The following is a 121,896-nucleotide window of genomic DNA, read 5'->3' on the forward strand; positions in this document are numbered from 1 at the left end:
CAGGTCCTGTACGGGCCTTTCTGGATACAGAAAATGTCCGACTGCTGCCCTGGCCAGCACATTCTCCAGATCTCTCACCAACTGAAAACGTCTGGTCAATGGTGGCCGAGCAACTGGCTCGTCACAATACAGCAGTCACTACTCTTGATAAACTGTGGTATCGTTTTGAAGCTGCATGGGGCAGCTGTACCTGTACACGCCATCCAAGCTCTGTTTGACTTAATGCCCAGGCGTATCAAGGCCGTTATTACGGCCAGAGGCAGTTGTTCTGGGTACTGATTTGTCAGGATCTATGCACCCAAATTGCGTGAAAATGCAATCGCATGTCAGTTCTAGTATAATACATTTGTCCAATGAATACCCGCTTATCATCTGTATTTCTTCTTGGTGTAGCAGTTTTAATGGCCAGTAGTGTATTTCTCAATACAACCTACGCTGCTACACCCTCACAAGCTTTTCAGACTGTGTCTGACCAGCCTGTACATGAGGACTGAGATGCGACGGTGTGGGCCGTAGGTACAGTGTGGCACGGCGAAGTGCAGGGCGACCCCACGGCTGGCGGTCATCTCCCGGGGACCATGGACTTGACCCGAGGCGGCCATGCCAAGTGGAACACGACGCCCCAAGGACGTCTCCCAGCGGGCCACGGCCGGCCGTCCTGCGGTAGCGGCCGCGCCGACTGCATCGACGACTCGCGCACTGCTGCTGCCTGAGGCGGAGGACCGGTGGAGGTGGCGCAGCGATTACTGCCTGCCAACACTGGGGATCGACCGGAGGCCGACGCCACGATAAGGGCAGGGGTCGGTTACATAACAACTGGTACTCCAACCTGTCCCAGGCAGCCATTTCCCACCTGCTTGCGGATAACCGCCTCCCCAAGACATTACCGTGGTCTGGGACCTACGGCTGCACGTATCCACGTTCTCTCTGCGCGTTTCCTAATATCGTCTTTCCATTTAACACCTGATCGGCACCTCTCTCTTTCCTCATTTCTTGGAATCCAGTAAAGAACTCGCACCGTCAGTCTACCGCCCATTCGCCTCGCTACATGTCTCTGCCATCTCCATTTCATTTCCATAACAGTCATGGCTACACTGAAGCGCCAAACTAGTATAGGATGCATATTCAAATACAGAGATATGTAAACAGACATAATACGGCGCTGCGGTAGGCAAGCTTATGTAAGACAAGTGTCTGGCGCAGTCAGATCGGTCACTGCTGCTACAATAGCAGGTTATCAGGATTTAAGTGAGTTTGAACGTGATGTTATAGTCGGCACACGAGCGATGGGACACAGACTCACAAAGGTAGCGATGAAGTAGGGTTTTCCCGTACGATCATTTCACGAGTGTACCGTGAATATCAGGATTCCGTTAAAACATCAAATCCCAACATCGCTGCGGCCGGAGAAAGATGCTACAAGAACGGGACCAATGAACGACTGAAGAGACACGTTCAACGTGATAGAAGGGCAACCCTTCCGCAAATTGCTGCAGATTTCAGTGCCGGGCCATCAACAAGTGTCAGCGTGAGAATCATTCAACCAAACATCATCGATATGGGCTTTCGGAACCGAAGACCCACTCGTGTACCCTTTATGACTGCACGACACAAAGCTTTATACCTCGCCTGGGTCCGTCAGCACCGACATTGGACTGTTGATGACTGGAAACATGTTGCCTGGTCGGACGAGTCTCGTTTCAAATTGTATCGAGCGGATGGACATGCACGGGTATGGAGACAACCTCATGAATCCATGGATCATGCATTTTGGCAGGGGACTGTTCAAACTGGTGGAGGCTCTGCAATGGTGTGGCGCGTGTACAGTTGGAGTGATATGGGACCCCTGATACGTCTAGATACGACTCTGACAGGTGACACGTACGCAAGCATCCTGTCTGATTACCTGCACCCATTCATGTCCATTGTGCATTCCGACGGACTTAGGCAATTCCAGCAGGACAATGCGACACCCCATACGTCCAGAATTGCTACAGAGTAGCTCCAGGAACACTCTTCTGAATTTAAACGCTTCCGCTGGCCACCAAACTCCCCAGACATGAACATTACTGAGCATATCTGGGATGCCTTGCAACGTGTTGTTCAGAAGAGATCTCCATCCCCTCTTACTTTTACAGATTTATGGACAGCCCTGCAGGATTCGTGGTGTCAATTCCTTCCAGTACTACTCCAGAATGAGTTGAGTCCATGCCACGTCGTGTTGAGGCACTTCTGCATGCTCACTGGGGCCCTACACGATATTAGTCAAATGTACCAGTTTTTTTTGGTTTTTCAGTGTATACATCGACAGCAATCTGTTCCATGACCTGTTTGTTTTCTCATCCCTCCCAGTAATTCTCAACGTCCATCATCCCATTGCCCGCCAAGTAATTCTCTACGTCGAACGGTTTCCACATTAGAAGTCGCTGTCTCAGTGGTATAAGTCGGAATTAGTGTATTACATTGATTGTAAACTTCCTGTCGCTAACACGTCAACTCTATTAAGTGTAACAAAATCAGTCCAGGGCGTTTTTATTACTTTCTCTATTTCTTTTGCTGAAGACCTAATCATCTTCAAATGTCCTGAATAGACAAACTAATTAACGTGTTCTATGACTTCATTATTAATTTGTACTTTTATTCTTGTTATCATGATTATAAATCGCATTTCTTCGGCATTTCGGAAAGCTAGTCTATCCTGTGCAAGCCTCTTCAATTAAGCATAACTACTGCAACCTGTATACATTTTACTTTGCTTAGTGTAGACAACCTTTGATCTCCCTTTACTGTTTTTACCACCACAGTATTCTCCACCACAGTTTTCTCCTCAGCTCGATTTAGTGCCTTCTCATTAGTTATCCTATCTACCCGTCTAATCTTCAGCATTCTTCTGTACTACCATATCTCAAAAGCATCTATTCTCTTTTTGTCTGAACTCAAAATTCCCCGTAAAAACCCACTAAGTTTGCCACTGCTTAACATTGAATATCCACAGAGCATAGAATTGCATACCATAAACAACCTCGCCTACTGCTATTGGGTTGGTGCATAATTTTGTATCGTCTTTCCATAACTTTATTAAACACAGCAGATACATATAACAGGGACTTTAGTCACCAGCAAGTGTTCTGCTTCACAATTTACAACAGTCTGCCAACGCTGAAGTAGCTTTTTGATTCCGCGAGTGTGGAAATCGCGTGGTTTTGAGGGGCAAAGAACTCATCCAATCATGTTCGGAGTGCATTTTCATCCGGAAAACACGTCCCTTGAAGGTTGTTCCATACAGAGCTGAAAAGGTGCAAATCTGAGGGCGGAAGATCACGTGAACAACATGGGTACGGAATGACTTCCCAACCCAACTTCTGTATAGTGTGTTTTTGTCAGTCTAGCAGAATGCGGGAGGGGGGGGGCGATCTTCTTCAAATCTCGAAGGTCTTCTTGAATGTCAAAACGCTCCTCCTTAAAACCAGAAAGCCATTTTCTTGCCGTGTCCTGTCCAGTAGCACTATCCCCATACACGGGGCAAATGTTTTTGGCTGCCTGCGCTGCTGTCGCCTCTCTATTGAACTCAAACAGAAGAATATGTTGGAAATGTTCCGATTTTTCCATTTGGTTCTCCATTTTTTACCGTCCACAGCCCCACTCACTTTTTTCAAATGACAAAATGACAATATGTAAACTCAAATATCAATCGTGAACGACAAATAGAAAAGACAATCGCTAAATAAATTCACAGTAAACGGAATACCAACAAGTAAGACAAAAGCGCTATGAACTTATGCACCAACCTAATAATTCTCTTTGGTATTCATTTATTAAAGCGCAGGTGGAGATGTGAGTTGCTAGAAACCTAATTAGCTAGGGCACCAGTTACCAATTGTGTAACGAAGAGCATCCTATTATCTTCACGATTTGCTCTCGGCGGAGACGATACAGTACGCCACGATGAGCGGCAACCCAACGGACATGTGAGTTCGGCGCTGCCTCCTGGTAATGCAGTCGGACTTGCAACTACGATCATGACGCATCGCAAAACGCATGAAGCACGCGGTATATGAGGCTTCGGTCTTCTGACAGTAGTACAGATGAATAATCATGCTTGATAGTAATCGACAATCAGCTTCACGCCCGAAACGTCATCGAGTATTTTTACGTAATCATTCGACTTTAGATCGCGTCGGACGGTTAGTGCTCGATGTTTTACTTTGCTACTGTGTCCAATGAATATCAGCAACAGTCTTCCTCAATAGTAACGGATCTCTTCTCCTATGTATGCGCCGTGCGTTACATTTATTTAAGTTCAAACGTTAATTACCAGTCCCTGCACCAATTGCGGATCCTTAGCAGGACTTCCTCCATTTCGCTACACTTTTCTGACATTACACCATACAAAGAGCAGCATCGTCTGCGAAAAGCCACATTGAACTTTCGACGTTATCAACTAAATCTTTTACTGTATTATAAATAGTAACGGCCTTACCACGCTCCCTTGCGATACGCTCAAAAGTTATTTTCGCTATTGTCGATTTCGGCCCTTTACCATCATCATGTTATTTAGATCACGAGACAAAATTTCCTAATGGTGGTAACAAATCTTTCCATCGCTACTTTGTAGGACTTTTCATTATCTTTACTGAAGACCAAAAAAATATGAACATTGTTTATTTGTTCTGTTAACATGGTTTCAGCTTAAAAGTTCATCATTAGACACAAGCCTTGTACCTCGAAACCTATTTAATGTAAATAGAGACTCCACAGAAATCACTTGGTTTTCATTTAGAATTTGGTAATCGTATGCACGCAACTGGCATGCGATCTCATGCCATAAAACAAATATTCGAGAACATTGCTACGTTTAGATCGCACCGATTGCCGAGAAAGCTTGCTCTGATTCAACGAATGACGTAAGAACATGCTTATCGTGATCAACCTGTGACATGGGACACACCAAGTGTGGACATGGGACAGCGGCTGACAATATAAGTAATAAAAATGGAACGCCATAGCCGTAATTTAAAGTATTTATTAGTCAGACGACTACCTTCAAAGGTACATTTGTGTCATCTTCATCTCCTGCTAGTAACTAAATAAGTACTTCCAGTCATTTGCTCATGTATCATACGACCCGTACAGTAACTATGTGCTACGAACCGCTGTGTATCAGGAGTGTATATTCCGAACGTGTAGTCACCACTGCCACAAAGGACGAATATAATCTGTAATTGGAAAAAAGGATCAATCCACTGCAGATGTGCAAACAAGGATTACGAGTTGCTTTAAACATGTTATGTGGAATATTCTGGATATGACTGTCAGGGATTCAAGATATCACCATTTACTGTAAATATGGATGCAAAGTGACCATATATCGGAGTACTCGCAGAAAATGATGGATTTAAGGACTTTTACTATATTAAAGGATAAACGAAAAAATGTGTTTATAATGCTCCATCCTCATTTGGATTTGCTGAAAAAGATACTTACATTGTACGTAAATGTAGTGGTCTTGACAATGTGCATCTAGCAACAGAAAAGCCACTTATAGAAATTAAAGCTGGTGGAATAACGGCATTTACCGACCATTCGTTTGCTGTTTGTAAACTTAAAGTTCTGTATGCAAGTTTTGTTAGAATATCAGAAAGCGTTGTCATCTTACATCCAAGAGGCTGTGAAATATCTCATCAGTATCACTATGCAGGAAATGAAAGAGAAAATTAAAATTCCCAAATGCTGTCGGCTAGAAGAAGTGCTGTACAGGGAACACGCAAGCACTGTGTCCGGAAATGTGCAGGTTCCAGTACCAGGGGAGACGTACGCTCTAACCACTGCATACGCTATCAAGCGTTTTATCGGTTTTAGCCGAACTGAGACTTATTTTGACAAATAACATAGACTATTTAGACATGGTAATAACATTGTGACATTTAATTCGAGAGGCCTTTCCGTCTTGCACCAAGTGTGTACGAAGATCGAACCACAGTCTTGTTTTAGCATAGACTAAATAGATACCTATTTTAGATAGATAATCCAGAGAATTTAGACAAGGAAATAACATTGAGGGATGTATTATGGCTTGCAACAAGTTGGTACAATGACTTAACCACACTTATCACCAAGTGTACCTTAACATGTAAGTTACAACGGTAGTGCCAATAAGAAAGCTATGTGTGTTTCGTATTGTCATAGAGAAATCTTTACATATTTCGAGAAAAAAATCAGATGAGTTTTCGTTTCTTTATAGTACTATTTTACTTTCGTGTAAATATCGAATTTTTTCGCCTATGACTGTAGACAGAACTTTCCTCTGCGTGGAACGTTATGAAAAGACGTTACTGCTTTCAGGCTCATAGCAATACGGCAAGACCTACAAGCAGACCACCCAACTGCCATGTTGACCTAACATGTCGTATTTGGCGCTTTTAGTAGTTATACTTGCTTATCACGGAAATATGCAGTTTAAATGATACACTACATTAAAGATTTCTTCAAAATATGTCATGTTAGTACGATTTGTTATGCTAAAATGTTTATCTGCGGATAAACATTATATAGATCTTGATATAATTTTTAGTTGATTATGAAAAGGAAGGAGATAACAGTTCAATCGCCCTCCCTCGAAAGTTCGTGTTTGTATGACCAGTGGAACATAACCTCAAGTAGACTTGAGATTAAAAGTAATTAAAAGCTGTGTTACCCAGTCAACGACGTGAATTATATATTTCTAGTGAAAAACATGATACCTTATCTTATTCCTCTCAAAAACGGTATATGTTGAGGTGAAGCTTTTTTAGAAGCTTCTAAAAACATCAGGTGATGACAGATCTTCGAACCACCAGTAACAAAACCTTAACGTACTCATAAATATTGCAGACAATTTAAAGTGCGACTAACATTATGACACGTGATTTGAGCGTCTACTATCGTCAAGTTTACCTTAACCCTTAAGTTACTCCAGTAGTGTAAAAAAGCGAGCTGCATGTATTTTGTACTGTTATATAACAATGATATAGAAATTTAGGTCTGTAAGTAATTTTGTGTTTTTAAATTGAGAGCCCTTAGTGCCTTCCTCCAAATGGGGTACAAAGATAGAATTGTAGTCTATTTGTGATCCAGGTGGGGTACAGACTGCAAAATGATCGACTTAGAGGTACATAATGATTGATTCTTTCATTTTAATTGTCAGAAAAAATGGGCTATGACTGACTGTTTCGTTTTTAGAGCTGGTAAAATATTCGGCTGGAGTGAGTGTGCAACATAGTCACGTGTGTGTGTGTGTGTGTGTGTGTGTGTGTGTGTGTGTGTGTGTGGGGTGTGTGTGTGTATGTATGTGTGTGTGTTTACGTTCTGCAAATGCCGACAAAATTATGTTGGGGTTCTGCTGACAAGGCATCCCACAGTTCTCCCCACCTCCACCTGCCAGAGATAGCTTTTAGAAAGCACATGTGTAAAGATTTGGCTGCATGCAGACATGTAAAGTGTGTGCATTACAGACAATCTCGTGCAGACGTTACGCAGTTACCACCACCACTGGAAGAGAATTGCATCATGCTCCTTGCCCATCCCTGGCACTGGCATTTTCTTTATTTATTCCCATAATGTACTGTGTTGAGATAGGAGACCTAAGATGTGTATGTTGGCTTAAAAATTCTCTGATTGGGCAGTTTTCAAGAAAGTGCTTGGCATGAGACGGTGTAGGAGGGGAAGAGTTGGGAACAGGCGAGTGTCGCTTAGGATAGGGTTGGGGGGTTATGACGTCATGCATCTGCTCTGCCGGTAAGCCAAAGCTCAAAGGTCAGTTTGTAGCCGAAGTCGCTATTGAATTCCTACTGTCGATACTACAGCGGTCCTGATATCCATGGTCTTGTGTGATGTACAAATAAACTTCACCCCAATTCTGGGCGTCATGCTTACTTCACATACCCTCGTATGTGAATGCGGATTCATCAGACCATACAACCGTTTTTATGAAGTCATCGCTGGCTTCATGTTGTTCTTGGAACGTCGCTGATGTTCTTAATGTAGAGCTTCTAGAATAGTTTGATCGTTAGCTGATGTACGTCTAGTCCACGTACAATCTTGTTCAGAGATTGTGCAAGGAAAGAACCAGGCTCTCTCAGACGAAGCCCCAAACGGTGGAACACATTTTCGTCTGGGTGACGTCAACAAGTATACCTGGCAACATATTCACGAGCAGCAACTCCAGTACTGTTATTAGACACACCGAGGGGCAAAAATATGTACGATATACAGGGTGTTGCAAAAAGGTATGGCCAAACATTCAGGAAACATTCCTCACACACAAATAAAGAAAAGATGTTATGTGGACATGTGTCCGGAAACGCTTAATTTCGATGTTAGAGCTCATTTTAGTTTCGTCAGTATGTACTGTACTTCCTCGATTCACCGCCGGTTGGCCCAATTGAAGGAAGGTAATGTTGACTTCGGTGCTTGTGTTGACATGCGACTCATTGCTCTACAGTACTAGCATCAAGCACATCAGTACGTAGCATCAACAGGTTAGTGTTCATCACGAACGTGGTTTTGCAGTCAGTGCAATGTTTACAAATGCGGAGTTGGCAGATGCCCATTTGATGTATGGATTAGCACGGGACAATAGCCGTGGCGCGGTACGTTTGTATCGAGACAGATTTCCAGAACGAAGGTGTCCCGACAGGAAGATGCTCGAAACAATTGATCGGCGTCTTAGGGAGCACGGAACATTCCAGCCTATGACTCGCGACTGGGGAAGACCTAGAACGACGAGGACACCTGCAATGGACGAGGCAATTCCTCGTGCAGTTGACGATAACCCTAATTTCAGCGTCAGAGAAGTTGCTGCTGTACAAGGTAACGTTGACCACGTCACTGTATGGAGAGTGCTACGGGAGAACCAGTTGTTTCCGTACCATGTACAGCGTGTGCAGGCACTATCAGCAGCTGATTGGCCTCCACGGGTACACTTCTGCGAATGGTTCATCCAACAATGAGTCAATCCTCATTTCAGTGCAAATGTTCTCTTTACGGATGAGGCTTCATTCCAACGCGATCAATTTGTAAATTTTCACAATCAACATGTGTGGGCTGACGAGAATCCGCACGCAATTGTGCAATCACGTCATCAACACAGATTTTCTGTGAACGTTTGGGCAGGCATTGTTGGTGATGTCTTGATTGGGCCCCATGATTAATGTGATTTGAAGAGAAGTAATAAAATGAGCTCTAACATGGAAAGTAAGCGTTTCCGGACACATGTCCACATAACATATTTTCTTTCTTCGTGTGTGAGGAATGTTTCCTGAAAGTTTGGCCGTACCTTTTTGTAACACCCTGTATGTACGACTGTAAGGTGGAGTACCTAAAATTGCATTACTTTGCTCGCAAACTATTCCATTTGTATGGAAAAGCATATGTAGACACTTCATTAAGGGTTTTCCATAGCGTGCATCAGTCGTCTTACAGGTTTTTGTAGGTGGCGTGTTTGCATACGGCGCTATATTTTCTTAATCTGAACTTTAAGTAGGAGCACATTCCTCGGCAGAATCAACGGTGTAAATATTTTCTGAACACTTTGGTGGAACATTTGGAGAAACAGAATTATGATGTTTAGTTGATTGGCCGTAAAAAGGGTCGGGTAACATCCACGGACGGAAAGCAAGCGCAACACCAAAAAATGATTAATGTATAGTAATGAAGTTTGGGAATACATTTATCTAGGTGACATAGGTAAACGATTAGCATTACACTATCACGGGTTAATGTAAGTGCACGATGAGCCATTGCAAATGTGAAATACTGGTACATTATTAACTGGTGTAACCGTCAGAATGTTGAATGCAAGCATGCAAACGTACATGCATTGTGTTGTACTGGTGACGGATGTCAGTTTGTGAGATGGAGTTCCATGCTTGTTGCATTTAATCGGTCAGTCAGGGACGGTTAATGCTGGTTGTGGATGACTGGGAGTTGTCGACCGAAGATGTTCCACATGTGCTTGACTGGAGAGAGATCTGGTGATCAAGCAGGACAAGGCAAAATGTTGGCACTCTGTAGAGCATGTTGGGTTACAACACCGGCTTGTGGGCGAGCGTTATCGTGTTGGACAGCACACTCTGGAGTGCTGTTTATGAATAGCAGCACAGCAGGTCGAATCACCAGTCAGGATGCGTGAGATAACCACGAGGGTGCTACAGCTGTCATACGGAGTCGCATCCCGAACCATGACTCCAAGTGTAGGTCCAGTGTGTCTAGCACGCAGACAGGTTGGCTGCAGGCCCCCAACTAGACTCCTTCTAACCAACACACGGCCATCACTGGCACCGAGACAGAAACAGCTTTCATCAGGAAACACAACAGACCTCCACGCTGCCCTCCAATAAGCTCTCGCCTGACACGATTGAAGTCGCAGAAGGCGGTGGTTTAGCGACAGTGGAATGCACGCTACACGGCGTCTGGCCCGAAGCTGTCCTTGAAGTAACCGATTTGCAACAGCTCGTTGTGTCACTGTGGTGTCAACTGCTGCTCAAATTGCTGCTGCAGATGCAGTACGATGCGCCACACGCCGAACACGATGCCCTTCCCTCTCGGTAGTGCCACTTGGCCGTCTGGAGCCCAGTCTTCTTGCGACCGTGCGTTCTCGTGACCACTGCTGCCATCAATCATGTACAGTGGCTACATTCCTATCAAGTCTTTCTGTAATATTGCAGAAGGAAAATACAGCTTCTTGTAGCCCTAGTACACGAGAACATCCAGCTTTTGGAAGCCCTTGTACACGACCTCGAGCTTGTATTTAAAGCAAGCCCGATTTGCATCCTCATAGGGGCGCTATTAGCGCAATCTTACACGACCGGTGCGAAATTTGAATAGACATTTTCTTTCAGATGAAGATACACGCCTACCAACTTGCGTTAAAGTTGCATAACTCTTATTGGTGTTGCGATTTTTTCCATCAGTGTATAATGTTTTCATCCATGATACCACAAGCAGTCAGCTGTTTTCTTGATTTGTGGAAACACAGCTTTTGCGCTGTATTATTCAACCCAGCACTGTCGCTCGTGAAAGTCGTAAGATTCCAATTACGCCTTTTCCTTGACGGTGAGAGATTTTTCCAGATATCCACCGATGCAGTCAATAATAATAATAAAAGACTTGAATAACATAATGATGATGATGATAAAAATAATAACAGAGTTTGGTAATCACCTGTGAAGCGTGATGCGTCCTACTGATGAAGCAACGTCCTAAAGAAGTGTAATGGATATGAAAGGTGTGAACATGATAGTTGGTACTAATCGATAGAGCCAGTGGCAGGAAGGTAAACCGCATTCTGGTTGGTTCAAATGGCTCTGAGTCCCATAGAACTTAGAACTAATTAAACCTAACTAACCTAAGGACAACACACACATCCATGCCCGAGGCAGATTTCGAACCTGCGATCGTAGCAGTCCCGCGGTTCCGGACTGTAGCGCCTAGCACCGCACGGCCACGGCGGCCGGCCCGCATTCTGGATTCGGATGTAGTTGATGAAGTGGAACGAAACAGTACACTTAAATGGTGTGGCTGCATGACTTGTGTAGATTCATGGAAACTAACTAGAATAAAAGGTATACGAATAGACCAAGGAGTCCGGCAGAATAGAGGAAGCACAACAAGAACAAAGGCAAAGGAATGCTGACAATCGACCAGAAAGCATGGAGAAGTGTGATCATGGAAGAGAACACAGTGAATGTTTAAAGGCAGAATACATCTTCAAAAGTGGAATGATAGATGCGATTCTACTGTCATTTCTTTGTAAGTATTAAATAATTACACAGATTTGTATAACACAAGCTGTATAACTATTAAGAAACGAGACACAATAATACGTAGTCTAAAATTAGAAAATTTATAAAAAAAATTGCCCCCTATATCCGGAATCGAACTCTCAAATTCATGTATACTAACGCAAAACTCTAACCGCTGCTACAGCAGAGCACACACCTATACAGTACAGAATGAAAATATTGGTTTCCTGGCTGGACGCGTACACAAACAAATGCTTGTAACGAAAAAATTTAACATGTTATGTTGTTCAGCAAATACGCACTCGATAGACACACTCTCCAAAATGTGATCCTCACCATTTCATGAACAGCATTGAGTCGTGTGGCGCACGCGCACAAATATTAGTGCACAGCAGGCAGATGTATTGCTGACAGTCAACATGAAGACTCCATAACGAAAGCTACAGTGTGTACTATGATCAGTTATGATAGCACGTATTCAGCCACACGCAGGAAAGTAATGGAGCTTGGATCCTACCACATATAAATCCTTTTATCAGCGGGACAGGACTCTTCAAGAAACAGTAAGTTTGATCTAAAATGCTCGAAAACATCCTAAAACGCGTGTGAATGAAGAGACCGTGGAACGTATGCTGGAGCATTCGCTAGGAGCGCACGTAAACCCATTAAACAAACTAGTAGGGAACGTGCGGTCTCCCGTTCGACGGTGCACAACATTGTGCATAAACGTGTCCGGTTGCATGTTAACAAACTCCAACTTCTGCATCACAGTAAGCCTGAGGATCACCGCAGATGATGTAATTTTGTTGCTGAAATGTTGCACGGTACATACGAAAACAACGATTACGTCAATGCTGTACTGTTCAGTGATGAGTCTGGCATCCATGTCTGTGGCAAAGTTAATAGACATAATTGTCGAATATGGGGAAGTGAGCCTCCACGAGAAGTTATTGAGTACGGAAGGGACACGTCAGAAGTTAATGTTTGGTTGGGATCACATAAATATGGGTTGATTGGTCCACTTTTCTTAAAATGGTGTCTGCTGTGACAGGGAACACCTATCTCGACGTGTTGAAGCTCCACAGATGCTTCCCGATGTCATCTTCCAGCAGGATGGTGTCCCATCCCACTATCATTGGGATATTATCACTTTCTGCATGATACGTTTCCTGTACGTTGGATTAGAGGTGTTGAGTAGTCCCATGGCCTGGCGCCCTAGATCTCCCGAACTGACCCCGCTGAATTTAATTACGTGGGGATATGGAGGTTTACAAAGAACATTGTTTACAGAACAAAGGTTCGAGGTCTGACAGATATGAGATAACGGATCTACTCCGCAGTGGAGGGTTCAATATCTGTCATGCTCATGTACATGAGGCAAGAAGTGCAGAACTGTTTTAATTTCTGTCGATCTACAAACGGTGCCCACACTGAACTCTACCAACATGCATAAAAATGTTTGAGCTCCTGTATACAATGTTACTGTTGGACAAACATAGTTATAAACCTTAATAGGTATTGAAATACAAGCAAATGTTTTTGAATTCCTCTAGGCCGGATACCCTCTATTTGTCACGCATGTGATTACAAACATGACAAATTACTTTTTTTTAGTTTATTTTCTACCACAAATATGCAAGAGACGAGATTTTGTTACAGACATTTATTTACCGTTAGAATTCAAGGAATCGCTCTGGGGCGCTCGAGCGCGTGAGTTTTAGATCCAAAAGATGTATAGCTTCCTGCGTTCTATTTCTTACATAAGACCTAAACCAGGCATGTGCATTAACATTATCATCTCCCTCATTCTCTCTCTGTCTGTGTCTCTCTCTCTTTTTCTCTCTCTGCACGAGGGGGCGTAGTGGTAGAACATCCCATTCTCCCCTTCGAGAGGGCTTGGGTTCAAATCCCTATCTGTCTGCGCTAATTTCCTGTTTTGCCTGTGATTACTGAGATGGTTCTTCCATCACAGCTAGATCCTTGAACATGCTTTCAAGACTGAGAAGCTGAGAATGTGCTCCACCTTTAACAACGCTTAAGTAGACGAGATGTTGAACCACAACTACTGGAAATAAAATCTCTACACACATATGAGGACGACCGTCTGCGGATGCAAGTTTGTGTGTGTGTGTGTGTGTGTGTGTGTGTAAACTAATTCAAGTCTTTGAGTACAATCAATAGCCACAAGAACTGTATGTGTATTTACATCGCTAATTTCAGGAGCGAGCGAACCTCAGTGCTTGCAAACTGCCGTCAGGCCGTCGCCACGCGATCTTCACGCGAATCTTGCAGACTTGCGCTCTGCTTCCCTTCTTGCAGTGTACCGAGATTATGGCCTCTATACCCGGCTCAAGATAATCTGCTACTAAACACTGGCAGCCGCACGACATTGTGCTCTTAGCTGGCTCCTTTGCGTATCATTCCGGAATGAGAGCACTTGCACATGGGACACCGCGCCTGCGAAGTACACTGTCCTACCCATGACTCACTTCTTCCCCTGCAGCCATCTTCCCGAGTTCTTTGCTTCTGTCGTCTACGAGTTCCAAACTTCGGCAACTGTGCATCTAATAGATGTCGGAAAGTATCCACACTAACTCAGGTTCTCTGTGGTTTCCCTAGCTCACCTGATATGAATGCCAATATGGTGCGTTCAATGAGGCCATGACAATACTCGTCCCAATCATCGCAGTCCGACTGGATGTTACGCCGTCATATATGCTGACAGTGATATCCACGGTATTACTGAAAACTTCTCTTTTATAAAATGTTGCATTTAATAAAGACTGTGCACTCTTCTAATAAGTTTGGGACAATACGAATTATCTCTTTCTTGTTCGCGATGTTTCCAAAGAAAACATCAAATATCATTTGAAAACTGCCTGAAAGACGTATGGAGCCAAACTAACTCTGTTGGGCGCGTAATCTTACTGTTCCAACACAGGTCTTGGCCTCGCCGAAAGTCTTGAGGAGAATATTCGAAGTACGAAAACTCGACTTCCGCTGTGATTGTCGTACAACTTCCGACCCCAGTAAATTTATTGAACATAAAGAGAGTGTCTCTCCTAATAATCGCCACGCTTATTTTCCCGATGCTTCATCAGATGTTTCCCATTTCAATTTTTTTATATTGTGTATCTGGAGTAACACCAAACAAATGCTGCTCATCACGTCTTTCATTAGATGCCCAGTGTCGACGGAAAACGTCGCTTTCCCGTTGCTACTAAAAATAATTTTAAAGCAGAGCTTCACGTTCCCGTTCGATACAGCCGTCCCGTATTTATCCAGCGCGATATTCCTTCTACTGATACACTCCTGGAAATTGAAATAAGAACACCGTGAATTCATTGTCCCAGGAAGGGGAAACTTTATTGACACATTCCTGGGGTCAGATACATCACATGATCACACTGACAGAACCACAGGCACATAGACACAGGCAACAGAGCATGCACAATGTCGGCACTAGTACAGTGTATATCCACCTTTCGCAGCAATGCAGGCTGCTATTCTCCCATGGAGACGATCGTAGAGATGCTGGATGTAGTCCTGTGGAACGGCTTGCCATGCCATTTCCACCTGGCGCCTCAGTTGGACCAGCGTTCGTGCTGGACGTGCAGACCGCGTGAGACGACGCTTCATCCAGTCCCAAACATGCTCAATGGGGGACAGATCCGGAGATCTTGCTGGCCAGGGTAGTTGACTTACACCTTCTAGAGCACGTTGGGTGGCACGGGATACATGCGGACGTGCATTGTCCTGTTGGAACAGCAAGTTCCCTTGCCGGTCTAGGAATGGTAGAACGATGGGTTCGATGACGGTTTGGATGTACCGTGCACTATTCAGTGTCCCCTCGACGATCACCAGTGGTGTACGGCCAGTGTAGGAGATCGCTCCCCACACCATGATGCCGGGTGTTGGCCCTGTGTGCCTCGGTCGTATGCAGTCCTGATTGTGGCGCTCACCTGCACGGCGCCAAACACGCATACGACCATCATTGGCACCAAGGTAGAAGCGACTCTCATCGCTGAAGACGACACGTCTCCATTCGTCCCTCCATTCACGCTTGTCGCGACACCACTGGAGGCGGGCTGCACGATGTTGGGGCGTGAGCGGAAGACGGCCTAACGGTGTGCGGGACCGTAGCCCAGCTTCATGGAGACGGTTGCGAATGGTCCTCGCCGATACCCCAGGAGCAACAGTGTCCCTAATTTGCTGGGAAGTGGCGGTGCGGTCCCCTACGGCACTGCGTAGGATCCTACGGTCTTGGCGTGCATCCGTGCGTCGCTGCGGTCCGGTCCCAGGTCGACGGGCACGTGCACCTTCCGCCGACCACTGGCGACGACATCGATGTACTGTGGAGACCTCACGCCCCACGTGTTGAGCAATTCGGCGGTACGTCCACCCGGCCTCCCGCATGCCCACTATACGCCCTCGCTCAAAGTCTGTCAACTGCACATACGGTTCACGTCCACGCTGTCGCGGCATGCTACCAGTGTTAAAGACTGCGATGGAGCTCCGTATGCCACGGCAAACTGGCTGACACTGACGGCGGCGGTGCACAAATGCTGCGCAGCTAGCGCCATTCGACGGCCAACACCGCGGTTCCTGGTGTGTCCGCTGTGCCGTGCGTGTGATCATTGCTTGTACAGCCCTCTCGCAGTGTCCGGAGCAAGTATGGTGGGTCTGACACACCGGTGTCAATGTGTTCTTTTTTCCATTTCCAGGAGTGTATGTATTAACAGGGACAGTAAGACACGAAGAAAGGCCAGTACCCCAGCAATGGCAGCACAGCCACAGTCCCCGCTGACCACTACCGCCATTCCTCAGTGCTGCTGTGTTGCCATTGGAGTACCGGTTCTTCTTTTTGTTTTACTGTACCTGTTAACACATATAGATACAACGAATATCGCAATAGACTCATTTTGGACCTCTCTATCGAAAGGGCACGTACGATTCTGCTTTAAAAATCGTTTAGTTTGTAACGGGAAACAAACCAACGTTTTCCGTCGACACTGCGCGTGATATGAAAGACGTGGTGAGCAGCATTTGTTTGGTGTTACTCTAGACAGGCATCACAAAAACGAAGTGTCAAGTGTCTGCCAGAACACCAGATAAAATGAGGCTACCGAATCGTGAGATAGGCCCTCTGTATATCAAAGTGATGAGAAAAGTCTGATAAAAATAAAAATATTAGGGAGTGTCAGTAGAACTAGTAGTAGTTTTATTCATCCATGGACTACTTTTACAAAGACATTAGACATGTCATGGTATTACAGTTTAAGAACGACAAAAATAACGTGAGCCATATACGAGGGCTATTCGGAAAGTAAGGAACGATAGGTTGCGAAATGGAAACTACAGTGAAAATCAAAACTGTTTTATTTGTAACAGTTAGCTACAACTTCCAGATACTTATCTCCATAGTCGCCGATCCGACTTCGACGTTTGTAGTAGCGTTGTACCAACTTTCCAATATTCTCGTTATAGAAGGCAGACGCCAGTGCTTTCCACCAATTCTCTACACTCGCCTGCAGCTCGTTGTCTGTGCCAAAATGTTGTCTTTATAGCCAGCGGTTCATGTGAGCAGAGATGAAACTCAGAGGGATACAATTACGGGCTGTATTGTGGGTAATCAAACATTTCCGATTGAAAACCATGCAGGAGCGTCTTCATTGCCCCTGCAGAATGCGGCTGAGAATTGTCTTGAAGAAGAAAACGCACGACACTTATGTAATGTTGGCTGCATAACTTCAGGCGAAATTTCTCACCAGGCCCTCGTACCTGATGGGAGACACTACTGTTCTAGGTATCTTTATCTGCTCCCTGTGTGCTCAGAACTAAAAAGAACGATGTAATGCGATCGTCGGGCATACTAGAGACACTGCCCATCACACCTATGCAAACTTCATCAGATTTTCACTGTGGTTTCCATTTCGCGACCGATCGTTTCTTACGTTCCGAATAACCCTCGTACAATGCATTTACGTACTTATGGGTATAGTTTGATGAGGATGGAACAGTTAGTCGGCCATGGTCTTATAGTGGGAATCATCCCGGCTCTTGCCTGACATATTTTAGGGAACCACGGAAAACATAAATCAGGATGGCCGGATGAAGACTGGAGCCTCCGTCTTCCGAAAACAAGGCCAGTCTGTGTAAAACAGCCCTACCTGATTCGGTTTACCGCTACTATACATTATTGTTTTGCGAAGAACTTATTCAGTAATGTAAGATGTCACTGTTACTCTGTTCTTTCATTTCTCACTACCAGTAACCACGCACGCTACACACTATGTACAGATATTATTTCATATGCAACATAACATACACCATAAGCTGATATCAGGCCCATAGCAACGATGTTTGATTTCCCTTTTGTGTACTGCAGTTTCCTATTTTGTTAGCCTGAAAAAGTCATCATCTCTTTGTGAGAAGAAGTTGAGTTTCGAAAGAGGGTAAGGTACTGGTATTACACAGTTAATAGCTTTGGGAGCAAAGTTTTCCAGAAAAGCAGGATAAGAAAAGAAAAAGAAAACAGTGTGAAATTCCTATGTGAAATGATAGAAGTATTATCATTATTATTATTACTATCGTGCTTTTTATTATTTACTTCTGTTTCATTTTTTAACAGACTCCTATTCTGTGTTATGTAAATAACCCTTCACTGTATAGAATGTACTGCTTAACAGATTTGTTTTAATTGCCTTTTTAAACAAGTTTTTTCTAGTCATATATTTAGTCTCCTTGGACAATTTATTGTACATTTCATGCCTTGGTAGAAAATTATCGATGTTATTTTGATGTAGTTATTCGTAAATGTACTCACGGGATGTAGTTAAAATTCCCAGTGTTTAGAAGAGGTCATTACCATGAGTTCAACTACTTGCTGTTGGCTATCGTTGATTGGGCACACAATTCTTGTTCAGAGCCAAATTCTCTGCAGATTGGAGGTTTGTTAAAGATTCTCCACACAAGCTGTGTTTAAGACGTATTCTGTGGTGTCTTTCTTAGACGGCTACTTGTCGGCAGGATATGCAGGGGAACTCCTATGAACATAAAGCTAGAAAAGAATGTTGCAGATGGGTGTGGAAGGAAGCATTTCCATTTTGGTCCTTGTCCAACTGACCGCAAAACGTGTTCTAAAATTCAATAGACTGGCACCAGCGATGTAGGCCTATTATTTTGTGTGTCTTTTCGACGACCCTCTTGAAAACGGGAATGGGGTGTGCATTTTCTAGTCACTAGGACGGCTTCATTCCTCCCGCGGCCTGCGATAAACTGCTCTTAGAAGAGGAGCAAGTCCTGTCGTGTACACTATGTAGAATTGTGTAGGTATTCCATCAGGTCCGGTCGCCTTTCGTTTGTGGGGAGATTTTAGCTGATTCACCATCCCGCGGTCACTTGCTTCTGTTTGTATGCGAGATACAGAATGGGGAAAGAAAGGGAAATAGATAATGGGGAAAGAAAGGGAATGGCAGGCGGGAGCTCGTGACTGCCAGCCGCATAGGGCATTGTGGTAATGCAATGGCGAAAGTTGAAAATTTGTGCCGCACCGGAACTCGAACCCCGGTATACCGCTTCTCATGAGTGTTTACCTTAAACGCTTCGATCATCAAATTTCAAAATTATCGCACGCTGCAATCCAACGCCCCTCGTCCAGTAACCCCACTCGCAAATTATCAATTCCCGTAGGATTTCGAACGATATTAGTGCACCCGCGATTAAACAAGCATCAAGGAGCCTTCGTGCTCTTACAGAAATGTGTGTGTGTGTGTGTATTTCTTGGACACTGAGATGGCTAGTAATAATAAAATTAATTAGAACACTGTGAATAAGTAAGACTTTATTAATTACAACAAAACTTATCTTTGCTCGCCAGGCTCGCCTGTAGCTATAAAACTGCACACGTGGACTTTTATTTCAGGATACACTAAATGAGCGATTACTGAGCGGTGAATTGATACAAATTCAGAATGGCCGTACTGTGGCCTCAGTATTCACTAGAAAACACAATTTCATAGACACTTATTGACACAGATGTGATAGCGTTGGCACGTAGGCACAGTTCACAGGAGATGGAAATTTCTTCACCGGCCGACGATGACATGGGCTGTGTCACTGAGAGTAGGCAGCACAACGACGTCACTCCGGCAGGAACTTCCTGGAAGTGGGCAGGATCCGATCTCGAATAGAACTGCCCTCCTGGCCTCTGGTACCGATACCACTTTGCTGTGCAGTATCTCTTCTTCTTGCGCCAATCGATGTCACCGCAGATATATAAGTAGTGTCCCAGATCTGTCGATAACATTTTAGTTTCGAATTCACTGAACCCCTCTCACATGGCTCTCCTTACGCTAATTTTGACTTCGTCTACGAGATTTTGGCCTTTGTACGGCTCTCTTTGCTTCTAGGGCAGTTTCGTATCACAGCTGCAGAACCGTGACCAGTCTTTCCCATTAGTCCCGTGAACGGCCACATCATCATCATCACCGGCGATCCGCCTACATTTTCGTAAACAATTTTAAAAATTACGACATTAAAAAAAATCGCTCTGAGCACTATAGGACTTAACTTCTGAGGTCATCAGTCCCTAGAACTTAGAACTACTTAAACCTAACTAACTTAAGGACATCACACACATCCATGCCCGAGGCAGGATTCGAACCTGCGACCGTAGCGGTCGCGCGGTTCCAGACTGTAGCGCCTAGAACCGATCGGCCACTCCGGCCGGCATTACGACATTCATTCGGTTATGAAGGCATGACGCATATATTGCGTGATGGGGAACAGCAGGAATGTGTGTAGGTACAAAATTATGTATCTGACGCACAATACTGCATTATTTCCATTTTGTTTCGTCAGCCGTGGACTTTACGCAGCAGTTCGGTGTGCACGCGATATCGGCACCGATTGCTACACTGCCGCCGTCTGAGATGTGTGCCGTATGTTAATCGGCGGCAGGGTGTGCGGAGGACGAACCACGTGTCGGCTGGATTTGGGATGCGCGTCGCGGAAGCCAGAGGCCACGCCATTGTCTGATTGTGGGTCTAGGCAGCCAGCAGCTGCGCGGGATATGGGCTCCTTGGGCACATTTTCGTGTCAGTCATGACAAACAGATTATCAGGAAAAACAGAAAGTCCTTCCATACTACCTGACAATAGAGTAACTATCTAGAAATTACCAGAGCTAGGTTTTCAGAGCAGAATCTCTGCGTATATCCTTCAGTCACTCATTTATCGCTCCCGCGGGTACCGTCGTAATAATGTAACGACGACGTATTGAAAATTAATGCCTCTGATTTTCTTATGTGGAAACACTTAAAGCTTTTTAAATAAAACATTTTTTAACGGACGTTCTACGTCTTTATTCTTCATGTCTACGCATTTATTTCTCATCATAGTGACGAATACATTTGTCCCAACGAGATACCAGTTTGTTGACACCGTCACTGTTGAATGTTTGACTTCGTTGTCAGAGCTGCAACCTCAGCTCTGCTTGTACCTCTTCATCACTATCAAAGTGAAGTCCTCGGAGATATTCCTTAAATTTTGGAAGCAGATGAAAATCGGACGGGGTCAAGTCGGGACTTAATGGAGAATGAAGGTGCAGTGAACTCAAGACGTCGGATTGTTGCAGATGTCTCGGCTCTCTTGTGTAGACTGATATTTTCATGCTGAAGGAGAGGATGCTCCATGTGTGGACAAACTTTTCGAGTTCCAAACTCGATTACAGCACGCTGTTTCTCACGAAGCGACACAGTTACATCACACACCGCAATGCTACGCGCTACAATTCGGAGCCACCTTGGGCCAGGTAGTTACAAATATGTAGACATGGAGAGTAAAAATGTAAAATATTAATAACATTTGTTTCATTTAAAAATCTTTAAGAGTTTTCGCATAAAAAATTCGGAGGCATTACTTTTCAGAACGCCCTTGTAAATTGATAACAGCCCGCACATATGCCAGTAAAAAATCTTTCTTAAATGCAGGTCCGCGGGAATTATTCGAAGTGGGGGACCAAATTTCAAGTTTGTCATTTTCTTTGGTAACTGATTCAGTGAGTTTGAAAAATAGCCTCGGCACGAGAACTAAATTTGATAAGACGTACACAAATTCAAATGGCTCTAAACACTATGGGACTTAACATCTGAGGTCATCAGTCCCCTAGACTTAGAACTACTTAAACCTAAGGACATCACACACACAGCCATGCCCGAGGCAGGATTCGAAGCTGCGACCGTAGCAGCAGCGCGGCTCCAGACTGAGGCGCCCAGAACCGCTCGGCCACACGGTCGGCAAGAAGTACACAAAACTCAGAAGAATGATGGTTATCTACGTAGTACTGTTATAGCACATTAGTATGGCATCCAAACAGTAGGCATATTTCAATAGTACATGTAAAAATATTATTAATTTGAAGATTGTTTTAGCGATCTGAAATTACATCCTCATGTGATTAAACCGCCGGCTATCCAACAATTTATGAAATAGCACTAGAAAAAGCCACGAAAATAATTTATTCATACTCCCATAATGTTAGACTGAAATTGAAAATTAAAACTCTGAAATAAGAAAAAAGTCAAAATAACTGAGAAAATCCTGCTGGAATCAACGAAAGCGCCAAGCTAATATCCCTTGAAATGCAGAAACAAATAACAAACTTTTTAAAAGACTTATTCGACTTTCATGTCATCTACAACACTTCGTTTGCTTACAAAATTTCGCACCTGTTCACATTAATGGATGTGTTGCATCACTTTTCTGATTTCTTTTTTTTAGTGTCGATTGGCATAACTGAAGTTAAACACAAGTTTTGAAAGCTACATTTTTCTAGACTGGTTCGGTAAAATGTAGCCCTCGGCTAATATACGTCCAGATGAATGTGGGAAACCTCCCAAAACCATCTCCAGATTGACCGAATCAACGTCAACAGCCTAGAAATGCATCTATGTAATACTCGTCTTTCAGCATGACACATAATAGCTCTTTGACGGTAGGTGGCCCTGTGTTCCACCCATAGAGTCTGAGTGGTCCAAACCTCGAGAAAAATTTCACACTTTTTATCCTCTCTTCTAGCGCAGAAAATTGTATTACCCGTTTCCAGCTGCACTTAGACGTGGTGCAAATATTTAATATTTCTACACCTACATCTACATACAAACTCCACAAACAACCGTAGGTGCATGGCGGGACTACTTCGTACCACTACTAATCATTTCCTCTCCTGTTCCACTCGAAAATAGAGAGAAAGAAAAACGACTGCCTAAAAGCCCCCGTACGAGCCCTAATTTCTCGCACATTATCTTCGTGGTTCTTACGCGAAGTGTACGTTGGCGGCAGTAGAGCGTCCGTAGTCGGCTTCAAACGCCGATTCTCTAAATTTCCGGAATAGCGCAATGGTGCCTTCCGGAAAGAGCATCGTCTTCCCTCCAGCGATTCGCATTTGAGTCCACGAAGCATCTCCGTAATACTTGCGCGGTAATCGAACCTACCGGCAACTAATTTAGGAGCCTGTCTCTGAATTGCTTCGATGTCTATCTTTAACCCGACCTGGTTGGGATCCGAAAAACTCGAACAGTACTCAAGAATGGTGCGCACTAGCGTTCGCAGTGTATGTGTGTGGTTCGAAGTCCGCCCCGATAGCTGAATGGTAGCCGGCACGGTAGCTCAGCGTGTTCTGTCAGAGGGTTAGCTACCCTCTGTAATAAAAAACTGAGTCAACGCCCCAACACTGAACTTGAACGGGTGTCATGGGACATCCGCACCGAACAAATGCATCGAACAATATGGGGAAAAAAAGGTCAATGTGACGGACTGCTGTCCTAAGGGGCCCGGGTCCGATTCCCGGCTGGGTCGGGGATTTTCTCCAATCAGGGACTGGGTGTTGTGTTGTCTTCATCGTCATTTCATTCCCGTGCGGCGCGCAGATCGCCCAATGTGGCGTCGAATGTAATAAGACCTGCACCAAAGCGGCCGGACCTGCCTGTCCCGTAAGGTGCCTCCCGGCCAATGACGCCAAACGCTCATTTCCATTCTTTTGTGTGTGGTTCGAGGAGTATCAGTTCAAGTTTACCGTTCTCCCCACCAAGCTCCCCGGTTTTAAAGCCAAACGAGAATATTTGTGGAATCACCTCGATCGGGCTATTTGCGCCATGGATCCTCCATTAAGAAACCTGGCCATGCCGCGGGGGGTCGGCATGGCCCCACATCCCTTCCGATATCTTCCAGAACCTCACTGATTCTCTTCCTGCACGTCTCGCAGCGGTACGCTCTGCAGAAGGTCTATATTCTCTCTTCTGACAGGTAGTCACATTAATGTCGCTGGGCAGTGTGGTGGCGTCTAACGTAAAGTACGTCCACAATTTGGCAAGGGGGACAGCGCGATAATGCCGACTGACTGAACGCCAGTATGGCGGCCATCTCGCCAGCGCATACCTCTCTCGCCTGTTAATAATTGTTCTGGCAACCGGAACCACTGCTTCTCCTTTGAATAATTTCTCAACTGCTCCCAGAAGGGCATGAGTGCCCTTCCAGTCCTTCCACCTTGGCATATTCCTTGGTAATACTGACAATCGAAACATTGTTGTCGGTGTCTGACTCACAGGCATCGATCGTTTAGTAACCTATGTGAAACTTCGTTACCTTCCAACCGTGAATATAAAATTGATGAAAACGGCCAGCACGGACTGCAATACGAAATGCAGTGCTTGCAAACTGAAATGCAGCAAAGGTTGCCAGTCAGATTCCAAGACAGCTCGCAATATAAGACAGAGATTCAAGCGCCAAATTACGAGAAAGATTTTATTAGGTACGAACGAGTACATTAGGAGTGCTTATTTGTGTTTGTGTGTATTTTACACATTATTCCGCTAAAGTACGTACTTGTCTTCAGCTAATATGCAGCGTTGCAACACTTTTTGTGGAAGACGGCGCCTACAAACGTTTAACGAGTTAAGTCGCACACGATTTAAAGAATTTTACCTCGCCCGATGTTCGATCATTTCCGAGTGCCGGCTGTCTGTAATGGAGGTAATGCTGCTTCGGTCAATATCAAGTCAGACATTTCAATGTCATTCTGCCATCCTACAATTAACAGACTCTCATCACTGTTGTATAGGCTCCGAATATTAATTTAACTGTACCAGTCCAATCGACTATGAAACCAATAAACTAACGGATCAACAGTAACTCATTTGATGACCTACAAGGCCTTTTCATGTTCGTGAAACTGTTAATATGGATTCTCAATAGGTAGTTCACTGAAAACCAAGATACCACATACTTAACGAACCCCACTTGAAGAAACTTCGACCGTTTTCTTATGTGCAGTTAAGCTGAAACCTCACATGACTTCGTTCTCGAATTTGGAAAGCAGTCATTCTGATCGGTGCAGCAGAACATTGTAGCACGTTTTGTAACACTATTACAAAGTAGTTAGCAGCTGTAGATAACGCAAATGTTGGCATTATCATTCACCGAGGAGCAGTTCAGTTTTCGGATTTTATGGCTTGATAAAAACTTCATCAATCGTCAGGATGGTTTAGACCAGGGGTGTCCAATCTTTTGGCTTACCTGTCCCATACTGGAAGAAGACAAGTATTTCTGGGCCGCACATAACACACGAGTAGTAGAGAGAATAGGATCATGTGAAGGGAGTTTCAGATTGAAAACATTCAGCTTATCATAATTTTAGATAAACGGAATATTATGCATTTTTTTACCGATGCTTTGATAGATGCTCACTTCTGCGGCCGCGTTGATACTTCTTTTGGCAGCGAGCGTCCTGCGGGCCGCGGTTTGAAAGTCGCTTGTTTAGACGATACAACATATTTTCATATTGGAAGTGGTATGCCTTTGCCTTGCTTTAACACACTATCGGAAAGAAATTAGTGCAGCTGGAAAGACGACGTCTATTTTGGTACGATGACGGCACGTGCTATCTAGGGGATAGTAGATACACTGACAATGGTTTCAACATCGTCGCCAATAATTAACGTAGTGCATAGCTTCCAGAGCACCGTCTGTGACTGCATGTTAGTAGGGGAGTGGTCACAACCAGAAGGCTAGATGTGGTGCAAAGTAAGCAGGCAACCAAGCCACGGAGACGCACTCGTGCTTCCTGCAGCCAACTGACAGAATCTGAAATGGGTCAAATTGTGGCCTTCCGAGTGGTGGGATGGTCCTTCCGGAGAGTTGCAATACAAGTTGGACGTGCTGCCATGGCTGTGCAACGATGCTGCTACCAGTGGTCACGCGAACATTCTCGCGCCCGTAGACAAGATTCTGGACATCCACGTAGCACAGACGCCAGCCAGGATCGTCCTAATTATAAGGGCAGCAGTGGCAGATCGTACAGCTAGCACAGATATGAGGGCTTGCGTGTTGCAACATATTCCTAGATTCATCATTTAACATTATTTCTAGAAACTTTCGAAGTCGTTTTCTCGAGAAAATTTGCGTCTGCCAGTCCAGTTCTTTCAACATCTTCGTGTCACTCTTCCTTGGGTGAAACAAACCTGTGATCATTCCTGTTGTCCTTCTTTGTATCCGGTCAGTATCCTCTGTTACTCGTGTTTGGTACGGGCTCCGCACACTTACGCAGTAATCTAGGATGGGTGGCGCAAGTGTTGTTATCGAGAAACAGAAAGTTTAAAGAAAAAAATCCGAATCAGAGGCAACTTGGATTTTTGGCTGGTAGCTGTACAGATTGAAGTCGTGCAAATGGACAGAAAAAAATTCTGGATAAGAGCGGGCCTCTGTGGTCAACAGCCAGGTGGCAACAAAATGACCCGAATGGAATGTACTAGTGTACGAATAACAAGCTGAGCCCGGCCGGCAGCAGGAGCTGTATACAACGACGGCACGTGGGCCAGATGACAGATTGAGAGCCAGTTCCGGATAATGCGACACTGCGCATGCTCGCGGCACGCCGCTCAACGCCCAAATGCACTTGTGCCGTGTCGCCACGTGACGTCACATCCGGTCACCAGGACAGCCGCGGCTCGTTACGAGAGAGCCCGAATGGACCACTAATCGCACTACAAAACAGTGCAGGCCAGAAGGACGCGTCTGCATTAGGGACCCAAGGATCCCCAGGTTTTTCTGTTCTTGTCGCGTCACAGAGCATTCGCACTGTCTCGGAAGCACGCGTAACAGCTGTCACAATAAATAAATAAATAAATAAATAAAACAAAATAAAAAATAAATGACACAGAAAATTGAGTAGCAAACACTAATGAGGATGGCTAGTTTGGATTGAGAGGACACTTCCTAATTGTTACTGCAGCACTTACTCTTTCTCTCTGTCGTGAATATGTCACGTTCAGGAACCCTGTCTGCATTACGAATGCTTTCACACATTTTGATAATTCACCATCTTCCCTCCTTCCCCCTATTTATTTCTTGTATGTATACTCATGTTAATTATCACCTTAGCGAGCATAGTATCCTTGATGCTTATCACGGGACTGAGCGACATCGTCACGTATGCAGTTAGGATGTGGGACTAAGCACGCTGATTTAAAATTTCTACAAGTTCCTTGTAATCCTGAGAAGGAATTTCTTCTTTAATATCGAGGTCAACTATTTCAGTAATCTCCCTCACTTGTCCTGTTACAATACAAAAAAGGTAAACTTTAACAAACAATGAAAGTTAGATGTGAAGGACCACATGACAGGAAGCAATCTCCTATAACTCACAAACATGCAACAATACATTCAAATTCTTAAATGAGATTTTCACTCTGCAGAGGAGTGTGCGCTGATATGAAACCTCCTGGCAGATTAAAACTGTGTGCCGGACCGAGACTCGAACTCGGGACCATTGCCTTTCGCGGGCAAATGCTCTACCAACTGAGCTACCCAAGCACGACTCACGCCCCCTCCTCACAGCTTTACTTCTGCCAGTACCTCGTCTCCTACCTTCCAAACTTTACTCCTCATTCTGGAAACATCCCCCAGGCTGTGGCTCCGCATATCCTTTCTTCCAGGAGTGCTAGTTCTGCAAGGTTCGCAGGAGAGCTTCTGTAAAGTTTGGAAGGTAGGAGACGAGGTACTGGCAGAAGTAAAACTGTGAGGACGGGGCGTGAGTCCTGCTTGGGTAGCTCAGTTGGTAGAGCACTTGCCCGCGAAAGGCAATCGTCCCGAGTTCGAGTCTCGGCCCGGATACAGTTTTAATCTGCCAGGAAGTTTGATTCATATTCTGATAAAAAAGTACTATTTTATATTCCTTCTTTTTCCTCCAATTTCGCTGTAATCTTTCTCTGTGTTTCTCCTCTCCATAGGCCACTGTGAGGCACTTTTATTTTGCCTCTTACCTTGAAATGCGTTGATTTTTAATACCCCCTTCCTTCGTATAGTAGTTCTAACAAAACCAGTCTCAGTCGTGTAAGTCTGTGAAATGCTTTTACACGGTAGTTTTATCTTTGCACATGATACCCTGCATTCTGGACATTTTTCAACATAGTCCTACAGGATGCGGGCTTGACAGTTGCTTATCCATGAGCAATAACAGAGGAATGTGCCCTCATTTGTTTATTGAATACTGTACGTCGTTCGTAATACAAAAGCTTTTGCAGCACAAGAGATATGTTCCACAGTAGTGAAGATGAACAAGTCCTCATTGCTCTTACGATATGCATTTTAGAGTGCTTGTTTACCGAACTTTATTTCTTATTTTGGTTCGTACTAACACCTCTCAAAATATGGAGTAATTTTTTAAGCACCCCGTTTTTATAATCACTAGGCTGTGTACAATCATGAGTTAAATATCAAAATCTTTTCGCGCTGTTTTAAGCAGTGGATATTGACACTGTTGATGGAGAACTGTGCGTCGAACTCGGGACGTTCTCCGTCGTGCCTTTCAAGAGTAGTAAGTTATGTGTCTGTCTGCTCTCACAAACACTGCATCACACATCCACTAGTCACTGCCAGTTGCGCAGAACCGTTTCATGTGAGTCATGACTACTCAGATCTGAAGAAGGAAATGCGCCGATTTGCGTAGGTGACATAAAATCTTTCCAGTGGGACCTTTGTATTGCTTTAAACTTCTTACATACTCTTCACACGACAAAGGCATATTAACCTCACTTAGCCTATAAGATAATTGTGATTTTCTCTTAAGGATTCGAAAGGGGAAGGTAACCTTTGGAGCTGGTCAAGCTAGAACACAATAGTTCTGGTGTGATAAGAGGCTGAGCACAGTAGCAGAACATTTATTTGTTCACTTAGTTTATGCAAACATTCACAGTTACACGGAAAATTCATACGTTCTTTTATTTAAAACATTAAAACCAATATTCTTTAAAACATGAAAATCATGCAAATTTTTAGAATGTTGACTGAAGTTCTAAACATCGCAAATTTCCCTTTTCTTAAAACATTAGAAGCAATAACCTTCTAACAAAAACTGAACACCATTGAAAATATTTAAAGATAATTACTGAAATTCTTACCTACCCCACATTTCCTTCTCCCTAAACATTCTAACAAAAACCATTAAAAAATTACCATCATCCAAGAGATTTAGAATAATCACTGAAGTTCCAGATTGTCCAAGTTTCCTTTACTTTAAACGTTAAAACCAACAACTTTAAAACTTTAAAATGATCCAGTTTTTTTTTTTTCTAAACCAAATAAGCTTAAGTTCAGAAACTGTTTCAAGTTAGTGCGCCGTAACTGGCCGTAGGGATACAGACATGTGAACGACATAACTCCAGTTGAACCAATCCGGCTGTCATAAAACCAACGTTACTGGAAAACCAATAACAAATTTAATCACAATTCACAGAACCATAGCATGCGCTAATGCAGCCACACACAAATCAATCTTTCATCAGTGTCATACACATCGATCGGTACATGGCTCACTTTGCTACAGTCCCAGGCTAAGAGCAAACTCTGTGAACGACAAATTATCACTCTCAGTCTCAACCAACTGTACGTTCACCCTGTCTCTTGAACATGAGGCAATTTGGAACAACACAGTTAAACTTTGATGGGACTGATTGACAACTTTGTAGTCACAGACATTAATTAACCACCTTACATGCAAGTAACGGCGAGTGGAATCTGAGCACATGTATGCACAATCACGAGGTGACCTGAAGGTGACATCACTTCTCTAGAATATCATGCACATAGTTCATCATGATTTGCACACTCCGGAAAGTCTAGAACACAAAGGCGTCCGAGTAGTCACACATACATGGAAATTTGCAGAACACTGCCAGAGTACAATTTCGTGACATTACAGTCAATGATAAGCCCCACCCGCTCTTCGGCGCAACATCCAATGTGATGTATCCCAGAAGAAATAGGGAAAATGCTCCCGAGAATTTGATAAGCGAAAACAGCTCAAGTTACAGGATGATCCTGCACGGACGAATTGCTGTTCCAGCCAAGGCGAATGACTCAGTGCAAATTTCAAACTGAAAGCCGACGCTCACCAAAATTACTAGTAGTACGAGCCACTAATTCCGCCATCCGCCGACTACACAGCAACCTCCGGACCGCTGACCCATCACTCACACGACACCGCGCCGTGGCACTTGCCGCGCTTCCAGTCCACAGCTAGCACGCGCCCGACTCTCGCTACACGGCTTACTTCGCCCTCTGCCGTCCAGACCACCAGTACCTGAAGGTCTCGTCTCGTCTCGAAAAAACACGGACTGCCTAAATCCGGTGGTGGAGGAGGCTAAGCAGCAGTGCTGTTGTTCCTCCTTTATCTGCGCTGTTGGTACGTGTGGCCTCTCGGTGGAATTGGCTTCTGGCTACTTCGCTATGTTTAGATTAGCGAAGTAGTTGATGGCAGGAAGATCTTCTGGGGCAGGCTGACGCCTGCCGGTGCGCCACTCTTCCTTCACCCACTTCTCTGTGGCCTGGTAGATGTGCTCCCAGTCCGAGGGGGTGAAGATGGGGCGGCTATTCAGCAATTGCAGCTCTTTCCTCATCATTGTCTCGCGCAACATGACACGCGTGTGGCGCAGGTCGCAGGGTTGATGAGGGATGGGTGGCTTCGCATGTGCTGGCGTGAAGGGGTACGGGTTGTCCCCGTGAGGGTATGTCCCGTCCTTCAGCGACGCCACTATCTTCTTCAAGAAGGGCACACTCCGCTCGTCAGGGAGCGGGAGGGGTAGCCCCTCGTCGGTTTCCACTTCCTCAGCTTGCGAAGAAGCGGTCGCCATCTCGTCCCCAAAAAAATGGTTCAAATGTCTCTGAGCACTATGGGATACTGTGGTCATCAGTCCCCTAGAACTTAGAACTACTTAAACCTAACTAACCTAAGGACATCACACACACCCATGCCCGAGGCAGGATTCGAACCTGCCACCGTAGCGGTCACGCGGTTCCAGACTGAAGCGCCTAGAACCGCTCGGCCACATCGGCCGGCCTCTCGTCCCCAGATGTTTCGTCCGCGTCTGTCTCCAGAGGAGAAGACAGCGCAGGCATCCCGACATCGATATCCATGCGCGACGCCGCCTGCATTGCTGCAGGGGGCGAGTCGGTGGACGTCTGGGTGGCGGCGTCTACCCCCAATGGCCGCCTCACAGGGGCGGCGGGAGCGGGGACAGGCGGCGCCTTCTTGAGAGCCCGCAGCTCCTCACGCAGCTGTTGAAGCTGTCGGTGAACAGCCACGAGTTCTTCTTTCATTGTGGCCCTTTCGGCCGCAAAGGCTGCTTGGAAGTCGGCCAACGCTTGGTCAGTGGCGGCTTCAACGCGGTACGTCACGCGCCCCTCGCCGTAGCGGAGGGGCGGGGCGGCCGACATGGCGGCAGGCACCCCAGGACGTGGTGTGGTGTGTCGCCCGCGCGGGCTTAAAACCGCTATCCACGCGTGGCATCTCTGACCACAGATAAATTTTTGTTTACCTAAAGGCGCACTGATACCTGAAATCGATCCAGTCGCATGTATGTATCGCAGAAGTACAAACCGAAAATCACACGTCGGTATCAACAATGATAATCAGAAAGGAAACAGCAAATCTCTCAACGAGTTCGCTCTCATCTCTTTAAAAAGTGCGTTAGGATTTTCTCAACTTACGAAGGACGGACAATTAATTTCACTGCTCTTTTCTACATGTCACTTGAATGGCGGCTGGCTGCATTTCCGTCGCGGTAGATTCCCCAGTTAGAGTGCTCACTAAACAACATGTAATGTGCGCTTCAGAAATGATCATACACGACTGGTTACAGATATTTTAACTCCTCTCTTTCCGAGATTTCCAGCTTCTAATGCTACCTTCTTGTTGTTGTGCGCTTCAGTCTGATGAGTTGTTTGAAGCACTGCCACCCCTCCTTCCATTACCAAACTAAAGATTCTGTATGCTTCTTTCTACTACTAAATGCAAGGTCACAACTGTGCCTCTGCTATTTTATCATTCCTAAGAGAAAAGTAGTAATTACTTTGTACGTCTTCAGTTCCTTTTTATAAATCATTTCTTACCTCCACATAGCTGTCATAGCCGTATTGACGTCTTTGTGGCCATATGTTTTTTTTTAAATTTACATTGTTATTTACAATAATAAATACGTTACAAAGAGGAAATCAAGATGTGATTTTTTAGACTATGGTAGGCGTTGCAATAACAGGTAGCTGTGCGATTTTAATGATTGATTAGCAGCTTCTGGTAAATTTAGATGAGAAGATAGACTGTGTGGCAACAAAAGTCACGTGGGTACCAGGAGTTTGATGTGATTCTTGTGGAATGATGGTAAAATGGATTGCGATGTGGGTGTTCAACGAATTCGAAATAGGATATGAAACTGTTGGTGACGGAACTTTCATTTACGAGAGGAAATCACTGCAGGTCGTAGACGGGGTAGATTTCTGGAAAGAATTCTGGATCGTAAAACGGCAGTTATTTACAGGGAAGCTAGCTGCACTGGCCAGAGGTGTGACCGGCCACAGAGAGCATGCGGATTGTTGCCGCGCACTCTGTAGTTAGTGTAAACACGTGCTTCAGAAAGTTGGTTGGTTGGTTGGTTGATTTTGGGGGAGGAAACCAAACAACGAGGTCGTCAGTCCCATCATATTAGGGAAAGATGGGGGAGGAAGTCGGCCATGCTCTTTCAAAGTAATCATCCCGGCATTTGTCTGAAGCGATTTAGGGAAAGCACGGAGAACTGAAATCAGGGTGAGTGTTAGAACCCTCGTCCTCCCGAATGCGAGTACAACGTGCTATCTTCAGAAAGTAAGGTACTCATGTCGTCCCATGCTAAGACCATTCTGCAGCAGCAGTGACTCATCGTCAGAAGAAAGCACATTTCTCTCTAGCAGAAACAGTTCTGCTGCAGCACGGATAACGGGTGCAACGCAGTGTGCGACGGAAATGGTGCGGCAACTGGAAACGTGATACAAGGTTGAATTAAGCAGGACAGTATGATTCTTGTGGAGAAAGCGTCTAAACTACACACAATTCATCACGAAATCCTGGTGGTACATGGAATAAATGCAATGTCGCTTATAACCGTAGTGAAATGGTGCAAACAATGTGACCAGAGCCCCACAGACGTAAATGATTTTCATCGTAAACTCCAGATCTGCACCGTGCGGTTTTCATCTTCTCGGCAAGTTGAAAGACTGCCTGGAGGAAAAGAGATTTTCCAACGACGAGGTCGTTCACACAGCGGTTCTCGAATGGCTCTGTGGCCAAGGAGCGGACTTCTGTTGTCTAGGGACTGAAAAAAATGTTCAAATGTGTGTGAAATCTTATGGGACTTAACTGCTAAGGTCATCAGTCCCTAAGCTTACACACTAATTAATCTAAATTATCCTAAGACAAACACACGCACCCATGCCCGAGGGAGGACTCGAACCTCCGCCGGGACCTGTCTAGGGACTGAACTATTACTAGAATGTTCCGACCGTTGCATGGACAGACTTGAAGGAGATGAAAAATACGAGTAGTGTCATGTATCTGTGTCACTTTGAAGTGTAGTGCAGCATTCGATAAAATATAAATCAGGACTTCAATCGCATATAGGCATTGAAATACACTCCTGGAAATTGAAATAAGAACACCGTGAATTCATTGTCCCAGGAAGGGGAAACTTTATTGACACATTCCTGGGGTCAGATACATCACATGATCACACTGACAGAACCACAGGCACATAGACACAGGCAACAGAGCATGCACAATGTCGGCACTAGTACAGTGTATATCCACCTTTCGCAGCAATGCAGGCTGCTATTCTCCCATGGAGACGATCGTAGAGATGCTGGATGTAGTCCTGTGGAACGGCTTGCCATGCCATTTCCACCTGGCGCCTCAGTTGGACCAGCGTTCGTGCTGGACGTGCAGACCGCGCGAGACGACGCTTCATCCAGTCCCAAACATGCTCAATGGGGGACAGATCCGGAGATCTTGCTGGCCAGGGTAGTTGACTTACACCTTCTAGAGCACGTTGGGTGGCACGGGATACATGCGGACGTGCATTGCCTGTTGGAACAGCAAGTTCCCTTGCCGGTCTAGGAATGGTAGAACGATGGGTTCGATGACGGTTTGGATGTACCGTGCACTATTCAGTGTCCCCTCGACGATCACCAGTGGTGTACGGCCAGTGTAGGAGATCACTCCCCACACCATGATGCCGGGTGTTGGCCCTGTGTGCCTCGGTCGTATGCAGTCCTGATTGTGGCGCTCACCTGCACGGCGCCAAACACGCATACGACCATTATTGGCACCAAGGCAGAAGCGACTCTCATCGCTGAAGACGACACGTCTCCATTCGTCCCTCCATTCACGCCTGTCGCGACACCACTGGAGGCGGGCTGCACGATGTTGGGGCGTGAGCGGAAGACGGCCTAACGGTGTGCGGGACCGTAGCCCAGCTTCATGGAGACGGTTGCGAATGGTCCTCGCCGATACCCCAGGAGCAACAGTGTCCCTAATTTGCTGGGAAGTGGCGGTGCGGTCCCCTACGGCACTGCGTAGGATCCTACGGTCTTGGGGTGCATCCGTGCGTCGCTGCGGTCCGGTCCCAGGTCGACGGGCACGTGCACCTTCCGCCGACCACTGGCGACAACATCGATGTACTGTGGAGACCTCACGCCCCACGTGTTGAGCAATTCGGCGGTACGTCCACTCGGCCTCCCGCATGCCCACTATACGCCCTCGCTCAAAGTCCGTCAACTGCACATACGGTTCACGTCCACGCTGTCGCGGCATGCTACCAGTGTTAAAGACTGCGATGGAGCTCCGTATGCCACGGCAAACTGGCTGACACTGACGGCGGCGGTGCACAAATGCTGCGCAGCTAGCGCCATTCGACGGCCAACACCGCGGTTCCTGGTGTGTCCACTGTGCCGTGCGTGTGATCATTGCTTGTACAGCCCTCTCGCAGTGTCCGGAGCAAGTATGGTGGGTCTGACACACCGGTGTCAATGTGTTCTTTTTTCCATTTCCAGGAGTGTAAATTAATGGTGAAGGTAGAAAAGTTATGGCTCCAGGACTCAAACGAGGATGCTCCTCTTCTCTATAGCGTTGTCTTAACTGTTTCGGCCATCCGGACACGCCTACTGTCCGCCCCAAATTCTGAGCATGTCACGCGAAAGCTCCACAGCTCACAGCATTTGTTAACTCCCATATGGGTTCAGAAGATACGGCGCACTCGCACTGGAATTATCTAGAACTGTCCTTGCTCATATGTTCTGTCGGTCATGTCCGACACAACAGACACTGCACGTCTATACAGAAGTTACTTTGTCTGCCACAGTTAAGTGTACCTTACTGTTTGAAGTCCACTCGTACATGATGATGAACCTACTCATTTAAAAGCGTGTACACTATAGTTTTGCTTCATTGACGCATTGAAAATGTGAGATTAATAAGGGTGGATGGGGAAAAGTTTGGAGTAAGGGCTAAAAAAAAAAAGGGGGAGAGGTAAGCAGAAGGGGAGCGTGCAAAGTAGAAGTTTGTCGTTTGGCACTAGTTACCGTAAATGGTTAGAGTTTTTTCTTTTTATTCGTCTGTTTATTATTTTGGTTAGGAATTAACAGCAGTGGCCGGCCGCGATGGTCTCGCGGTTCTAGGCGCGCAGTCCGGAACTGCGTGACCGCTACGGTCGCAGGTTCGAATCCTGCCTCGGGCATGGATGTGTGTGGTGTCCTTAGGTTAGTTAGGTTTAAGTAGTTCTAAGTTCTAGGGGACTGATGACCACAGCTGTTAAGTCCCATAGTGCTCAGAGCCATTTGAACCATTTTTTTGAACAGCAGTGAGACGTCAGACTGAACGTACGCTAGTTATGGCACTGTCCCGCTATTTTGTTTTCTGCGACTTTCCCAGACTCTGAAACGAACGGTCCCGTAAAACTAGCAAAAAACAGTCTCGGTCCACTGTCGCTGATCAGGATTATGACCGGTTTCAGTGTCTAGTAGTTGGCTGTCTTTAGATAACGCACCATCAGACTGGTGATGATGACGCTGTTACACGCATCATCATCGTCATCCGGATGGTGCGTTATCTGAAGATCGCCTGCTACTAGATGGCGAAACCAAACATAATTCTGATCGATGACTGTGGGATCGAGACTGTTTTTTGCTACTTTTACTTTACTGGCAGATCGCTGTTCCCAATAACGTTATCCAAAATTATGAACGGCGCGGTGTTGCAGGTTGTTGGCGTTGCTGCTGCTGGCGGCGGCAACGATGGCGAGCCCAGCGCAGCTGCTGGAAGCCGTCACTGAGGCGGCCGCCGCGCGGCCAGACACGACCGCCTCCCCTGACCAAGTCAGGCCCACGGCAGCGGCCGCCACCACCAACCAGTCGACCCACCGACCGACCATCTCGCCCGCTCCGACTAACCCACCTACGGCAGCTGAGACGCCCAGACGCCAGTCGGCTCCAGTGGTCCAGGAGGGTGGGCCTGGTTCTCACAACGCGATACCTACGCCAGGGCGCGACCGCGTCGAAACATCGAGCTCGGCCTCAACGATCAACACGACGACGTCCTACGTGATGTGGACGCCTCCCATACAGCTACAGGCTGTAAATACGACTTCAGTAGCCTTACCATCGCAAGCGCCTCCAGCCGAATCCAAAGACACGTAAGTTATTCATTACAAAGATAAAACTCTTTCCCCCGCTCTATGAACCCTCGTCGACGTGGAAGACTTCACATTGGGGTAGTGGCCGATATTGAACATGAATAAAATATATTAATGTGACAGTGACGGCTAACTACCACTACTGCTGAATCAAAAGCGATATTGTAAATAACTTGTATTTATTGTAAATTATCTCACGATAGAAATTAGATCATATTGAACAAATCTTGAATGAAAACAAATTAAACAAATTGCACACTGTTCTTAGATATACTACACTGGTAAGATTGGCTCTCAGCTCTTAATGTTAAGTTGATGCAAAGATAGATTTAATTATGCCCCTGGATAAGCGAATGGTAAATGCGATCTGACTGCGTTCCTATAAGTTCTTTTGTGTCTGAAATAATACGTACTTCGTACACCACCACCAAGAAACAAACCAAACAACATGCAAAAAGACAAATAACCAATAACGAATCGTAAGCAAAACTGCACAGATGCTCAGTGGATGGCAAGAACACGATCCAACAACTATTTCTGAACTTTACTGCCGTTGCTGCAAGTTTTACAATACCGTCTACCAGCGTGCTGGCTCCGTCGATACTACTGGGACAACGACTGCAGCTGTGAAGTCGCTGAATTAAGATAAGTCTCTCAAATATCTTGAGCGGAATAAACAACTCAGAAACTGCAAATACCACAAGCACTACATTTCCTCTAAATGGTATGCAACGCTTTCAAGACTGGCTCAACAACCTTTAAGGTGCAGCCCAGAGTGTCTTGTACTAACGTGCAATACCAGTATGATAGCTCTGTGCACTGGTTGACTACGTTCAGTGGTGACTGCCAGCCTATAAGGCGGAAGCAACTGCAATTATACTAGTAGTCAATGCAATGCTTACCATGGACGCTGATGTCCTACTGTTGCTGCAGACTCTGGATCATACACAGCACAGTATTCAGAATCTAAGTCCCTATCTCAGAGCTACCGAACTTTGCGACTGTCCGCTTTCACGGTACAAGAGGCCCTCCTGCCTCGCTCTGCCCGATGCTCTTGCGACAATCTTGCCGCCAAACTCTAATCATCCAATCCCGACGCTGCAAAGGCCTCCCACATCTCCCTCGCAGAGTGATACAATTTCTCTACCTATCCAAATATTTCTCTATTCAAACAGCGGGCGTTGACCCTCAGCGTTTCCTGCACTTTCTTATGAACTGCCCAATGAGAGCTCAGCCCACTTGCCACTAAAACAGCGCGCGACCGGGCGGCGCCAGCGCGTACGTTGGACGCTCTCTGTCTGCTCGAAATTTCCCCTCTCTCTCTCACCTGGCACCCGGCGGCGTTCTTTTTGATGCTTGCCGGTCAGTGGCCCCATCCTCTGGGACCCCCGGCCCCTGCACAATGCTCTTCCGGCGCTCGCCAGCCTTCGCCTCCCCGGCTGTGCCCGACCACTCCTCGCCTCCACTGGCAAATTTACTTTGCTTACACCTACAGCATGCAACTACAAAGTATCATTACCAAAGCCTGTATTGTTTCAGACATGTGTTTAATTATCACCTGTTTCTCCTTCTAATCCACCTAATAAGACTAATTAACCATTATGTGTGTTTATGTACATCAAACATGCAGAATAATCTGCGAAATGAATGACACAAATGAAAGCCACCTTCCAAACGTGAATATTAGCAAGTAAGTAATGTAGATGGAATGATACTCTGACCTTTGCAAAACATTTGCAAAAACAATACACGTAAATGAAATTAATTTCAAATTACAGCTAAGACACACGTCAATACACAAATGACTAACATTGCAGAATTGAGGGTCGCTAGAACAAAGAAATGTGCCCTCGAACAGCATTGCAGAGGATCTCCAGCTGTTTACAATAACACCTAGCATCGTAGGAAATGGAGGATCCTGTCTGAAACCATGACTTAGGTGCTTTAATCAAATGAAACTATATGGGTCCAGAGACTTTCCGAAATATCATACATCTATTATGCATATAATGGAGGATTCTGCCTGAAACCCAGGCTTAGGTGCTTTAATCAAATAAAACTATATGGGTCCAGAGATCTTTCGAAGTCTCATACATCTATTATGCATATATGCCGGGACTCATTTGGGTATCTTTTCACTGGCGTACTGATTTCCTACGGACGCCGGGCTAACCTTAGCGTCCACAGTGTGTCTCGGGCAAGGCAACTAGAGTGATGTCACAAGTTCGTTGCGGGGCTGTATTTCTCGTGGACCCCGGAGCGGAACCGAGTAACGCCAGATGGTACGAGGGGCAGGAACCACATTTGAAGCTGTCAGTCCCGCCTCCCTACAAGCGTCAAGCATCCCTCTTTGCTTCCGCTCTATGCCCAAGGCCGGCCGCCATGCCTCACAACCTATATACCACTCGTTACTCCTGATATCGTTGCTGTTTATTCTAATCTCGGCCGCCTCCTGTACAATGAATTTCCAGTAAGATGGTGCATGAACAAAGGTTCTCGTATTTTCAAATTGTATATTATTCAGTTTTTTAGAAAATGTTCAGCTTCAGCCGACTTCTCAAGCTCCCTTTGTTTAATGTGTCACATGAGTTCAGCACAACCCTCAGCGACAGTGCGAATAGTTCTCATAGACGCTGCCGCGTTCGCTTTGTCTCATGCGTCATCTAGTAGCAAGGTTAACGTGCAACAACAAAAATTGTCACACGCAGAGTTTACACAGGAGCCAATGGACACACATAAAGTGTTATGTATGAGGCGGAACTATGGGCCTCTTGGGAAAAGGGTGACCTGGCTGAGTCACGCAATTTGACTCTTAGTCTGATCACGAGGTGTAGCCATTAGCCGCGCGGGATTAGCTGCGCGGAATCCCCCCTCTCCCCCCCAAAAAAGAAAAAGCGGTTTAAGGCGCTGCAGTCATGGACTGTGCGGCTAGTCCCGGCGGAGGTTCGAGTCCTCCCTCGGGCATGGATGTGTGTGTTTGTCCTTAGGGTAATTTACGTTATGTAGTGTGTAATCTTGGGGACTGATGAGCTTAGCAGTTCAGTCCCATAAGATTTCACACACATTTGAACATTTTTGGGCATTAATTGCACGCGTTGATCACGTAGGTTGGCGTGAGGATCAACGAACTATACTTGACGGGATGTATCTGCAACATCTTAGGTGATTAGAAAGTTAGTAGACAGGAATACAATTAAATACTTAGCCTTAATTCAGCTTCAGCGGTGAACTTTGATCTTGACTTTGTACAATAATATTTACAAGTGCAGTTATAGACTGAACTGCGAATACTTCTTTACAATTCTGATTGTTTCACACATATAGATCAATTGTCAATACATAAACTGTATGTGGCGCCTGGCTATGTCGTAGCTACTGACTTAGCTGAAGGTTATGCTAACTAGCGTCTCTGCAAATGAGATCTCTGAAGCTATAACCAGTGAACCATTCCTGTTAAAGTCGGCTGTAGAACTGGCCTGTGCGCTAACTTGTCTCGTAAGACCACCCGAGCGGCGGCGCTCGGTCTGCTAGCGTCGACAGTGGCGACTCGCGGGTCCGATGTGTACTGACGGACCGCCGCCGATTTGAAGCCTACAACCTAGCAAGTATGGTGCCTTGCGACGACACCACATAAAGCATACGAGGCATAAAAACACAGTGAAGGTGCTTAATACCATTAGATCAAACATCTTTGGTCAGAAACCATTAAAAGCTGGCCGGAGTGGCCGAGCGGTCCTAGGCTCTTCAGTCCGGAACCGCGCGACCGCTACGGTCGCAGGTTCGAATCCTGCCCCGGGCATGGATGTGTGTGATGTCCTTAGGTTAGTTAGGTTTAAGTAGTTCTAAGTTCTAAGAGTTAAAGTTATTTTCATCTTGAAGAGAAACATTTATATTCTGTTATCCACGCTACGGGTTGAATGGCGCATCACATGCTTTAAGCGCCCTCAAAGAGAACGGGCGGCGTCGAGATAAGAAATCATGCTACATCTACATCGTTACTCTACAGTTCACACTTAGTGCCTGACAGAGGGTTCTTCGCACCACCTTCAGACTATTTCTCTACCATTCCATTCTCCAACAGCGCGTGGGAAAAGTGAACACTTAAACTTTCCTGTTAGAGCTGTGATTTCTGTTATTTTGTTACTATGATTATTTCTGCCTGTGTAGGATGGCGACAATCAAGTACTGCGCAGTAGAGACACGGCATAAGTGAAACACAACAGGTGGGGAAAAGGTTTCTTGTGGCACAACCCCTTAGCTAGTAAGTTGTGACTGCGCACGCGCACAAATGCACAGCAGGTGCCGGCGCGCAACCGCAGTGAATGGGTGTTGTTGCGCAGGTGCGTGCCGCTGTCCGCGGACCTCTCGCACGTGGAGCTGGTGCGCCGGCTCACCGACTCGTGCCGCTACGACCGCCTGATGCGACCCGGCAACGTCTCTCGCCCGCTCGACGTCTTCGTGCGCGCGCACGTCTTCCTCTTCCAGTCCGCCGAGGGCCAGACCCTGGTACGTGCCGCGCAAGCTTTCCACCTTACAGGCAATATTAAGAGGAGGTAAAATTTCTGTTGAAAAATAAGTTAGTAAGTCAGTTTATGATAATGAACTATTTTCCACATTCAACATTTTGTTAATCTGGGATCAATAAGTCTTTTATTTCACAAATCTGTCACCATTTCAATACACATGTTTTGGCGCCTAGTTTCAAGATTTACTTATTGAGGCTACACTAAAAGTACATGATCTTAATGACAACCATCTAAAGTTGGCAATGCGAGCATCACACAGACGATAGATGAATGTCACAATACAGGGTGTTGCAAAAAGGTACGGCCAAACTTCCACATTCCCCACACACAAATAAAGAAAAGATGTTATGTGGACATGTGTCCGGAAACGCTTAATTTCCATGTCAGAGCTCATTTTAGTTTCGTCAGTATGTACTGTACTTCCTCGATTCGGCGCCAGTTGGCCCAATTGAAGGAAGGTAATGTTGACTTCGGTGCTTGTGTTGACATGCGACTCATTGCTCTACAGTACTAGCACCAAGCACATCAGTACGTAGCATCAACAGGTTAGTGTTCATCACGAACGTGGTTTTGCAGTCAGTGCAATGTTTACAAATGCGGAGTTGGCAGATGCCCATTTGATGTATGGATTAGCACGGGGCAATAGCCGTGGCGCGGTACGTTTGTATCGAGACAGATTTCCAGAACGAAGGTGTCCCGACAGGAAGACGTTCGAAGCAATTGACCGGCGTCTTAGGGAGCACGGAACATTCCAGCCTATGACTCGCGACTGGGGAAGACCTAGAACGACGAGGACACCTGCAATAGACGAGGCAATTCTTCGTGCAGTTGACGATAACCCTAATGTCAGCGTCAGAGAAGTTGCTGCTGTACAAGGTAACGTAGACCACGTCACTGTATGGAGAGTGTTACGGGAGAACCAGTTGTTTCCGTACCATGTACAGCGTGTGCAGGCACTATCAGCAGCTGATTGGCCTCCACGGGTACACTTCTGCGAATGGTTCATCTAACAATGTGTCAATCCTCATTTCAGTGCAAATGTTCTCTTTACGGATGAGGCTTCATTCCAACGTGATCAAATTGTAAATTTTCACAATCAACATCTGTGGGCTGACGAGAATCCGCACGCAATTGTGCAATCACATCATGAACACAGATTTTCTGTGAACGTTTGGGCAGGCATTGTTGGTGATGTCTTGATTGGGCCCCATGTTCTTCCACCTACGCTCAGTGGAGCACGTTATCATGATTTCATACGGGATACTCTACCTGTACTGCTAGAACATGTGCCTTTACAAGTACGACACAACATGCGGTTCATGCACGATGGAACTCCTGCACATTTCAGTCGAAGTGTTCGTACGCTTCTCAACAACAGATTCGGTGACCGATGGATTGGTAGAGGCGGACCAATTCCATGGCCTCCACACTCTCCTGACCTCAACCGTCTCGACTTTCATTTATGGGGGCATTTAAAAGCTCTTGTCTACGCAACCCCGGTACCAAATGTAGAGACTCTTCGTGCTCGTATTGTGGACGGCTGTGATACAATACGCCATTCTCCAGGGCTGCATCAGCGCATCAGGGATTCCATGCGACGGAGGGTGGATGCATGTATCCTCGCTAACGGAGGACATTTTGAACATTTCCTGTAACAAAGTGTTTGAAGTCACGCTGGTACGTTCTGTTGCTGTGTGTTTCCATTCCATGATTAATGTGATTTGAAGAGAAGTAATAAAATGAGCTCTAACATGGAAAGTAAGCGTTTCCGGACACATGTCCACATCACATATTTTCTTTCTTTGTGTGTGAGCAATGTTTCCTGAAAGTTTGGCCGTATCCTTTTGTAACACCCTGTATACATGTGCTCACTATGCAAGTCGGAATCAAGTTACTTGAGAGTGAACCAGTCGGTTCCAAACTAGAGGCCAAAATACGAGGGTCACTCAATAAGTAATGCCCCACATTTTTTTAAGTCATTAATATACATAGACAAACGTCCTTGTTGGTGCTTCACATTTGATGTTTGTTCTGTGCGCCGGTAAAATTTCGAACCTTTCTGGTAGATGGCAGAGCCGTAGTACAGCGTCAAAGTGGTGCCTACATACGACTCACGTTACAAGCAGCGTGCTGTTATTGAATTCTTGCGTGCAGAAAAAGAAACCGTGGTGAACATCCATAAACGTTCCTGTGCAGTGTATGGCGATGCTGCAGTTGATAGGAGTACAGTTGGGCGATGAGTAAAGAAAGTTACAGCCTCAGGAAATGCAGAATGAGAGCTCCTTGATCAGCCACACTCGGGACGTCCTGTCACAGCCACAGCTCTAGATATGCTAAATTGTGCTGATGCCATTATTCGTGCCGACCGGCGAATCACAACTCGACTATTGGTTCTACAGTTGTTGGTCAGCATTGGAAGTGCGTCTGTAATGATCGAGACTCTCGGATATTCAAAGATGTACTCACGATGGGTTCCATGAATGCACACAGTGGATCACAAAATTCAAAGAAAGGCCATTTCTTTTGAATTGTTGGAGCGCTTTGAGACCGACGGATCGTTACGGGGGACGAAAGCTTGATGCACCACTTTTCGCCTGAAACAAAAAGGCAGTCTACGAAGTGGCATCATCCTCACTTTCCACAAAAGAACAAATTCAGGACAACCCCTTCTGCCGGAAAAGTCACGTAACAATCTTCTGAGATTTTGATGGCGCCATTCTCGTGGATGTGATGCCAAGAGAGTCAACCATCGATTCGGAGACACGCGTGAAGACTGAATAAACTCAAGATCCGTTCCCGACGTGCTCGATCGGACATTAATCCGGCAGAAATCTTGCTCCGGCATGATAATTCACGCCCACACACAAGTCTGAGAACCCGGAATACATCGCCAAATTGGATTGGACATCATCCCCTCATACACCCTACAGTCCAGACCTGGCATCCTCGGACTTCCATCTCTTTCGGCCGCTTAAAGATTCTCTACGGGGAACACACTTTGAAGATGACGAGAGTGTCAGTCAGGCAGTGAAAACATGGCTACGCTTACAAGACAAGAGCTTCTACCAGCAGGGAATACATGCTCTTCCACAGCGTTGGCGTACGGCCAGAGAAAGTGAGGAAGATTACGTAGAAAAATAGAACATGGACGAGACTTGTTGATGTATATTGTCACCAAATTCTGACTCTTATTAACAATAAATATGTTCTGAGAAAAATATCTGGGGCATTACTTATTGAACGACACCCGTATATGTACTGCAACTGCAACAATTTATAATAAACACTTCACGAAATGAACTATTTATCTGAGAATAAAATGCACATGAGAAGCAAGTTAAATTTTGGAATTCGATCTTTTAGTATGCTTTTATTAACATTTTCAGAACATAGTTAACCTGTGATGTTTGTCTTTCTTTTTTTCTTGATCCTCTTTTTTAGCTCAGTTTATGAGCTCTGAGTTGCACTATACAGTGAAAAGTTGTATAAATTTTCAAATAAAAAAGAAATCCTATTGTTAGCCAACAAAGCCTTGTGCTTCAAAAAACGTCTCTCTACTTCAGCTAATACAAGAGGAGCACATTTCAAAAGGACAATCTAAATGAATGTGAGAGAACTTTTCATTCGACAACATCATTGAAATGTAACGCAACTCATGATACCCTTAATTTCTTTTCTAACACCTTTTTCATTTTCTTTGAGACGTTTTTCCCCACTTTACAACAAACAGCTTATAATTTATGCACAGTTTTTTTCACTTGTTCTGTCTACTTCACTAGTGGCCTTTCTGATTGCTTAGAGCAGTTGACGCAGCAGGGGTAAATCCGATAATTTGATTTTATGTACGGAAGTTCGCCTGAAATTTCAGCATTAGACATTACTTCGTGGGCTATTCCAGTTGTAGCGGCTTCGCTGCTATCGAATGAACCGATGATGCTTTTCACAACGTTGAAGTTCTAGCATCAAAAGTTGCAAATGTCAACCCAGAACCGCCACCTTTTCAAACTGGTGGATGATGGTAACGAAATGTCAGGAGCCATCAACTTAAATTCTGTAATACGTGTAGGGGCATACAAAAATATCTATTTGACACACACCAATAAGATTATTAACATCACTGAATTTACTACGAATCTCTTTTGTGGTGTGCTGAGATACACGCAAGAAGAGTTTGCTACAATTGGTAGCATAAGTACGGTGGGCGTCCGTCCGCAGCAAACCAATTACGCTGCCCGCGGGAATCATCCCCCCCCCCCCCCCTCTCCCCTGGAGCAATAGTGCCAGCTGGAAAAGAGACGCGCGTTTAAGCAACCGTGCACTAGCAGAAGTTATGAGCTGCAAGTTATAATTCAGTCCGAATCTTGGTATGGAGTTCCTGCGGAACGTTCGTCGTGTTTTCAAGCCTTCAAGTCGTCGTGGGAAATAGAATCAGTGGCTGATTGACAGTAGTTAGTCTTCAGTAGAAACAGAACAGTGAATAGAATAATCGTGTGTGGACAGAGACCGCCTGTCTAGGGAGTTAACTGAGTAGTGTTAGTTTGGAACTGTTCTTCGACTAGTACATCAAGACAGAATATTACTTTTCTTCCGACTTTAGTTCAGAGAACATTATTTAGTTTGTGTTTATGGAACTACAGTCAACGCAAGACAGACGGGCTAAACTTACAGTTGCTGTAACCAGCTTTACCAAAGTTGAGTAATATATTTTACTATTCTCAATTCTGCCTTAGTTTCATTGTGGGTGTGCTGCCCTGGAACCCACACATCCGTCTACAAGGACACCTTTATTAGTCTTTTTCAGCGGCAACGAGATTGTTCATCAAACTCGACGTTCCCAGTCCACAACATCCCCTGCAACTCAATGTAAGGCGTGCGCTATACAAATCAGATGCGCCATTGTACTGTATAATACTTTAAGTGAGTCGGCAGCTTTCATCATGTAAGGCACAGCATCCGTTACGATGAGTAGTATCATGCTTTACGCCTTTGGGCCATGGGATACCCATAAATGTGTCGAACAATTTACTAACGGTGGAAAAAATTACTTTTTAAAAATGTTCTCAGTTTATTACAAAACTTTCGCCTGGACCATCCTCTTCCAAGTTCACACAATGAATGGTATTTGCAATATATCTTTTCATAGAGTCTGTGGTTTCATCAGTTGATACCCATACGATTTTATTTGCAACCTGTTGTCTCATTTGTTTCATTGTTTGCACATGTCTTTGGTTGATGTCGTCCTTTCTTAATGTGGAAGATTCAGGAAGATATTTCCCTGTGTGTGTTTAGTCAGAATTCACGAAATTTTTGATGGTTCAGTTTACTTAAGGGAATGTCAGCACAAAGGAAAACTTGATAAGTCATATTCTGGGACATCAAGCGATCACCAAATTAGTATTGGAGGGAAGTGTGTGGGATAAAAATTGTAGAGGGAGACCAAGAGATGAATACAGTAAGCAGATTCAGCAGGAAGTAGGTTTCAGTAGTCACTTAGAGATGAAGAGGCCTGCGCTGGATAGAATAGCATGGAGAGCTGCATCAAATCAGCCTTCGGACTGAAGACCAAAACAACAACAATGTACATTACTGTTCCACGCTCCCAGCCATTGCCTTTGTCATAATTACTTCTACTGCATTCCTTATTTTAAATTGTCCTTGTGAGTAAGTTCACTTACGCATTCATCTGACTGCAACTTTGCACATCCTTCCTATGTTATCTCTAAAATTCCTGCAGAGTTCATACTATTCGTTTCCAACCCCCTTTTAACATTTTCTAGTTTTATTGCTTGTAGCAGTGTACATGCATTCCAAGTACCAATGCTTGTTTTTCTGCGGTCATTGTGTCTCCTTTCAAGCTGCTCCCCCACAGAGATCCGAGAGGTTGACTGTTTTATCCATATATTGATTTAATATAGTAGGGAGCCATATTTCGCATATAACGTTTCTAACATATCATTTCCTGGCCCCGCAGGTGTGTGCGTGCATAAGGGGGAATTTAAAGTAGACTGGAGCAGCATTGAGAATTTGAATCGAGAAGGAGGCGTGCCAGAGTAATCTGTGCAGGTGTGTGAACCGCAGTGCCATGGCGGCATAACACACCTGCCTAGTAAGAAGGAGACCTTGATTAGATTCCCCGCCTTGGTATAAATTTTCACTCCCTGATTCACTCTATATATGTGAAATCATATCTGTATGAGACCATTAAAGTCTCTAAAATTGAGTCACTTCAGAGTAATTATAGTGTAACACATGATCTTACGAAGACATTTCCACAGGTGACCAGCCGATATATGATAAACTTACTAATGCAAGGCATCAAGGAGCAACCAGATTCATTCAAAGCACAAGACAATCGAAGATGTATCAGAAATGCCTTCATGAATAAAACATATGCGAGAGACTCTGAATAATTTGGGTAACTCAGTTTTGCAGACTGTTCTAATTTTCTCATGAATATTCACGTTCTGTTCTGTTTTGTTTCTTCCATACAAAGGACTAAACCTTAGCATTTCCAGATAGCAGTCATTTGAACATCGTTAACATGGCGTTAACATACATGAGGAAAACCTTGCCAAGTATGCCCCAGGCATGAGTCAGCTTAAGGAAAGAGGTTTACTAGTAATCGATGTAGATGTGATGAGTTTGATCATCATCTCTCTGCCATTCTGGGGCGGAATGAGTCAATTACTACATCCTCAGTCACAACAAAGATAGAGTAATACGCCGGCCGGAGTAGCCGAGCGGTTCTAGGCGCTTCAGTCCGGAACCACGCGACTGCTACGGTCGCAGGTTCGAATCCTGCTTCGGGCATGGATGTGTGTGCTGTCCTTAGGTTAGTTACGTTTAAGTAGTTCTAAGTTATAGGGGACTGATGACCTCAGATGTTAAGTCCATAGTGCTCAGAGCCATTTGAACCATTTTTTAGAGTAATACGTTGGTGTTGTTCTTGCAACTTGCTAAGAACGGATGTGGCTCGCGAAACTGGAGATGTGGGTCGGATTCTGATTAACTTCACGAGAAGAAAGAAATAATGTAGCAAAATGTGACAGTAGTGCCTCAGACGCAGAGAAAGTAACCGAAAATTAGGAATAGAGGGAAAATATCGCTCCAGAGAAACGATTACTATTACAAGAGACAAAAGAAATGGACAACAAGCAGAAAAAATGCCAAAGGAGCGTATATTACGAAAGTTTCCGAAAAGAAAGACGGCACAAATTAAATCGTATGATAAATCGAATTATAGAGAACAATAGTAGATCGAACTTTACGAGAAGGCCTTGGCCATGTTTTGGAAGCATTTGTGGTTCTGGCTGAATTTAATACTTAGTGAAGTTTGCAGTGATTTCAGGAAACATGATTCGGGTTGTTTGAAAACCATGTGGAAGTTGCTAATTTTAGAATTGCCTAGTTGAAGCCCGATGATGCAGAATCAGTCAACTCAATTTGCCAAGAGTTTCGATTACATAAGAAAGGTAGCACAGTGGTTCAGTGCCAGATTACAAGTTCATGGGTCCAGAGTTCGACGATCACTCTTTTCTAGGATTTATTTGATCACTTAACGTTGTTTTCATCTGTGTCAATTATTTGTTAATTTGGAAAATGTCAAGTTGCACCATGCTTGGAGTCAGCGTTAAATGTAGCTCCCCGTATAACTGGATGGATAAGTCAGCTCAGAGATCGGAAAGGTAAGAGCATATCACCTCCAACAAGAATGTGCCTAATAAATCACTGTAGTATTCAAACCCGGCCTCTCGATTTTTAAGGAAACATATTTTATGTGTATCAAATCAAACATTTTCTATTTGACTTAAATGGTCACTTACGAAAAACTGTCACGCAAGTGGTGGTCATTCTCTCGAATACAGTTTTCAACTGCCGGCCGGTGTGGTCGTGCGGTTCTAGGCGCTTCAGTCTGGAACCGCGTGACCGCTACGGTCGCAGGTTCGAATCCTGCATCGGGCATGGATGTGTGTGGTGTCCTTAGGTTAGTTAGGTTTAAGTAGTTCTAAGTTCTTGGGGACTGATGACCACAGATGTTAAGTCCCATAGTGCTCAGAGCCATTTGAACCATTTGAACAGTTTTCAACTGTCTTACAGAATTTGGTCGGTCAACACAGTTGTCTAATTGAACCCAGCTCTCCTTGAAAGGTAGCTTTCAGCTGTGGAGTTCCGTAACATAGCCGCACTCTTTCAAATTCCTCCACATGAATAAATAAGCGGACATATTTGGTGACCGTGGTGTCCACGGCACGTCACAAAAACAAGAAATTAAGCGTCCAGGAAAATGTTCCTCAAACTGTCACGGGTGTATTTTCAGCGTGCGATGTTGCACAATCCCATTGAAAAATACTCCTCTTGTTTATCTGTCGTCTCATCAATTCTCGCAGAAAGGACATGTTCAGCAACTGTATGTAACTTTCGGAATTCTGTCACTGTTATACATCCATCCCTCAAAAAAAAAAAATAAGGCCCCATTATACCAAAATCAGCTATGGCACACTACACAGTCGCACATGGAGAGTGAGGAGTTCCTTTATGAACTACGCTAGGCTGATCAGGGGCCCAAAAACAACAGTTCTGCTTGTTGACTGACCCATTTAATTGAAAATGCGCCCCATCGCTCATAGATACGTATTATTATATTTGGATCAGCTCCGAAGATCATATGCATATGCACAGTAAAGTCTTCTCATTGTTGAAAGTTCCTTTGATTTCATCTCCTGACCCATCGTCACTTTATATCGAAGAAACTTTAAATCCTGTCGTAAGAGTTTTCTCAACACACTGTCTCAGACGTGCCTCTCACACAATGTCGATGTTTTCAGGTGCCCCTGCTTTTTTTGCCAACACCAGGTGGCTTCTCCTTAGAATGTTCCCTTTTGAACTGACAGCTGGAACCCATCGCAGAATCGCATTGCAACCTGGAGCTGTGCGATTAAATGGCGACGTTGCAACGTCAGACTCAGTGCTCAGGACACAGGTCTCGTGCGCGAACGTGCGATGCTCTTTCGCTCACTCTTCCATTGCTACTCAAATGGCCGACAGTCCCAAAGTTAATAACGTATGTGCCGCCTCTTTCTCAGCGCTGACAGCAGTCGGATAGACAATCTAAAAACGTCCGTTTACTATATGACGTTCTGTAGTTCAAATTTCCCACTCTGACGTGACGGTAAGATAATGAGTTCATGTTCCGTTTCAGTGAAAAAATAGAATGGCCCAATAAGTTGTTAGCAATGTGTTGCGTATATTTAACAACTTGAACAGGACCTAACTGAGAAAATTTATATGAGAGGACTTTTCTCAAGCCAAGTAACATTTATTGAATGTTGTGGTACGCATCAAAGTGACGCAGATACATGAAACTTTTTTTTTTCAGCATAGTCACCAACGCTCTGTAAACAACGCTTAGAGTGACGTACCAATCTTTCATTTCTTCGACAGTAAAAATCGGCTCCTTGGTCACGAAGCCACTTGAAAATGTCCTCATCCCTGGAAAATCTCTTTCCCAGTTTTCCGCAAGTGTTTTTTTTTTCAGTTTGGCGAAAAGATGGAAATAACTTGGGGCAATATCTGGATTGTATGACGGATACTTCTACTTCTAAACATCCCACCGAAAATCTTCTGTCGCCTCATTAGTTCTCGCAGAAAGTCGAAGCCAGCGTAAGAAAAGTTTCCGAAACTGCAGACGATCTCGGACGATTGAATGATAGCCCAGTCAACAAAGACCAAAACAGATCGATAAACAGAAAAAAATCGTGTAATCGCAAATTTATGTACAGTGGTCGGGTGTAAGCGTTGGAGCGGGGGTGAGGGTTAAAGGTCACTTTATTGCGATTTTCTGGAATTACTCAAAAAATTTGACTTGTAGGGGAAATGTTTCACAATCCAAAATTAAATGACGTTAAATTTCCTGCAAAAATGTTTTCGTTTTTTCTCGCTAGGGCTAATAGTTTCCATTGCAGGGAATGTAAAATCGCAGATTATTAAAAATATTGTGCAACGGCATAAAATTAAGTGTTTATCTCTAAATGAAGAGGGTTAAAAACAAGTATTAATGTGTGTACCACGTCCAAGTGCAGCAGATCTGTATTAAAGGATAAAAACTGTATCTCGGGTGTAAAAGGGTGGAGGGGGCGCGGGTGTAAGGTAGAAGTGCGAGGGAAAATAGGTTGCTAAATTGTGTTCATGCACTTGTCTCCTTCATAGGCCTGCAAACTGAAGATCTAGACGGTGATTGCCCAATCTACCTACTCCACAATGTCACAAGCAGGAACTACAGGATGTTTCGATATGTCCGGGAGTCTTTCAATAAAATGCCGTAACACTACATGGAATGCAGATACGAGTTGCTAACAACACAAACGCAAAGAATGCATATGGACAGAAACTGAGTAAATTTCTGCACACTGTTGTGCATTGCTAGAGGGGAAACTGATTCTTAGTCATCCTGCACAGCAGGGAAACGCAACTTCCCCCACCACGAACACTGCTCGCCTTGCAGTTTACAGACAGACTATACCGCCCCAACATTTACTATCAAGTTCTGTTCGCTAAACTTGTTTTTATATAATGGAGTTTATTGAGTTTATTAGGTGTAATTGTTAAGTGAGCTATTCGGTAAAAAAAACTCAACAACTGGAGCTGTCAGCCATCTGCCACACTGAAGAGCTTGTTACAAGTGTAACATGCTTTACTTTCAATGTGTATTCGGCAGTGTCTCCACCATCAATGTCTGGAACACTGTTCACAGGATGCATCACCCCCGCCTCAGCTCTCCCAACATCTGAAGAGGAGCAGAGGCATTAATTGTCTCACTCCGCGTCTTAAGTAGGTCACACAGGTGTCACAGAACTTCAGATACTTCAGTATAAGCAAGCATCGTATTGCAGAAGATTACTGTTCTAGACTTGAACACGATCAGTCCCATTCCGCCAGACATATTCACACTCACGTTGGAAGAAATACTGCGAATGTGTGGTAAGTGGCTGCACCCGGTGCAGCCTATTCTACAATTCCTAATGAAAAAGATTCATCTACCAATAATACAGATAATAGTGCGAGAACTGCGGTAAGTTTCTGGTCATTCATTAATTCATCACCAAGTGACTACAACACAATTACTTGGCTTTACAATATGCTGTCAACAGTAGATAGCAGCAAGGTGCTACATTTACCAGTCCAACCCCTTTCCCCTCAACATCACCTAGGTCACCGACTACACCACAGTTATAAATTAAACGCGTCTGAGCCATTATTTGTAGGAACGTATTTTATATAAAACCTTACTTTACACCTGCAAATAAGTACTCATTTAAGAAACCACAAATAACTCTGGTACATAGAGACGTGTTTAGTGAAGTTATTTTGCCTGTTCACATAAGAGAACCGAACAGCAAATGCTGGGGAGATATAGTATCTCTGCAACTGAATATCAAGCAGTGCTCGTGTTGGAGGAAGTCGCCTTTCCCGGGAGACCACCGCAGCTGCCGTACCAAAAATGTTCAAATGTGTGTCAGATCTTATGGGACTTAACTGCTAAGGCCATCAGTCCCTAAACTTACACACTACTTAACCTAAATTATCCTAAGGACAAACACACACGCCCATGCCGGAGGGAGGACTCGAATCTCCGCCGGGACCAGTCGCACAGTCCGTAGCTGCCGTACCGAATGACTAAGAATCAGGTTCCCCTCTAGCAGTGTAGAACAAGGTGCAGATATTTGTGTCCATAAGTGTTATCTGCATTAGTATTATTGGTAACTCATATCTGTATTCCATGCAGAGTGGTTGGAAATTCCCGTTACGAACTTCTAGAACATGTAGAGGGTAGTGAGTACATAACATTTTGAATAGGAACCCATGTCCGGAAACGTATCGTTTCCGTTCTACGACAGTTTCAATGCAGATGAATATCTCATCCACACCCACGTGAGGAATATACTTAGGCGTGACCCAGTACAATTGTTGCAATCCATTTGAAAAGAATACTGACTCGTTCCGTTATTACTTACGCGTTTGCATTACAACTTACACCTTATGGTTTACATTGGTCGACAACAAGAACCCAACATCTACGGCACCATCCGTAACGTACCGATGCATTACAACAGCTGCTCGATGTTCCGACCACCAACGTTGTTACACATATTGTACCTATATTCTGATACACTCTCTCCATCCCACCTGGTGTCTCTTCAATGTCTTGTGCAGTGGCCAGAACTCGTGCCAGCAGATCTTTCTCTGTCTCTACAGTTGTCTCATAAATTAGGCTCTTCATACGACCCCCCACGAAGTAGTCCATAGGGGTTAAATCCGGCGATCATGGCGGCCATGCGGTTGGGCCACCACGGCCTATCCGCCTTTCACCATACCGTCTACTGAGATGTCTCCGGACAGCCAGTGAAAAGTGAGGTGTTGCTCCATCATGCTGAGACCTATTTTCCTGACTGACATTTAATGGCACAGCTTCCAAGAACGGGTCATTACGTGTCGTAGGAAGACGAAGTATGCGGGACCCGTGAGCTTGGTTTGAAGGAGGTATGGTCCATCGAGAATACCTGTCCACACGTTAATTCCAAACCTGTCTTGAAAGCCCTGAACATGCGTGGCATGAGGATTTTCGTCTGCCCAGACATGGCTATTTCGAGCTTTCAGAACACAATCCCTCGTGAACCTACATTCATCTGTGAAGAGAACTCGACGTGAAACAGGGCCGCGTCGATGCAGCTGTGCAGGAACCATGTGCAGAAGGCGACGCGTTGTGGAAAGTCTGCTGGACCCATAGCGTGTACCCTTTGTGAGAAGTACGAATGTAATTGTTGCTCATGCAGGACGTCCAAGACGGTACTGTGACTAATAGCCTTTGCGCTCGCAATTGTTCGCGAAATCGGTGACGGGCTATCTTCAATGCGACGCAGTACACCTCCTTCAAATTCGGGAGCGCGGCGTCGCCGTGGAGCACCACAATCCTGCCGCCTCACGGTGAAGGTACCCGTTTCTCGTAGCCGTTGTGTAACTTGGGCAAACAGTTTGGCCAAGGAGTGTGACGGTGTGAAAGACGTTCGTGATACAGCCGACTAGCAGCTCTTCCGTTACTTTCAGTTTCGCCATGCACAAGGAGCATGTCTGTGTATTCCGCAAACGTGTACTGCACCATGTTTCCTCTGTCGGTGATGCGCAGGTATTGACTCGGTCTCACGGCAAAGCGGACGATAAGTGACATCTGGGGATCGTTTGGAGTAGTACACGTCATCGTGTCTACCCTGTTGCATACCAGGACAGGGAACTCTGAGACGTTTCTAAGCAGACGTTGACGAGGTACACATCTGAATTGAAACTGTCGTAGAACGGAAACGATACGATTCCGGACATGGGTTCCTATTCAAAATGTTCTGTACTCACTACCCTCTACATGTACTAGAAGTTGGTAACGGGAATTTTCGACCACCCTGTATAGTATTAACGCACGTTGTAGAAAATAAACACCTCCCTCGCATGTATGCGCAATGCGTCATCAGTGATTCGTAAGGCGCGCTGCGGAGGATCGGTATAACTGGAGGTGCTTCTTGTCACATAGTAGGGTAGACAGAATGGGGAATCACCGGCTCAGTCTTCAGTTTGCAGACCCATGAAGGCGGAAGTACATCAACACAATCCGGTGACGCACCTTTTGTCGCTCTTCTACCCCACAAATGTCCCCCCTCCACCCAGTACATCCCCGGTACACAATTTATCCCTTAATACGGTACTTATGCAGTACCTGACATACAATTTAATTAACATTAATTTCAGACCGTTAATGCAATACTTTTTAATAATCTGCGGTTTTTCCATCCCCTGCAAGACGAAAACTATTGGTCCGACAGAAAAAAATGAGGAGAACTTATTTTGTAGGAACTTTAAACGCCGTCTCACCCCTACCCATCGCTCAAACACCATCGGTCGGGAATTTCGGTATGTTGTTCACGGTACTCATTCTGACCACTGTACAAAAATCTGCGACTCCACGAATTTTTCACCGAATTATCCTTCGTTGGCAGGACTATGAGCACTGCCTAGTGCGATGTGCCTTTGCTGTGAATTGGTCCTCGATTCTTTAAACATTGAACATTGTCGTCTGTAGTCACTGACGCAGCCTTCCTTCTCGACCAGCATCACCTACGTTTGCGCAGCCTTATTCGTATTGTTGGCACTATTTCACTACGTCTGGACACATTATTGTATTTTGTCTATTTACTGCCAGAATTTCATCATGAATCTGTGTGGAATTTGGACGTTTTGCTCACAAGAATCAAACTATGCCACGCAGTGTCATGTATACAACTTTGTTCTGGGGGGCGGGGGACTGTGCCTTTCATTTTACGATAGTTCCAACTGAAAATTAATTTTATTGCCCCATACTAATTTATTGTCCAAAATTACAAAAATAAATTGTGTCATTGGTTTACACTTGTTTAATTACAACTCTACTGACATTATGAAAACAATTGATTGAGGTTACGAATTGCATCATGAAATTAATTTTACAAGGTTACAAAGTGTGAATAATTTTAATAAAACATAATCTAGGTGCTAAGAGAATTCTGTGCACCGATTCTATTAATTGCCCGTTTTTATAGTGTAATTCCGTGTTCTTGTGAGCAACACGTCTAAATTCCACACAGATTCACGATGAAATTCTGGCAGTAAATAGACAAAATACAATAATGTGTCCAGATGTAATGAAACAGTGCCAACAATACGAATAAGGCTGCGCAAACGTAGGTGATGCTGATCGAGAAGGAAGCCGTCGTCAGCGATTACAGACGACACTATGACGTGTATAAAATCTACTTTTGTCTGATTCTGTAATAAAAATAAGTAGAACAAACAGTTAAACCGTCTACTAGAAATTTAAAGAACAAAAAGAAGACAGCAGTCTCTTTGCTTTGCCGTATCCTTTATTACACTTTGGACATCGATACTTTCTGCTTGATGAATTGTCATCATGGCGATCCCATTCAGACGTGTCTCGCTGGTTGCTTCTTGATTCTCTCACCGTTGTCAGTAGTAGAGTTGCCAACAGCTACAGAATCCGAAACACATTAGGATAGCTCTGACGGTCACAGACAAAACAATCCCATTGAGGCAACTGCTCCAGTCGACTCATATGTTGATGAAAGAATTTCAACTCAGTATGTGTCGTTGTTAAATCGGCGACGAATGGTTCGAAAGCATAAAATGAATGAAGTTTCGTAACTTCATCAATGATACCTATCTCTTCAGTTTTTCGTGATAGAAGACAATTAAAGCTGCTAAAAAGTTCACCATGTGTCAAAAACCGGTCCTGCAGTGAACTAATAAAGACATCCAGAAACGGAATGAGAACAGACACTTTGTAGTAACCTTAAAAATCATCACTGGTATCCTGATTTGCACGATGTGCTTGGTTGGTAGAAATGCTTGGTTGCTTGATTTCAATTCAACTGGTTGAAGCTAATTCCTTGGTTCTAAGAAAATCCAGCTGAAAGTATCATCAACATTTTCTCTCATTGCCAGCAGTTCCCTCTCTGGCAGTGTTGATTAACTCTGCAATATCTATATGTTGGCGCTGAAGGTGAAGGCAGACAGACTCACCCATCGCAAATAGTTCAGATAGTATAAACGAGCAACATCTCCCTTGTTGGTGGCTGCTAACAGAATCAATTGCACAGTGGGATGTGGTGTTGTTGTCAAATTCTCGAATTTTCCCCAGAGCCGAAACAACACAACCGTATATTTTCTTAAAGACTTGTGCGCTGTGCAGACGCTCAATCCATCTAGAGAGTGTGGTGTGTTTCAGACTCCTGACTCGAGCATCTGTTAGTAATTCAAGGGCACTATTTTGCCTGCGCACTGGTGTCCCAAGGAAATTAGTACCTACAGTTTCCAGTGTTCCTAGTGAATTCGTGGTAAATGAAATGTTGCATGTGTCGGTGACTACCAAATTAAAATTGTGAGCTGCACAGAGAGAATATACAGCTAAAGGGTAGTCCTGTTGTTTGAATGCATGAGCCTCACGGGCTTTCCCCGACATGGAGACAGTTCCGTCATAGCCCTGCTCTCGTAAAAACGACACATCAAGACCAAATTTTACCAAGTTTACAATTATAGATCCAACTAATCCTTTGCCAGTCACATCGAACACTGATAGAAATTGTGAGAAATCTTCACAAATTTCGAACTCCAGGGAAATATAACAGGCACAAAGAGAGAGTTCCTCTGTTCCGGCAATGACAGCAGTTTCATCCATGAGAACCAGTCCTGTTGTTTGAATGCATGAGCCTCACGGGCTTCCCCGACATGGAGACAGTTCCGTCATAGCCCTGCTCTCGTAAAAACGACACATCAAGACAAAATTTTACCAAGTTTACAATTATAGATCCAACTAATCCTTTGCCAGTCACATCGAACACTGAAAGAAATTGTGAGAAATCTTCACAAATTTCGAACTCCAGGGAAATATAACAGGCACAAAGAGAGAGTTCCTCTGTTCCGGCAATGACAGCAGTTTCATCCATGAGAACCATGAAAACCTTTGGCATCATTAATGCGCTGAACAATCCTTCCCAGGAGTTGGTTACTGATGAAATGATTTTGGATTGGGGCACTAATGTACTTTTGCGCATTTACCAGTTCCTTCGAACCTTGCTCGGAACTTTTCGTCACATTTCGCTCGATATTTTAGAACAGCGTGAAAGTTACCCATGTTCACAGAGGGTCACCGCCTCGATGATAGGGACTATGTGCTTTCTGTTTTTTTTTCCGCCTGCTCCACCAAATCTTGGTCCAGTCAATGTTTTATATCTTCTGTCTTGTTCATCACCATATGAACAAAATTGTCACAATCGACTACAGCAGCCTTATGGTGGGCTTTGCTCGCATGGATGTTGAAAAACTCAAGAGCATGCTTCCACTTCGAAAACTTGGAGGTTACCGGAGCTCCAGCTTTTTGATGACCGTCTTTACCAGTACTTATCTTAGCGAAAACGCACAGTGCTTCCCGAAGGCACCGTCCTCTTTGGGAACGAATACTAAACTAAAATATTTCTCCATGCAACTTAGGTTGAAAGTATGATATTTGGCACTTTGCAAAGTCTGAGAAAATTTGTAAGTTGCGTTGGGCACAAAAAGGTTTAGGAAATGTAGCTTTATGTGGTTGTCAACTTTTTCGTTGCTTGATGCAAACAGTCACTTACTTATGTCATGCTCACAGCTTGGTGATGGATTGTCAGAGCTCGATAAAACATCAATGAAAAATTTTGATTTTGCTTCAGGACCCGACAAAGGCGATTTTGAATTAGCAATAATACTTCTATTGTTTCAAAACAGCAACAGCGGCATCTGTGTTGAATTATCCATTTTCCCGGCCTGAGAGGACATATTTTCTTCTAGTCTTTGTGTTTTGGAGAAGTGGTTCACGATGTTTCCTCTTTTTGTTTTGCGACGTATGGTCTCAAAATCAAGATTGCTCTTTACTACCTTCAGTAACACTGGTTTTCACAACACTGTCGTATCAGAAATTTAACAACAGGTAACACAGAGAACCGTGTACGATACAAACTAAAACATTACCTCTATCGGTGCACACTACAACAATGTGCCCACCATCCCTGTAATTGGCATTGTTTCCGTATTCATGTATGTTCATTTGAGGGTACTGTAATATGCTGAGACTGAGTGCGTCAGCTTTGTATTTAATTCACCATCGTGGTTAAACTGTTGTGTGTTACTAAAAGGAAACAGAAAACATGTGACGTTAGTATGTAATGAAGAATGCTGCTTAAATAAATAAACTTCAATGCTTTAAAAAAAAAAAAACTCTGTTTGCTATTAACCAGTCGCAATATTCAACCACGTCAGTTACCTGCAATTCTCTTTTGTATAGAGTCGTTTGTAAACAGTGTTTGTAATGTCTCTTGCAGCGGTCTCTCCGCGATATTTTCAGAAATTTTATAAATTATATAACTCAGTACATATCTCGAAATATCTCTTTTTATCTTACCGATTCCTAAGCTTTAATATACGATGATTATCAATGCAAAGTAGTTTCAAGCCCTATTATTCCTTGGAGCGTGCATTTACTCCATGGAATAGCTTCTATGCTATCTATGTTTTCTCTTATGAAAAGAATGATTGAGATCTTGCCGATTAGCCGTGAAGGAACGAAGATGTATATGTATGTATTGTTGAGCTAGTCGCCATCTTGATAAGATTCTGTATGAGAAGGAATTTAATACATGAACTAAACTAAAGTAAGTGTGTTCGCGTATTATTTAACTGATTATTATTGACAGTATCTGCTTACTACGCTCTGTTGCACGGGATCAGTGGGCAACGTCTGATTTACACTGGACGAACCTGCCGTTTTGTACGCTCAAGATATCCAGTTTATTACTTTCAATAAATGGACTAACACGGTCTTACCAGCAGATCTCCGGTCTTCCCCGTGTGATCACCGGCAGTTAATAATTATTACAAATGTTTTCAGGAGATCGACTGACAGTTTTCGTAGCACCGAGACTTCGAAATTGCTTCACTGCCTTATGGAATTTAAGTTAAGCTCAATTTAATCAGGATAGAACAGTATTGAACTGTGTGAATGTGATAAGCCTGCTTTGTAAATGAAAATTCCCTTAATATACGCATGTTTTTTACTATCCGGATCAGTGAAGCTAAATCAGGCCGGTGTGAGAGAGGTTTTTAAATTTCAGATCCCACAAAAGATATTAAATGTTGTTCACATATTACAGCAGCGTACAACTCTCTTGTCCACAAACTGAAGCAGATGTGTTGTCAACCCTTGTTTTCTATCCATAGTTTCATGACATTGTTTGCAGGTATGTAAGAAAAACCATGTCTATAATTTCACATTTCGGGGGGAGGGCGCTTAAAGTTACTGCGCCATTTCACTCTCATCCTGTGATGCACCTTTACCAACGATCCTGCACTGATGTCCGCATCCTCCTATGAGTCTGCTGACGATCCGTGTGTGCACAGCAATTTCAGGCACAGCTGCTGCTGCAGCTGCGGTACATGGACGTGCGGCTGGCCTACGGTATGCTGATGGGTCCTGCGGTTGTACCAGAAGTGGTTGGTGAGTCCGAGATGCTCACCCGCGTCTGGGTGCCGCACCTCTTCCTCGGCAATGAGCAGAGCTCCTCCATCATGGGCACTGATTCCTCCAAGGACGTGCTGCTCTCCATATACCCAGATGGCAATGTCGTCTTCTCACAAAGGTATCGTTCACCGTGAGTGTTTAACACAAAATCCATGTTCGTGCTTGTATACATACATACACTATGTGATCAAAAGTATGCAGACACCTGGCTGAAAATGACTTACAAGTTTGTGGCGCCCTCTATCGGCAATGCTGGAATTCAGTGTTGGCCCACCCTTAGCCCTGATGACAGCTTCCACTCTCGCAGGCATAAGTTTAATAAGGTGCTGGAAGGTTTCTTGGGGAATGACAGCCCATTCTTCATGGAATGCTGCACTGAGGAGAGGTATCGATGTCAGTCAGTGAGGCCTGGCATGAAGTCAGCGTTCCAAAACATCCTAAAGGTGTTCTATAGGATTCAGGTCAGGACTCTGTGCAGGCCAGTCCATTACAGGGATGTTACTGTTGAGTAACACTCCGTCACAGGCCATGCATTATGAACAGGTGCTCGATTGTGGTTGAAAGATGCAATCGCCATTCCCAAATTGCTCTTCAACAGCGTGAAGCACATCAATGTAGGTCTGTGCTGTGATACTGGCACGCAAAACAACAAGAGGTGCAAGCCCCCTCCATGAAAAACGCGACCGCACCATAACACCACAGCCTCCGAATTTAATCGTTGGCACTACACACACTGGCAGATGATGTCCACTGGACATTAGCCATACCCACACCCTGCCATTGGATGGCCACATTGTATATCGTGATTCGTCACTCCACACAACGTTTTTCCACTGTTCAGTCGTCCAGTGTTTACACTCCTTACACCAAGCGAGGTGCTGTTTGGCATTTACCGGCGTGATGTGTGGCTAACGAGCAGCCACTCGACCATGAAATCCAAGTTTTCTCACCTCCCCCCTAACTGTCATAGTACTTGCAGTGGATCCTGATGCAGTTTGAAATTCCTGTGTAATGGCCTGGATAGATGTCTGCCTGTTACACATTACGACCCTTTTCAACTTTTGGCAGCCTCTGTCAGTCAACAAACGAAGTCGGCCTATACGCTTTTGTGCTGTATGTGTCCCTTCATATTTCCATTTTGCTGTCACATGAAAAACAGTGGACCTAGGGATGTTTAGGAGTGTGGAAATCTCACGTACAGGTGAATGGCATAAGTGACACCCAATCATCTGACCATGTTCGAAGTCCATGAGTTCTGCGGAGCACCCCATTCTGCTCTCTCACGGTGTCTAATGACTACTGAGGTCGCTGATATGGAATACTTAGCAGTAAGTGACAGCACATTGCAAAATTTATGTTTTTGAGGGTGTCCAGATACTTTTGATCACATAGCATACATCCTCTATAATGAGAAAGTGTAGATGAAAACCACTTTCTTCGATGCATATGTCACCTGGTTTGCTGCTATCACCCCCACCCCCCCAAAAAATTATATATATATATACTCTGACTTGCTTTCCACAAACTGCTAACCTCTCATACAGGAATCATTTATCAACTCAACAAAGCTCACACCCCACACCACCAAAATTAAACCCCTCCATGTGTGTGACACATCTTGTGCACTCAAAGCCAACAATCCCATTGACGTCTCTCTGCGCCCCTAATTTCTAGCCCCAGTATGCTGCAGCACCCATACCAGCACTTCCCCTTGATGCCACAACTGTTAGGTTGAATTTTTGTTTTGCAAGTTATTATTCTGGTTGCTATAGGTTTATTCATTGATTGTCATTTTTTATTTGCAGTTCACTGTTGCTGCTTGAGTTAACATAGCATCATTTCGTTATTTGGAGATAGTGAGTGGAGGTGTGGACGCTAGAAAATGGAGTGCCAAGTGGAGAAATTGGAACATTTCTGACATATTCTTCTGTTTGAGTTCAGTAGATGTGTGACAGCAACAGAGACAGCCAGACACATTTGTACTGTGTTTGGGGATAATGCCATTTGACAGAGGATGGCAAGAAAATAGGAAGACATCATTTTAACACATTAATTCAGAACAATCTATGCCAGCGTATTACAGAAATGGAAAATGTGATCTTTCCACCACCGTGAGACATTTGCATGCAATGGGGAAGGTTCAAAAATTGGATGTATGGGTATCGCATACTCTAAGCCAAAATCACAAAAATCAGTGGGTGGTCAAATGTGCATCTCTGCTTGTTCACGGTCAATTGAATCATCAACAATGTCGACCATTCCTATCCTATATCATCACTGGTGATGAGGAATGGTGGCTTTATGCTAAAGTAAGGAAAAGAAAAGAGTGGTTGAGTCCAAGCAAAGCAGCAACTCCCTGTACAAAAGTAATGTTTTGTATTTGATGGAAAAGTAATGGTGTTGTGTACTACGAATTGCTCCCTGAGGTGTAACCATTACTGCTGACATTTATTGTCATCAACTGAGACATCTTGTAGACAAAATCCAAGAACAATGACTAGGAAGACTGTGTGAAGTGATGCTACTCCATGATAATGCCCGCCCGCATTCTGCTAGCCTGATACAAAATGCAATGCAGGAGTTGGTTTAGAAGGTCATTCCCCACCCACCTTATTCACCTGATCTTGTGCCCTCACATTTTCACCTTTTCCATTCCCTATAGAACAACCTTCAAGGAACATCCTTTCCAGATGAAAATGCACTCCAAACATGGCACAACAAGTTCTTCACTTCAAAACCAAGTGATTTGTACAGTCGCAGATCAAAACGTTACCACAGTGTTGGCAAACTGTTGTAAATAGTGAATGAGAATGTATTATTGATGACTGAAGTCTCTATTATACATATCTGTTGTGTTTAACTTATGAAAAAACACTACAAACTTTTGCACCAACCTAATACATACTGTCTAAACTTGAGACTTCCACAAAGAAGTTGATGTAGAAGAACTGTTGACATGCTGTCAACAACTTTCATGTACATGCCCTTCTTGTATTGGATCTCATAGCATTTCACAATGACTTGTCACTGAAGTATTTGCTTTCTGCTCCTAAACATCGGGCACAAAAGTAAAGTACCCTTAGTCCATTTTTCACTATGAGTGATAGTATTGTACATTCTTGTGTGAGACCTTTTTTTTTACCATGATTAAAAATAAATACGGAAATATACTGTCAGATGAGCATGTGGACAATTTGCGATATTGCTGCTCTCTTTGATCAGGAACCCACAAGTGTTACCTGAATATGTAATTTATGGGTTCAAAACGGTAATACTCATTTCGTGCAGAATCTCAATGGCTTCTTGTGACTATCACCTGGAGGACAAATATATTATTTGCTCAGCCATACAAGATGCTACAGCCACATCACATGCCTTGAGTCAGGAAATAACTGTGCTTACAGAAAGTCAGGTAGTAGCAAAGACAATATGATGACATCTGGAACACCATTAACTGGCAAAATGATGACCAGTGTTGAGGCTTCCCCTAATGCAACAGCAGAGAGAGGTATTCCAACAGTGCTGTGCCAACAACACAGGAGTAGCAAAATGTCATCTTTTCAGATGAGTCTGGGTTCTGCATACAACATCATGCTGGACATATCTGTGTGTGGGGGCTCCAAGGAGATAGAACATTACCACATTGAATTGTTCATCCTAAACAGGGACCCTGCCTTTTGTGTGAAAATGTGGAGGACCCATTAGGTATGCACAACATGATTGCCCTTATTTCACATAGTTGATAATTTGAATAGCTGCCACAGTACTTCTGACTGTATACATCTGTGCCTTAGCTTCAAGTTCTCTGTGATATCATCTCACAAAAAAATTTCACAAGACAGCCTGTTGCCTGCGCTACCCTGGCCTACGTCAATACAGAGGGTGTTTGACTGTATCCCTAGCCAGTGTGTTCTCCAGGTCTCTCACCCACTGAAAACACCTCGTAATGGGTCCCAAGAGACCTACACACAATACATCACCAGCCACTGCATTTGTTAAGAGTTCAAGCAGTATTGTTGCTTTCCTATACCTTGCCAAAGCTCAGTCTGATTAAATGCCCAGTGGGAGTAGACCTATTGTTGCTGACAGATGTGGCAGCTCTGTGTACCAGGCATCGCACCCTGTACACTCCAAAAATCACTTCCACATTTAATCATTTTACTTTCCTGCTATGCCATATATGCACAAAAAATTTCATTCTTTGTTTTCTGCCCAGATGTTGCAATTTTGATGGTCAGCAGTGTATCTATCAAATGACTTTTTACCAGCTGTTATGAAGTGGTATAATGTGTGATGCAGTGTGGTGGTGTCAGGTACTTGGGAAGTGTGATAGAGGAAAATGAAAGACATGAGAAAGAGATCAGTGAACATAACAGACAGGCAGAAGCATTCCTGTGAAGTGTTAGGAGTCTGGCTTGAAACAGAGACATCCTGCAAAAAAGCAAAGAAATAATAAATAGAAGCTACTACATCCCAGTACTTACCTAGGCCTCTGAAACATAGATAATGAAGAAAAGATATGTAAGCAGAGGACAGGTATGTGGAAAGAAGTTCATCATTAGTAGCATAGGAGTAATGAGAAGAGACAGGATGAGGAACGATAGGGTAAGGGAAACAGTGAAAGAGGAACCCTTGCAGAGCAGGATGGAACCACCAAGGCTAAGATGGTATTTGCACTAAAAGGGAATGGAAAACAAAAGGACTCCTAAGAAGATACTTGAAATGGAGATGTGAAGGAAATGACCAAGAGGAAGACCAAGGAAAAGATAGCTGAAAAGTGTGGAGGAGTGTGTTGAAAAAAGAGGCAATGACTGGACCAGAGTGAACACAGAATGATTGTGGATAAACTGGATTACATGGAGAGGCTTATGTTCTGAGCAGAAACTGGGGCTGGAAACTGTTGAAGGTGATGATGGCATGATGTTTAATTTACTGCAGTACTGATTTTAGCCTGCAGCTATTTTCAAGTGGTCTTGAAGCTCCTTCACACACACACACACACACACACACACACACACACACAACAGATTAAAACAGAGCAACCAAAGTGTAAAACATTTGAGATTTGTGTGCCATAGAACATTACTCATTGTCATTCAGCTAACAGAATCCTTCAGTTCTGTGATTTAAATAATCAGATTAAACAATGGAAACTCCAGGTTGGAATATCAACAGTATAAGGAAAAGGACTGATTGCTACTCACCACCTTCAATAAAGGAAACTCACATTCAATCACACTAGCAAGCACACCTCTCACACACATTACTGCCATCTCCAGGCATTCTGGCCCAAGCTGCCAGAGATAACACTCATGCGTATGTGAGGTGTGCTTGCTTGTGTTAATGAATGTGTGTGTGTCTCCTTTTGTGAAGAAGGCTTGACCAAAAGCTAAATGTGCAAGCCTTTTTGTTGTCCCTGTCTGCAATCAAGTAATAGGATTATTTATAGAAGGAATGATTAATAAAGTATATGCCTAATTTGTTTTTGAATATGTAAGATTCTTGATTTAAGTGGATGGTGATAGTCTGACAGCTTTCATCATGTCCTCTTAAATTACTGGATAAGAAATTTGTGGCTTTTTGTGATTTAGATTTTAAAATCAGTAAGCACTGGATTAAAAGAACTGAGAGATAACTGAAGTGTACACAAGAGAATGGATAAATTAGAAGAGAATTCATGGACTTTTCATCTAAAAAGAAAATGTCTCTGTGTCACCAGCCATATTAGACTTTAAAATACTGTGCTATCTACAGATTATGTGCTACTAGAATGTTGCTGATGGTTCATTCCTGTGAACTGTAATTTTTTTGCATTATTATGAATTTTATATGAATGATCAATGTAAAGATCACATGTTCATTCATTAAGCAGAACTGAGACCAGATTTTCAGATAGAATTGAGAACATTTTGCAATATTTGTTACATACCTATCATATATTTTGTGGCTCACTTCACATCATGCTTTGAAATTTCAGGAAGCATTGAGAGCCCAGCAAACATATTAATATGCATATTCTCCTAAATAGTACATTATGACAATACTACTCACCACATAGTGGAGATGCTGAGTCACAGATAGGCAGAATAATAAGACCATCAAACAAGTAAGCTTTTGGCAAAAAAGGCCTTCATCAGAATCATACACACACTCATACAATCACAACTCACACACACATAACAATAGTCTCTGGCTACCGAATGTGAGTTGTGTTTGGATGAGTGTATGTGTGTATGTTGTCTGATTCCTATGATTGCCTTTTGGCTGGAGGCTTATTTGTTTGTCAATCATTTTGTTGTGCCTATCTGCAAATCAGCATCTTCACTATATTTCAGTAGTAATCTATCTTTTTCATAACATTGTCATTATTCCATCTTGGATTTCCTGTTTGATAGTACATTATGAGTTGTAACAGTGCATGTTAAGAGCAATAACTAATACTTATTTGTTATATATTGCAGATTAAAAGCTGTTGTTTACTGTTGGATGAAACTTGAGAAATTTCCATTTGATCAACAGAGATGCAGCATTTCTCTAGAGAGTTGTAAGTAGAATGTTTCATTTGTCACAGTAAATGCATTATTTTGCTATTGTGTAAGAACTTTATCCAATGTTTTGTCTAAGTATATTTTCTGTATATGAAGTAAATGTAACAACCTCTTCTGAAGCAATTTGTTATCAACATTTAATGAATAATATACTAAACTTTTGGAACAGGAAATGTACACTTTAATAGAAAAGTTTTTTTTTTTAAATAAATAATGAATTTAAAGCTAGATTATGTCAAACTTATCTATCATTCCTCAGAATTAAGTGAAAGACAGGATACAGAAAAAGAAAGCAACATATTGTATTCCATTCAACATTTCACTTCCCTCTTGATCCTACATTTAAAGTGACTTTTCCTTCCTTTGAGGAAAGCAATCATTGTATGTCAGCACTTGTTGGAAAGTGAAGTCACCAAAAGTAGAGCAACAATAATTCATCTATGATGAATGCTATGCATAAGCTGAACATATGTCTCATACACAACACTGTAATTCTCTTTAGCACAGAAGAAGAACTCTTTTTCTTACATGGTAACATCTGCAAACCTCATTTTAACATGGTGTTGCGTCTAGGCCATCACCTAAAGAGGGACTTAAGTCCCAGCTGCTTTGGAGAAATATATTGTACTGAAAATGTGACACATTGATGTCCAGCCACATAATTTCAAGATACACACCACTTTGACTATAGTTCTTACATCTTTTTAAATCTGTTTTCTAATATCCTGAGGACCATGATTAACTTCACACCAATGATGATGCTATCAACACAACCAATTTCAGTGAATGTCACATTTTTAAAATTATTTCAAAGTTGGTGCTGTGTATTATTTTTTCACTGATATTGACATTTCTTAATATTAACAGGAGGATAATTTCAAAAAGCTCATTCCAGTTGTCATATCAAAAATATAATAATTACAATCATTTTGAATCATAACGAAATCTTAAAAGTTAAGTGCTAACACATGAAACATATTTAATTACATTTAGGATTGCTTTTGTTCCAGGGACCTACAACACAAGTCAGCTGGTCTTACAATGGGAAAGAGAAATGCCTGTTACCATGAACCCATCTTTGCATCTTACTGAGTACTCTCTTAATGATATGTGGACAAATGAGTCTGAAGTTACATACACTAACCCAGGATTCACTCATGGGCCATTCCGTAAGTTGCTAGTTTGAAGTAAAGAGGAACTAGTGAAGGAATGTTCATGATTTGTTATTTGTACTTTGCTCCCACTTATGTACATATAAACTACTGAAAACGGAATGTGTTACATAAGAAATAGTATTAACCTATGGCATAAGAACTTTCTTTTAATATTTGTGGCTCAGTGTTAAAATTTACTGTAAACCAGGTCTTGACAACTTTTAGTATCTGCAGATTGCATTATCAAAACCTAATTATCCTGGAGGACACATATCAGTTTAATGATAATACTGTGGATTGACAAGCACCTCTTACATGAGGTTGGTCTGTGCATGTCAGCGCACAGTGCCAGTATGTTCCAAAAGACCTCAAGCAAAAATGTGATTTTTCAGGGTGTCATATCTCAGGCTCTGTTGATCACAGACATAACAAGTCAAGTGTTTGGGATAGCCCTTGGCCTAGTGACCATATGTATACATATCAGAAGAACAGGCATACTGTAGCTACTGTACAGAACAGGATCAAAATTTAAGCATTACACACATCCTCCAGGCAAATTAAGAAAATCAGTTGGTTCTTTTGCATTAAGTGAGGTTTACAGCAGAACTTAGGTGACATATAAAAGCAACATTTGCTTTGAGGTTCCTGAGAAAATCACAAAAAACCACAACATTTTGGCACAAAAAGTACCCATTGTATTACGGAGATCCACAGACCGTATGCACATAAAATATGCATGTAATATCCAGTCTGAGGCATAAACACAGTTTTAACTGATGTAGTGGACTCATGGCAAGGGTAGCAGGGTCATCACCTGAGTTTCAGAGGTCATCTAATAATGCTTTTAGTCAGCATTTTTACAGTCAGCATTTTTTCACCAATAAAACTTTGACACACTGTCTCTGTATAATGGGCACTTCACACCTGTACAAATATGGCCAAAGTGGTAGTGCAGCAAAAAACAAGGCTAAAAGGATCTTAACATTTCTGAAAAGACCTTAAAACAACTGCCAAAAATTATGTAAACCTGGAAAGAATACAAATTCAGTAAACTATTTCTAACAAATTTTTACTCTTTTATGATACAAATCATAAGCCGACCATTTTTGACAAATTGTGATCAATGAACAATGTATCCATAAGAAATGTGAAGTAAACAATTTTGTGTTAACTTTTACTGTGCATACTTATTTGTTGTTACATGTTTCAAATTGTATAAATGTACTGAAGTATATAAATAAACTGTCAAAATTTTACTGACTTATAGAATTTCTTTTATATAAGCAGCACACCCTGCTGTAGCAGGGAAAAGGAGGGAATAAGTGGAAAAATGTTCTTGCTGGAGCTCAAGAAAGCAGAATATATTCCTCTTTAAAAGACTTGAACAGAGAAGTGGTGAACGAGGTGCCTCAATCCTCATTCAGCTCTCCCCACCAAAAATTTTGGCATGTGGATGTATTCACACGTTTTGTGCTGAAAGAAAGTGGTGGAGAGACAGTGATAGTGAAAGGAGAAGAAGACAGTGCCAGTGGTAGAGGAAGAGAGAGGAAAAGGTGATGAAGGGAGAGAAAGTGGCAGTGATGCAGAAAGGGAGAAGGATGAAGGCAATGGCAGTGGGAGCCAAATAGAGAGGAGATAGGTGATGGGCAGTGAGACAGTGGCAGTAAAGGAGAAAGAGAGTTGGATGGAGATAGTAACAGTGGGAGAGAAAGAGAGAGGAAGGAGACTGTGGAAGTGAAACAGAGAGATAAGTGCAGACCATACACAGGCTTGGGGGGGGGGGTCTGGACTCACATATCCTTGAAAGGCGAAGTTTCACATGTACGTACAGTGGAGGGCAATTTCCCTCATCCTCTTTAATGTTTTCAGTTTAGGGAGTATGAAGGCTTAACTACTAAGAGAGATTGGATAAGGTGATTTAGAATGCTCTGTGTTAAAAGAGCATGAATATCTTAGCATGCCAAAATTTTTGGGGAGAAAATTTGAATGAGGACTGGTGCAGCTGGTTCCTCAGTTTTCTGTCTGTCTTTTAAAGAAGAATATATTTACCCCTTCTGTGCTCAGACAGGACCATTTTTTCCACTGGTTTAATACTTGTTCATAAATAGACATACATAATGTCTCTTCAAAGTGTATGCCTTCAAAAAAGGCACACCCCCTCCATAAATTAAATACAGAGGGTTATTCTTACGTTGTTCAAAAAATATCTCTGTCCATTGTTCATTAAAGACCTGGTAGTTGTCTTCTATTTTTCTCTTGTTAGAAGTATTTGATTAAGACACTGTTATTATTTTTCAACCTGAAACAAATATTTAAGCTTCAACTATCTGCACTGATATGCTACACTGGGTTTTTAATAACTAAAGAATAATTTATGGAAAGAAACAGCTACATAATTTCCTTCTCTTCCTCTCCAGTAAACCTCCCATGACCCGGGATTCTGGGTGGCTTTCCTGAACTGTACTCCTTTCCCTAAACCTCTCCAGTCCTTTTCCTTCACCCCTCTTCCTTCCCCTTCAGCTCTTCTACCTGAAGAAGGAGCCACTGGCTTCAAAAGCTTTTAAAAGTTAAGTCCTCTTATGTGTGTGTTCCCCTGCTACCACTTGGAGTGTACATAAAGTCTTTAATATTTTTCTTCTGTGTGTCATGACAAAACAATGACGGGTCTGTGAGCCACATGAAATGATTTTGAAGGGCACATGTGATCCATTGGTGGTAGATTGCTGATAATTTCTACAGACAAAAATTACTTTTATCTCTTCAGTTGAAAGAATTTATCATTAGTTCAAGACAACTGCTACTCTGTTCACAGATGGTAACTACAGCACAGTGAGCATCACTTTTGAACTGCAGCGAGAGATTGGCTTTTATATGATGGATTACTATGTGCCTAGCATGCTCCTTGTGATGATATCTTGGGTGTCCTTCTGGCTTGAAGCAAATGCAGTCCCAGGAAGAACAACACTTGGTAAGTAAGGCACTAAATTCTAATAAAATTAAAGAAATTATCTCACTGTGCAAATAGTTTTTCAGATGTTTTCATACAACTGGGTATTTCATTTGAGAACTAACAGCTAGACCCTCTTCAACATAAATTTCTGTACCCTGTCCTAAGAAACTGACTATACAAAAAAAAATAGGCAATGAATATCTACCTTTAGAACTACTTTTGGTAAATCTAAAGGTTTCTTTGGTAGATCTCTGTGTAATACAAATTTACTTCCCAACAAAAAACAGAGAAGATGAAAAAACAGAAGATATGTATGATCATATAGAAGAACCTTTAGCAACAACAAAGGAAAATGACAAGTTATGGTAATGGGAGACTCTAATGCCTGTGTGAATAGCCACAAAAAGGGTTAGTAAAGTTGGACTGGATAATGTAAATGTTTTTTGTTGTTGTTGTTGTTGCTGTGGTCTTTAGTTCAGAGACTGGTTTGATACAGCTCTCCATCCTACTGTATCCTGTGCAAAACTCTTCATCTCTGAATAACTGCTGCAACCTACAGTCTTCTGATTCTGCTCAGGGAATTGGTCTTTTGGTCTCCTCTTTTGATTTTTAATTCCCCTCCACACTTCCCTCTAATACTAAATTGAAAAACCTTTGATTTTTCAGAATGTGTCCTATCAACTGATCCCCTTCTTCTAGTCAGATTGTGTCACAAATTTCTTGTCTCCCCAATTCTGTTTTGTACCATCTCATCAATTACACTATCTGTTCATCTACTCTTCAGCATTCTGCTGTAGCACTACATTTCAAGTGTTTCTATTCTTTACTTGCCTTACTGTTTATTGTGGATGTTTCCCTTCCATATACGCCTACACTCCAGATAAATACCTTCAGAAAAGACTTCCCAAGACTCAAATCTTTATTCAGAGTTAGTGGATTTCTTGTCTTCAGGAATGCTCTACATTTTACATCTTCTCTACTTCGACCGTCATCAGTTATTTTGCTGCCGAAGTAGCACAACTCATTTACTACTTTCTGTTTTGTACCATCTCATCAATTACACTATCTGTTCATCTACTCTTCAGCATTCTGCTGTAGCACTACATTTCAAGTGTTTCTATTCTCTACTTGCCTTACTGTTTATTGTGGATGTTTCCCTTCCATATATGCCTACACTCCAGATAAATACCTTCAGAAAAGACTTCCCAAGACTCAAATCTTTATTCAGAGTTAGTGGATTTCTTGTCTTCAGGAATGCTCTACATTTTACATCTTCTCTACTTCGACCATTATCAGTTATTTTGCTGCCGAAGTAGCACAACTCATTTACTACTTTTAGTGTATTGTTACGTAATCTAATTCCCTCAGAATCACCTGATTTAATTTAACTACATTCCATTACCCTTATTTACTTATGTTGACATCCATCTTATACCCTTCTTTCAAGACACTGTCCACACATTAAACTTCTGGTCCAAGTTCCTGTTTCTGGCAGAATTACGATGTCATCGGCAAATGTTGAAGTTTCTATTTCTTCACCCTGAACTTTAATTACTATTCCAAATTTTCCTGTGGTTTCCTTGAATGCTTGCTCAGTGTGTAGACTGAATAACATCAGGGATATGCTACAACCCTTTCTCACTATCTTCTTAACCATTGCTTCCTTTTCATGTCCCTTGAGGCTTATAAGTGCCATCTGGTTTCTGTACAAATTGTAAAAAGCCATTCACTCCTGGTATCTTACCCGTGCAGCCTTCAGAATTTCAAAGAGAGTATTCCAGTCGAGATTTTCAAAAACTTTCTCAAAGTTGATGAATGCTATAAATGTAGGCTTGCCTTTCCTTAACCTGTCTTCTAAGAAAAGTCATAGGATGCTCATGTATTCCTACAGTCCTGACTCTAAACTGGTACCCTAAGGTCAGCTTCTACCAGTATTTCCATCCTCCTGTAAAGAATTTGTGTCAGTATTTTGCAACCTTGACTTATTATCCAGATAGTTTTGCAATAGTCACACCTATAAGCACCTGATTTCTTTGGAATTGTAGTTATTACATTCTTCTTGAGGTCTGAGGGTATTTTGACTGTCTCATATATCTTTCACACCAGGTGCAATAGTTTTGTCATGGCTGGCTTACCCAAGACTATCAGTAGTTAAGACAATGTTGTCTGCTCAAGGGGCCTTGTTACAGCCCAGGTCCTTCAGTGAGCTGTGAAATTCTTCTTGCAGTGTCAGATCTCATCTTCATCTACATCCTCTTCCCAGTCTATAATATTGCTTTCAGGCTCATCTCCCTTGTATAGACCCTCTATATATTCCTTCCACCTTTCAGATTTCCCTTCTCTGCTTAGGTTTGGTTTTCCATCTGAGCTTTTGATATTCATACATGTACTCTAATCTCAAAAGGATTATTTCCTGCAGGTGGTATCTATCTTACCTGTAAGGACATATGATTCTAAATCCTTTCATTTGACCTCTAGCCATTCCTATTTACCTATTCGGACTTCCCATCAGTCTCACTTTTTTGACATTTGCATTCCCTTTCACCTGCTTTATTTGCTGCTCATTTATATTTTCTCCTTTCATCAATTAAATTCAGTATCTCCTGTGATTATCCAAGAATTTCTACTAGACCCTGTCTTTTTACCTATTTTATCCTCTGCTGCCTTCACTATTTCATCTCTCAAAGCTACCTATTCATCTTTATTGTATTTATTTCCCCTGTTCTAGTCAATTGCTGCCTAATGCTCCCTGTGAAGCTCTCAACTGCCTCTTGTTCTTTCAACTTATCCAGGTCAGATCTCCTTAATTTCCTCTTTTTGCAATTTTTTAAGTTTTAATTTACAGCTCATAACCAATAAATTGTGGTGTGAGTCCACATTGGCCCTTGAAAATGTCTTACAATTTCAAATCTGGTTCCAGAATCTCATCTTACCATTGTATAATCAGTCTGAAACCTTCCAGTGCCTCCAGGTCTCTTCCACATGTACAATCTTCTTTATGAACTTTCAGCATGCTGCAGGTGAAAAATATGTCAGCAACTGTTCTTGTAATTGAAAAAAATGGTTGTAGCTTTGTCATAAGTTACATGAGAAGTATCTGTTTTTTATTTCTTGATGGTGACTAGTTTCAGACACCTGTGTCCATTTTCAAACCATCCTACAAAGAAGATTACAGTTGACATGACAATCTTATACAAGCAAGGCACATATTTGTAATACAATTATAGTACACTAATACAGGGTGTATCATAATTAATGGCGTAAACATATACAGTTGAAAGTATCCAACACTAGAAGCAAAAATGTCTCAGTAAACATAGGGTCAAATATGCATACCTTAAGAGCTACGAGCAATTTTTCATCTTTGATACTTTGAGACAAATCTCTTCTACTGCAAGTTCTTTGCTTTCCACATTTTGGGAAGTGGTAGTATGGACCAAAATAAGAAAAAAATGTTCGGCAAACATGTGCTCTAAAACCCATACTTTAAAAGTTATGAGCACTTGATCATTAGAAGAGTTGTGTTTCAAAGTAGCAATGATGAACAAGTGCTCATAGCTCTTAAGGAATGCATTTTAGAGCACATGTTTCTAGTATCATGTACTTACAACTGTACGCGTTAACTCCATTAATTGTGATACACCCTGTATATGTGTAAGGTACACAAATTTGCCGTGGTTCTTTTTTCCAAGTTGTCTTACTGGTTACATACCATGCTATAAGTGTGACAAAAACAGACAATAGTCCAGAAACTGCCCCTGCAGTAATCAAAGCTGTATATGCCCAACTTAACAACAGCAAATTACACCACATAGGATGGACATTAGAGAACTGGTGTGCAGAGACATCAGTAGTTGCCAAGTAAAAGTCTAAGAGGCCACTGACAGTGGCTCACACTGAAGATGATAAAATATTTACTGACTAAAGAATATGTCCTTTTATTTTTGAGTAACTTAATATAAATTTAAAAACCATACACTGGCAAAAATTTGTTGGTGGTTTACATGGCGATTTGATTACTATAAGCTGTTTCTTATTTTGGTCTTCATACGTGTTTGCAAATGCTATGGTTTGTGATGCCATAGCAGTGAAGTTGTAAAGATTTTTAGTCATTGGAAGAATAAATATAAACATCATCATTACTGTGGTTCGTAAGTTTTAACTGCAAATACCTATTATCTCAGATATTAGAGAACTGTATGTAAATTAACTTGTAACTGAAAAAACCTCTTATCTCAGGCATTAGAGAATGGTATGTAAATTAATGTCAACTGCTGAGATGATTTCTTATAGGTAACTTTTGTTTCATGAGGTACTATTTTTTAAGTACAGTGTACAGAAATATAACTTCTGTGCGTATTCTATGGTACTCTAGCATCAATTACATGAAGTGTTATTGTCTGATGCAGTGCATGAGTACTTTTGTGTATTCCAGCCACATGTAACTATTGTTTAGTCATGGCTTTTTTGATATTGCAGACTGAATATCATTTATGCCGTGGACACAGCAGTTTCAGTTGGCCTATAAATGTCTTTTCTGTACACACACGATGCAATGCAATTTATGCGTGTTGATGTGCAGCTTTCATTGAAGGGATTATGCACATAATAAAAAGTTTAATCTGCAATAAGATAGGATTTGTTATTTTATGGTGTATTTTAAAGATTGTTAAGTAATGTAATTTTTGTTCATCTGTCTGGTTTTTGCCAGTCAGTAGTTTCAGAGTAATTTAGTAATGTTTTAACATGGAGGTGTGCTCTCACACCAGTTTGTACTGATCTAAGTCAAGTTGTATAATAAGTTTAAGCTGTAAAATGAAAGGATTTGCCATGTGGAGTGGCCGCATGGTTAGAGGTGCCATGTCAATGATTGTGTGGCCCCTCCCACCAGAGGTTCGAGTCCTCCATCGGGCAGGTGTGTGCGTGTTGTTCTTAGCGTAAGTTAGTTTAAGTAGTATGTAAGTCTACGGGCAGATGACCTCAGCTGTTTGGTCCCTTAGAAATTCAGACACATTTGAACATTTGAAAGGATTTATTATTTCTATGATGCATTTTAAAAACTTTTAAAAAATGCGTTTTGCTCATTTACATCTGAATTTGCTAATCAGTGGTGCTTAACATTTCAATATTTGATGTGCTGTGACCCTAGTCTCACTATGGATTCAATTCATAAAAAAGAAATGTAATTTTTGCTCATTGGAATACTATATGTGGAACTATGTAAATCTGTTGAAAATGACATATCATTTCAATATTAGATGTGTTGTCACACTAGTAGTGCTATGGATGTAATATGTAACAAAACAAAATGTAATTTTTACTCATCAAGGCACAGTATGTAAAACTATGAAAATCACAAAAAATGGCATGTCTAAGGGTGGTTTACTACATGCTGGTCATTTGCAGTTACTCTTTTCTCTTTGATCATAATGCCAAACATTAGGCCTTCAGCTTATTACAATTAATACGATACTTTTCTTCTTCATTAAAGGACTGAATATAAACTAATGAATATCTATGGTGATTATATGCTTAAGTGGCAGTCTTATTGTAAATTGTCAGCTTTATTTATTTATTTATTTTTGGAGTGAGGACTGCCACACTTTTTGGGTTTGAATTGTAGTACAGACATGCAACTTTTTATAGCCTGGACACATTATGTGTAACACAAAACAGTATGACTACTGAGTGTAGCTCATGCAACTGCAGCATTTTCTGGAGGCAACGTCATGTAACGATGTAACACATATACAGACCAATGAGTGGTCTTAGAAAAAAAGAATTTTGTTACTATAAGATTTTTAAATCTATATTACATTAATAAAAAGTAAAAAAAAATATTGTTTAGTCAGTAAAGATTTTATCTTTAACACACACTGCTGTCAGCAGCCTGTAGTGTCTTACTCAGTATCCAATGGTGTCTCTGCACACCAGTTCTCTGATATCTATCCTATGTGGTACAATTAGCTGCTGTTGAATTGGTCATATGTCACTTTGACTGCAGGGACAGTTTCTGTACATAGACAACTGCCTGTATTTGTTACACTTACAGCATGGAATATAACTAGAAAGACAACTTGTGAAATAGAACCATGACAAATTTGTATACTTTACATGTATATTAGTGTACTATAATTAAACACTGGAAAATCCAGTGTACTATAATTTCATTATGAATATGTGCCTCATTTGTATAAGACTGTCATATCAACTGTAATCTTCTTTGTAGGATGGTTCGAAAATGGGCACAGATCTTCAAAACTAGTCACTATCAAGAAATAAAAAAATAGATACTTCTCAATGCAAGTTATGATGAAGCTACAAGCATTTATTTCAGTTACAACCTTCTTTCATGATTCTTAAACCAAATGTTCATGCCCTGTGTGAAATTTTACCAGGCAGCTTTCTGTTTCATTCCTTTTCTCCAGTCCATATTCACCCATTATTTTTCCTTCTCTTCCTTTTCCTACTATCAAATTGCAGTCCCCATCACAATTAAATTTTCATCTCCCTTAATTATCTGAATAATTTCTTTTATATCATCATACATTTCTTCATTCTCTTCATCACCTGCAGAGCTAGTCAGCATGTTAACTTGTATTACTGTGGTGGGTGTGGGTTTGGTGTCTATCTTGGCTACAATAATGCAGTCACCATGCTGTTCATAGTAGTTTAACTGCATTCCTATTTTCTTATTCAGTATTAAACCAACACCTGCACTACCCTTATTTGACTTTGTATTTGTAGCCCTGTATTCATCCAAAGTGCTACAGCTTCTGCCACCAAACTTCACTAATTCCCTCTATACCTAATTTCAACCTATCCATTTCTCTTTTTAAATTTTCTAACTTACTTGCCTCATTGTGGAGATGCTGAGTCGTGATAGGCACAGTAAAAATATTCACACAATCATAGCTTTTGGCCATTAAGGCCTTTGTCATCAGCAGACACACATACACACATACACACATGCACACACACACTCACGCAAGCACAACATTCCACACTCCAATCTGAACAACACCAGTTTTGTATATCCTGATGATAACATCCTCCTGAGTAATCCTTGACTGTAGATCCATATGAGGGACTCTTTTACCTCCAAAATATTTTACCCAAGAGGATGCTATTGTCATTTAACCATACAGTAGACCTGCAAGCCTCTGGAAAAAATTATGGCTGTAGTCTCCCCTTGCTTTCAGCCATACACAGTACCAACCCAGCAAAGCTATTTGGGTTGATATTACAAGGTTAGATCAATCAATCATTCATACTGATGCCCTTGCAACCACCGAAAAGACTCCTGCATTGTAGAATAGTAGAGCCAAAAGACTATTAGAATTATGGAACCACTATGAAATAGTCCTAACAAACAAATGGTTACAAGTTCCTAACAGAATACCATGAGATACTGCTAGATACCAGGTAGATCATATACTAGTCAAACAAAGATACAGAAATCAAATAAAATCTGATCATTCATACCCTGGTTCTGACACTAACAGTGAACATATAATAGTTATAGCCAAGTGCAATATTAGATTTAAAAAGCAACAAATTGCAACTGGTACTATATGGTGTATAGAAAGACTGAAAAATGAAGACACAGCTGAGGAATTTAGAGTGGAGATGGACAGGATATATCAAGCAACTGTAAACAGGGAGGACATAAGATGTACTAGAGAGAAGAAACTCCAGCCAAGGAAACCATGGATGACAAACAATGTTTGACTTCATATAAAATTACATAGCTTGAAAAAAAACAGCTTTTCACTGATACAGAAAAATAAAAAACTGAACAACAACATTGTGCCATTGCTAAAAGAATAATTGAGGTGAACAGGAAAACGTAAGCCACATTAATTTACCAAGGGAGCGGTTTTGATAGGATGGGCTGGAATATACTATTTGTAAAACTTAATAAAACTGGAGATAAAATATTGATTCTCAATCTATACAAAAAAAAAAAAAACAAAAAAAAAAAAAAAAACCAGAGTACAGAAATAGATATCAGTGGCACTAAGAAATAGGCTAGGATGGTAGGTAGAGTTGTCTGACAACTCTCTCTCCATATTTATTTAACTTTTACAGAAATTAAAACACGAAGAGTAAGAAATGGCATCAAAGCAACAAAAACTAATGGTAGACAAATATATTGTATTCTATCTGCTGATGATATAGTAGTCTTATCAGAAGGTGAACTGTATGTTAAAAATTTTGTCGGGTGCTTTAGACAATGAAAAACTGAAAGTAAACATAAACAAGGTTGAAATAAGAGTGACAGATAAATCAAACAGACAAGTAAGGGGAATAATAAAACAGTAAATAAAATACTAGTGCTACTAGATGAATTTTGCAATTTGGGAAGTACAATAACAGATGACAATATAAGTATAAAAGATATAAGGGAAATAAATAAATAAAAAGAAGGAGAATTTGAATCAACAATCCTTGAGAAAAAAGAGTAATTTGCTAACAAGCAACCACCGTAATACTGAAACAAGGAAGAAGTTCATCAAGACATTTATTTGGATCATTTTAAACAATACTTGTGGAGGTTGGACTCGGAGAATAAGAAAAGAAAAAAATTAGAAGCAGTAGAAATTGGATATGTAAAGGAACCACCAATATATGTTGGACTCAAAGAAAATTGACAAATTCTACAGGAATACACTAAGCAGATTCAGAAAGATGTAGGTTGCAGTAAGTACTGGGAGATGGAGAAGCTTGCACATGATAGGGTAGCATGGAGAGCTGCATCAAACCAGTCTCAGGACTGAAGACCACAACAACAACAAATTCTACAGGAAATTAAAGAGAAAAGAACATTGACTAATGCGATGCAGAGAAGAACAACTAAATTCATTTAACACCTAATCTGACACAATATCTTCCTAAAAAGAAACATATTAAAAGGAAAACTCTAGCAAAAAATTAGGAGACATGTCCAGAATGTCCATATTACAAAGTGTTATCAGTAGGTTGAATGGCAACGACTACAACCAATTGGTACCCTGACAAGGAACAGAGAAGAATAGCTACATCAACAAGGCATTGCCTATAGTGTCTAATGATGACAGAACTTCTTTAGTAGCTAAGTTTTATGTACGAAGAAAATTATAGTAGAGGAATGGGCAAAAATTAAGTTAGAATGCTGAGATGAAAAAAAAAAAAAAATATCTGCTTCAAATATGCATCAGGAAAGGATTCACAAGGAAAATGATGGGAGTCAATTGTCATAATATACTTTAGAATATGAAATTCAAATTATTGTGCACTAGTAATGAGATTCATACAATTTATGTGTCAAAGATAAGTGGATGAGAGCTAGAAGTTGCAAGCTGAACAGAAGCAAAGAATCAAAAACAAAAATAAGATTTGGGAAGGACAGAAGATGTTGCAAGACAAAGGGACCATCTAGAGAAAAGAGGAAAGGAAGAAATTACTGGAGATTATAAAAAAATCACTGAGACTAAACAAATTTCATTGAGAGGAAAAGCAAGTCAGTTGTTGGGCTATTAAAATGATCTGTTTATATTTTTGACAACAAAGGTAATAGAGAAGACTACTGATGCTTAAGCATATTTTTTAATAAATAATTTCCGTCTACATCATTTAAGAGATTTTTACTCCAGATCTCATGTTCTGTTTACTGCAATAATCAGATACTGTAAACAGAATAAAAACAAGAAAATGAAAAGTTATGTGCACGCAGCACTGACAGAAATGTAATATATTTTCATTCACATGAATACTGGTACAGATTTCTTGAAACAAAATTCTATGTCAGTGAATAAGTATCACATATACTGTAGCAAACTGTTTAATGTCAGCATAGCATTATGGTTTGCACAAAGTAAAGGAAACAACTTGAGACAGTACTAGTGGAAGTCATACACAATATTAATTTTGCTTGATTATATACAATGCTAAATTAATATGAAAATTGTTGAGAATCAGGTAACACATATTCAATTACTAAAATTTAAAATGATATAGTAAATATTCAAATGATATAAGGCATCAATAATAAAACTTATATCACAGTTAAAATAAAGTCAGATAGAAGCCTGAATGAAACCTCACCCTCATTAATTATATACTGTTTGTCATCATATGTTCCCCTCCTCCATAGTTTTATCATGTAACGTATAAACCCCACATGTTGGACTTTATTTTACATGTTTTGCCTAATTGTGATATTCATAACAGAAGTATGCTTACAACCTTAATTTAAAAATAAAAAAGTACATTAAGAGCAGAGCAATAATTTAAAAATAAATGAAATTAAATATCTGAGTATCTAGTAGGGCTTTTCCACCTTACAATGGAAACAATAACATGCAACAGGAACACCAAAGAATGATTACTTGCAGGTCAGTAAGTAAAAACACTGGCAGCCCAGTCAGTGAGGAGCACAGTTCAGTGACAACAAGCAAACATGCATTGTTGATACCCATAATTACATCAGATCTTCAAAATTTCAATTTCAATTCTTCAAAATTTCAAATTACATGAGATTTGTCCATAATGACAGTACAATACAGTATGAAATCCTCAGAAAACTATATTATCAACAAAAAGCAATTGCAGTAATCTCATGAACTAAAATGTAAATGTTGTGTGACTAGGGTCTCCCGTTGGGTGCAAGTCTCTCGATTTGATGCCACTTTGGCAACTTTCATGTCAATGGGGATGAAATGCTGATGATTAGGACAAAACAACAACCAGTCCCTGAGTGGAGAAAATCTATGACCTAGCAGGGAAATAAACCCAGGCCCTTAGGATTGATATTCTTTTGTGGCGGCGTTCGTAGCGACAAACAATTCGCTGTAGAAACGGCTTACGAAGTCACCGCCACACTTTTAATAGCGGGCCGACCGGTCCGCTGGGACAGTGAACAGAAAGATGAAAACCCAAACACTCTGATTAAATAAAAGTCGGTACTTATCTTTATTGATGAAGATACAGAAACACAATAGTGAACTCTGTGTCTACAGAGATCTGTCTAGTTCGAGTCGGAGCGGCTAGGTCAGCGTCGGCTGACGACAAACAACAACTCTGCTGCGATGAACACACAACTGACTAGCAAGTACACAATTCGGTGGCGAGTATACAACTGAGCGGCGAATACAGAACTGTCCTAGCGCTCGCGACTCCAGCGCTTAAGAAGCCAGAAGCCAGCGGTGGTGCGTGCAGACTTGCGGCGATTTCCTGTCTCGCTGGCGCTGCTTATGCGGACGGCGTCCGGACTTTGATGCTGCCAACCTTTTGGCAGCGGGCTCGGGTGGCATTACTGGCTAGGACATAACACTCCTCCCCCCCAAATCGCCGCACCATCGTTGAATAATGACGTGGCGAGCGTCGACGGCGGGGGAGGGGTCTGGCCGCAGGCGTAGCAGAAGTGACCGGGGCGGAGACTGTTGTCGGTGGCAGTCCCCGGTCCGCACCCCAGCATTGGCTGCGCGGCGCCTCAGGAAACACTGACTGAAAACCGAGGTCAGGGTGCACGCCTGTGACCACGGGCGCAGCTTCTGGTACTGGACGCGACGGGGCGTCGGGACCCACGAAGAGAGGCAGCGTCTCCTGACGCTGCATCAACGGCTGCTGAGTGGGCGCCGGACAAGGCGCTGCGGTGTCAGACTCCTTGGGGGTACCCAAGGAAAGCGGCTGCAGGACAGGCTGCACAGCCACCGCTTGGGAAGGCGGCCCGGCTGAGGGGTCGACGTCCATCAGCTCCGAAGGCGGTGGCGACTGAAGAGGGACCGCAGGCGCCGGAGCGACCACCTGGGGCGCTCCCGAAGGAAGCTGCGCGGGAGGCATCAACGGGACGGGCTGTCGGCGTGGTAGCGGCGACGGCTGCTGCTGCTGCCCTGGGGGTGGCAGCGAAGTCGGAAGGCGCGGCTGGAACCCGCCGCGGACCAAATCTGTGGACAAAGAACGAGCGGCAGAATCCGGGCGGCCAGTGCGGCGCAACTCGTTCTGATGCCTCCTGTGCACCCCAGTAGCACCTTGAACAGTATAAAAACCGCGACCCTGGACACTTATCACGGTACCACGTTCCCAACGACGGCGACCGTGATAAACTCTAAAAAAAACGGCGTCGTTGCACTGAAAACGCGTGCGATGCTCAGAAGCGGCGGGTCGATCCGGGGGGTGCAACAACTGTAGTAGGGTGCGATGACGACGGCCGTGGAGAAGCTCCGCAGGCGAAGGGCCGTCGCGTGGCGTGGTCCGGTACGACGACAGGAACGTGATGAGGGCCTGCTGACGAGAGTGCGTAGCACGAAGGCGGTCCATATGATCCTTGAATGTGCGCACAAAACGTTCCGCTGCACCATTCGATTGAGGGTGGAACGGCGGAGTAAGAACATGGCGAATGCCATTGGCAGAACAAAAACTTTCAAATTCAGCAGAGGTAAATTGTGGACCATTGTCAGACACTAAAACTTCTGGAAGACCCTCAATACAAAAAATTGAAGTCAACGCCTGTATAGTTTGTGCAGACGTTGTAGACTGCATGGGCACAACAAACGGAAAATTGCTAAATGCATCTATCACGATGAGCCAACAAGAATTCCAATATGGACCAGCGAAATCAATATGTACTCGCTGCCAGGGACCGGCAGGGCGTGCCCACTCAAAATAGCGTTGAGGCGGAGCAGCTTGGTGTTCGGCACACGTCGAACAATCTGTAGACATCTGCGTAATCTGCTTATCAATGCCGATCCATGTACAATGACGGCGGGCAAGCTGCTTGGTGCGGACCACTCCCCAATGACCTTGATGCAACAAGTCGAGGACCTTGGATTGGAGCACTTGGGGAACCACTACATGAAGCTGGTCATTCCCGGTGCGTAACAGCAAAACTCCGTGCGAAACAGACAACAGATGACATTGCGGATAATAGCGACGAACCACAGGATCCGATATGTCCTTTGCCTTGGACGGCCAACCACGTTGAACAAAACGTAATAGTAAACTCAGATGAGGATCCGTAGCTGTCTCACGTGCCACCTGACGATAATCAATCGTAAAATCCCGGAGGGATTGATGTTCATCGGTGTCAATCTGATGGCAAGAGTCGTCAGAGGAATCGAAGACATCATCCGCAGCAATCGGCAATCTAGAAAGCGCGTCAGCGTTTGCATGCTGAGCTGTAGGGCGATACAGTATCTCATACCGGTATTGTGATAACAAAAGAGCCCAACGTTGTAGTCTCTGAGCTGTCCGCTGAGGAACTGGTTTAGACGGATGAAACAGTGACGTCAGGGGCTTGTGATCTGTTACTAAATAGAATGGTCTACCATAGAGGTAGTGATGGAATTTTGTGACACCGAACACAATTGCCAACGCTTCCTTGTCCAATTGGCTATAATTACACTGAGCTTTGTTTAGCAATTTAGATGCGAACGCAATAGGACGTTCGGTGTTACCGACTCGGTGAGACAACACAGCACCGAGGCCGAAAGAAGAGGCATCACAAGCTAACACCAGAGGCTTGTTAGGGTCGTAATGGACCAGACAACGATCATTCAATAAAGCCTCTTTAAGCTGCTGAAAGGCTGATTGGCAATCAGCTGACCACACAAACGGAACATTCTTACGGCGGAGACGATGCAACGGTGCAGCAATCTGTGATGCATTAGGCATAAACCTAATATAATATGTCAATTTGCCAAGAACTGCTTGCAATTCATGCAGATTGCGAGGGGCGGGCAAATCACGAATAGCTGCTAAATGTGACTGGGAGGGATGAATGCCTTGAGCATTAATAACATGTCCCAGATACTCCAGCTCCGTAAGGAAAAATGAACATTTATCGATGTTGCAACGTAGGCCTGCCTGAGACAACACTTTAAACAAACACTCCAAATTACGGAAATGTTCAGCAGGCGTCCGACCGGACACAACAATATCGTCTAAATAGTTGCAACACGATGGCACATTAGCCAGAAGTTGTGACAAAAAACGCTGAAAAACAGCTGGAGCTGACGCACAACCAAAAGGCAAACGCAGAAAACGGAACAACCCCAACGACGTGTTTATGACAAAATACTGTTGTGATTGCTCGTCGAGGGGCAATTGCAAATATGCTTCACGGAGATCAATTTTGGAAAAGAAACGAGCTTCCCCTAACTTGTCCATCAGCTCGTCCGGTCTAGGCAAAGGAAAAGAATCAATGACAGTCTGAGGATTAACTGTCGACTTAAAATCAGCACACAAACGTAACTTGCCAGACGGTTTCTTTATAATAACTAAGGGAGAAGCCCACTGGCTCGCTGAAACGGGTTGAATAACACCGTTGTTTTGCCAACGACGAAGTTCATCTTCTACAGGTGCCCGGAGGGCGTGAGGCACTGGACGAGCACGAACAAATCGAGGCTGAGCATTATCTTTTAACGTAATATGAGCGGCAAAGTTCGCAGCACAACCTAGTTCGTCTTTAAATATGTCACTGTATTGTTTACACAAATCGGTTATGCTGTCTTGAGGAACAACAACAGAATTAATTTGCAACACATTGTCTTGGATAGACAGGCCAAACAAGTCAAAACAGTCTAATCCGAAAATGTTTACACTGTCCGTAGCGCGGAGCACTGTGAATGAAACTGTTTTTGTATTGCCACGGAATGTGGCTGGCACGCTACATACACCTAACACAGGAATTTGTTCTCCACTATAAGTAGCCAAAGAATGTTTTGCCGCTGAAAGTTTAGGGCGGCCGATGGCCGCATACGTAGCACTACTTATGAGAGTCACAGACGCACCAGTGTCTAATTGAAAATTGAAGGTCTTATCCTGGATGCGTAGCTTCACAAATAGTTTATTACACTGTCTCTGGATCGGTGCAGTGGAGGCGGAAGACACAAAATCTGCGCGTTTAGCGCGTGTTCGCTGCTTACGACAACTCGTGGGTTGGGCGGGTGGAACAACAACTCCCGTGTCACTTGCAGTCTGTACATCACTTTTCACAGCGTTTGAATTACGCTTGGGTCGCTTAGCAGAGGGCTGGGTGGGTGGCTTATTGCGAACAAGTTTATTACCCACACAAACCGTGGAAGAGTCTTTAAACGCGACCTTCTGGGCGGGCTGGCTTTGAAGAACATGAATATCCATGGGCTGGGCAGCACTAGAATTGTTCTTGCGTTTACGCAAACAAACAGTCTGGATGTGTCCTTTCCTTTGACAAAAGTGACAAACCGCGTTTCTTAACGGGCAACGTTCACGAGGATGAGCAAGAACACACTTAGGGCAAGACTTAACTCTATCATTTTGCACACGCGGCTGACGAATGTGTTTAACATGACGCTGCCGGCTAGTGTTTACAGTCTGACTCTGCCGGTGGGGCCGCGGGCGTGACATAACTTGCTTAGCCCAGGCAATTTGAGAAATACATGGCTGATCTAACTCACACTCAGCATAGTCAAAAGTATCTTGGGCTTCAATGATGTTCATCACAGTCTCTAATGACGGGTCAGGCAACTTTAAGATAGCAGCACGAATACGAGAATCTGCAATGTTTTGAGTAATAGCGTCTCGTAACATGACATCACTGTAGGAAGCTCCACACACACAATTAAATCGGCACTGACGGGTGAGGCCCCGTAAATCTGTTAACCACTGTTTATTAGATTGATGTGGCAGTTTCTTTAATCTGAAGAACTTGAATCTGGCTGCTGCCACATGAACTCGCGACTTGAAATACTCAGCAAGCTTGTTAACAACAACATCATAGTCTAAAGCTTCTGGCTGGGATTCCGGGAACAACTTACAAAGTAGTCGATAGACTTCCACGCCTGCAGTGGAAATTAAATAAAGCTGCCGCTCAGTACCTGTGATTTTGTAGACTGTCATGTGCGCCTGCAACTGTGCGAAATATTCTCGCCATTCTTCTCGTGATGCATCAAAAGCATGGAAAGGTGGTGCTGCCTGTGCGTGTTCCTTTTGTGTTGGAGGATTAGCCGCTTGTTTGGCGATTGCTTCCACCAGACTTTGTATTTGCTGACTCTGTAACAAGATCAACTGTTGTAAGTCGGCAGACATAGTGAACACAAATTATACCAGCCCCCAAAATTTTATCGCTATAATTAGTATAACCAGAAACAAGCTGAACCAGCCCTGCACACGAGTTCGGAAGTTCTCGTCGCCAGTTTTGTGGCGGCGTTCGTAGCGACAAACAATTCGCTGTAGAAACGGCTTACGAAGTCACTGCCACACTTTTAATAGCGGGCCGACCGGTCCGCTGGGACAGTGAACAGAAAGATGAAAACCCAAACACTCTGATTAAATAAAAGTCGGTACTTATCTTTATTGATGAAGATACAGAAACACAATAGTGAACTCCGTGTCTACAGAGATCTGTCTAGTTCGAGTCGGAGCGGCTAGGTCAGCGCCGGCTGACGACAAACAACAACTCTGCTGCGATGAACACACAACTGACTAGCAAATACACAATTCGGTGGCGAGTATACAACTGAGCGGCGAATACAGAACTGTCCTAGCGCTCGCGACTCCAGCGCTTAAGAAGCCAGAAGCCAGCGGTGGCGCGTGCAGACTTGCGGCGATTTCCTGTCTCGCTGGCGCTGCTTATGCGGACGGCGTCCGGACATTAATGCTGCCAACCTTTTGGCAGCGGGCTCGGGTGGCATTACTGGCTAGGACATAACATATTCTGTCGCGATGACCACTCAGCTACTGGGGCTGGACATCTCATGTACTGAAAACTAACAAAATTAGGCATAAAGTCATCTTAACTAAGATGCTTTCTTAGTATGTGCAAAAAATTTCAATTTGTTCTAAAATATTCAAGTTATCTCCAGCACCTTTGGAGTAAGATTGTTAAATGTTAACACAGTGTATCAAGTGGTAAATTTTTGCATCACTGTTTGAATACCTTGTACTTCATCTGTTCACATATTGTCATATTACCATTCTCGTATCAGTTTGCAGTCTCTTTCAATGAGATTGTAGCAGTACTAACTTCCATTTTAACCTTACTCTCTTTCAGTAGTAAAATAAAAACTCTTTGTATCATGGATTTTATGAACACACGATTATATCTCCTAGGATGACAAGATTCCTCATTTATGATTCCATCTATATTCATTGGTTTTCTATATATGCATCATGAATTTTGTTAGTGAACAAAAGAACAGAAAAAATGTTTCTTTCTCATTTGAGCTTTATCATTTAGGTGATTTTTGGGTGTGAGGTATCAAGCACCATACACAAGGATGTATGGGAAAAACAGTTTATTAAAGATAATACACAGACAATACTTTTCTATTATACAGTGGAATTGTTGATGAAATATGAGAAGTTAGCAGGAAGATTAAAGAATACCGAAGAGAACAAAACAGAAAAAAGGTGTTTGTAACAATAATTACTGGTACGCACTGAAATTACTAAACTAATAAGAGTTCCTCAGTCCCCCCTCCCTCACATGCATACACATGCAAAAATCACACTTTCTTAGTGATCTATGAAATTTCAGTTTTCAATTTTACATACATATCTGCATGTTTCATAAGTTCTTCTCCTATTCATTTCAAGTTACTTGTTTTTACAATGCTATCTCATCACTTAACCTGTTGTATAAATACACGATTAGTAATTCATAAGACAGAAGAAGAGCACCATTTTACAACTCACCTAAGCTTCACTAATGGGAGCAAATTAAAACCTCTTGCAACAAACCTTTTCTTCAGAGAGAACAAATGACAAAACAAGAGGAAAGAAAATATTAAGAAAAGTAGTAAAACTAGTGCATTAGTGTTATCACATCTGTTGGAGACATACTGTTGAGCCAAAACATTATGACAATTTGATCAATGGCATGTTGGTCTCCTTTGGAACATTATACAACAGAAAATCTGCAAGGCATGGGTGATGCTGCTGCCCTATTGGATTAAGGCATTTTATCAGGCATAGCAGATGAGATGAATATGGAAGTGATGAACGGAGATGAGGTGTCAAGGGAAGGGTGAGAAAAGATCTAGGAGAGGGAAGGACATCAAGGAAATAGGATAGTGTTATGGCACCAAAGAGCTCACTCTAAGGAGAACACTTACATTAGTTGGTTGCACATTATGAGATAAAATTGTTCTTGCTTCTACCAATAAAACTGTAATCAAAGATTGAAGGGGTGGAAGAGGGGTCTTCCTCATTCCTTTTTCCATCTTGTCCCCCTCTTGCCAAATTCTCACTTCATATTCAACTTTGTGCAGCACACTCCTGTGTCTGATTACGCTACAAAGACCGCTCTCAGTTTCCAAGACGGCCGCCGAGTAAGTGACGCCAGAAACTATTTCCAGAAAGTTAAGTGATTTAGACAGGAATATAATTTAGTTTAACACCGATAACAAATTAAATACGTGCATTAGTGTATCGTTTTGTCTTGCCGTTGAACGTTTGACTTTTCTTTGCGTATTTTTTCGGAAAACACGAAAAGATCGTAACTTCGCGTAGTCGCGCTTAGGCTTAAATTTTGTAAACGTGTTTGTTTCTTGTTTCACGGTAATTTAACTAGTTTCTCGGTAACAAATAAGTAAACTACCGTAAATAGCGTATGACTTCATTGTTTTAAAACAGATTTCTGAAAAACAGCGTAACCTTATCTCAGAAACTTGCTTATATACATTTGTTTATAGGCTTAATTCTCGTAACGTTTTTGGAGAATCAAACTCAAAGTATCTCGTTTAATTGTCCTTTTTTTCATTCCATCGAGTCAAATATATAATAAATAGCATATACCTTCATTGTTTTAATACAGATCTCAGAAAAACAGCAGAATTTTAAATCAGAAACTTGCTTATATACATTTGTGAATAGGCTTAATTCTTGTAACGTCTTTTTTTGATTTTCGGTAATTTAATTGATTTATTCTAGCTAAAGTATTATTTTCGCCATGAGTGAGAAATGCCTGACTTGTCATAGAATTGTTAGTTCCGGGGTTTGGTGTGATGGATGCAGTAGTTTTTTTAACTGGAGGGACTGCAGTGGCGTGGGTGTCAGGGAAGTGGATCAGGCTCATCAGTGGTTATGTAGGATTTGCAGCAGAGATAGGAAGATAGTGGAACAGGAGGGGAAAATTGCTGCCCTTCAGGCTGAGCTAGATCAGGCTAGGGAAGATCTGGACAGGTTAAGGAGGGAGAAGGGCAAAGACAGGTGGGAAGTGGCAACAGGTAGCAGAAGGAACAGGCCTAGAACTAAGTCTGACAGTTTTGTGGTGAATGTCAAAAATAAGTTTGACTTGTTGCTTCAGTTAGAAACTGATGAGCCTCAAGCAGAGGTAGGTGTAGACAGGACACAACAAACTTTCAATAGGAAATTGAAAAAGAATGTAGGAAAGTCATCGAAAAGGAAGAAAGTTTTGTTGTTAGGCAGTCCTCATGCCAGAGGTGTAGGCCAACTTCTGCAGGAGGAATTAGGACCAGAATACCAGGTCACAAATTTTTTCAAACCAAGTGCTAGTCTGAATCAGATGACAGAGGATTTAGGTTCATTCTGTAAAGGATTTACCAGGGAAGACACCGTGGTTATTGTGGGAGGGCCAGGGAACAGCATCGACAGAGATACTGGGTACAGTATAGAGTGTGACCTGGTAAAGATTGCGTCGGCATCGAGACACACCAATGTTGAATTTGTATCTGTCCTGAGACGCCATGACTGGCCTCATTTCAACTCTTCTGTTGGGAGAGTTAATTTGGAGTTGGAACGGCTGCTTGGGTCGGGTGCGGGGGCTCATATTGGTGTGGTTCCTGTTGATTCTCTCAGTAGGTGGGACTATACCAGGCACGGCCTACATCTCAACAGGAAAGGGAAGGGGAAACTGGCTGGGGTAATAGCAGGAAATTTAAGGGGGGAAGGCACTGCCATGAATGGTAAAATACCAGTGGTTACAGGTGTTGGAGCAGCACCTTTTTTTGGGTAGGTAAGACAGAAAGATGTCAAGTTCTACGAGAGGTCAGGATTGAAACAAATCTTCAGTTTAGGAAAGAAATTAAACAGCACAATTCTAGCACATTGGATCACCAATCAGGGCTGTCAGTTATAAATTTTCACCAATCACCAGAAATTTTATCTCCACCAACTTGTATCTCAGTCCTAGGTAATTGCATTGATGAATTAAAGTCACCCAACCCAGTTGACATAATCTGCCTCTCTGAACACCATGTGACCACTGGTATAGGAACTAGGCCTGAGCACAATGAGAAACTCAGACAAGAGAGTACTGCAAATGTTAGAATAAGGAAAAGTTCTCATAAAAGTATAATTAAAAATAATGTAAGTATATTTCATCAAAATATTGGGAGTTTAAAGAATAAAATAGATGAGCTTCTGGTTTGTTTAGAAGATTTAGAAGCTGAGGATGAAATAGATATACTATGCCTGTCTGAGCATCACATTGTTACTAATATGGATAAGGTAAATGTAAGTGGATATAAGCTCTCTGCACATGTAATGAGAGAAAATATGGAGAAAGGAGGAGTTGCCATATATGTCAAAAGTTATCACTGTGCAAAAAGTATAGAAACAAAAAAGTTTTGTGTAGAGAAACATATAGAACCATGTGCCTGTGAGCTTAAATTAAATAAAGGCACATTTATAACTGTAACTGTATATAGGTCCCCATCAGGAAATTTTCATCTATTTCTGAAAAATTTGGACTCCCTGTCTGTCAGACAGGGGAAAGCAAATTATTATTTGTGGGGACTTCAATGTAGATTCTCTGAAAGAGGGTAATGGGAAAAATGACCTTGAAGTATTACTCGGTTCTTTCAATTTGACACCCGTTATTGATTTTCCTACTTGGGTGGTAAAGGATAGCAGCTCACTGATAGATAACTTCTTTATAGACCAAGATAAGTTTAACCAGATAAATGCTCAGCCTGTTGAGAATGGTCTTTCTGATAAGGTGCACAGCTAGTTCCAATATATGACATAGCTCCATTCAGCAATACTAAACAGTCCTCCAAAGTAGTACGTTCAGTCAACGATTTAACAACTGCAAATTTCAGGGAAAGCCTACAGCAGTTAGACTGGGATGAGGTGTACCGTGAACCTGATGCCAATTTAAAATATAATTTATTTCATGACATTTTTGTAAATGCATTTGAAAACTGCTTCCCCCAAGAAAATAGTTAAATATACTTGTAAGAAACCTTGTAACAAACCATGGCTTACTAAGGGTATAAAAATATTTTGTAACTGGAAAAGGGAAATGTATCTGACAGCAAGAAAGAGTAGTGACCCAGAAACTATCAAACATTATAAAAACTACTGTGTTATATTAAGAAAAGTTATTAAAAAATCCAGAAGTATGTGTATCATGTCTGAAATCAGCAACTCTGATAATAAAATTAAAACAATTTGGAATATTATTAAAAGAGAAACAGGTCAACCAAGAGCACAGGAAGACAGTATTACCATCAAATTGAATGAAAACTTTACGAACAAAAAGTCAGAAGTTGAAAATATTTTTAATAATCATTTTCTAAATGTTGTGGATATAGTAGGATCCAGGTGTTCATTAGAAGATGCAAGGCTGTTAATGGAAGAGGCCACACCTATGCAATTTGATACAATTGAAATCTCACCCACTTCTCCCTCTGAAATTAGGAAAATAATAAACTTGCTTAAAAGCAAAAACTCACATGGAATTGATGGTATTTCCAGCGAAATACTAAAGGCTTGTTCTCAACAGATAAGTAAGATTGTCAGCCACCTGTGTAATAGCTCTCTGGAACAGGGCATTTTCCCTGATAGACTGAAATATGCTATTGTTTCAATTGTATCAAATTGCATAGGTGTGGCCTCTTCCATTAACAGCCTTGCATCTTCTAATGAACACCTGGATCCTACTATATCCACAACATTTAGAAAATGATTATTAAAAATATTTTCAACTTCTGACTTTTTGTTCGTAAAGTTTTCATTCAATTTGATGGTAATACTGTCTTCCTGTGCTCTTGTTATACCTTTGCATAAAAAGGGGGATAGATCTGATATCAACAATTACCGTCCAATCTCCCTTCTAACAGCTTTATCCAAAATTTTTGAGAAAGTAATGTATTCAAGAGTAGCTTCACATATCTGTAAAAATGAAGTACTAACAAAATGTCAGTTTGGTTTCCAGAAAGGTTTTTCAACAGAAAATGCCATATATGCTTTCACCAATCAAATTTTGAATGATCTGAATAACCGAACACCACGCATTGAGATTTTTTGATTGTGTAAATCATGAAATTCTGCTAGACAAACTCAAATATTGTGGCATGAGTGGGACAGTGCACAAATGGTTCAATTCGTACCTAACTGGACGAGTGCAGAAAGTTGAAATAGGCAGTTCTCATAATATACAAAGATCAGCACATTCCTCAAACTGGGGAACTATCAAGAATGGGGTTCCACAAGGGTCAGTCTTTGGTCCTTTGTTGTTCTTAATATATATTAATGACTTGCCAGTCTATATTCATGAAGAGGCAAAGTTAGTTCTCTATGCTGATGATACAAGTATAGTAATCACACCTGACAAACAAGAATTAACTGATGAAATTGTCAATACTGTCTTTCAGAAAATTACTAAGTGGTTCCTTGTAAACGGACTCTCACTGAATTTTGATAAGACACAGTACATACAGTTCCGTACGGTGAATGGTATGACGCCATTAATAAATATAGACCTTAATCAGAAGCATATAGCTAAGGTAGAATATTCCAAATTTTTAGGTGTGTCCATTGATGAGAGATTAAATTGGAAGAAACCCATTGATGATCTGCTGAAACGTTTGAGTTCAGCTACTTATGCAATAAGGGTCATTGCAAATTTTGGTGATAAACATCTTAGTAAATTAGCTTACTACGCCTATTTTCACTCATTGCTTTCATATGGTATCATATTTTGGGGTAATTCATCACTGAGGAATAAAGTATTTATTGCACAAAATCGTGTAATCAGAATAATAGCTAGAGTCCATCCAAGATCATCCTGCAGACATTTATTTAAGGATCTAGGGATATTCACAGTAGCTTCTCAGTATATATACTCCCTTATGAAATTTGTTATTAACAACCAAACCCAATTCAAAAGTAATAGCAGTGTGCATAACTACAATACTAGGAGAAAGGATGATCTTCACTATTCAAGATTAAATCTAGCTTTGGCACAGAAAGGGGTGAATTATGCTGCCACTAAAGTCTTTGGTCACTTACCAAATAGTATCAAAAGTCTGGCAGATAACCAACAAGTATTTAAGAAGAAATTAAAAGAATTTCTGAATGACAACTCCCTCTACTCCATAGAGGAATTTTTATATATAAATTAAGGGGGAAAAAAATTATTTAAAAAAAATTTAAAAAAATAAAAAAAAACAAAAAAATAAAAAGTTGTTATATTAACTTAAGTATGTTGTTAAATTAACTTAATTATGTCATGTATTGGAAAATTTGACTCGTTCCACATCATTACAAAATATCATATTCATGATCCATGGAACTAGTATTAATCTAATCTAATCTCTAATGCCATTTTTCATCCCCTTCCCTTACACTCTCTCCCTCTCTGGGTTATTGTCCCATTCTTGCCTTTTCTCCTTTTCCTTTCCCTCCTCCCTTGCTTGTTGTTCTTATTCCTTCTACTGAACATAACTTCTTTGTTCAGTTGTGCCACAACACTATGATGATGCAAGCTCATAAGCTGAGCTGTCATGTGCCTTTTCTTATTTGTGTGTCTGTCTGTTGTACAAAACCTTGACTGTATCACTATCTTTGCATATTCCATTGTTTGTATTCCACTCAAAATTTTGAAGTATTGTCTGAATGTAAAAGGAGTTAGTACTTTAATGTCAATAACACATCAGACCCAGTATTTTCCTTTTTTTGAGTAGTTTATAATATTATTTATTACAGTTATACACATCTTCTAGTTCTGAAATATCTTTCAACAGGTACAAGCACTATGCTAACATTCATTACACTGTCATCAAAAACCAGCAGTCAGCTGCCCAAAGTGTCTTACATAAAGGCCAGTGAAATCTGGTTTCTTGGGTGCACAGCATTCATTTTTGGGTCACTGGTTGAGTTTGCATTTGTCAACACCATATGGAGAAGAAGGTATGATCATCTTACTATTTACCTATTAAAAAGTGGTAAGTAAATACTAAATGTGTTTTGAATACTGATCATAATGCAAATAAAATAAAGGTGTGGAGATGAAGGGAATTTTCTAGTGGAGTTGGGCAGGTGACAGAGATATGTTTGTGCAGTCTTAACAGCAACTAGCTTGTATAAGGTTTGGTATGTATGTCATCCACAAATGAGAGACTTGATGATTAATTTAAAGAGATACACTTCTGTTGTACTAATATTTATTCAAACCATGATTGGGCTCAAGATTGAAAATTCCATCTTCAAGTGTATGAAATTATTGTATTTGATAATACATGACATGCAACCAGGCCAGTCAGTGCAAGAGTTTTAATCATTGCATACTGACAGAAACTGTTTGCTGCTGGGCAGTCGCATGGTAGGAAAGTCAACCACTGCCGTTGGTGTTCCTACTGAGCAGCTGGTTTGAATAAATATTAGAACAACTGAAGTGGATCTCCTTAAATTAAGTATCAGTAACTAGGTTACTGATTTGATAAATCCTGAAAGGTAAGTAGCATCATCCAGTATATGGCTGAAACCTGCTCTGGTATTACATATGACAGTGTGTACTCATCATAATATTGAAACTTTAGAGCAGCTGAAATGATTGTACACTGAGAACTAAATGTGGCTCAAAGGGTTATGGTTATTAGTATTCACACCTTTTGACATCACATCAATAATTTTTAAGGTGAGATGGAGTAATGAAACTGTTATGAAAAAGAATGAAATGAGCAAACAGAGAATAAAGAGACTGCAAATTAAAAATATTGACAGATAAGCACCTTTAAAGTAAAGTCTAATAGTCAGTTGTAATTAAAAGCCCTTATGCATACCATTCATTGGCAGCCAAAAATGATCCTACAGCTGAAAACTCCATATCCACTATCCCTAGTGCAATACACATTACCAGAAGAGTGTTGTGATGAATTGCTAATCTCATTAGACATTTGGAAGCCCATTATTTATGTACAGACTTGCTGAATCCCAGCTGAGCATAAGTAGTACAGTGTTCCAGTCACAACATTTAAAATTATGGACAGAAGAGCTTGCCATTACTTCCCTTTGGGAGAAAAAATATGCAACTATCCTGGCTTTTGGAACTAATAGTTCCTTCCTCAGGGAGGAATTTTATATATTGGGGAAGGTTAAAAAGGAAGGGAATGTCACTCATACTCCAGGATGAGAGGGATTCACCTGTTGTAAGGATGAGGTTTGATAATTAAGATCTTCATCCTTTAATTGTAAATACTGGATAATTATCTGTTGGCCATACTATAGAACAGTGTGGAACTAGACCTTTTAATTTCCAACATAACGGTACTCCTGCCCACAATCAAATGTAATAATATAGCAGGTTGTTGAAATGGGAGAGTATGAAGTCACACGACCAACCCTGAACCCTGATAACAGTGACATTGATTTTATCAGTGTCAATTATAGTCCAGTGGGCTGTCAGACCAGGCCCCCCTCTCCCCAAACAGGTACAGAATTGTTCACACAATATTGTCACGTAGAAGGAGGTGTAGTTAGATGAATGACAAACACTAACTTCACTTAACGAAAGTTTATTCAGCTCTTGCACATACAAAAGCGCGGAGTGAACTGCCTCCAGCCAGAACACATACGGTATGTATACAGCTACAGAACATTCCAGTACAATGATTGTTGACATTTGTGGATACTTCTAGATGTACTTGAATTGAATATAGAAATTAAAGTTTTACAGTTCAAATGAGTTTTGAACTCACGACCCTCCATGCAACAGTGTATTATCATAACCACTACACCACAGTGACTGTGCTACTCAGCTTCTTCTGCAACATTGCTCCCTCCTTAAGAGAACAGCATCTCAGTGTTACATCCTCCTAGTCCGGAAATGAGTCATCGGCCCTGCATATTCTGACTCCCGATGACTGATGTTCACCCTGGAGGTGATCTTCTTAGAACTTCCTTTGTCACTATGCTCTTTGTCAGCTTTCCACTTGTTGCCTGTCACTGGAGCTTCAAATTTACCCTTCTACTCTGGGTTGCAGGATCCTTATAGGGCTTCATTTGAAGGATGTGGACCATATCTCTGATTTCCATTGTCTTGTGTCGGGGTCGAAATCTTCAACTTCATAAGTAACATGAGACAACTGTCTTACAACCTTATAAGGTCCAAAGTAGTGCCTGAAGAGCTTTTCAGAGAGATTAACTTTCTGAACAGGAGTGAAGATCCAGATGAAGTCATCTGGCTGGTAGACAACAGGGTGGTGGCTAGCATCATACTTTCGGCGATCGTTTTCTTGAGCCTGCAGCATGCAGAGTTGAGCTAACTGCCAAGCTTCCTCAGATCTGGCTAACAGCTGGCCAATGTAGCTGTTGTCCACATCATCAGGATGTAATGGAAACACAGTCTCCAACACTGTAGTTGCCTCATGCCCACGCACCAGGAAAAATGGCGTAAATCCTGTGGTGTTGTAAGCAAACATCACAAAAGGTAGCATCTCATCACAGTTGCTCTGCTCAACATTGATGAACATTGATAGCATGTCGGCCAAGGTCTTATTAAGGTGTTCAGTAAGCCCATTAGTTTGCAGATGGTAGTCAGTCATCATGTGATGAGTAGTGTTGCACTGATGGTTTATCTCTGTCACAAGATTTGACTGAAAAACTTTCCCTCAATCCATAATTAATGACCTTTGGGCACTGTGTTTTAATACAATGTCTTCCATGATGAATTTGGCTACCTCAAATGCTTCAGCTGTTTTCACGGCTTTTGAAATGGCATAGCATATCAGATAATCAGTACAAACAATAATCCATCTATTGCCACTATCAGACATTGGAAATCATCTGAGGAGGTCAATCCCAACAAGCTGGAAAGGCGTTTCGGCTGGTGGAATTGGTATGAGCGAGCCAGGTGGTTTCTGAGGAACTGCCTTTCTCCTCTGGCACTCTCAACAGTGTGACACATAGTGAAGGACACTCATAAATAAACCTGGCCAGAAAAATCTCTTGCGGATCCTATCATATGTCTTAATAAATCCTAAATGTCCAGCCTCAGGTGTGTCATGGAATTTTTATAAAACATCTAAGCGCATGTGTTTAGGAATCACTGGTAGCCACCTCTTTCCAAATGGATCAAAGTTTTTCTAGCATAGTAATCCATTAACTACCTGAAACTGTCCTTTCACATCCTCTGACTGATTTAAGGCAAGCATAATTTGAGATATCTTGGCGTCCTTCTTCTGCTCAGCAGAGAAATCCTGGAGTGCAGTAACTATTACTATCTTCATCAAAGTCTTGATGGTCTTGCACAGGGTTTCTTGAGAGACAATTGGCATCTTGGTGTTTTCTTCCACTTTTGTACACTATGGTAATGTCATACTCTTGAAGACTTAGTGCCCACCCATCCTATTGGATCCTTAAGACCTGTCAACTAACAAAGTAATGATGGTCTGTAACAACCATGAATGGCCTTCTATAGAGATACTGTCGAAATTTGCACATGGCCCGGAGCCCAGCAAGACATTCTCTTTCTGTAGTTGAGTAGTTTCTTTTGACTTGTGTAAATGTCCTAGAAGCATAGGCTATAACCTTCTCTTTTCCACCTGAAATTTGCACCAGACCACTGATCCCATACCCACTGACATCTGTGTGTAGTTCTGTAGGTGCTCTCTCATCATACAGGCAAAGTACAGGGTTAGTAGGCAAAGCTTTTCACAGCACTTCAAAAGAATCTTGTTGAGCATCGCCCCAGATAAATTTAGCATTGGCTTTTAACAACTTTTGGAGTGGCCTTGCTTTGATACAAAAGTCTTTGATAAAATTACAGTAATAAGAACATAATACGAGGAAGCTTCTCACATCTCTAATACTTTTAAGAATAGGAAATTCCATTATAGATCTCACCTTTTCCGGATCTAGCTGCACACCTTCATTTGGCACAAGTTGTCCAAGTATTTTGATTTATTTTGCTCCAAAGAGACACTTTCTTGGATTAAGTTTCAGTCCACCTTGTTGGAGACACTTAAGGAATACAAGTCGCTGAGGAATGAAATAAATAGGAAGTGCAGGGAAGCTAAGACGAAATGGCTGCAGGAAAAATGTGAAGACACCGAAAAAGATATGATTGTCAGAAGGACAGACTCAGCATACAGGAAAGTCAAAACAACCTTTGGTGACATTAAAAGCAACGGTGGTAACATTAAGAGTGCAACGGGAATTCCACTGTTAAATGCAGAGGAGAGAGTAGATAGGTGGAAAGAATACATTGAAAGCCTCTATGAGGGTGAAGATTTGTCTGATGTGATAGAAGAAGAAACAGGAGTCGATTTAGAAGAGATAGGGGATCCAGTATTAGAATCGGAATTTAAAAGAGCTTTGGAGGACTTACGGTCAAATAAGGCAGAAGGGATGGATAACATTCCATCAGAATTTCTAAAATGATTGGGGGAAGTGGCAACAAAACAACTATTCACGTTGGTGTGTAGAATATATGAGTCTGGCGATATACCATCTGACTTTCAGAAAAGCATCATCCACACAATTTCGAAGACGGCAAGGGCTGACAAGTGTGAGAATTATCGCACAATCAGCTTAACAGCTCATGCATCAAAGCTGCTTACAAGAATAATATACGGAACAATGGAAAAGAAAATTGAGAATGCGCTAGGTGATGATCAGTTTGGCTTTAGGAAAAGTAAAGGGACGAGAGAGGAAATTCTGACGTTACGGCTAATAATGGAAGCAAGGCTAAAGAAAAATCAAGACACTTTCATAGGATTTGTCGACCTGGAAAAAGCGTTCAACAATATAAAATAGTGCAAGCTGTTTGAGATTCTGAAAAAAGTAGGGGTAAGCTATAGAGAGAGACGGGTCATATACAATATGTACAACAACCAAGAGGGAATAATAAGAGTGGACGATCAAGAACGAAGTGCTCGTATCAAGAAGGGTGTAAGACAAGGCTGTAGCCTTTCGCCCCTACTCTTCAATCTGTACATCGAGGAAGCAATAATGGAAATAAAAGAAAGGTTCAGGAGTGGAATTAAAATACAAGGTGAAAGGATATCAATGATACGATTCGCTGATGACATTGCTATCCTGAGTGAAAGTGAAGAAGAATTAAATGATCTGCTGAACGGAATGAACAGTCTAATGAGTACACAGTATGGTTTGAGAGTAAATCGGAGAAAGACGAAGGTAATGAGAAGTAGTAGGAATGAGAACAGCGAGAAACTTAACATCAGGATTGATGGTTACGAAGTCAATGAAGTTAAGGAATTCTGCTACCTAGGCAGTAAAATAACCAATGACGGACGGAGCAAGGAAGACATCAAAAGCAGACTCGCTATGGCAAAAAAGGCATTTCTGGCCAAGAGAAGTCTACTAATATCAAATACCGGCCTTAATTTGAGGAAGAAATTTCTGAGCATGTACGTCTGGAGTACAGCATTGTATGGTAGTGAAACATGGACTGTGGGAAAACCGGAACAGAAGAGAATCGAAGCTTTTGAGATGTGGTGCTATAGACAAATGTTGAAAATTAGGTGGACTGATAAGGTAAGGAATGAGGAGGTTCTACGCAGAATCGGAGAGGAAAGGAATATGTGGAAAACACTGATAAGGAGAAGGGACAGGATGATAGGACATCTGCTAAGAGATGAGGGAATGACTTCCATGGTACTAGAGGGAGCTGTAGAGGGCAAAAACTGTAGAGGAAGACAGAGATTGGAATATGTCAAGCAAATAATTGAGGACGTAGGTTGCAAGTGCTACTCTGAGATGAAGAGGTTAGCACAGGAAAGGAATTCGTGGTGGGCCGCATCAAACCAGTCAGTAGACTGATTGGGGGGGGGGGGGGGGGGGGGAACCTTCAGTCTTTTTATGTGTTCATCAAATGTCTCTGAGAACACTATAATGTCATCTAAATAACAAAGACACATCATCCACTTCAGGTGACTCAGAAGATTATCCATCATCCTTTCAAAAGTTGCTGGTGCATTACACAAACCAAACGGCATTACCTTAAACTCATACAGGCCCTCAGGGATGATGAATGCAGTTTTCTCATGATCAGCCTCATCTACTTTGAGAGTCTAAATGAAGTTTATGACAATGTGATTATTTAGACAAAATTTATCATTGAGCATGAAATTGAAGCAACTAAATGCTGCATAAAAATACAAAACAGAAAGCTGACTTAAAGTAATGAGTAATCATGATATCAGTAATGTATGCTGTTTTGCTAAGGAAAAAGGAACAAATGACATGAGATATGTGTAAACATATAAATAAAACAATGACAAACATCCATACAATAAAAAATATTAAATTAATTGACAATTCATAGTACAGAGTTTCAGTATGTCTTACGTGACACCTGCCTGGTTAACCGTGCAGTCTAACACATTGCTTTCTGAGTGGGAAGGCATGCTGATCCCCGGCATGAATCCGCCTGGTTGATTAGTGCTGAGGTCCGGTATGCCGGCCAGTCTGTGGATGGTTTTAAGGTGATTTACTATCTGCCTCGGCGAATGCAGGCTGGTTCCCCTTATTCCACCTCACTTACACTGTGTCAGCAATGCTGTGCAACACTTTCTCCAGATACACGTACACCATATTTACTCTACCATGCAAACATTGGGGTTACACTTGTCTGGTGTGAGATCTTCATGTGGGAGGGGGGCGGGGGGGGGGGGGGGGTGTCCACTGGGGGCCGAACTGCACAATAACCCTGGGTTCAGTGTGGGGCAGTTGTAACCTGTGGTGGTGCTGTTGACCACTGCAGGCTATGGTGCAGACAAAGCCTCTCCATCATTTGTAGGTCCTGAGTTCCATACAGTACAATACAATACAACATCTTACGTAGTACATTCAGAACTATAATCACCACTAAATAAATAAATTTATATCTTAACTTTGTTGAAATTGGTTATGCACTGAATTATGATAGGTGATTTGCAAATGTAGAAGGTGTGCACAAAGTTGGTATTAGAAGTCTTGTGAGGTGAACAAAAGGAAAGGTGTGACAATTCATAATGGACTTTTGGAACATTTGAAGATTAATCCAACTCCTTTTGACACAGGACTAACCAATGTTAAGGCTTGGAATTCTTGTATGATCCAGAGAGTAAAAAATAAATTAAATGAACAAACTTGTCTTCTTGACCAAAAAGGGCCAACATGAGCCACTCATCAGTAAAATTGGCTTCTCTGATGTAGGAGATGTGTCCCATAAAGTGTTTGTACATATTGGAAAAATGTTGAGCATTAAATTTTATGCATAAATACTTAAACATTTAGGGATTAGTGTTGACCATATCCAAAGAAAAATGGTCAATACGTAGGTGATCCACCAAGACAATATATCTTGTCACATGTTGCCAATTCTGTGAGAGACATTGGTCAAATACCATGTCACCGTGCCTGAATTATCCTACAGAGAATTATTCTAAAGTCCAGATTTGGCACCCCACCAACTTGTTTTTGTTCATTTGGAACTCAGCAAGAAAGGATGTTTTTTCAGGATGACTGAGATGGTCCAGGTAGTTTTGACAACGTGCCTGAAGAACCATGCGGACATTTACACTTACATCTACATTTACATACGTACTCTACAAGCCCCCATACAGAGTGTGGAGAGATCACTCTATACCACTACTAGTCAATTCATAACCTGTTCCACTCTCAAATAGAGCAAGGGAAAAATGACTGACTATATGCCTCTGTACAAGCTTAAGTTCTTTTGTCTTATCTTGTTTTCATGGTGCTTATGTGAAATGTACATTGGTAACAGTAGACTCATTCTGCAGTCAGCTTCAGATGCCATTTCTCCCAATTTTCTCAACAGTGTTCCTCAAAAATAACATTGCCTTCCTTCTGGGGATTCCCATTTGAGTTCCTGGAGCATCTCTGTAATACTTGCATGTTGATTGAACCTACTGGTAAAAAATCTAGCAGCCTATCTCTGAATTGCTCTGATGACTCCCTTTAATCTGACCTAGTGGGAATCCCAAACACTGAAGAAGAACTAAAGAATAGGTTGCAGTAGTGTTCTACGTACAGGCTCCTTTACAGATGAACCACATGTCCCTAAAATTCTCCCAATAAACCAAGTCAACCGTTCACATTCCCTACTATAATCCTTACATGCTCATTCCATTTTATATCGCTTTGCAATGTTGTACCTAGATATTTAATCAATGGAACTGTGTCGAGCAGCACACTACTAACTCTGTTTTTGAACATACAGGTTTGTTTTTCCTACTCATCTGCATTAATTTACATTTTTCTACATTCAGAGCTAGGTGCCGTTTATCACAACAACTAAAAATTTTGTCTGAGTCAGCTTGTGTCATCCTACTGCCAGTCAACAATAACACCTTCCCGTACACCACAGGACATCAACAAACAGCCACAGAGTGCTGCTCACCTTCTCTGCTGATCATTTATGTATAAATAAAATAATAGCAATCCTATCACACTTCCCTGGGGCACACCTGATAATACCCTTGTCTCAGATGAACACTTGCTCTTGAGGACAACATACTGGGTTCTATTACTTAAGAAGTCTTCAAGCCCCCTATATATCTGGGAACCTATTACAAATGCTTGTACCTTCATTGAAAGTCTTCAGTGGTGGTGCTGTGTCAAATGCTTTTTGGAAATCTAAGAATATGGAATCTGCCTGTTGCCTTTCATCCACAGGTCATAGGATATTGTGTGCAAAAATGGCAAGCTGACATTGCACAAACAATGCTTTCTAAAACTGTGTTGATTCTGGACAGAAGCTTTTCCATCTCAAGGAAACTTATTATGTTTGAACCGAGAATATTGTTTAAGAATTATGCAGCAAACTAATGCAGAGGATACTGGTCTTTAATTCTGTGGGATCATTCTTTTATCCTTCTTATATACACAATCATCTGTGCTTTTTTCCAATAACTTTGGCTTTGCACTAGATGAGAGATTCTCAATAAATTTAAGCTAAATAAGAGGACAGTGCCATAGAGTACTCTTTGTTAAACCAAATTAGGATTCCATACAGACCTGGCAACTTATTTGCTTTCACCTCTTTCAATTGTTTCTCTATGCCAGGAATGCTTTCTTCTATGTCCTTCATGTGGAAGTTTGTGTGATGATCAAACAATGGTATGTTTGTATGATTCTCGTGCACAAAAAATTTTTTAAATGTGAAATTTGAAACTTTGGCTTTCCTTTTCCTATCTTCTACTGCCACACCACTCTAGTCAACAAGTGAATGGACAGCAGCCTTAGACCCAATTAGCAATTTTACTTAGAACCAGAATTTTCTTGTGTTCTCAGCAAGACCTTTTGTGAAGGTATAATGGTGGTGGATGTTGTATGCTTCACACATCAATATTTTTACAGGCACATGAATTACTACTAACTTTTGCCTGTTGTTATTTGCACATTCCCTTTTGAACTGAGAGTAGAAAAGCCTGGCTTCCTCAGCATTTTCTGAATTTCACTGGTAAACCACGGTGGGTCTTTTCCAACCTCAATCCACTTACTTGGCAATACTTCTATAGAGCACAATTTACAATCTGTTCAAACATTGCCCATAATTCTTCTATGTCTATCATGCAGGAACTAAATGATGTCAATTCATTGTCTAAGTGGGATGCTAACAACTGCTTAACTGCTCTTTCTAGTGGAAATACTCTTCTAGCCTTTTTGATTGAGTTATTAAATTGAATAACCATCATCACTATGATCTCATGGTCATTAATCCCTACCTCTATAAAGATGTCATCAATGAAGTGAAGCCCATTTGCAACTACAAGGTCTAAAATATTTCCATTGTGTGTGGGCTGTCAAACTAGCTGCTCAAGACAGTTTTCAGAAAATATATTCAAAAGTCTGACATATTCAAGACTGTCTGTCTGTACCCCATTCAATGAATCTGTAGACATCCCAGTCTATACTCACTACGTTAAAGCCCCCTCCAATTTATGTTCCATTATCTGCGTATTTTCACACCAACAATCATAGACTCTCTATGAGTGACTCTAAAACTGTCACAGCAGAATTTGGTGGCTGGTAAAATCATCCAACAATAACTAAATTTCAATAGACCTCTTACACATGACCAGGTAACTTCACTGTCCCACTCAAATTCAACCTCAAGATAGAGAATATTTTTGTCAGTTGCAGTGAACATTCCCCCTCCTACAGCATCTAATCTGTATTTTTAATACACGTTCCATGTTTTGTTAAATATCTCAGAGCTCTTTACCTTTGGTTTCAGCCAATCCTCAGTCCGAAGAATAATTTGAGAATGAGAAATTTCCTGGAGAGTAATAAATTTGGGAACTTTGTTTGACAGCTTTAGTGTCATTATTTGAATGTTCACTGATTTCATTATCTGCCCTTGTGTGCATTCAACAAGTATTCTGCTACCCAGGTAACTGCTTTCCTTGTGTACTGCACACCTGATCTATCAGTGGGAGTCCTATTATTCCCCACCCAATAATGCAGGTCCATAAATCTGCAGCCAAGACCATAACAGAGGTGTTGAAGCCTTTTGATGAGCCCCTCAACTGGGCTTCAAACCAAAGGACACCAATCAACTCTGGGAACAATCTTGCAAACTGTGAGCTCAGCTTGCACCCCACGTGCAAGGCCAGCAGCCTTTACCATCTGTGCCTGTATGAACTGAGGATACCTCAGGACACAAGTGACAGCTGTCATTGGTGCCACAACTTGCAGACAACTGGACCCTGCATGCTCAGTAGTCACAGGCAAGGCCCCTTCCAAATCTCAGATGAGGCACCGTAGCAGACATACTGAGTGCACTTTGCCTTTATTTCCTGCCCTGTATGCTATTTCCCTGAGGAGCTCCAGAAGGTGCCTAACATTCGAGCTCCTGATAACTAACCAACCCCTGCCTCTATGTGCCTGCTTGGGCCCTGCTGGAGGAACAGCCACCTGTTTGCTCACAGGGCAAACAGTCAAGGCCACATGGCCAGCCTTCATGTTGGCCCTCCACCTCAAGTGACACAAACATGTTACCACCTGCCACTCATCCTGCTGTGAGAGTGGATCTACCATGTCGGGTACACTAGGAGGTGCATCGGTAGCAGAGCCCTTGGATGAAACAAGCAACATCTGAAGTGTCCCTTACAATGTACTAGATTCCCTCCCACCACTTACCCTGAGGCAGCAGCCTGAAGATGAATGACTGAATCCAAAAACACACTCAGCTGTTCATGAACTATGGCCAGCTTCTTCTGCATCTGCACACAGTATGCACACATCCTACCCATCCTAGTACTACTAACTTAAGAACTGGCTACAAATGCATGGGCAGAAACCTAGATATGCAACTTGCTACCTTTCTGAGATGTCATCAATGGAGGCTGATGCCCTATGAGCTGCGTAGCTATCTGTTCAGAAGAAATGACAACTGTGCTACAGAGTGCAGACTCTACAATTTATAGTTAGAAAACACAAGATTACACCTCTTAAATAGAAATATACACATGAAATTTAAGAAATATACTACTAAGAAAACACAGAAAAAGCTAAATGCTTAACTTGTTGCTCTGCAGATGTGTACTAGGCAATGGCTGGAACTCGATTCAAGAGAAGGAGGTGCATGAACCTTGGAAAACTGTTGGCAGTTGTGAACTGTTGCAGGAGATTCATATTTTGAAGAACATGTAGTATGTATCATCAATAAATTCCTTTGTGTGACTTCATTTTTAATATTTACAGGGCAAAACCTATACATAACTTAGGAGTATAGGAGTAAAGGTGGAAACTTACCACATAGTAGGGGTTTTCAGTCATCAATAGGCACTTAAACAAGACTGAGAACTTTCCTAGGTTTTGGGTGAATCTTTTTCAAGCAATGCAGATGGACAATAAGAGAGAGATAAAACAGGTGTAAAATACACTAGCTCAAAAAAGAATATGCCTGAAATCTATCAAAGTTTCAGTTTTTTTTTATTTTTGTGTAAATGACTCACTGTCTTTGCTTTTAGAGAGTTGTAACCTTTATTCCTAAATTATGTACACTCTACCAGTACTTTCCATTATCATTTACAAATCATGTACATTCATTTTAAGATGTTGAAACACAAATAGTATATAGTGGTTTAGTGGGAGCTACTTAATTTAGTGCACAGAATTTATATCTGACAGATGCTGTTCTACGTTAAGAAATAGCTTGACTCATTTTACATCCCTCGAGCTTTTCCTTCAGTATGTGATGTATGAAATATGATACATGTTTAAATAAATGGACATAAACACCATAACATCTGTCTGTGAAAGGCTGCCAACATCCAAAACAAAAATTCATTTCTGTCCTTAATATAAGTTACTCATTCAGTAAAACATAATTATTCTTTCTGTACAGGCATGATGTAGAGCTAAAGAAGGTAAACAGCAAATACATTCTTAAGTCAACCTTGACACCAAGGACAGCACGGCGCCAGCTGGGCCTGCAGCAGAATGACAGGAAGGATGGACAGCCTTTAGGGCGGTCATCTTCTTGCCCATCTGGCATGGACTCACAACGTTCTAGTATACCTTCTCTCAACTCTGCACAGGTGAATATGAGACTTCCACCCACAGTTGGAGTAGAGACATATGAGGTCTGTTTAAAAAATTCTGGAACTTTGTCCACAAAATTTTTGTATGCTGACCTTTTACTTATTATGCATGGTATCCTTCGAAATATGCTCCTCCACAACTGATACATTGCTCCCAATGCCATTTCCACTTCCAGAATCAGCCACGGTACACCTCATGTTGGATCACGCAAAGTGCTGTCTGCAAATTTTCTTTTATCTCATTTATCATTGCAAATCATCATTCCTTCAATGAGATTTTCAACTTTGGAAATTTAAAAAATAGTTTGCAGGTGCCAGGTCTGAAGAGCACAGAAGATGAGGCAACGCAGCTATTTCATTTTTTATGCAATAGTCATGCACCAACAGGGATGAATGTGAAGGTGTGTTATCACGATGCATGAGCCATGGATTGTCTCACCACATTTTAGGCTGTTTCCCTCTCACATTTTCTCATAGGCATCGCAACACGTCCTGATAATGCCATCGATTAACAGTTTGTCCCTACAGCACAAATTCATGATACACGAATCCTCCAAAGTCAAAGAATGCAATTGGCATGGCTTTGACATTCGACCTGACCTGATGAGCTTTTTTTGGTCTTGGAGAACCTTTCCCAACTCATTCTGAAGATTGAACCTTGGTCTCAACTTCATAACTGTAGACCCATGTCTCATTACCAGTTATGATTCTCTTAAGGAAGATATTCTCATTTGCATGATCCAAAAGCTTTTCACAGATTGTGAGGCAAAGGTCTTTCTGGTCTTGACTCATAAGCCATAGGACAAACTTGATAGCAACACGATGCGTTCCAAAATGCTGGGTCAGGATTTCATGACCAACTGAAATCTTACATTCTTCTGCAATCTCTCAGACAATCAGTCTTTGATTGACACACACAATTTTGTTGATGTTCCTGACAAAAGAGTCATCAGCAGATGTAGAAGGGTGTTCTGAATGACGGTCATCTTTAACCTCTGTCCAGCCAGTTTTAAACTGTGTGAACCATTTGTAACAATGAGTACAGCTTAAGCACTCATCACTGTAGGCTTCCTGCATTATTTGGTGTGCCTCTGTGAAGGTTTTCTTGAGTTTCACAGAAGATTTAATGCAAACGAATTGCTCCTCTAACTCCGCCATTCCTCACAAACTATGCAGCACAACATTCTACTCAAAACAGCACTGAACAATAGCTAACAGACATACAACACTGAAACTTCTGGTAGTTACACATTAAACAAAGGCATGTGCAGGGATGCCAATAGCATTTTGTTCCAAGACACCATTGGTGCAAAATTACAAATGTTCTGGAATTTTTTGAACAGACCTTGTAACTTGTATACAAGAAAATAAAAGGCAGTGGTTTGCTTTATCTCATGAAAAATTGTTGTAAGTTATATCCCCAGAAAAAAATACTGCAGTTCTTCTGTATATGACACAAAAGAAATGATGAAAGCAGAAATATGAGAAAATGCTTAAAAGCCAAATATAAATTTAAAGATTGGATTAATATTAATTATATGCATATAAAATTATTTTTTAATTTTATTATGTAATGAACCAACATTACACATATGTTGAAGTGAAACTTCTTGTATAATTGTGCTGCATAATTTCATGGTAACAGGATCCCTAGATCTAACATATTTAATGTCAAGTACCTTGGAATCACTCTTTAAGAGAAGGTGAAAAGAATTTTCCAGTTATGCCTTTTAGATTCCACCATCAAATAAGTCTTTAATTTGGTTTATTAACTCCTGTAGTTTGAATGGTTATAGCATGCTCAGTGTACATCACAGTATTCTTCTGTTGGATGTCTCTGCATACCCAGAAAAAGACATCTGAACTTCTGTGGCATATGCAATTTGCTAACAAACTCTAATCTCTGTTGTCCTCTTCATGTCAGCACAAATAAATCGAAAACTTTTCAAATCAATAGGAAGTTTTTCAGGTTAGAGGAACCCCTCCAGCTGCTCAGTGATGAATTGAATACTATAATAGGAAAAAGAAGTGGATCATCCACATTAATCATGGAAGAGAGTAATTGTTATTGCAGATCAGAAAGAGGAAACTGCAAGTATGTCCCTGTTATAATGTCCCCATTCGACAGGATCACCATCAAACATATTGCATGCACTCATTTCATGACAAAAAGAGGTTTGATGAAGACTGGTGACAGGAACTTTATGCCACTACTTCTTCTCCCCTTGCCAAATTCTAGCAGTGAAAAGTTGACTGTTGCAAAAACAAAATGGCAAGGGTTCCCTCTAACATCCCCTGCTTCAGCAACACCCTCAGTGCTACCCATACATCTTTGTTGAGCACTTTACAAATGTATCTGTATAGAGATGACCCTTGACCAGTTTTTAGTCATCTACAGGCAGACAATCCCTTTGATACGCTTCAACTGAATGGTACTATGCTGCTTCTATGGCACCTGTTTGCAGACATGTGGAATCTGAGGATGTTGAAGGGGTTATCTGCCTGCAGGTGCCTAGAATTACTCAAGATTTGTCTCTGTTAGGCACTGAGATTGTTGGCAAACTAGGGAGTGTTTGTGTGACCCTTTTGCCATTTTATTAATGTATGTGATGTGTGTAAATGAATGACTGAGGGGGAAGTGTGGTTTCATTGATGCCCTTTATGTCATCTAATGAGGACTTTTTGTGTTGATTCTGAGTGATGGTGTGCCTGAAACAGTTTCTTCAGTCAGCTATCAGAAACCAGCATGATTTCAATGCAAGGCATCATTGTTTTGACCTCCATTGAACAGAAATTAAGAGAAGTGGGTGAGACATGGGCAAGGGTTGATGTGATGACCTTCCCATCATGTGACACATCCACTGTGAAGTTGGGCAGAATGGTGGTAAAATTTGGTGCCAATGTGTCATCATTAGCCTACCTTCTGCCTCACATGAACATATGAACTCTGGCCTTTTTTCATATGTGTCGACACCTTGCTATCTGATGTGTCACCAAACCCGGGGTGACATTACAGGAATCAGAAATACCCATGACAATTCATGTAAGAAAATTGCCACAAAAGCAAAGATTCAAGAGAAGACAGACTTCTGTTGACAAACAAAGCTGAATGAAAACAAAATTAATATAAATAAATTAATGTGGAAAGCATTCAGTGAGTTTAAAAATAAAATTTTGATGACCAGTCTGGAGAAAAATCCTAAGAAGGTTTGGTTTGACACAAAGTCAGAAAATTGATCAAAATTATCTATTGTCACTCAGTGATCAAGTGGGCACTGAAACAGAAGCTGACAGAGAGAAGACTGAAGAACAGAATCTGGTCTTCTGAAATCGTTTCACTGAAGAACATTGTCATACAGTTCCACCTTTCAGCCACCACAAAATGGGTGATATTGAGATAAATTATCACAAGACAGAAAACCACCAAAAATTTCTCAGTTAAGGAAAGTCAATAGGGAATGATAAGGTGCCTGTACAGCTCTAAATAGATTGTACAAAAAAGCTTGCTCTTCCTCTAACAAGAATTTTTATAGGTCATGGGGGAAACAAAGCATTCCAAGTGATTTTGAAAAGGTGCAGGTAATTTCCATTTTCTTAAAGACTCATCGCAGGTAACTGTAGGTATGTACCACTGACATCAGTTTGTTATAAATTATGGAACATATTTTATTCCTCTTTGTTATGACCTGCTCTTAATGGTAGTCAACCTGGAGTCTGCAAACAATGGTCTTGTGAAACCCAGCTCACTCCATCCTTGCATCAGTGTTTCAGTCACAGTGTGTAATTATATCGTCTTCTGATATAACAGGAGTATTATATATCATAATTTTCATAGGAATCATGGTGGCCATGGAACAGGTCCACCTCTGCTGTTTTTAGAATGTGATGTCCAGGTGGTGCTGCACATTTACTTAAAAATAAACTGGAGTTCCATCATTTTTCACTCACATTATGCTGTGAACTGACAGTGGCACCTCATTCAATATGGCAGTAAGAAGACCGTAAGAAAATGGAATAGATAGGTTTAGACTGGTTGGCACTAGATACGGCCCAATGATCTGATCATATTTGTTAAAACATAATCTGCATTGGTTGCTACTAACTACTTACACATGCATTTTCATGAGCACAAATATGATTGCTCTGTGCATTTATAGTGGCATCTTCACTGATTGTGTGTTCATTGGTAAATAGCACCAAAAAGGAAATTGTGACAGCACTGGAGCACTGTAGACATCATTGTATTGTGCAAACTGTTACACATTGTGGGTGGTCCTCCACAACAACTGCCTGAACTTCTTGGAGAAAGTCTCGATCTAGCTCTTGTCTATAGACAACTCTCCAAAACTAGTATGAGATTTGGCCAACACTTGGTGAGTGCTAATGGACAGTTGCTCACCAAAGTATTAGAAAACAACCATTCAGAGTAAGCATAGATGGTTGGCAACCACTTTTGACAACTAATACTGGACAGAAATGCAGACAAATTGATATAGTATTCAGAAACTCTACAATATGTATGGTAAGTTTCTCAGTATGATGCAGTACTTCTGTACATACCAAAAAAGTGAATAACACATTCACATTACAAATTTGGAAAAACTCCAGTTGGAAAATTTGACACCTAACTTCACTTTCCTAGTTTCTCACAGTCTTCTGTCAGTTACTGTGAATGTGAAATGATACAGAGGATTTATGTTGGGACACAGCACACAACAGTAAGCAAGTCTGTTAGTACCATCAGTTTAATTGTAGTCAAGTAGCAAATCGGTCATTTCATTACTTGTGTACAATGTTGCAATTCTGTCAACAATATTACTACACTGGTATGTGCCATAGGTGCTGAACTGTGATGAAAATGAAGGACCATAGAAGATGCAGCACATACAAAGGAATGCTGTTAGGTGCAGTCCATAAATTTAGCTTACACACAAACTAGTGGCTGCATAATTACATAGGCTATCAATTTTTTCACCATTTACTGATAGGAAGATAATGTATTTTTTTTCATTGGAGTTCACTTTACATTGATAAGGTCTTTGTAGTACATTAATGATTTGGCAGCCCCTGGAATGAAAGTAGCATAACTGAGAATGTGTCTGAAAACATTCATGATGATATATATGGCTACGTGCACTCATCAGAATGTTTATTACCTACAGAGGTTGAAATGGGTATACAATAAGAGTACAAACACATAGGCAAATAATGAGAGATGCTTCATGAGGCTGTATGTAAATGATTCTGTTATATACATGAATGTTGCAATGGCATTAGGTAGGGAAACGTAGGAAAACTTGCTTTGGATTGAAGTTTAGAGGTAGTGTTGTCAGTTAACCATCAATATAAACATACACTCCTGGAAATGGAAAAAAGAACACATTGACACCGGTGTGTCAGACCCACCATACTTGCTCCGGACACTGCGAGAGGGCTGTACAAGCAATGATCACACGCACGGCACAGCGGACACACCAGGAACTGCGGTGTTGGCCGTCGAATGGCGCTAGCTGCGCAGCATTTGTGCACCGCCGCCGTCAGTGTCAGCCAGTTTGCCGTGGCATACGGAGCTCCATCGCAGTCTTTAACACTGGTAGCATGCCGCGACAGCGTGGACGTGAACCGTATGTGCAGTTGACGGACTTTGAGCGAGGGCATATAGTGGGCATGCGGGAGGCCGGGTGGACGTACCGCCGAATTGCTCAACACGCGGGGCATGAGGTCTCCACAGTACATCGATGTTGTCGCCAGTGGTCGGCGGAAGGTGCACGTGCCCGTCGACCTGGGACCGGACCGCAGCGACGCACGGATGCACGCCAAGACCGTAGGATCCGACGCAGTGCCATAGGGGACCGCACCGCCACTTCCCAGCAAATTAGGGTCACTGTTGCTCCTGGGGTCTCGGCGAGGACCATTCGCAACCGTCTCCATGAAGCTGGGCTATGGTCCCGCACACCGTTAGGCCGTCTTCCGCTCACGCCCCAACATCGTGCAGCCCGCCTCCAGTGGTGTCGCGACAGGCGTGAATGGAGGGACGAATGGAGACGTGTCGTCTTCAGCGATGAGAGTCGCTTCTGCCTTGGTGCCAATGATGGTCGTATGCATGTTTGGCGCCGTGCAGGTGAGCGCCACAATCAGGACTGCATACGACCGAGGCACACAGGGCCAACACCCGGCATCATGGTGTGGGGAGCGATCTCCTACACTGGCCGTACACCACTGGTGATCGTCGAGGGGACACTGAATAGTGCACGGTACATCCAAACCGTCATCGAACCCATCGTTCTACCATTCATAGATCGGCAAGGGAACTTGCTGTTCCAACAGGACAATGCACGTCCGCATGTATCCCGTGCCACCCAACGTGCTCTAGAAGGTGTAAGTCAACTACCCTGGCCAGCAAGATCTCCGGATCTGTCCCCCATTGAGCATGTTTGGGACTGGGTGAAGCGTCGTCTCACGCGGTCTGCACGTCCAGCACGAACGCTGGTCCAACTGAGGTGCCAGGTGGAAATGGCATGGCAAGCCGTTCCACAGGACTACATCCAGCATCTCTACGATCGTCTCCATGGGAGAATAGCAGCCTGCATTGCTGCGAAAGGTGGATATACACTGTACTAGTGCCGACATTGTGCATGCTCTGTTGCCTGTGTCTATGTGCCTGTGGTTCTGTCAGTGTGATCATGTGATGTATCTGACCCCAGGAATGTGTCAATAAAGTTTCCCCTTCCTGGGACAATGAATTCACGGTGTTCTTATTTCAATTTCCAGGAGTGTATGTAACAGTTTGTACATTAATAGGTGGATAGATCCATTCTTCTTCAGTTATACTATTGGCAATAAATCACAGGAAACAGTAACATTATTAGAATAACTGAGATTACTCATTTGAAGCAACCTAAAATGGGATGACTACACAAAACTAGTAATAGGAAAAGCACTGAGACCTTTATCTAGCATGATTAATAGAGACAAAGGTCCATATATAAGAAAGCTAAAAGAACAAACACTCAAAATTTCAGACCAGTATGTTTAAATCAGCTTTCTGGAGAATTCTTGAACATATTGTCAGTTCGAATATAATAAATTTCCTTGAGGCAGAAAAGCTTCTGTCCACAAATCAGTATGGTTTTGGAAAGCATTGCTCACGTGAAACTCAGTTTGCCCCCTTCTCGTGTGATACCCTGTGATCCACAGTAACCAGGGTAGCATGCAGCTTCCACATTCCTAAATTTCTGAAAAGCATTTAACACGGTGCCCCACACCAATCTGTTAACAAAGGTATGAGCATATGGAATAGCTTGCCAGATGTACGAGCAGCTCAAAGACTTCATAACTGATAAAACCCAACATACTGCGATCGACAGCAAGTTTTCATCAGAGACAAGAATATCATCAGGAGTGCCGAGGGAAGTGTGATAGGACTGCTGTTATTCCTTATATATATGTAAACAGTCTGATGGACAGGGTGAGCAGCAATCTGTGGCTGTTTGCTGATGATGCTGTGGTGTATGGGGAGCTGTTGTTGAGTGACTGTAGGATGATACAAGATGACTTAGACAAAAATTTTAGTTGGTGTGATGAATGACAGCTGGCTCTAAATGTAGAAAATGTAAGTTAATGCAGATGAGTAGGAAAAAGAAATCCATAATGTTTGAGTACAGCATTAGTAGTCTGTCACTTGACACAGTCATGTGAATTAAATATTTAGGCATAACACTGCAAAGTGACATGAAATGTAACGAGCATGAAGGATTACAGTAGGAAAGGTGAATGTTTGACTTTGGTTTAGTGGGAGAATTTTAGGAAAGTGTGGTTCATTTGTACAGGAGACTGTATATAGAACACTAGTGTGACCCATTCTTGAGCACTGCTTGAGTGTCTGTGATCCCACCAGGTAAGATTAAAAGGAAGTCGTCAAAGGAGTTCAGAGGTGGGCTGCTAGCAGCTGATCTGATATTCTGTACCCTCTTATTTTGGTCATTAGGTGGCAATGCAGAACTGTACTGAACATCTTTTAGAAGTGAAGCACATTGCATCAAACTGGGCACTGGTATCTACTGCTTTCTGGGTCTAGAGGATGAAGATAAAGAGCTGGGTTTCACATAATCACTGTTTTCAGAACCTATGTTGATTCCTATAGAGGTGATTTTTGGTCTACAAAAAATGTCACAATAACTTGCATGCTCAAACACTGGAATGACCTGAATTGTTTTCCAGTGCTACACTCCCTCAGCAACCTACAGAACACTGCTGCTAAAAGAGCAGCCCATTCTTTCATATATTGATAACTCATCAGGTCCGGTGGTCTGACCTTTGTTGACTTATTTCAGTTGATTTTCTATCCCATGGTCACTTATACTGATATCAATCACTTTGGCATTTGTGTGATGGTTTAATGTAGGGTAACCATAGAGCCAAACCAGAAGCAAAAGCATTAGGAGTTCTTCCACTGATGCAATGATGGAACATAAATAACAACAAAGGCCACTTACATTCTGCTTTAGGATAGACTGTTTCTAGGAATGGTACTCTCATTTTCAGGAGTCCTTTGTGTAAATATTTAGATTTGTGATCAAATTAAAAAAATAAAGTTTTCTGTTATGTTCATAGGTTACTCTAAAGAACTTCTAAATTATATGAAACTGTATTGCATCTAAAGCATTTCATAGTGGTTAAAAGTGACAGCAGCATTGTTACTGCTCTCTTCACTGCTGTTAGACTTGCAACAAGCATGTGGAAGCAACAGACATGTTACAAATATCAGGAAGCACACTTCAAGTGCATGCAGTGAAGAGCATTCCTAAGGGTTACTGGAGTATATGGAACATTGATAAATGTATGTTGATAATTCTGGGATTTTAATGTGAAATATGTTTTGTTCATTTCATTTTCTAAAATTTTAGAAGGCCTGTCCAGATCTACAATGAAATCATTTTTAAGATGAATGCAAATCTTTTACATACTTCCCTCAGATACAAACAATGGAAAATCCAGTATGGAACATAACACACATACACACAAATGACCATAGTCTCTGGCAGCTGAAGTCAGATATTTTCCTCAGATACAGCTATAAAGTAGTCACAATAATTTTAAATATAACAAAAAACTTAAATATATATATAATTCCCCTGTTCAAACTGTGAAATTGTACTCTGTGAATTCTTCAATATGTTATAGTTGGCAGAATGGAATGGGGCAGCAAATGCACCTGTTCACTGGTTCTCATTGTCTAACTCATGGATGATCTCCTATCCTTTTTACCCCCAGACACGTGCATTTAACATCTGTTAAAGTGCATGAATAAAATAGAACAGTCTAGGAGGCTGATGTCAAATGAAACATGTCCAAAAGAACAGATACCATCTTAGTAAATATATAGTTAAGGCTCACCAGCCACTTGACCATCTTCTTCTTCTGTGTGAATGCACAAACAGTGCCCGAACTCTTACGGGAATCGGCAACGCACCACAAGTAATGAGTATAATGGGCGGGGGCACTATGAATGTAGTGCAGGACAATACGTTGAGAATGTGGGTTTTGTGGGAGGCATGCCAGAGATAAATCCCTGCAGTCACGCTATCCTCTGTGTCCTCGGTGGCTCAGATGGATAGAGTGTCTGCCATGTAAGCAGGAGATCCCGGGTTCAAGTTCCAGTCGGGGCACACATTTTCATCTGTCCCTGTTGACGTATGTCAACACCTGTAAGCAGCTAAAGGTGTTCATTTCATTGTAAACAAACATGGGCAGAACTATGCAAACATTATGAATAAACACAGACAACATATAATAATTACAAATATCACAAACTGATGATGTTGAACGATACCTGCTATCATACACTGCCTTGCTGTTTCTGTGTCTATCTTGTATTATTTGTTTTAATTAATTATTATCAACAAATTAATAAAATTGGTGTTTTACCAGTGCAATATTTATGCTGCAAATTATACAAGTATGTCAGTTGTTGCATTTCAATGAGACCTTTAAAATCAGCAATTGCTCTACTTTGTACTTGAATTGGTTCAAAGGTTATAAATTATTCAGTAAATTGCACTTATTGCAGATTTATTTATTTAATATATTTTGATATAAAATTCATATAAATCGTATCAGCATCTCAGCTTCTTTCATTTGCCATACCATACTTTTAATACTAATTTGCGTTTGCGTATAATCCCTGCAAACATGGATAAAGCATTGTCTTAAAGCCATGTGGTGGAATGGGTTAAACCCACATGATGTCACATAACCATCAGCTGTTTGAAACTGACAGGTTTATGTGAAACGGTCTGCCACTGACCACTTGCTCGCTGCCATTTTCCATCCTCCTCTTGCCTGCTGCCTGGCTGAACCAACCTCACCAGTCACCGTGCATGTGCCCTTTAAGTGTGACTCATGATCAAACTTCTCTCTCCAAATGATAACAAATGAATGTCATGTCACAAATAGTATTAATAACACTTTGTCACCAGAAGAGTAAAGAGCAGTTTTTTCAACAAACCAAGCTCCAAGTACAATAAACATAATCTGTTAGTTTAATGTAAATTTTTATCCCCACATACTGTGACCTTCGATCATAGGACTTCAAACATTGTGTTAGAAATTTAAAATTCTTGCTGTGATGAGTGTTGTGGTTACGGTATGGTGAAAACAGAGAGGTACAAGTGAATGTCATTCTCTGTGTAATAAAATCCAAACCTCATATGTGTACAGGGAATAGAATTTAAAAAAGAAAGTGGACCATCAGAAATCCTTTGCTTCTAATCATTTTCTTTTGCAATGCCATTGCACAACCGGAAATGAATTTTTCTCCTTGATGCGCCTAGTGATACTAAGCCCTGTGCCACGCCCGGCCTCACCAGAAACTAACAGCTTCTTGAAGTGGTTGTGTTACTTAAGCCAGCACGTCTTTTAACACCTGTCACAGTGACACACACATTCACAGAGACACAGGGGCGCCACAGAGAACCCAGAGAGCACCTATAACTTCACTGAAATGAAAATTGCGGTAGCAAATTACATCTCTATGAGCAAAACTCTCAAGGTGACCGTACACACTTTTGCCTCCACATTTAGCAAACACAACAGTTAACCAACCATTACAGTTGCCAGGTGGAGTAGCACCAGCCTGACTTAAAGCAAAGTCAAATCTACAGTCGAAAAACATGCACAGTCCATCAATAACAGCACAAGAAGCGATGCCTTTAACTTTAACTTTATTTTTAGCTGTGATAACAGCAGTCTTCAACTCAACATTGTCTATAGCCTTATACACAGACACATGTGAGCAACAACGACAATGATAGCTCATAGAGATGTAATTTGTTATCTTACTTTTCATTTTAGTGAAGTTGTAGGTGATAGTAGTTCTTATTTAGTTCCTGTGTGAACTTTGTTTATAAGTACTCATGCCACAGGAAGGTAGTTTCTGGTAAGACTGTAGCACTCAAAATGCCCCAAGAAGCTAATGCAATAACAAATAACCAGCTCAAAGTAACAGTGATAAGACTATCTCCTTGGTGTCTGTGTTTGGGACACCTGACAAAATACAAGTTACAAATGCTAAGCTACTCAGTTTATTTGCTAAGAAGTCCATGTGTACCTTCTAGCTTAAATTTTTTCCTGGGTTTAGGCCTAAGAACTTTACATGGTTGCTTCCAGGAGCTCCTGATAATTGCAAGATATTTTTATGTATCTTCATTCTAATGATTTTCTTTCAAATTGCACCATTTGGGTTTTAAATACATTTTCCATTTTGATGGAACTAGGCTCCACAGTTTTCTAAAGTAATTTTTTTTTTGTTCGTTTATCTTCCAAGAGTGTCTTGACACTAACTTCGGTGCCACTAATGGCCTTAACATAAGACCAGAATTTTTTTGAAGTTTTATGATATGTTTTTCAACAACAGTCTGTTGTGGTTGCCACTGAACACTTCAAGCAATATCTTTTTGACAGTCAAATGCATTTCATTTAGCATCTCTCATTCTAGAGCTCTGTGCCTTGTTTTACACATATTGTGCAGAAGTTGTTGTTTTTATAGAAGTTTCTTTACTGGGACTGTTATTCCATGGAGGGTTCCTCTCACCATGAACTGTTATACTAGGTAAATATTTACTCAGTACTTGGTCAATTGTTCTCCAACTTGAGCTGCAGTTCTTCTAAACACTCCTGCCCAGAATTAAGTACTTCAAATTATCCTTGAGATATGACACTACTGTCTCTTTAGCAAAAGCAGAATAAGTATTTCTAGAGATTAAATTTCTATTAGTCTTGATTATGAAAAAATTCTCTTAGGCAATTGAATTCAAAATATTGGTGATGTTTCTTATGGGTGCATTCGGTCTAGAATATCTCATCAGAACCACTAGAAGGGAAATATAATTTATACAGTTTTAGGTCTTAATGTTCCTTCTCTACTTCAAAAATAATGTATCTCACTATAATATTAATTTTAACTCATTGTTTCATTCCAGACTGTATCCAGCTTGCTTGATGTTCCCAATCCCACTGGAAACGGTGATGGGAACTGTGTGATCAGTCTCCCAGTGCCTTCAAGCAACCAGACATCACAATCACAACCAGCATCTTTCACAACAATGACGCCTAAGGAGATATCTCAATGGATAGACAAACGAAGTCGAATCGTGTTTCCCATTGCATTTCTTATATTCAATCTATTTTATTGGTCATTTGTATGGATTTTCTGAAAATCCATCAACACAGATTTTAAGCCTTGCTGACAGTTGCCACAAAAGTGAAGACATATTGAATTTGTTCACATACAATAAAAAGATGCACAAAAACTTGCCACTGCATCTGAAAGAACTGTGGTGTGTAAACATTTTAGTGCAAGTTGTGGATTTGCTTGCAGGTATCAGTGCCTAACTGACATTAAGGTTCCAAGTGACTACAGAAGCAACAAATAATAGTTGTACTTATATGTCTTAGAAAATACAAACTATGATTGAGTATCAAGCTGGCCTGATGCAATAAAATGTGTATGCTCTTGGTTTCATTAAGAAATCATGCTCAGTTAAGCAGGCCAATGAAGATTTAATATTTAATTACATCTCAGAAAGCATTATGTGAGTGTAAGTGCCAAAAAATCTCATTGTAAATACTTTGTGTCAGAAGACTGGTATTATTTATGTATGCCTATATTTAAATTTTGTTGAAGAAATTAACTAATAACATTTTAGTAAGTAAGGCTGTTTTATATGTAAAATATATTTGTATATAAATCTCTCATCATGACTCATTTAAGAATAATGAAATGAATGTTTAAAGAATGTTTGTGGATGTGCTGCATAGTACAAATCTTAAAGCAAAGGAACATGTCACACAAGTGCTATGTAAGTACAATGTCTGTGACTGAATTCTGGCTAATGAGGAAGCTCAGCATGAAAGTTCTTTTTTATTTCAGTAGGACTATAATAAATTTGAAATTGTTTGGAGTGATTGGCCTGTGTGACAACAGCAATTTTAAAAAATATTTTCCTTCTGTACCTGTATGTAAGAAGACATATAGGAGAATCTGTAAAATATTAAATAAAAGTACAAATACTTTTGCCTGAATTTGGTATGGTTTGCAATTCACAGCAATTTCTTAAAGTCATGGATCGCATTGTAGTAAAATAATTATAATTACAATATACAGAAATCTGGTTCTTCAGGTATGTAACAGCTTCTGTATCACATTCCAAATCATAATAAAATGATTTAATGCAGCTTCCTCCATTTCTGTTAACATATTTAATGTATTAAGCACTTTTATGTTGTACTTAATCTTATTTGGAATGCATGTTGGAGTGTGACTATGCAACTGATTCACTGTAGTAAGTGAAACTTTTTAAGCTATGCACACAAATAAAACTTCAGGACTAAAAGAATCATGACTAATTTTTTAAGTGATGCTTGTTGAAATTCCTTGTTCCTTACCTTTATCAACTGACTAACTTGCATCTGAATGCACCTGCTTCACATGTTTCTCACATTTCTCAGTTCTGATGCAAAACTGCACC

At 41.9% G+C, this 121,896-nt stretch overlaps 1 protein-coding gene across 1 annotated transcript; it reads left to right on the forward strand.

The window, feature by feature from the left end:
- Positions 1-36,413: 36,413 nt before the first annotated feature.
- Positions 36,414-121,675, forward strand: LOC124776691 (pH-sensitive chloride channel 2-like). Its single transcript, XM_047251794.1, has 9 exons — positions 36,414-36,828; positions 41,169-41,334; positions 60,372-60,610; positions 66,954-67,036; positions 68,051-68,209; positions 71,007-71,162; positions 95,096-95,261; positions 107,674-107,866; positions 120,349-121,675. Exons 1-9 carry the CDS (start codon positions 36,431-36,433, stop codon positions 120,580-120,582), a joined length of 1,794 nt encoding a protein of 597 aa, XP_047107750.1. The 5' UTR covers positions 36,414-36,430; the 3' UTR covers positions 120,583-121,675.
- Positions 121,676-121,896: the final 221 nt, after the last annotated feature.

The sequence above is a fragment of the Schistocerca piceifrons genome, chromosome 2 (assembly GCF_021461385.2).
Source record: "Schistocerca piceifrons isolate TAMUIC-IGC-003096 chromosome 2, iqSchPice1.1, whole genome shotgun sequence".
NCBI classification, from domain to species: domain Eukaryota; kingdom Metazoa; phylum Arthropoda; class Insecta; order Orthoptera; family Acrididae; genus Schistocerca; species Schistocerca piceifrons.

Excerpts from the sequence above, each read along its gene's own strand:
- LOC124776691 (XM_047251794.1), top strand. The coding sequence starts at position 36,431 with ATGGCGAGCCCAGCGCAGCTGCTGGAAGCCGTCACTGAGGCGGCCGCC. Across the intron at positions 36,829-41,168 it reads CCAGCCGAATCCAAAGACAC|GTGCGTGCCGCTGTCCGCGG; the intron begins GTAAGTTATTCA and ends GTTGTTGCGCAG. Across the intron at positions 67,037-68,050 it reads CAGCATTTCTCTAGAGAGTT|GGACCTACAACACAAGTCAG; the intron begins GTAAGTAGAATG and ends CTTTTGTTCCAG.